At 46.4% G+C, this 144179-nt stretch overlaps 1 protein-coding gene across 1 annotated transcript; it reads right to left on the bottom strand.

The window, feature by feature from the left end:
* Window positions 1-37091: 37091 nt before the first annotated feature.
* LOC137523065 (uncharacterized) lies at window positions 37092-123633 on the bottom strand. The gene is made up of 6 exons (XM_068243261.1): window positions 123606-123633; window positions 111388-111513; window positions 87124-87237; window positions 70823-70969; window positions 65173-65313; window positions 37092-37592 (listed from the first exon to the last, which is right to left on the bottom strand). Exons 2-6 carry the CDS (start codon window positions 111425-111427, stop codon window positions 37363-37365), a joined length of 672 nt encoding a protein of 223 aa, XP_068099362.1. The 5' UTR covers window positions 111428-111513; window positions 123606-123633; the 3' UTR covers window positions 37092-37362.
* Between the last annotated feature and the right edge of the window lie 20546 nt (window positions 123634-144179).

Genomic DNA, 144179 nt, shown 5'->3' with positions numbered 1-144179 from the left:
CATTTACATACTCACTTCTCACAGCACTCCCAGGGCTCTCTGTCTGTCTATCTGCCTTAGCACACAGTATGTGCAGCTGATGCTAAATCCATAGGCTATTTAGTCGGCAAACCTGCTACACCCGTATATGCTAAATTCCCCACACATCGGCACTTCAGCTCTGCACCTGCGGTCACACTCACCCTTTCCTGCTTGTCCTGAAGTCCACCCTCGCCGCTGCCAGCAGCCAGGAACAAGTCCAACTAGACTAGTAGAAAGGAAGCCAGCATAGACGGGCCCCCCACGAGCTCCGGGCCCCACTGCAGTCGCATATATATACAGTACAGACCAAAAGTTTGGACACACCTTCTCATTCAGAGTTTTCTTTATTTTCATGATTGTGAACATTGTAGATTCACACTGAAGGCATCCAAACTATGAATTAACACATGTGGAAGTATAGTACATAAGCAAAAAGTGTGAAATAACTGAAAATAGGTCATATTCTAGGTTCTTCAAAGTAGCCACCTTTTGCTTTGATTACTGCTTTGCACACTCTTCACAGGCAATCTCTTGATGAGCTCCAAGAGGTAGTCACCTGAAATGGTTTTCACTTCACAGGTGTGCCCTGTCAGGTTTATTAAAGGGGATTTCTTGCCTTATAATTGGGGTTGGGAACAAAAATCTCAAATTTGGACTCATCAGACCTAAGCACAGATTTCCACTGGTCTAATGCACATTCCTTGTGTTCTTTAGCCCAAACAAGTCTCTTCTGCTTGTTGCCAGAAGACTAGCAACAAGCAGAAGAGACTTGTTTGGGGTCCCAGGGGTACAGCCATGTCACATGGCTGTCCCCAGTACAGTGCTACATTAGATCGCAGCGCTGTACGCTGTAAATAGCCGTTTTGCCGTCTAACAGTCTCCTAGCGGCAATCGCCACTGGGAAACTGATGATGGAGTCATTGCAAAACCCCGCCCCAGGACTTGATGGCAATTGGCATTAGGCGGTCCTGGGGCTGCCGCAACATTCATGCCCATTGGCGTGACTCGGTCGTTAGGTAGTTAAAGAACCTTAGTCAACCTGTCACAGAGGCTCTTCGAAAGTATTAAGTAGATACAATTACAAAACAAAGAAACAAAACAAGATTTGATACCCCAAAAGTAAAGTGAGGGACTTGCGGTCAATCTGGGTTTCCCAAATCTTGCTTAGCACTTCGACAACTTATTTCCAAAAGGGTATATACAGATACGGTCGCAGAAAATGTGCAGCAGTAGCCAGGCGGTATAGTAGCATTTCATTTATTTATTATATCCGGAGCTCTGTACCACATAGAAATGACTTTATAATGGTTTTCTTTATACGTGGTGCAGATAGGTAGTAGGTAGAAGTTTTCCCCACATGGGTACCATAATATCAATGGAAAAGCACCATGAACATTTGGTCATTTATCTATGATTGATGAGATATCTGGGGAAGGGGTAGTAAGAATTTGAGAAATCATAGATACAGCAAAGTCCCTGGTAGGCCCCTTAGTGCCAATTGGGCATCGTTTAAATGCCACGGGCTACCTGAGCATTGTTTCTGACCATGTCCATCCCTTCATGACCACCATGTACCCATCCTCTGATGGCTACTTCCAGCAGGATAATGCACCATGTCGCAAAGCTTGAATCATTTCAAATTGGTTTCTTGAACATGACAATGGGTTCACTGTACTAATATGGCCCCCACAGTCACCAGATCTTAACCCAATAGAGCATCTTTGGGATGCGATGGAACGGGAGCTTCGTGCCCTGGATGTGCATCCCACAAATCTCCATCAACTGCAAGATGCTATCCTATCAATATGGGCCAACATTTCTAAAGAATGCTTTCAGCACCTTGTTGAATCAATACCATGTAGAATTAAAGGGAACCTTAACTGTGGGGGAAAAAACAGTTCACTTACCTGGGGCTTTCCCAAGCCTCCTGCAGCCGTCCTGTGCCCGCGCCGGTGCTTCGGTGCCCTCCGGTCTCTCTCCGCGGCTAAGTTTTGTTTTCGGCCGACTACCAGTCATCCTCCGGCAAAGCCTCCTCTTCTTCCGCATTCCCCGCCTTAAAGCGCCCTAAAGCGCATCCGCATGACGCGCTTTACGGCGGGGAATGCGAACATGCTGGGACTGCAACAAACAAAATTTGATATTTTATGCTGGGAATACACCATACATTTTTTCGACAGACAGATGGTTTGATAGGTAATTTCCCATGTGTCCGATCTTATTTTCGATCGTTCTTCTGATCGATTTCTCATAGAAGTGAATGGAAATAAAATAAAAGATAAAATCGAGCAGGAAATCGAATCGAAAAGACGCATTGTGTATTCCTAGCATTATATGCAACATAACAATGCAAACAGGACACCCCCTGACTGCAACGCTGCCATCTGTAATGCGGTAATGAAATTGCACTACATTTTATTTTTTATGCAATAGAACTATGCATCAAAAAGGACTGGTTGGGACTGCACTGAAAACGAATGCAGGAATTAAATAGCACTGTATTTATTTTTTTGCAGGAATGTATTTTTTTTAAATACTTTATGCAATAGAATGCATCACCAGGACATGCTGGGACCACGGCAAACGAATCTATATATATATATAAAATCGGATGTATGTGTGTGTATGTGTATGTGTATGTGGCCTCAATTCACGGAGCATTATCAAACGTTTATCAAACACTTTATCAAACGTTTGATAATTTAGGTCATGGGTAAAATCTCACTAAGGTGTTATATATTTGTTGAACGTTTTATCGGTAAAACTTTCGATAAATATATAACACCTTAGTGAATTCAAAATTAGATTTTACCCATGAGGTAATTTATCAAACGTTTATCAAACGTTTGATAAAGTGTTTGATAAAACTCAGTGAATTGAGGCCTGTGCCGCGATCACTCGAAAACCCCTTGACCGATTTGAACGAAACTTGGTACACAGATCCCTTACTACCTGGGATGATAGGTTCTGGGGGTCTCGCGGCCCCCCTGCCCACGTGGGCGGAGCTACAAACAGCAAATCAGATTTCACCCATTCAAGTCAATGGAAAACATTTAAAAGGCTGCCATTCTCACAGTTATCAAGCCAGAGTCCCCACACTTGGCACAGTTGGTCACTTGGTGACTCAGGTTACAAATCCAAAAAAGTGGGCGGAGCATAAAACAGCCAATCAAATTTCAGCCATTCATTTTAAATGGGAAAATGTAAACTGCAGCCATTCTTAGACTGTTAATGGCAGGGTTCTCAAACTTGCCACAGTTGGTCGGTGAATGCGATTAAGATTCAAAAAAGTGGGTGGAGCCTACAAAAACCAATCAAAATTCACCTATTGATTTTCAAGGGGAATATTTAAACTGCTGCAATTCTTACACTATTAATGGCAGAGGCTTCAAACTTGCGACAGTCGGTCATTGGGTGACTGGGGTCCAAATTCACTAAAGGGGTGGGGCCACATACAGCCAATCAGATTTCCTTGGTGGATCAACTGCTTCCATTCACACATTTTTGATGCCAGGAACCTGACAGCTCACAAACTTGAAAGCTCATAAATTTGGTCATTGAGTGACTGTGTCAATGTTACAAAAAGTGGGTGGAGCCAAAAACAAATTTCACTGGGAAAATATAAACTGCAGCCATTCTTACACTGTTAATGGTAGGGTTCTCAAACTTTGCACAGTTGGTCACTGGGTGAATGAGATTAAGGTTTTGGAAGGTGGGTGGTGCCTACAACAGCCAATCAAAATGTACTTATTGATTTTCAAGGGGAATATTCACATTGCTACCATTCTTACACTGTTAATGGCAGAGGCCTCAAACCTGATACAGTCAGTCATTGGGTGACTGGGGTACAAATTAACTAAAGGGATGGAGCCACAAACAGCCAATCAGATTTGTTAGATTGATTTCAGCCATTCTGTTATTGGCAGGGTTCTCAAACGTGACACAGTTGGCCACTGGGTGACTGGGACTAATATTCAGGAAAGTGGGTGGAGCCTACAGCAGCCAATCAAAATGCACCTTTTGATTTTCAAGGGGAATATTTACATTGCTGCCATTCATACACTCTTAATGGCAGAGGCCTCAAATCTGGTACAGTCAGTCACTGGGAGACTGGGGTTTAAATTCTGAAGGGAGTGGGCCAAAAACAGCCAATCAGATTTGTTTAATTTCAATGGTAAAATGCAACTTATTTATGCCAAGGACCCCAAAGCTCATAAACTTGGTCATTGAATGACTGTATGTCAAGGTTAGAAATAGTGGGCGGAGCCAAAAACAATTAACTTTTTACATTGGAAAATATAAACTGCAGCTTTTCTTACACTGTTAATGGCAGGGTTCTCAAACTTCACACAGTTGGTCACTGGGTGACTGGTATTAATATTCGGAAAAGTAGGTGGAGCCTACAAGAGCCAATCAAAATTCACCTATTGATTTTCAAGGGGAATATTGAAACTGCAGCCATTCTTACACTGTTAATGGCAGAGGCCTCAAACCTGCTACAGTCGGTCGTTAAGTGTCTGGGATTCAAATTCTGTAAAGGGGCAGAGCCAAAAACAGCCAATCAGATTTCTTTGCTGGATAAACTGCTTCCATTATCACAATTTTGATGCCAGGAACCCAAAAGCTCACAAACTTGATCAGTGAGTGACTGTGTGTCAAGGTTACAAAAAGTGGGTGGAGCCAAAAACAGATTTTTCTGGGAAATTGTAAACTGCAGCCTTTCTTCACTGTTAATGGCAGGGTTCTCAAACTTTGCACAGCTGGTTACTGGGTGACTGGGATTAATATTCAGAAAAGTGGGTGGAGCCTAAAAATGCCAATCAAAAATCACATATCGCTTTTCAAGGAGAATATTAAAATTGCTGCCATTCTTGCACTGTTAATGGCACAAGCCTCAAACCTGGTACAGTTGGTAATTGGGTCACTGGGGTTCAAATTCAGAAAAGGGGACAGAGCCACAAACAGTGAATCAGATTTGTTTCATTTCATGGGAAAGTACAAATTATCGATACCATACCAAGGACCCTAAAGCTCACAAAATTGGTAATTGAGTGACTGTGTGTCCAGGTTACAAAAAGTGGGCGGAGCCAAAAACAAATTTTCACTGGGAAAATGTAAACTGCAGCCCTTCTTACACTGTTTATGGCAGGGTTCTTAAACTTTGCCCAGATGGTCACTGGGTGACTGAGATTGATATTCAGGGAAGTGGGTGGAGCCTATAATAGCCAATCAAAATTCACCTGTTGATTTTCAAGGGGAATATTTAAATTGCTGCCATTTTTACACTGTTAATAGCAGATGCTTCAAACCTGCTACAGTTGATCATTGGGTGACAAATGCTGGAGAGGGGGTGAAGCCACAAACAAATTATTGATGCCAAGGACACCAAAGCTCACAAACTTGGTCATTGAGTGTTTGTGCGTTAGGGTTAGAAAGTGGGCGGAGCCAACACCAGTCAAATACATACACGGGCAACGCCGGGTCATCAGTGGGTGGAGACAAATACAAATTTTCCTGGGAAAATGTAAACTGCAGCGATTCTTACACTGTTAATGGCAGGGTTCTCAAACTTTACACAGTTGGTCACTGGGTGACTGAGATTAATATTCAGAAAAGGGGGTGGAGTCTACAAAAGTGAATCAAACTTCACCTATTGATTTTCAAGGGGAATATTTAATTGCTACCATTCTTGCACTGTTAATGACACAGGCCTCAAACCTGGTGGTTATTGGGTGACTGGGGTTCAAATTCAGAAAAGGGTGCAGAGCCACAAACAGCCAATCAGATTTTTTCATTTCAATGCAAATTATTGCATACCAAAGCTCACAAACTTGGTCATTGAGTAATTGTGTTTTAGGGCTAGAAAAAATGGGCGGAGCCAACACCAGCCAAATACATACCCGGGCAACGCCGGGCAATCAGCTAGTGCAGAATAAAAAAAATTGCACTTTATTGTACAGTGGCTTGCAAAAGTATTCGGCCCCCTTGAAGTTTTCCACATTTTGTCACATTACTGCCACAAACATGAATCAATTTTATTGGAATTCCACGTGAAAGACCAATACAAAGTGGTGTACACATGAGAAGCAGAACGAAAATCATACAAGATTCCAAACATTTTTTACAAATAAATAACTGCAAAGTGGGGTGTGCGTAATTATTCGGCCTGAGTCAATACTTTGTAGAACCACCTTTTGCTGCAATTATAGCTGCCAGTCTTTTAGGGTATGTCTCTACCAGCTTTGCACATCTAGAGACTGAAATCCTTGCCCATTATTCTTTGCAAAACAGCTCCAGCTCACTAAGATTAGATGGACAGTGTTTGTGAACAGCAGTTTTCAGATCTTGTCACAGATTTTCAATTGGATTTAGATCTGGACTTTGACTGGGCCATTCTAACACATGGATATGTTTTGTTTTATACCATTCCATTGTTGCCCTGGCTTTATGTTTAGAGTCGTTGTCCTGCTGGAAGGTGAACCTCCGCCCCAGTCTCAAGTCTTTTGTAGACTCCAAGTGGTTTTCTTCCAAGATTGCCCTGTATTTGGCTCCATCCATCTTCCCATCAACTCTGACCATCTTCCCTGTCCCTGCTGAAGAGAAGCACCCCCAGAGCATAATGCTGCCACCACCATATTTGACAGTGGGGATGGTGTGTTCAGAGTTTTATGCAGTGTTAGTTTTCCGCCACACATAGCGTTTTGCATTTTGGCCAAAAACTCCCATTTTGGTCTCATCTGACCAGAGCACCTTCTTCCACATGGTAGCTGTGTCCCCCACATAGCTTGTGGCAAACTGCAAACGGGACTTCTTATGCTTTTCTGTTAACAATGGCTTTCTTCTTGCCACTCTTCCATAAAGGCCAATTTTGTGCAGTGCATGACTAATAGTTGTCCTATGGACTGCAATGCTGCCATCTGTAATGCATATTGAAATAGCACTCCCTTTTTAATGCAATAGAACTATGCGTCAAAAAGGACAGACTGGGACTGCGACACTCAAAACTAATGCAGAAATAGCACTGTAATTTTTTTTTCTTTGCAATATAATGGTGCATCAACAGAACACTGCAAACTGTAATGCAGGAATAAAATTGTAATGTATTTTTTTTTTAAATGCAACAGAATAGTGCATCAACAGGACACGATGGGACTGCAACACTGAAAAATGCAGGAATTGCACTGTAATTTTTTATGCAATACAATGCTGCGTCAACAGGACACCAGTACTACGAACTACACTGCAGGAATAAAATTGTACTGTATTTTATTTTTATGCAACAGAACAGTATTATTTTTAACCTTTATGCAATAGAATGCATCACCAGGACATACTGGGACCGCGACAAACTAATGCAGAATAAAAAAAATGTGCACTTTAATTTATATGCAACAGAACAGTGCATCAACAGAACACCCTGGGACTGCAACTCTGCCATCTGTAATGCGGTAATGAAATTGCACTCCATTTTATTTTTTATAGAAAAAGAACTACTGTATATTCTGGCGTATAAGACTACTTTTTAACTCTTGAAAATCTTCTGAAAAGTTGGGGGTCGGCTTATATCTGTGTCGCACTGCTGATGGACTGTTATTGCACATGCCCCTTACATCTGTGTCGCACTGCTGATGGACTGTTATTGCACATGCCCCTTACATCTGTGTCGCACTGCTGATGGACTGTTATTGCACATGCCCCTTACATCTGTGTCGCACTGCTGATGGACTGTTATTGCACATGCCCCTTACATCTGTGTCGCACTGCTGATGGACTGTTACTGCTCATGCCTCTCACATCTGTGTCACACTGCTGATGGACTGTTATTGCACTCGCCGCTTACTGTGCGGGCTTATCATACATGCCGCAAATGCTACCCTTCCCCCCTCGTACCACCTACTCCAGAGCACAGCTCCTCAAATGGGAACATATCATAGCCGTACACCCGGAGGATGGGCTCCTGTACAACTCTGTTTGGAGCCATGTTCAAGCAATCACTGCTTCTGCGCCCTGGCCTCCCTTTAGCCAGCGCCGCAGGGGATGTCGATCAGGCGTCCGGGCGAGACTGAAGAGGAGAGGCCTGCGGTCAGCCATCCCTGCGGTCCTCCTAGCGAACGTCCGCTCCCTCCCTAACAAGCTAGATGAACTGAGACTCCTCAGCGACAAGAGGGAACTCGGGCATAACACCCCAGTCTTCTGCTTTACCGAAACGTGGCTCCATGACGACATCCCTGAGAGTGCCCTCCAGCTCCCAGGTTTCAGCCTCATCCGAGCAGACCGAGACAGCACCCTCTCTGGGAAAAAGAAAGGAGGTGGCATCTGCTTCTACGTCAGCTCAGCCTGGTGCTCAAACACCTCTCTACTGGCCAAGAAATGCACACCAGAACTGGAACTCCTCATCAATTGCAGGCCAAACTACTCGCCCAGGGAGTTCTCCTCCTACGTCCTCGTGGGTGTGTATATCCCTCCTGATGCAGAGATAAATGTGGCCCTGCGTGACCTCAGTGACACCATCATGCAGTGGGAGACGGCACTCCCGGACTCGCTGTTCATTATCTTGGGGGATTTTAACAAGGCCAACCTCCGCAAAGAGCTGCCTCGTTTCCATCAGCACATCACCTGCCCCACCAGGAGTGCCAACACCCTCGACCACTGCTACACAGCCCTGAAAGATGCATACAAGGCGACACCGTGGGCAGCCCTGGGCTCATCCGACCACTGCATCATCCACCTGGTACCTACTTACAAAAGGCGCCTGGAAACCTCAAAACCGGTCACCAAATCCTCCAAAGTGTGGTCAAGTGAAGCCAAACTACAACTTCAGGCCTGCTTTGACTGCACAGACTGGAAGGCTCTAGAATTGCCTAACCTGGACGAGTGGGCAGATAATGTATCCTCGTACATCAGCTTCTGCGAGAACTCCTGTATTCCAACAAAAACCTTCAAACTGTATCCAAACGATAAACCGTGGTTCTCAAAAAGACTACGACAACTACGGCGTAGCAAAGAAGCCGCACATAAGTCCGGTAACCAGGAAGAATACAGGAAGGCAAGAAACGACCTAAACAGAGAGCTGAGGTCTGCAAAAAAGTGCTACGCGGAAAAGATGGAACAGAACCTCTCCTCAAATGACTCACGAGCCGTGTGGAAAGGGCTGAAGGCTGCCACCAACTACAAGACTCCCCCTCAGCATGCCACACCGAGCACTGAGCTTGCAGAGCGTCTCAGTGACTTCTACTGCAGATTCGAGAACCAGCCAGCACCTGCAGGATCCCCACAGCCACCTGTGCAATCTGCCACTGTAGCCCTGGGCCCGCACTCACCCCCACCGTCAGTGAGGGAGGCGGATGTTCTGAAACACTTGTTAAGGTTAAATGCCAGGAAAGCCTCGGGTCCGGACGGAGTGTCACCAGCCTGCCTGAAAACCTGTGCTCGTCAGCTCGCTTCCACCCTCTCTTCCATCTTCACCAGGTCCCTCCAGGAAGGCAAAGTTCCCGCGTGCTTCAAGAGGTCCACCATTATCCCTGTCCCGAAAAAGCAGGGCATACTCGACCTCAACAACTTCAGGCCCGTGGCACTTACATCCGTGATCATGAAAGCTTTGGAAAGCATGGTGCTACCCCTCCTTAAGCACTCCACAGAGGGACTGATGGATCCGCACCAGTTCGCGTACAGATCAAACAGGTCCACCGATGACGCCATCAACATCTGCTTGGAGCTTGTCTACGACCACCTGGACAGACCAGACTCCTACGCCAGGATCCTCCTACTGGACTTCAGCTCAGCATTCAATACCATCAGCCCTAAAATACTTCAAGACAATCTCGCTGAGCTGGGAGTCCACCCCACCCTACGCCTGTGGATCACGGACTTCCTCACCAACAGGTCCCAGGTCGTCAGGTTAGGCACCATCTCCTCGCAACCTAGAATCACAAACACAGGGGCTCCACAAGGTTGCGTCCTGTCGCCGTTTCTGTTCTCGCTGTATACGAACAACTGCAAATCCACGTCAGACTCAGTAAAAGTAATCAAATTTGCTGATGACACGACCATTGTAGGTCTCATCACCAAAAATGATGAGAAGGCGTACCGCCACCAGGTCGGAAATATATGCTGCTGGTGCAGAGAGAACGGTCTGGTCCTAAACACAGCGAAAACGGTAGAGATGATCGTTGATTTCAGGAGACACGCCTCTACCCCACCTCCAATCCACATTGATGGCAAGGAAGTAGAAAGAGTCCCCAGTGTCCGCCTACTGGGCACAACTATCTCCAATGACCTAAGGTGGAACGCCAACACTGCCTTAACACAGAGGAAAGCCCAACAGAGACTTTTCTTTCTCCGCCAACTGAAAAAGTTCGGTGTGGTCCAAAAACTTCTGACAAACTTCTACTCAGCCACAATCAAATCCGTCCTATGCTCATCCATCCTGGTCTGGTACGCCAGCTCCTCCGCCAGCGACAGGCTCAAACTGCAGAGGGTCATCAGATCTGCGGAGAGAATCATCGGGAGATCCCTTCCCACTCTGGACCTCCTCTACCACTCCAGGCTGAACACCAGAGCTTTAAAGATCGCAAACGACCGCTCACACCCAGGCTACCGCTTCTTTAACCAGCTCCCCTCGAGCCGGAAGGTCCGGTTCCGCTCCATCTACACCAGGACCTCAAGACACAAGAACAGCTTCTTTCCGTCGGCTGTCAACCTCCTGAACTCTCTCCATGGAAATGGCCATCCTCACCCCACAATACCATGACACACACACTGAAGCACTCCGCACATAGACTGCGCTCCAGCTAAAGCATACCTTTTGGCTGTTTTTGTATTATAACCTATGCCACACTGTCCTCCTCCGCATAAAGGTCATATAATGTTCTGTATTCTGTAAATGTTATGTTCCTACTGCATGTCCTGTCCTGTATCTGTAACTATATTGTGTATCAGTACCCTGTACGTGCCAAGCCCAATTCCGGGCACGACCCAGTCGTGCTTGGCGAAATAAAAGATTCTGATTCTGATATGCCGGGTGGCATTGATGCCGGGTGATACGCCCTATCCTGTTACCGCCTCTCAGATCTCGCTGCTGAGGACTGTAGTTAAAGGCAGCAGGCGCACATGTGCGAGATCTGAGAGGCAGAGGAGGAGCTAAATAGGATATAAGGGAGGGGCCAGACGGGTGAAAGAGGCGTGTTTTATGGGCACAGCGCGATCTATTCTTTCATACCACTCTGATAAACAGGGAGACAAGGAGAGCTGACCAATCTGCTTAAAGAGAACCAGAGATGAAGCACCCTCTTGTATTTTACCTTATAAATCAGTGGGAACATGACAGTAAACACCTAATCTGCTCTTTGTTTCATTGTTCTCTGTTTAATCTGACTGTTATCACCTCTGATAAGAATCCCCGACTGAGCAATCAGTCTAGCTTCCCTACGGAATGATTATAGCTGAGTCTGTCTTCTCTGGTGTCTTTTCAAGCCCAAGCCTGCCCCCTTGTGGCTCTGCTATAATGACTCAGCTATAATTATTCCCTGAAAAGCCAGAGTGAATGCTCAGTCCGGGATTCTTATCACAGCTGATAAGACACTTTTAGCAGTGAGGATGAAACAAAGAGCATAGTAAGTGTTTTCTCTAATGTTCTTACTGATATATATGGTAAAATACACAAGGGTGCTTCCTCTCTGGTTCCCTTTAAGGTGGCCACTAATGGTCCAATTTCTAACGAAAAATCGCTTGAGAGATCAGAAATTCTGATCGGTTGTAAATAATCTCCATTGATGGGCACAATCGATTACAAACGATTATAAAAAGAGTTGTCAGATTGGATTTTTGTCTAACCAAAATTTGGATTTTCTTGTTGGTTGTGATAGATAGGAAGCAAAGATTGGTCCGTTGATGGTGTGGTGAACGAACGATTTGTCATCCAATTAGATTTTCTGATCGCTCAAACGATTTTTTGCTAGAAATTGGACCGTTAGTGGCCACTTTTAGGGAGAATTGACCAATCCAACCAGTCAATCACCTGTATACCGTTATATACTGGATACCACATACAGTACAGCACCAGTATATGATTTTTTTATTTTTATTTGTGTATTTGTGTATTTGTGTTGGAAGAGGGGTAGTCTTAGGGCCCGTTTCCACTTGTGCGAATCTGCATGCGTTTCCTGCATGCAGATTCGCATAGACAATACAAGTGGATGGGACTGTTTCCACTTGTCAGGATTTCTGAGCATTTTTCTGCGCAGAAAAAATCTGCAAGGCAGAGCCATCAGAATTTGCTCGCTGCATACAGCTATGCGATTCGCATACAATGTATTTAATAGGGAATTTGCATGCGGTTTTGGTATGCGAATTTTCATGCAAATTTTCATGCGAATTCGCATGGAATCAATGGAAAAGCACACAGGCACTGCCATGGTTAAATTCGCATACATCGTCATCCATGCAAATTCACATGAAAATTCGCATACACCCGCATGCGAAATTCGCATCCGCATGTGAATTTTTAACGCGGCGATTCGCACAGCACAACTGGAAACGGGGCCTTATACAGCGAGTATATCCCAAACTCTATATTTAAAACTGGGAAAGTTGGGGCGTCTTATCTGCCGGAATATACGGTATGCATGAAAAAGGACAGGCTGGGACTGACATTTTTTCATTCAGAATTTTTTATTTTTTGTTGTATTGATAAAACACCAACATATTACAGTGCATCAACAGGCCACGTAAAAAGTAATGCAGAATTAAAACTGCGCTGTATTTTACATTTTATGCAACAGAAGAAAGCGTCCACAGAATGTGCTGGGACTGGGATATTGCTAACTAATGTAGGAATGAAACTGCACTGTATTTTTTAAACTACAAAAAATTGTGTCAACATGACATGCCGGGACTGCAAACTAATGCACGAATAATAATTTACATTTTATTTTTTGTGCAATTGTACAATTCATCAGGACATGCTGGGGCTGCGACACTGCAGACTATAATACATAAATTAAATTGGTCTTTATTTTAATAGAACAATGAGCAAAAGTAAAAAGACAGACTGCAAACTAATGCAGTAAATATATTGCACTGTAAATTATATTTTAGGCAACATAACAGTACATTATTGGGACATGCTGGGATCATGACACTGCAAACTAAACGCAGAAATTGTTATTATTATTATTTATTGTATTTATAAAGCACCAACATATTACGCAGCGCTGGACATTAGTTTAGGTTACAGACAATATTTAGGGGTGACATACAGCAATATGACAATACAGGAATACAAGAAAACCAGATCACGCAGCACAGTAAGGGCTTGATTCACAAAAGAGTGCTAACTGTTAGCACGGCCGTTTTCGCGCGAATTTTCGCATTGCGCGCGATCGCGAATTTTCGCGTGAAACGATAACGGTTTCGCGCGCAAATGCGAATTTTTGCGCGAAAACGATATCGATTTCGCGGCAAAATTCGCATTTGCGCGCGAAAACATTATAGTTTCGCGCGAAAATTCGCGATCGCGCGCAATGCGAAAATTCACGCGAAAACGGCCGTGCTAACAGTTAGCACTCTTTTGTGAATCAAGCCCTATGAGTACAAGGTAATGCTTAGTCACTGGAGGGGAGCATGGAGATTAGGCAAGTTAGGTTCACTCAAATGCATGGGTGCACAGTAATGGAGGTGCATGATCAGGTAGGACACAAAAGGAGGAGGACCCTGCCCAAAGGCTTACAATCTAGAGGGAGAGGTAGGGGAACGAGAGGTAGGGGACCAGAGTTCAGCTGTGGGTTTAGAGCAATTGTGAGGGGTAGTAGGCCAGAGTGAAAAGGTGAGTTTTGAGGGCCTTCTTGAAGGTGTTAAAGGAGGGGGCTGCCCTAATGGGTGGAGGTAGGGAGTTCCATAGTGTTGGAGCAGCTCTTGAGAAGTCCTGGAGGCGTGCATGGGACTGGGTGATGCGGGGGGCGGTCAGGCGAAGTTCATTGGAAGAGCGGAGTGAGCGGCTAGGTGTGTATCTCTGAGTAAGATCAAAAATGTAGGTTGGACAGGTTTTGTGGACGGATTTGTAGGTCAGACACAATATCTTGAATCTGATTCTGGACTGGATAGGAAGCCAGTGGAGGGATTCTAGGAGGGGATCTGCCGTGGTGGAGCGATGGGAGCAGTGGATAATTCTGGCTGCTGCATTCATGATGGACTGCAGTGGGGCTATTCGGGTCATAGGGAGACCAGACAGCAGGGCATTGCAGTAGTCAATAGTGTTGTCCGGATCATGATCGAAGATCCGAATCTCTTTTGTGAGTCGAATCATCCGAATCATCAAAATGAGTGATTTGGATCGCAAAATGGGCGGGGCCAGGAGCGACACGCCCCCCTCAGCGGGCATCGGGGTCCTGGAAGCAGAACAAAGATGAATCGCTCAGTTGGAAGGGAGCCAGCCTTGCAGGGACAGGTAGATGAGAGAGGGGACATGGGTGCCACTGCCAGATATGTGTAGAGCACACATACTGGCTATAATGTGCTGCTCATTATAGGCTGTCTGTTCCGTAGTTGTGCACAGTGAACACATTGGAAGCTTTTGGCTCAGCTCAGCACAGCTCAGTAACTTTGCAGGCACTGTGATTGCAGCGCAATATGATCCTCCTGCACTGCTCTAAACAGCTGCACTTCACGTCTGGGAATGCTTTCTTTCACTGTGCGATGTTTGCTTTCAAAGCATACAGATGCACATATAGGTGAAATGTATGTAAAGCATGATTGCAGCATGTGGGTATTGTGTGCAAACAAACATTTCTGCTCTCTGCTCGTCCCTCCTCCCTTCTCTGTCCACTCCCTGCCCTCTGTCCATCTTCTCCCCTTCTCTGTGTGTCCACCCCCTCCCCTTCTCTGTCCACCGCAGGGAAAGACCTGTCCTGCTATTCATTTCACCCCCGAATGCTTCGTAGTAAAATGATCCGAGATTCGGATCAAAGATCCGGATCTTTTCAATGATCCAATTCGATTCATCCTAGTAGTCAAGGTCGGAAATTATGAGGGCATGGATGAGGAGTTTGGTGGTGGCAGAGGTCAGGAAAGGGCGAATCTTACAGATGTTACAAAGGTGGAAGTTGCAGGACTTTGAGAGGTTTTGGATGTGGGGAGTGAAGGAAAGAGCAGAGTCCAGGGTGACACCCAGACAGCGGGCTTGAGAGGTAGGGCGAATGGTAGTGTGGTTGTACTGTAGTTACTGTTGTACTGTACATTTCTAATCATTTTCCCCTGCACACACATATGTAGGCAGCTGTGTGTCCATCAAATCATCTCCCCAGCCTATAGCAGTAATATACATTCAGTGCTGAGCTGAGTATGTTCCCCCAGCACAGACTGTCCTATATATACACATTTCCCAGCACACAGCAGTGTTATACAGGCAGGCAGTGCTGAGCTGTGTGTGTCTGTTACCCCTTCATCATGTATGTGGCACATAGCTGTAGATACAGTTCTAATCCTCTCCCCCCAGAACACACATGTATAAACAGAGCTGTGTGCAGCTAATCACCTCCCAGCACACAGCAATGATGTACAATCAGCACTGAGCTGTAGGGCTGCACGATTTTAGGGAAAAATCGAAATTGCGATTTTTCTCTCAGAAATTGCAATTTCGATTTTTCCCCGATTTTTTTTTCAAATGCTGGGGGGGGGGGGGGGGGAGAGGTTGGTCCGCACTGCCCGGTCCTGTCCGTAATACTTTGCTTCTGGCCCCGCTGTGCGCGGATTGGCCAGAAGCAGTGAATATGTATGAGTGTTAATGAGCGGGGAAGGGGGGGCGGATCCACTCCAGCAAGCGGCCGGGCACATGCAGCATTACCAATCACTGGCTAGCGATTAAATGACGGCAGCGGTAGGCGGAGCTGTATGCTCTGTACAGCTCCGCCTACCACTGCCGTCATTCCATCGCTAGCCAGTGATAGGTAATGCTGTATGATGTGCCTGGCCGCTCGCTCTAGTGGATCCGCCCCCCGCTCATTAACACTCATACATATTCACTGCTTCTGGCCAATCGGGGGCCAGAAGCAGTGAATATGTATGAGCGTTAATGAGCGGGGGCGGATCCACTAGAGCGAGCGGCCAGGCACATCATACAGCATTACCTATCACTGGCTAGCGATGGAATGACGGCAGTGGTAGGCGGAGCTGTACAGAGCATACAGCTCCGCCTACCGCTGCCGTCATTCCATGCTAGCCAGTGATTGGTAATGCTGAATGTGCCCGGCCGCTCGCTGGAGTGGATCCGCCCCCCCCCCCCCGCTCATTAACTCTCATACATATTCACTGCTTCTGGCCAATCCGCGCACAGCGGGGCCAGAAGCACAGTGTTAAACAGCAGACCGAAAAAACTGATGGTACTGACGATCAGCAGATCGTCTTGCCACGAACCGCGGTTTCGGTTTTAAACCGAAAAACCGTGCAGCCCTACTGAGCTGTGTCTATTATTCCCCCAGCACATCTACTGCTCTCCCCAGCACATGGCTCAGATTGTTCTGTATATATTTGTAACCCTTTCCCTGGCAGACATATACAGGCTATGCTTAGGAGATCCCCTAATCAGCACAGACTCCCAACACACACAGTGTTAAGGTGCGTACACACGCTACTACCGCCAACTACGGGTCCGTCAGGCCCTCCCGCTGAGCTGATCGTTCAGAAACAGCCTTATCAGTCCGCCGACAGTTCGTACACGCGCTCTGTCGGGTGAACGTCCATCCAGCGGGAAGGTCTGACGAACCTGTCGTTTGCGGCAGTAGCGCGTGTGTACGCACCTATAAACATGCAGAGCAGTGTTGTGTGTCTAATCCTCCCCCAGCACATGGCTATAGCTATAAAGGCAGAGTGGCTATCTGTCCCTCTTCTCAGCACACATATATTAGTGTTGTCCGGATCATGAACGATTTGGATCCTTGATCCGAATCTCTTTTGTGAGTCGACTCATCTGAATCATCAAAATGAGTGATTCAGATCACAAAGGGGGCAGGGCCAGGAGCGGCACACCCCCCTCTCAGTGGGCAGGGGGGTCTTGAAAGCAGAGCAGAGATGGATCGCTCAGTTGGAAGGGAGCCAGCCTTGCAGGGACAGGTAGATGAGAGAGAGGGGACATAGGTGCCACTGACAGATATGTGTAGAGCACACATACTGGCTATAATGTGCTGCTCATTATAGGCTGTCTGTTCCGTAGTGCTGCACAGTGAACAAATGGGAAACTTTTGGCTCAGAAGCACAGCTCAGTAACTTTGTAGACAGCATGCTGGGCTAGGACAGGGCAGGCACTGTGATTGCCGGGCAATATGATCCTCCTGCACTCGGCACTAAACAGCTGCACTTCACTTCTGGGAATGCTTTGGGGAATGGTTTCTTTCACTGTGCGACGTTTCCATTCAAAGTATACAGATTGGGGGCGTGGCCGGCTATGAAGGAGTGAGGACGCGTGTTTCCGCGGCTCCTCCGACTCACCACTGATCCTGAGGCATCCTGGCTTCCACTCCATCCCGACCACCACGCAATCACTCTCCCCTGATGGCGGAACACAGCAGCTCTCCGCCGATACCCGCCATGCCAAAAACCGGCCGCTCAAAAGCGCAGGAAGCGGCAGAGAAGCTGGCCAGATTTGCACATGGCGCCAGCCAAGATGGCGGCGGCGCCGCTCCACAGCATCCAGCCAGCCAGCCTGTGACCACACAAGCCAGCTCCGGGTCTGAAGGGGACTCAGACATGGAGCATGGGGAAGAAACGCAGCAGACCAGCAGCCAAACAGTGAGTAGTTGCCCCAGTCCCAAACTACACAAGGGGGAACCCTGCAGGAAAAAGAAACGTGAACAGGCCTCCAGTGATGGGGACTCAGATAAAGGGGAGAGGGAACCTACCAGGGCTGAACTCTTAGAAGCCATTAAATCACTTAATCTAAACGTTACAGCCAAATTAGACACTGTACACTCTGATCTCTCTCTTGTAAAGGATGATGTGAGAAAACTTCGGGAAAGAGCTGCAGAATCAGACAGGAGAATAAGTGATATAGAGGATGCCATGAAACCCATACAGGCAGCACAATCTGACATTTGCAAAACCTCAGCCATGCATGGCCTAAAGTTAGATGATCTAGAGAACAGATCACGGCGTTCTAACTTACGCTTTGTAGGATTTCCTGAAAAAACAGAGGGGTCAGCCCCAGAGAACTTTCTAGAAAGCTGGCTGAAAACTTCCATTCATAATATGACGCTCTCGCACACCTTCTCCATAGAAAGAGCTCACAGGATACCGGGCGGCACCCCAACACCTGGGAAACCCCCAAGACCTCTGATTGCAAAGTTCCTGAACTTCAGAGATAAATCCGAAATCCTACGGAAAGCCAGATTAACCCCTCAGATGGAATACAATGGCAACAGGATCTCCATATACCAAGATTTCTCTGCTGAAGTACAAAGGCTCCGGGCCACATATCAAGCAGTTAAGGCAGGCCTCAGAAACAGACAGATTGAATATAGTATGCTGTTTCCAGCCAAACTGAAGATACTTTATAACGGCAAAGCCCTCTTCTTTACCACACCAGCCGAAGCAGTCTCCTGGATGGAAGGACAGGGCATTCCGATCCCAGTGATCCCTACTAAACCCAAACGCTGAACTATGTCTCTGACACATGCGGCAACACTGATACCCCCACAAGAAGCCTCCCTGGCATCCCAGCATGAGAGGTTTAAATGATCCAAACCTGCACTTAATTTTCTAGTCTGTTCAATATATTACCAGTACATTTCTTCTACCTTTGAATAATGGCTTAACGTTAGCAATTCTATATATATATATATTATATATATATATATATATATATATATATATATATATATATATATATATATATACAGGATCTTCTCAAAAAATTAGCATATTGTGATAAAGTTCATTATTTTTTGTAATGTACTGATAAACATTAGACTTTCATATATTTTAGATTCAAATACACACAACTGAAGTAGTTCAAGCGTTTTATTGTTTTAATATCGATGATTTTGGCATACAGCTCATGAAAACCCAAATTTCCTATCTCAAAAAATTAGCATATTTCATCCGACCAATAAAAGAAAAGTAATTTTAAAACAAAAAAAGTCAACCTTCAAATATTTATGTTCAGTTATGCACTCAATACTTGGTCGGGAATCCTTTTGCAGAAATGACTGCTTCAATGCGACGTGGCATGGAGGCAATCAGCCTGTGGCACTGCTCAGGTGTTATGGAGACCCAGGATGCTTCGATAGCGGCCTTAAGCTCATCCAGAGTGTTGGGTCTTGCGTCTCTCAACTTTCTCTTCACAATATCCTACAGATTCTCTATGAGGTTCAGGTCAGGAGAGTTGGCAGGCCAATTGAGCACAGTAATACCATGGTCAGTAAACCATTTACCAGTGGTTTTGGCACTGTGAGCAGGTGCCAGGTTGTGCTGAAAATGAAATCGTCATCTCCATAAAGCTTTTCAGCAGATGGAAGCATGAAGTGCTCCAAAATCTCCTGATAGCTAGCTGCATTGACCCTGCCCTTGATAAAACACAGTGGACCAACACCAGCAGCTGACATGGCACCCCAGACCATCACTGACTGTGGGTACTTGACACTGGACTTCATTTTGGCATTTTCCTCTCCCCAGTCTTCCTCCAGACTCTGGCACCTTGATTTCCGAATGACATGTAAAAGATGCTTTCATCCGAAAAAAAGTACTTTGGACCACTGAGCAACAGTCCAGTGCTGCTTCTCTGTAGCCCAGGTCAGGCGCTTCTGCCGCTGTTTCTGGTTCAAAAGTGGGTCCATGCTTCCATCTTCTGAAAAGCTTTATGGAGATGAAGATTTCATTTTTCAGCACGACCTGTCACCTACTCACAGTGCCAAAACCTCTGGTAAATGGATTACTGACCATGGTATTACTGTGCTCAATTGGCCTGCCAACACTCCTGACCTTAACCCCATAGAGAATCTGTGGGATATTGTGAAGAGAGAGTTGAGAGACGCAAGACCCAACACTCTGGATGAGCTTAAGGCCGCTATCGAAGCATCCTGGGCCTCCATAACACCTGAGCAGTGCCACAGGCTGATTGCCTCCATGCCACGCCGCATTGAAGCATTCATTTCTGCAAAAGGATTTCCGACCAAGTATTGAGTGCTTAACTGAACATAATTATTTGAAGGTTGACTTTTTTTGTTTTAAAAACACTTTTCTTTTATTGGTCAGATGAAATATGCTAATTTTTTGAGATAGGAAATTTGGGTTTTCATGAGCTGTATGCCAAAATCATCAATATTAAAACAATAAAAGGCTTGAACTACTCCAGTTGTGTGTATTTAAATCTAAAATATATGAAAGTCTAATGTTTATGAGTACATTACAGAAAATAATGAACTTTATCACAATATGCTAATTTTTTGAGAAGATCCTGTATATATATATATATATATATATATATATATATATATATACAACTTTTTCCTTACAGGCTGCCCATAGACTCTTATTATGGCATTCAGCTTTATATATTCACCCAAACATTATCTGTGGAACAGTGACATCTACTGGTATGTTTTGGAATCTGACCTTCTGTTGTGGGTTTTTTCAATGCTCACTGAGTGACCGTTTTTATTACGGCAATACACTTGCACGCAAAGTAGCCTCTTTCGGGCAGCTTTTCTACCTAATATGTATAAGTATAATAATTTAAAGCCTTGTAAATGTTGTTAAAAGGTTGGAATGTATATTCACAGCAACAGATACAATATTTATATCTGATAGCTCAACTGTTTTAGCTATTCCCCTAATATGACCAGAATTTGGTGAGCTTATCCGCCAAATATATGGAAGCACTATGTAACTCCAGGTGATGAGTCGGACACAGCCGTCCTTTTTATTGCTCATCACCTTTAACTAGTTTAGGGTATAAGGTTCTCTGTAAGTTTTAGGCAGGGAGCAGGGTGTTACTTTCCTGAGGGTGACCTTGGTTGTAGGTCATTCTCATAGGGGTTTATGTTATGTTTTGCTTTCTTTCCTTCTTCTGTTTTATGTTTCTCAATTTTCTTATTTTAATCCAGCAGTTTGTGCAAGATAACCTCTCGCTCATAGCAATGCACGAGAAAGCAGTAATAATGTGCCGCCCGTCTCTCAGCTCTATAGAACATGATCCACGGCCCTGATTCCAATACTCTCCTGGAATGTCAGGGGGATGAACAATTCAATTAAGCGCAAATTGATATTCAACCATTTACGTAAGCTGGCCCCTCAAATAATATGCCTACAGGAAACCCATTTACTAGGGGCTAGAGCCTTCCTCCTTAAGAAACCCTGGATAGCTAAGTATCACCTGGCACATTATTCCTCCTTCTCAAGAGGCACGGCCATACTGGTAGCCAAAACCTTCCCGGGTGTTGTCTCAGAGGTCAGGGTGGACCCTAAAGGGAACTATGTTATACTCAAATGCTTGCTAGAGGGACGTCCCTTACTAATTGCCTCTATCTATGTACCCCCTCCCTTCGACATATCCGTATTAAATGCATTAATGACAAAAATACACCCTCTACTGGATGGCCCTCTGATTATACTGGGGGATTTTAACGCAGTCATAGACCCCATTAAGGACAGACTGAAGTCGGGAGGGAAATCCTCCACAGCGCTACTTAACTGGTTAGACACATACAATCTATATGACATCTGGAGATGGAAGTCTCCTGACTCCAGGGTATTCTCCTGTTTCTCAGATTCCCACAAAACAATGTCCAGAATTGATATGTGTCTCGGCTCCTCGGACACACTCACACTAGTGGACTCAATTACTTACTTGCCGCATGGCATATCAGATCATGCCCCTTTACTGTGCAAGCTAAGGTTGCCCGCTCTGACCTCTCAGACACTATGGCGAATGAACCCGGCTTGGCTGGAGGACGAGTTGATCTTACAAGATTGCCAAAAAAGTATGGAGGAATTTTGGCATATTAACAAAGGTACGGTTGGAGAGCATGTCTGTTGGGATGCAGGCAAGGCTGTACTTAGGGGATGTTTTAGAGCCGCCCTTTCACGACTCAGACAAAATGAAACCGCGCTGCAGGAGTACCACGAGAAGGCCTCCGCTGAAGCTCAGGCTAATTTGATCTCCAACCCCTCTGACGGTACCTATGTTCAGTGGCAGATAGAGCGAAGAAAACTAGAGCTAATAAATCTACAACGAACCAAACGTAGGGATATTATTCAATCCCAACGTTTCTTCGAGTTTGGGAATAAATGCAGTAAACTACTAACGTACCTCTTAAAGTCCTCCACTGATTCCATGGCAATACCGAGCATAAAAACCCCCTCTGGGCACTTATGCGACAGGTCGATGGACATCGCTAACACCTTCACTAATTTTTACGCAGACTTGTACTCCACCAAGCTAGGTAAGGTGGAAGGGGAAATCGAGGAATTTTTGGGGAACCTGGATCTGCCAACTCTTTCCGAAGAAGCGGTCAAAAATCTAGATGCCCCCATCACAGCTCATGAAATTAGTGCAACTATCTCCTGCTTTAAACACAATAAAGCACCAGGCCCAGATGGCATACCAATTGAATGGTATGCAAAAAACAAAACACTTATGGTCCCACATCTAGTATCTTTATTCCAGCATATATTTAATACCGGCTCCCTCCCCGACACAATGTATGAAGCCCTCATCACTTTAATTTTAAAACCTAACAAAGATCCCACCTTATGCGATTCTTATCGCCCAATATCACTCATCAACACTGATATAAAAATCCTCACCAAAATCCTGGCCACCAGGCTAAACGACTGTATCACCTCCATCATTCACCCAGATCAAACTGGCTTTATCCCCGGTCGCTCCACCAGGATGAACATTAGAAGACTGTTTTCTAACTTGCAGTACCCCCATAAAAATTCTGGCACAAGAGTGATCCTATCTCTCGACGCCAATAAAGCGTTTGACTCTATTGAATGGCCATATGTAAGGGTAGTTCTGAAATCCTTTGGTTTCGGTCCTGTCTTTCAGAAATGGTTTCAGATGCTATATGACAAACCCCAAGCCAAAATACGCATCAATTCTTTAATCTCCCCCCTTTTTCCCATTGCTAGAGGCACAAGACAGGGCTGCCCATTATCCCCTCTCCTCTTTGCCATCGAACCTCTTGCACAAGCCATACGAAACAGCCCTATAATACAAGGCCTTAAAATAAACAAGATTCAGGAACGCATATCTTTATATGCTGATGATATGTTAGTATATTTGGCAGATCCAGGCCCCTCACTGGAGGCTACACTAAACATATATGAGGTATTCCATAAGATCTCGGGTCTCTCGATTAACTGGTCCAAGTCAATCTTATTCCCACTGGACACTATTGACCCCCAAATAATTACTAAATCATCACATCTACAGATAACCGAAGAATTTAAATACCTGGGGGTATGGGTGAAACGACACATTTCCTCATTCTTAGAGACAAACCTTACCCCAACACTAACACAGGTGGAGTCAAGGCTGCGTAAATGGTCCTCCCTACCCTTAAACTTATGTGGCAGGATATGCATTATCAAAATGGTAATCGCCCCTAAAATACTTTATATTATGCAAATGTCCCCAATATGGATACAGCAATCCATCTTCAAACGTATAAATTCCATGATAGTCTCCTTTATCTGGTCTGGCACCTCTCCACGCATCTCCTTGGCCACACTACAACTCCCCCCAGCTCTAGGAGGCCTCGCCCTACCTAATTTTTTCATCTATCATTTGGCAGCTCAGGTAACCCCCATTCAAAGCTGGCTCAGTAATGACAGATCAAATGCCACCCTGGCAACTGAGGCAGATATAGCAGGCTCTTATGAATCTCTCTGCAGCGCGGTTTACAGATACAAGGTATCTGCGGGGTCTGAGGGAACAGCTCTTATACACAATACTATCAGATCCTACAGAAGAGCTCGAAAACTCCTGGGCGAGCCCTCGTCATACATCTCTCACAGCTCTCCTCTTTGGGGAAACCCTAATCTCCCTGAACTCCAAACAATCCCTGATATCATCTTCTGGCATAAACATGGAATTAAATATATAACGCAGTTGTATGATGATGGCTCCTTTAAGGACTTTAATACCTTGCGTGCAGAATTTGGCCTCCCCAGACACGCTCTCTTCCGATACTTTCAATTGCGACATGCAATACAGGCACAGTTGGGGCTAACGGGAGTCTCACTTAACCCTTCAGAGCTTGAGAAGCTACTACTTAAAAAAGAAAATACAAAACAAATATCTACTCTTTATAGCTTCTTAAGCACTCAAGGAAACACCCTGTAGCTACCAGTGGTTCTGGATCTGCAGCTGTGTCTGTTGGGAATCGTAGGAGATATCCCCTGTAGTAAATCTCAATCGACCCTTATTAGAATCCTTCTCTTCTATGCCAGGAAAGCCATTACCCTAAAATGGAAACTACCCATAGTCCCCTCCCTAGGTATATGGAAGAGGCTGGTAAATTCCGTTCTCCCACTGTATAAGATCACTTATCAATCAAGAAATCAATTTAAGAAATTTGATAGAATATGGTTTAAATGGGTCAACGCCTCGGAAACTACAATCCCTAACCTTGATATTAATGTGGCTCCTCAAGATCTTCAATGGGCTTAATTTTCTGATGATGACACTATTACTTATATGGGTATGCACACTGCTAAATACAACGTTGTGAGATCTAACTGTTATCTGTATATCTACCATCCTATGATATGTGCTTATTGCTGGAATTTTCTCTCCCCCTTTTTTTTTTTTTTTTTTTTTCTTTTCTTCTTCTCCCCTTTCCTTTTCTTCACACATGTACTGTAATGACATGTTATGTTTTTTGAAACTTAATAAAATTCTCTTTTAAAAAAGTATACAGATTAACATATAGGTGAAATATATGTAAAGCATATGATTGCAGCATTTGGGTATTGTGTGCAAACAAACATTTCTGCTCTCTGCTCACCTCTCCTCCCTTCTCTGTCCACTCCCTGCCCACCATCTCGCCTTCTCTGTGTGTCCACCCCCCCTCCCCTTCTCTGTCCACCGCAGGGAAAGTCCTGTCCTGCTAGTCATTTCACCCCCAAATGCTTCCCTAGTAAAATGATCCAAGATTCGGATCTTTTCAATGATCCGATTCATTCTAACATATATATATATATATATATATATATATATACACACATATACATATACACACGCATATACACACACACACGCAGAGCTTTCACTATCTCCCTCCTCAGCACACATATAACAACTGAGTTGTGTATCTCTCTCCCAGCACACAGATATAGAGTCAGCTATGTGTGGCTAATCCTCCCTCCCCCAGCACATGGCTATAGCTATAAAGGCAGAGCTGTGTAAGTGGTAAGTGGCTATCTGTCCCTCTTCTCAGCGTGCGCGCACACACACACACGCACGCACACACACACACACACCTTTCACTATCTACCTCCTCAGCACATATACAGGCTAAGCCCAGCACATGGCTATACAGGCAGAGCTGTGTGGCTATCAGATCAGCACATATAGAGGCAGAGCTGTGTCTATCTCTCCTCAGCACGCAGATATACAGGCAGAGCTGTGTCACTAGATCTCCCTCCTCAGCACATATACAGGCAGCTCTGTGTGGCTATCAGACCAGCACATATAGATAGAGGCAGAGCTAGGTCTATCTCTCCCCAGCACACACAGTGATACACAGGCAGAGCTGTGTCACTAGATCTCCCTCCTCAGCACATATACAGGCAGCTCTGTGAGTCTATCAGATCAGCACAGAGATATAGAGGCAGAGCTAGGTCTATCTCTCCCCAGCACACACAGTGATACACAGGCAGAGCTGTGTCACTATCTCCCTCCCCAGCACACACATATACAGGCTGAGCAGAGCTGCCTATCTATCCCTCCCTATCCCCAGCACACATATAGAGGCAGAGCTGTGTCTATCTCCCCAGCACATGGCTATACATATACAGGCTGAGCAGAGCTGCCTATCTGTCCCTCCCTATCCCCAGCACACATATAGAGGCAGAGCTGTGTCTATCTCCCCAGCACATGGCTATACATATACAGGCTGAGCAGAGCTGCCTATCTGTCCCTCCCTATCCCCAGCACACATATAGAGGCAGAGCTGTGTCTATCTCCCCAGCACATGGCTATACATATACAGGCTGAGCAGAGCTGCCTATCTGTCCCTCCCTATCCCCAGCACACATATAGAGGCAGAGCTGTGTCTATCTCCCCAGCACATGGCTATACATATACAGGCTGAGCAGAGCTGCCTATCTGTCCCTCCCTATCCCCAGCACACATATAGAGGCAGAGCTGTGTCTATCTCCCCAGCACATGGCTATACAGGCTGAGCAGAGACATATACAGGCTGAGCAGAGCTGCCTATCTATCCCTCCCTATCCCCAGCACACATATAGAGGCAGAGCTGTGTCTATCTCCCCAGCACATGGCTATACAGGCTGAGCAGAGCTACCTATCTGTCCTTCTCCCCAGCACACATATAGAGGCAGAGCTGTGTCTATCTCCCCAGCACATGGCTATACAGGCTGAGCAGAGCTACCTATCTGTCCTTCTCCCCAGCACATTAGCACACAACAACAACGCTCCCCTCCCTACACTGACACTCCCTATACACAGCTTCCGCCCCCTTCCCAGCATTCCCCGCGTTACCCGCCTTTCATCCAGCTCAGCCCAGACACTAGAGCACCATCTGTACTGTGCTCATTGCAGAACAGCGGCCGCCATCTTGCCAAGGACCGGAAGTTAGTGCCTGCCTATGGGAGAAGCCCATGCAGTGCAGACAGGCTGGAGGGCAATGCCTGCATAGACCACAGGGGGCAGGAGGTCAGCGCTGAGGCTGCAGTGCAGTGTGGTGTCAGATCGTGCTGCCGCTCAGTGCCGCTTGTCAGATCGTGCTGCCTCAGTGCTGCCCTGGATGACACATGCAGTATTCACTTGTATAGAGCAGCATTTCCTGAGCATGCGCACTAGGAGAGCTGTGCTGCCATATTTTGTTATATAGAGGCAATGGGGGTCACTTTTCAATGCACTGATATCTCTGGAAGGGAGGGAGCCAGCACTCCACAAATTGTAGGTTCTGTAGAGAGGGACCCAGTCTACCTAAATGCCGATTTTTGGAGCCTCTGACCCTTTAGGGCCCATTCACACTGGGGATCACAAAAACACTAGCGATTAGTGCTAGCATTTTGCGGCAGCAATTTTTGCTGTAAAACATTTTTTGCTGCGCATTTTCGCAGTTTTGATCAATTGCAATTAGCACTTTTTTTTTGCATTGCAAAGGTGATCATTTAAAATTCGCAAAAAAAAGCGTTGCATGTACCAAGTATGCGTTTACCACAAATCGCGAACCACCGGCGATCACGGCAGTGAGATCACTGCCATATACTTAAAGTGTACCAGAGCCACTATAAAATGAAAGTCTAATACATACCTGGGGCTTCCTCCAGCCCCATCCACACGGATCACTCCCACGCCGCCGTCCTCAGTCTTCTGTATCGTCGGTATCAAGAGAAGTGCGCTCTCTACGTATCTCTCCAGCGGCATCCGCAGAGATATGTAAAGAGAGCACTTCTCTTGCGCAGGCTGGAAGCGACTGGTAGAAGTTACGGGACCTGGTACCGGAGCTGCAGAAAGCTGAGGACTGTGGCGTGGGAGCGATCCATGCGCATGGGGCTGGAGGAAGCCCCAGGTATGTATGAAACTTTTATAGCATCTCTGGTTTCCTTTAACATTACCTTAGCGCTTTTGCCATCGCCGGCGATACGGCATTTAGCAGTAAATGGCTTCTAATCGCCCCAGTGTGAATAGGGCCTTGGAGCTAAATGTTGCAGCTTAGCATTTGTAGAGCCAGCCAAGCGCCAGTGCCAAAGGAGGTTTCTCTGTCCGTAAATTTTGGTCCGAACCACGTCAGATATTGGTGTACAAAAACAAAACAGAAATGTGAAAGGCAAGCAAACAGTTGAGCTGTGCGCATGCGCATCAGCGTGCGCTCAGGGGCAGCGCAAAATTACAGCCATTGCACATATGTGACTCGTCCATGTAATAAGTTGTGTGATATTGTGGCAGTGCAATCCTTTGGGCAGCACGGACGGACGCAGCATCGGCAGTGGGCCACCATGCTGGACAGGAGGAACAGACCAGCCAGAGGGCAGTAGGAAAAACAGATCAGGTGTCATGTCAATGTCTGCTTCCCGTCTCATTACAGTGGTTGCGGGTCATCAGATATAGCTACTATTTGCCCTTTAGCATTATTATTATTATTATTTATTCTATTTATAAAGCGCCAACATTTTACGCGCAGCGCTGGACATTAATTTAGGTTACAGACAATATTTAGGGGTCACAAGAAAACCAGACCACACAGCACAGTATGAGTACAAGGTAATGCTTAGTCACTGGAGGAGAGCATGGAGATTAGGCAAGTTAGGTTCACTCAGATGCATAGCATGGGTGCACAGTAATGGAGGTGCATGATCAGGTAGGACACAAAAGGAGGAGGACCCTGCCCAAAGGCTTACAATCTAGAGGGAGAGGTAGGGACACGAGAGGTAGGGGACCAGATTTCAGCTGTGGGTTTAGAGCAATTGTGAGGGGTGGTAGGCCAGAGTGAAAAGGTGAGTTTTGAGGGCCTTCTTGAAGGAGGGGCTACCCTAATGGGTGGAGGTAGGGAGTTCCATAGTGTTGGAGCGGCTCTTGAGAAGTCTTGGAGGCGTGCATGGGACTGGGTGATGCGGGGGACGGTCAGGCGAAGTTCATTGGAGGAGCGGAGTGAGTGGCTAGGTGTGTATCTCTGAGTAAGATCAGAAATGTAGGTTGGACAGGATTTGTGGACGGATTTGTAGGTCAGACACAATGGGCTTGATTCACAAAAGGGTGAATTTTCGCGTTTGCACGCAATTGCGAATTTTCGCACGCGATTAAGCGGTTTCACGCGCAAATGTGAATTTTTGCACGAAATCGTTATCGTTTTCGCGCTCAAACGCAAATTTTCGTGATATATTTTGCTTCCCATTGACCTAAATGGAGTCTGGAGCCTTGAGTGCTGTTTGCTGAACTTTAATTTTTTTTTTTTTTGAGCAAGTTTTTTTATGCAACTTTTTTTCTGCATGGTTTCCGCATGTTTACTATGTAATTACGCATGTTTCCCAAATTTTTTTACGCATTGTTCCCGCATGCGGGTAACATGTGGAACATTTTTATTGAATGTGGAAAAAATGCAGAAATTATCAGTGGCGGTAATATAGCGGTAAAAAATCTCTTACCGCATGTGTGGTTGAGAATAGAGCCCAATTTCTTTAAAAAAGGTGAAAAAGTGTACCAAAACTTGGACAGTGGCATGGCGGAGGAACACCAAGTGCGAAATAGTCGCCAAACAATACATATTTTATGCAAGTGCGTTTTTATGGTTATTCTTAAAGTTTAGCGGTTAAAGGACAACTGAAGTGAGATGTACTGTATATAGAGGCTGCCGTAATTATTTCCTTTTAAGCAATACTATTTGCCTGGCAGCCGTGCTGATCTATTTGGCTGCAGTAGTGACTGAATCACACCAGAAAAAAGCATGCAGCAAATCTTGTCAGACCTGACAATAATGTCAGAAACACCTGATCTGTTGCATGCTTGTTCAGGGTCTATGGATAAAAGTATTAGAGGCAGAGGATCAGCAGGACAGCCAGGCAACTGGTGTTGTTTACAAGGAAATAAATATGGAAGCCATCATATCCCTCTTGCTTCAGTTGTCCTTTAAAGAGAAACCGTGACCAAGAATTGAACTTTATCCCAATCAGTAGCTGATACCCCCTTTTACATGAGAAATCTATTCCTTTTCACAAACAGACCATCAGGGGGCTCTGTATGGCTGATATTGTGGTGAAGCCCCTCCCACAAGAAACTCTGAGGATCATGGTACTCCTGGCAGTTTCCTGTCTGTGAGCCTTGTTGCATTGTGGGAAATGGCTGTTTCCAACTGCCAAAAAAGCAAGCAGCAGCCACATTACCTGCCAGCAGTAAAAAATGTCACCATGTAATAAATGTCAGAATGTAAATCAGGGATTTAAAATATTTTACAATGGGCAAACACTGCCTAAATCATGAATAATAATGAAGCACTTTTTTATTACATTATTTTCACTGGAGTTCCTATTTAATAGCAAAACCCCCCGACGAGCTTAGTATAGCTAGAGCTGCGGCGGCGTTTGGCGACGGCCGGTGGAGATCTTCAGGTCGTAAATTTAGAGGATATTGGCATGGGATCATTTCTAAGGATACTGGCTTGAGAACTTTTTTTTAAAGGTAAGTGTTCATGGTTAATATAGACTAATAAAATAGTTTTCCAGTTGTAGCGTCTCTATTTCTTTTAACCCTTTGTGGAAATGGGCAAGGGTTACTGTGTACCCTATACTCATTTCTCCTGGGAGGGGGCTGGCATCTTGGGGTCCCCATCTTAAAGGGGACTCTGGGATGCCACCATGAAACCGCCCCCCTCCCCCAGGGCGTTGTTGGTCCCCACCTTCTCCTGGGGCACCAGAGGTGGGGAAGAGCCCCTTGTCCATGGATTGGACAAGGGCTCTGGGAAAGGGGGGGAACCTTAGCCACCCCCCCATACCATGGACCATAGGAGCTGGTATAGTTCAGGGTGCAAAGCCCCATGCAGCCGGGGCTCTGATTTCTGGTTATCCCAGCCTGCATCATTTATTCATTTATTGTTATTTCCCACACTCTGACAAAAAAAAATTTAATTGTCCAAACAACTAGGTAAAGTTTCCAGGGATCCTTATAAAGTCATATTGCGGCTGTATAGCGATCTCTGGCCAAAGTATTGCCCAGTGTCGGACTGGGAGGAGGAAAAACGGAGGAAATCCACTTCCTGGCCAAGCAGCAGTAACCCTGTGTTATCACTCCCAATAGAAACCTGCAGCAAGTCCTCACTGCGAGCAGCAGGGATGCTCAAAACCGAATTCGGGTGAAACCCAGATAGTAGCTATCCGGATTTCACCCAGTAAACCTGTGCGGGTTGGGCGGGGGGGGTCAATCTTACCTGTCTGACGTCTTCTTCGTCCGTCCCTTGGCACCTCCCACGATGCGTTCCAATCCGGCGTCACGTGAGTACAAACACTTCTTCCTTCCGGGTTGAAGGAGGAAGTGGATAGTCACGTGACGTCGGATTGGACCGCATCGTGGGAGGCGCCGAGGGACGGACGAAGAAGACGTCAGACAGGTAAGATTGACCCCCCCCCGCCCAACCCGCACAGGTTTACTGGGTGAAATCCAGATAGCTACTATCTGGGTTTCACACGAATTCGGTTTTGAGCATCCCTGGTGAGCAGCAACACCTGATTACTGCTGCTTGGCCAGCAAGGGGATTTCCTCAGCTTTCCCAGCTCCCAGCATGACAGTGGTATTGCCGCTTCCAAAAGGTTTCCAGGGAGTGTGTAATGAAATGCACTGCTTTTTCTTTTGATACATGTAAATTTACACTACCGTTAGATTGATACATTATCTATCATTTACCGCATTTAACCAGCTCCCGACTGCCTAACGCCGATGAGCAGTGGGAGCGTGGCTGCCTGGGGACCCCCTAACGCCGATTGGCGGTGGGTGGGATTAGCAGGGAGCAGGAGTTCCCACCTGCAACGAGTAAAAAAGTACGTTATGTCCATGAAAGCTTCCTGCACCAGCGGGAATGTGTGCAAAGGTACAGAGTCGGCAATAACGAAACTAGCTGGCGGCGGGAGACTGAAGGAGCCATGAGTGTCTGCGAGGGTACAGGATGGCTGCAGGGGGCTGGTAGATGCCCCAGGTTTTTTTGAGGCCCCATTCACACTTGAAAGCGCAAAACGCCTGCGAATTCCGCCGGCGTTTTGCGGGAGTGACTTTTCAGAGGAAAAATCACTGAACACTGCGGCGATTTTTCTGCGATCACGTTTAGCGCTTCTATAGCACTGAAACGCGATCGCCGGGAAATCACCTGAAAATGGTGCAGGTTATGTGTTTGGCGATTTGTGTTAATCGCCGGAGATCAACGCAAATCGCCCAAGTAAGAACGGGCTTATAGGGTTTTAAAGCACTAGAGCTTTAAATAGCGCTAGCGTTTGAGCGTTTTGCTGAAATCACCGGCAAAATGCTCTAGTGTGAATGGGGCCTGAAAGTTAAGGTTCCCTTTAACATACCCTGCAAATTTGGTGTTTCTAGCACATATGGCGGCTTTGCTATTAACCGCTAAAGTCGGCGGCCATTGACTTTAATTTTAAATGTACCCCTGAACAATATACTTTTTATATCGTAAAATTTCTGGTGCTGTGGTATACATCACAGCACCATCCTCCTCCCCATCCAGCTCCCCCTCTGTCCCCCACTCTACTAAGTATTCTATGATGGGCGGTGAGGAAGTGTCAGTACTTAATCCCCTCTGCCCATCCTTTGCTCCGCCTCCTGCACTTGTAGCTTATTGTTCCTGATCTGATTACCCCACACAGCGCTCTGTAAAGCTGTGCTGTGTGCGGGCTTGTGGTAACTGAGGTCAGAACGGTAGTGTATATTAGTACACTATCGTTCTTACCTCAATTATCAGAAGACCGCACACAGCACAGCTCCCCTGCACACAGTGTGCAGTACTCAGATCAGGAACAATAAGCTATGGGTGCAGGGGGCGGAGCTAACGATGTGCAGAGAGGAGGAAGTACTAACATTTCCTCCCCGCCCATCATCGATGTTCTGCTCAAGTCGAATATTTCGCCTGAGCAGAACAGGGGGCCACAAAGAGCACTGGAGGGAGAGGATTGAAAGTCACAGCACCAGAAATTAAACTGTATAAAAAGTTTTATTTATTTATTTATATTATTTACAACCCGGTTCAGGGTAACTTTAAATGTGAACTGCGAACAGCCCAAGAACTTTTCGGGCCATCTCTATTCACCTATAAGGGGTTCTAAAACAAGTTATGGCGCCACACCCTCTGTCAGCGCATCGGTCCACCCCCAATAGAGTCCTTCATTACCTGCCTAGTGGGCGCCAGAACCGGGATAAGGTCCTCCAGCACCCATGGCTGAGACACCAAAGTGCACCCCTCCATCCCTCCCACCCCAGCCATTACACACTGATTGCTATTAGACAAAGAGGTGCCCCAGGGCCCCCAACATCTTAATCTCTACTCATCTGGCTTGCAGTCCCTGCCATGTATCCCCTTTTCTTATTTTTCTCTGCTTCAAACACAATAGGGAAATGATAGCTGAGTGAGTTGTGCGCCCCTCCTACACTGCGCCCTGAGGCTGGAGCCTCTCTCGCCTCTGCCTCAGCCCAGCCCTGCTTCTATACACTCTGTATAGAAGCAGGCAACTAACCACTGAACAATATGTAGGGAAATAAATTGTTCAGATACCTAATCAAAAATATAGGTAATGCTTGATAACCTGCTTATGTTTATAAAATAAGTTGATTTACTTCAAATGTATATTGGATTGAATCATCTGTACATCTCTTCCTATGATTGGAAAGGCTATTCCTGCTTAGCCTGCATTTTGTGAACCAGACAGAATCACAATGACAAGACGGCACCCGTGACATCTTCATATCACAAGATATTTGTTATATGTTGAATGTTTTGAGATTTTAATTAAATGATATAAAATATTTGATGACTTGATTTCTGCACGTGGCTAGGGCCCTGCCATTTGGAGAATTAAGTTATTGGTATACGGTGTCATGAGATTGAGATATCAAAATTATTGTTTAATATAGTGATACTTATACAATATTGGTTAATAGATATACAGTATAAGGTTTATAATGAACTGTCAGAAGTATGCTGAGTTTAGCATGTGGTCCTTTTCTTGTGGAATTTAAAGTCACAGATGTTGAGACCATTCATCATTAAAAGTGTAGAAAATAGATCTCTGTCAAGCCAGGCTTCTGGTTGCAGGATATGTATCCTGGTTACGTAGTCAACAGCTGGTTGTTATGTGACTTGACTCAACCCTAGATTATTCTTAAGTTAGGAAAAGAGGCTTCGTTCCATATAGAGTGAAAACTCAAGAGTTACATCATAGCATTATTACTGGTCCAATCAGAAGGCAGAACAGTAGGAATACTGAGTACTAACATATGTATAAGAACTAGCAGGACGTTCTGGACTGACATTCATTCTCACTCACTCTCACATACACACACACATTCATTCATTCATCCTCTTTACATGACAGGCACATATACACATATACATATGCTCAAAGAAGATTACTACAGACAATAGATTCGATATACAGATTACACAGCAATTTATTCATTCTGTTTTTATATCTTTTGTAACTGATTTTTGATGTACCAAAGAACTGTACCTTATTGATTATTGAATATCTACGAAGATCAATAACGTCCTATTAAAATCCACATTTTACTGTCTCCTGAGGACTTTGTTTTTAAACGAACATTTTTCAACACATTTAACAATATTACACAACCTGAAGAATGCTTTAACCTGCAGATTTTGCTAACCAATGGACAATCTAACATCAATCTAGCATACTGTGCAAGTGCCTTATGTGGAATGTATATTCTTAAAGGACCACAATCGCGAAAAAGGTAGGCAGTTAAAATCTGACAGAACCGACAGGTTTTGGTCTAGTCCATCTTCTCATGTAAGATTTTCAGGGTTTTCTTTGTTTGCAACTGCTGTTCAGTTAATGCTGTTGAAAAGTCTAACTGTCAAAATAGTGTGCAAGTGAGTAGGGAGGCTGGCTGGTATCTTAGTATGTTAAATGTTAAACTGCTGTTCAGGAAATGCTGTTGAAAACAAAGAAAACCCTGAGAATACCCCATGAGGAGATGGACTGGCCCAAAACCTGTCGGTTCTCTCAGATTTTAACTGCCTACCTTTTTCGCGATTGGGGTCCTTTAAGAACATACATTCCACATAAGGCACTTGCATAGTATGCTAGATTGATGTTAGATTGTCCATTGGTTAGCAAAATCTGAAGGTTAAAGCATTCTTCAGGTTGTGTAATTTTGTTAAATGTGTTGAAAAATGTTACCTACATTTCCTTTTTTAAAACCTTTTCATTCTGCATTTCCTGACTCAAAACTTCCTGCCTTAATTGATGGGTTACAAGGTAAAATACGTTTTTAACACATGCTGTTTAATTGTTTTTAAAGGACTTACGAGGTCAAATCGTAAAAAAAGTAAAATACCTGTATGCTAATTTAAGGCACGGAGGACGCCGTCCGCTCCCTCCGTGCCGTTCCGCCGGGTCCTCTGCGCTCAATAGCCCCCCGGCCGGCCCCCGTCCGCTCCCTCCGTGCCGTTCCGCCGGCCCGATCCACGCAACTTGTAGCGTGGATCGGGGGTTGGCCCTAGAGCTGCGCAGCCGCACTCGCGGCTAAGCGGACTGCGCAGCCGCGGCCGGCTCATGCGGCCATCTTTGTGCAGCCAAGAGAGCCGGGCCAAGCGGTCGGGGGCCGGCCGGGGGGCTATTGAGCGCAGAGGACCCGGCGGAACGACACGGAGGGCGCGAACGGCGTCCTCCATGCTTTAAATTAGCATACAGGTATTTGACTTTTTTTACGATTTGACCTCGTAAGTCCTTTAAGACAATGGCCTCAATTCACTAAGCTTATCTCCTGTCTTTAATAACGTTTCTATAGTTATCACCATGGTGATGAGGCATGTAGTATTCAGGAAACATTTTACCTCAGGCAAACCTAAAGTTAACTCTTCTGTCTTTAAGTTAACTCTTCAATCCTTAAAATAACTCCAGAATGCCAAAGTTAAAGAGAAACTCCGACCAAGAATTGAACTTTCTCCCAATCAGTACCTGATACACCCTTTTACATGAGAAATGTATTCCTTTTCACAAACAGACCATCAGGGGGCGCTGTATGACTGATATTGTGGTGAAGCCCCTCCCACAAGAAGCTCTGAGTACCGAGGTACTCCTGGCAATTTCCTGTCTGTGAACCTTGTTGCATTGTGGGAAATAGCTGTTTACAGCTGTTTCCAACTGCCAAAACAGCATGCAGCAGCTACATCACCTGCCAACAGTAAAAATGTCACCATGTAATAAATGTCAGAATGTAAATCGGGGATTTAAAAGATTTTACAATGGGCAAACACTGACTAAATCATTTATACATAATTATCGTAAAATGAAGCACTTTTTTTATTAGATTATTTTCACTGGCGTTCCTCTTTAAAGACAGGTTGTTAACTGCATGTGAAAATAACTACAGAGGAGGTAACTTAACTACATTTATAATGTTCACTTATAACTGAATTATTGCAAATTTCCTTCTGTTTTAAGAAGGCAATTACACCAAGCTTTGCTTTTTTAGTAGGAGGGCTTTTTGGTCCCTTTTATCCCCCTATACATTCCTAGTAGTTTGGGTCACCCTGAGCTGCTTGGTTACTCTGTTTAACAACTACAGAGGAGTTACCTATAGGGATGGTCGGAAATGCCAATTTCCGATTCTGCGGTAATTCCGCATTCCGCCATTGCCAAATACCGATTCCGCTTTCCGCTACCAATTTCCGCATTCCAATGCGGAATTTCCGCCGGAAATCGCGGAGATTCCGCCCGACTTTAACATCGATTTTCTCAAAAACTATATGGTCTTTTTGAAAACTTTTTTTTGCATCTTGTTCAGAAGATCCTGTTTAATAACCCCTGAAAATTTGGTGTTTCTAGGATGTACGGGGGCTTTGCTATTAACCATTAAAGTCAGCTGATTTTTCCTGTAATGTAAATGCAGAAAATGGGCAGAAGCAGATTTTCTGCATTTTACATTACAGTAAAAATCCGCCGACTTTAGCGGTTAATAGCAAAGCCCCTGTACGTCCTAGAAACACCAAATTTTCAGGGGTTATTAAACTGAGTCTTGTGAACAGGATGCAAAAAAAAGTTTTCAAAAAGACATTATAGTTTTTGAGAAAATCAATGTTAAAGTCGGGCAGAATTTCCGCGATTTCCGGCGGAAATTACAGCGATTTCCGGTGGAAATCCGCCTAACGCACTTGCATTACCGATTTCCGCATTCCGATGCGGAAATGCAATTTCCGATCGGAATTTCGGAAATTGCATTTCCGCGGAATCCGAATGAGCATCCCTAGTTACCTAAGGAATGAAGAGATAAGATAACTCTATTACTGTGTGGAGGTAAGTTTTCTCTTGCCTTATTATCTCCAGCATGATCTTAGTGAATTGAGGCCATATTGTTTAATTGAAGGAATAAAATGTTGTACACGGCAGAGTATGTATTTTGTTCTTTGCATTTACATAAAAATAGTTTCAAAACATCAACTTTAGAAATAAAAGGTTAATGATAGCAGGGAGGTAAAATCCTTTTTGGAAACTTGTGGTTCCACTCGTGGTTGGGCTCATAGTGGTGCCAGCGTTCCCTGTCTCTGGGCAAGTGAATGCAAATATCATCAAACTTCCATCGTGACCCAGAAAGAGTTTGCCAAAATCGCACATACTTTGTGTAGCGCAGCCATAAACAAGTCTTACTAATTCCAAGCCTGTAAGGAAACAAAAAAATATATATAACTGACAATCGAAATGAAAGCAAGTCATTTACAAAATGTATATTTTATTGCCTTAGACCCCTTTTCCAGGAGCAGTTGATAGGCAGTAAAAAGCCTCTCAAACTCTCACAACTGCTTGATGCTGCCTGATAACTGCTCACTGCTGCCTTGTAACTTCTCACTGCTGCCTTGTAATTTCTCACTGCTGCCTGGCAACTGCTCACTGCTGCCCGGTAACTGCTTGCTGCTGCCCGGTAACTGCTTGCTGAGCATACAGTTCAACTGCCTGTGGAAATGAGCCCTAATGCTGGGTACACACGTTGAGATTTCCCGCTCGATTCGCGGGATCGAACGGATCGATTCGATTATTTCAAACATGCTCGATTGGATTTCGATCGTTTTTTTTCATGTTAAGTATGCAAAATCGACGGCAGAAATGATCGAAATCCAATCGAGCATGTTTGAAATAATCGAATCGAACCGCGAATCGAGCGGGAAATCTCAACGTGTGTACCCAACATAAGGCCTCCTTTCCACGGACTGTTGAGCTGTGTGCTCAGCAAGCAGTTGCCAGGCTGCAGTGAGCAGTTACCACGCAGCAACAAGTAGTTTCCAGGCAGCAGCAGGCAGTTGTAAGAGTTTGAGAGGCATTTTAATGCCTATCAGCAGGTCGTGGGAAAGAGGCCTTAAAGGGAGCCTGAGATGGGCTGAACAGAAAAAAATTATACATACCTGGGGTTTCCTCCAGCCCCCTCTAGGCTGATCGGTGCCTTGATGTCCTCCTCCACCACCTGGATTCTCTGCAATTTAGCCCAGAAAGTCCCCTGCTCTGGAGCGTACTGCACAGGCGTGGCCAGGCCACACGCGTACCCCTGACGTGCCCCCATCGCTGCTCCTGGCCAGACTGCACCTGCATCGACTGGCCTTGACTAAAGGACTTTGGGGGCCGAACTGCAGAGGATCCAGGCGGTGGAGGAGGACGGCGGCGTGGGAGCGATCAGCCTGGATGGAGCTTGAGGAAGCCCCAGGTATGTATAATCTTTTTTTATATCACTCTATCTCAGATACACTTTAACTGTGACAGCATTATGTTTCCTCCCCTCCTGCTCCACAGCTAGACGTAACTAATAATGAGCTCCCCAGTAGGCCCGCTTGACCAATATGTGGACCAACTTTGAAAAGCTCACAGAGACAACATAGCCCAAATAGTGTGATACTCACAAAATGAGGTTGCAAGTATGGGTAACTAACGAATTTCAGCATCGGATGTCCTGGACAAGCCACAGGATCACAGTCGCTATCTTGGAAAAAATAGGGAGTAACAGCCTTGCACATCCAACAAGTGCATGGCCAACACGCTGACACGACCAGTACATCCACACGACCAAACTGACTAAACTACCAACTCGTTTACATACTGCGCACTCAAGCGGAATGACAGACTGCACAACATGGCCGCATTCAAAACAAGTACAAGTGGTTCAAACGACTTGTACACATGCGGCCAACTGCTTTGATATCAGCCCAACAGTTGTGTGAGTAGATCTGACGGTTGGTTCGGGCAAACCGCCTGTTATCAGTTGGTCATCTAGTCATTTGCGTGCGTACAACTATCTGATTGTCATCCAACAGACTTAAAGAGGAACTCCAGTGAAAATAATGTAATAAAAAAAAGTGCTTAATTTTTACAATAATTATGTATAAATGATTTAGTCAGTGTTTGCCTATTGTAAAATCTTTTAAATCCCTGATTTACCTTCTGACATTTATTACATGGTGACATTTTTACCGTTGGCGGGTGAGCTGCATGCTTTTTTGGCAGTTGGAAACAGCTGTAAACAGCTATTTCCCACAATGCAACAAGGTTCTCAGACAGGAAACTGTCAAGAGTACCACGGTCCTCAGAGTTTCTTGTGGGAGGGGTTTCACCACAATATCAGTCATACAGCACCCCCTGATGGTCTGTTTGTGAAAAGGAATAGATTTCTCATGTGAAAGGGGGTATCAGCTTCTGATTGGGATAAAGTTCAATTCTTGGTCGGAGTTTCTCTTTAAAGTACTCCTGACCCGGTTCCCCCTCCCCTTAAACTTTTAACAGTGCTTTACTGATGGCGCTGTCTCTAACTCACAGCACCATTTCCCCCCCTCCACTATCCTTGTGGACCCCGTTCTGCCCAGTCTTCGAGCAGAACATCGATTATGAGCGGGGAGGAAGTGACAGTTCTTCCTCCATGTGCATCCATAACTCCGCCCCCTCCACCTGCCGCTTTACTTCCGTATATATGTCACTACACACAGCACACGGGGGAGCTGTGTGTGGGCTTGTAGTAATTGAGGTTGGAAGAGTATATGACCTCAATTATCACAAGTGCACACATCGCAGCTCCCACGTGCGCTGTGTGTTGTGAAACATATACGGAAGTAAAGTGTCAGGTGGAGGAGGCGGAGTTATGGATGCACAGCGGGGAGGAAGAACTGTCACTGTCACTGTCGCTCATAATTGTTGCCAAAAACAGGGCCACATGGAGTGTTGGAGGGGGATGATGGTGCTGTGTGCTGTGACCAAGTCACAGCACATGTAATAAAAACAAAAAAAAATAATTTTAAAACTATTTACAACCAGGTCAGTGGTACTTTAACCACTTCACCACTGAGGGGTTTTACCCCTGGAGCACCAGAGCAATTTTCACCTTTCAGCGCTCCTTCCATTCATTCGTCTATAACTTTATCATTACTTATCACAATGAAATGAACTATATCTTGTTTTTTCCGCCACCAATTAGGCTTTCTTTAGGTGGGACATTATACTAAGAATTATTTTATTCTAAATATGTTTTAATGGGAAAATAGGAAAAAAATTCATTTTTTTTCAGTTTTCGGCCATTATAGTTTTTAAATAATGCATGCTACTGTAATTAAAATCCATGAAATGTATTTACCCATTTGTCCCGGTTATTACACCATTTAAATGATGTCCCTATCACAATGTTTGGCGCCAATATTTTATTTGGAAATAAAGGTGCATTTTTTTCAGTTTTGCGTCCATCCCTAATTACAAGCCCATAGTTTATAAAGTAACAGTGTTATACCCTCTTGACATAAATATTTAAAAAGTTCAGTCCCTAAGGTAACTATTTATGTTTTTTTTTAATTGTATTTTTTTTTTTTATTACAAAAAATAAATAAATTGGGGAGTGTGGGAGGTAATTAGTTAATTTTTAGTGTAAAACTATTGTATTTGTATATGAAAACTGCTTTAGGGTGTAGTTTTACTATTTGGCCACAAGATGGCCACAGTAAGTTTTTGTTTATGCGACCTGCAAGCGTCCAGAAGGACACTTGCAGGAAGTGCTATGAGGCTGGGAAAGTTTTTTTTTTTTTCACAATGATCGCGCTGCTTCTCATAGAAGCAGCGGATCATTGCGGGGCTTAGATAATAATAATAATAATCCGAACATTTGTATAGCGTTTTTCTCCTGTCGGACTCAAAGCGCTCAAGAGCTGCAGCCACTGGGACGCGCTCAAGAGGCCACCCTGCAGTGTTAGGGAGTCTTGCCTTGAACTCCTTACTGAATAGGTACTTGACCTAGCCAGGATTTGAACCCTGGTCTCCCATGTCAAAGGCAGAGCCCTTAACCAGTACACTTTCCAGAACGGGAATGGTTTTCCCGTTCATTGATCTCCGGGCGAGCGGGCGGCGGTGTGCATGCGAGCAGGAGTGCGCGCATGAGCGAGCGGGAGTGCGGGCAGCGGCGGGAGCGCAGGAAGTACGGATTTCTCCATCCCTGGTGGTAAAAGGATGGAAAAAGGGATGGAGAAATCCGTACGGCTGGGGGTAAAGTGGTTAAGATGGACGATAATCAGGCAGTTTTGTTGAGCGTGTGTACGACCCTTAAAGTGATCCTAAAGTCAAACCAAAAAAATGAGTTTTGCTCACCTGGGGCTTCAAACAGATCCCTGCAGCTGTCCGGTGCCCTCGCCATGTCCCTCCAATCCTCCTGTCCCCGCCGGCAGCCACTTCCGGTTTCGCCGTCAGGAGCCGACAGGCTGGGAACACGAGTGATTCTTCGCTTTCCCAGCCACAATATCGCCTTCTATGCTGCTATAGCAAACATATAGTAGCATAGAGGGCGATATTGTGGTTGGGAACGCGAAGAAATACTCGCGTTCCCACCCTGTCGGCTCCTGACGGCGAAACCGGAAGTGGCTGCCGGCGGGGACAGGAGGATCGGAGGGACACAGCGAGGGCACCGGACAGCTGCAGGGGGCTATTGGAAGCCCCCGGTGAGTAAAACTCATTTTTTTTGGTTTGACTTAAAGAGACTCTGTAAAAAAATTTGAGCCTTATTTCTTCTATCCTATAAGTTCCTATGCCTGTTCTAATGTGGTCTGTTTTACTGCAGCCTTTCCTAGTTGCACTGTCTCTGTAATAAATCTTATCTTCTCTCCTCTGTCAGGTCTGTCGGGCTCAGGCTGGAATGTGTGGAATGTGCAGCACTGCTTGTCAGTGGCAGAAGCTTTACACACCCTCTCCAAGCTCTGCATGAGTCACACAGTAAGCTGTTCTCAGCGTATCACACCCTGGTTAGAAGTTATGTTTTTTGTTTGTAAACACTGCATAAAAATGGCAATTACAAGCCAGGATTGCAGCAGGGAGTGTCAGAAACAGCACAGAGGGGCCCAGGAGAACATACGGAATAGAATGGTATGCTTTTTATTGTAAGAATTTTACAGTACAGATTCTCTTTAAGGTTCACTTTAAGACTGAGATGTTGCCTCCCAGTGGAAGGGTATACAATACAAATGTTAATGGTTTATTTGATACAATAATATTGGATATAATCCTTCTTGGTCTGTATGTGAACTGCAGTGTTAAATGGTTACAACAATTTTAGCTAGTTAAATTATAGAATATTTTCTCTATTTTTTTCTTAACCTCTATACATCCAATGGTTCTTTTAATCCTGAAGTTTTATTTCTACTAGTATATCCCTTAGTGGTGTTTAATATAATCTATATAATGTATTCTATACATGATATTCTATATTTTTTTTCAATCATGGTGCACAGATTGTATGGGTACGTATACTTTAAGTATATGTGTAATATGTACCATATGCAAGGTATGTAAAAGCATAGCTCCCAACTGTCCGCCTTTTGGCGGGACAGTGCCTCTTTGGGAACCCTGTCCCTCTGTCCCTCTTTCTCCCTAGTGTGTCCCTCTTTCAGGACTGATGACAGATCTATGTAAATATTTTTCTACTGAGAAACTGTGTTTAATTGACTCTAAGCTTTACCCGACCCTTTACATTGCTCTGTAAAATCATTTAGAATGCTGAGTTGTGTGTAAACTTCAAATATTAGAGAATGATGCAATGTTATAAAAAAAAAAAATCTATATAACTGAAAATAAAAATATGAGAATGTCTTCTTTGCTACTAATGTTCTAGTTATTATCTGTACTACAGGGTGGGCCATTTATATGGATACACCTTAATAAAATAGGAATGGTTGGTGATATTAACTTCCTGTTTGTGGGACATTGGTATATGTGAGGGGGGAAACTTTTCAAGATGGGTGGTGACCATGGTGGCCATTTTGAAGTCGGACATTTTGAATCCAACTTTTGTTTTTACAATAGGAAGAAAGTCATGTGACACATCAAACTTATTGGGATTTGTTTTGGTTTGGTTTGGTTTTAACGTAACATTAGTCTTTCCTTAGTTATTTACAAGTTTCTGACCACTTTTAAAATGTGTTCAATGTGCGGCCCATTGTGTTGGATTGTCAATGCAACCCTCTTCTCCCACTCTTCACACACTGACAGCAACACCGTAGGAGAAATGCTAGCACAGTTGAAGCTCGTGAGAGGCGAGCGCAGTGCGTAGGTTGGCGGGGCCTGACACCCGCATTGGCTTGTGGAGTGCTCCTGACGTCCTGGCTACTCGGGAGGTACTTTGTAAAAGCGTGCACGCTGGGAGTCTACCTGGAACCCATCTCAAGACCGGATACACTGGGATGAGATAAGGGAGATCGGTGTGACATACCGGCAGAAAGCAACATCACGAAAGAAGGCGGTAAGATTCTGACTGGGTAAGTCCTGTGAAGACAGGTGAAGATTGCCTATGTTTTTCTGCTGCCCGAAGTTTGTTATGATGTGGATTGTACCCTGAAATATGATATAGCCTTACAGGACGTACCAAAACCGCTGCAGATTACACAATTAACCCACTGACACCCATAGGAGTTGTATTGAGACTCTTGGTACCGGTACCTGGTATGAGTGGTGAAGAGGCTGTGTGTAGTGTTGGGCGAACACCTAGATGTTCGGGTTCGCGAACGTTCGCCGAACATCGCCGCGATGTTCGGGTGTTCGCGCCGAACTCCGAACATAATGGAAGTCAATGGGGACCCGAACTTTCGTGCTTTGTAAAGCTTCCTTACATGCTACATACCCCAAATTAGCAGGGTATGTGCACCTTGGGAGTGGGTACAAGGGGGAAAAAAATATTTGAAAAAGAGCTTATAGTTTTTGAGAAAATTGATTGTAAAGTTTCAAAGGAAAAACTGTCTTTTAAATGTGGAGAATGTCATGTTTCTTTGCACAGGTAACATGCTTTTTGTCGCCATGCAGTCATAAGTGTAATACAGAGAAGAGGTTCCAGGAAAAGGTACCGGTAACACTAACCCAGCACCAGCAGCAGCACACGTGATGGAACAGGAGGAGGCGCAGGAGGAGAAGGCCACGCTTTTTGAGACACAACAACCCAGGCCTTGCATGAGGACAAGAAGCGTGCGGATAGCATGCTTTGTACCGCCATGCAGTCATAAATGTAATAAAGATAAGAGGTTCAATAAACAGGGACCACGCGGCAACGCTAACCCAGCAGCAGCAGACGTAATGGAACAGGAGGAGGCGCAGGAGGAGAAGGCCACGCTTTAAGACACAACAACCCAGGCCTTGCATGAGGACAAGAAGCGTGCGGATAGCATGCTTTTTACCGCCATGCAGTCATAAATGTAATACAGAGAAGAGGTTCCAGGAAAAGGGACCAGTAACGCTAACCCAGCACCAGCAGCAGCAGACGTGATGGAACAGGAGGAGGCGCAGGAGGAGAAGGCCACGCTTTGTGAGACACAACAAACAACCCAGGCCTTGCATGAGGACAAAAAGCGTGCGGATAGCATGCTTTGTACCGCCATGCATGCAGTCATAAATGTAATAAAGATAAGAGGTTCAATAAACAGGGACCGGGCGGCAACGCTAACCCAGCAGCAGCAGACGTGATGGAACAGGAGGAGGCGCAGGAGGAGAAGGCCACGCTTTGAGACACAACAACCCAGGCCTTGCATGAGGACAAGAAGCGTGCGGATAGCATGCTTTTTACCGCCATGCAGTCATAAATGTAATAAAGATGAGAGGTTCCATAAACAGGGACCGGCAACGCTAACCCAGCACCAGCAGCAGCACACGTGATGGAACAGGAGGAGGCGCAGGAGGAGAAGGCCACGCTTTGTGAGACACACAACAACCCAGGCCTTGCATGAGGACAAAAAGCGTGCGGATAGCATGCTTTGTACCGCCATGCAGTCATAAATGTAATAAAGATAAGAGGTTCAATAAACAGGGACCACGCGGCAACACTAACCCAGCAGCAGCAGACGTGATGAAACAGGAGGAGGCGCAGGAGGAGAAGGCCACGCTTTGTGAGACACACAACAACCCAGGCCTTGCATGAGGACAAAAAGCGTGCGGATAGCATGCTTTGTACCGCCATGCAGTCATAAATGTAATAAAGATAAGAGGTTCAATAAACAGGGACCACGCGGCAACGCTAACCCAGCAGCAGCAGACGTGATGGAACAGGAGGAGGCGCAGGAGGAGAAGGCCACGCTTTGAGACACAACAACCCAGGCCTTGCATGAGGACAAGAAGCGTGCGGATAGCATGCTTTTTACCGCCATGCAGTCATAAATGTAATACAGAGAAGAGGTTCCAGGAAAAGGGACCGGTAACGCTAACCCAGCACCAGCAGCAGCAGACGTGATGGAACAGGAGGAGGCACAGGAGGAGAAGGCCACGCTTTGAGACAACAACCCAGGCCTTGCATGAGGACAAGAAGCGTGCGGATAGCATGCTTTTTACCGCCATGCAGTCATAAATGTAATAAAGATGAGAGTTTCCATAAACAGGGACCGGCAACGCTAACCCAGCAGCAGCAGCAGCACACGTGATGGAACAGGAGGAGGCGCAGGAGGAGAAGGCCACGCTTTGTGAGACACAACAACCCAGGCCTTGCATGAGGACAAAAAGCGTGCGGATAGCATGCTTTGTACCGCCATGCATGCAGTCATAAATGTAATAAAGATAAGAGGTTCAATAAACAGGGACCGGGCGGCAACGCTAACCCAGCAGCAGCAGCACACGTGATGGAACAGGAGCAGGCGCAGGAGGAGAAGAAGGCCATGCTTTTTGAGACACAACAACCCAGGCCTTGCATGAGGACAAAAAGCGTGCGGATATAGCAATGCTTTTTGCCGCCATGCAGTCATAAATGTAATAAAGATGAGAGGTTCAATAAACAGGGACCGGAAACGCTAAACCATCCCAGATGTTCATTGGTCATGTTACTTGGTTGGGGTCCTGGAGTGTTGCGTAGTCGTTTCCAATCCAGGATTGATTCATTTTAATTTGGGTCAGACGGTCTGCATTTTCTGTGGAGAGGCGGATACGCCTGATCTGTGACGATGCCTCCGGCAGCACTGAAACAGCGTTCCGACATAACGCTGGCTGCCGGGCAAGCCAGCACCTATATTGCGTACATTGCCAGTTCGTGCCAGGTGTCTAGCTTCGATACCCAATAGTTGAAGGGTGCAGATGGATTGTTCGACACAGCTACGCCATCTGACATGTAGTCCTTGACCATCTTCTCCAGGCGATCGGTGTTGGAGGTGGATCTGCACGCTTGCTGTTCAGTGGGCTGCTGCTGCATGGGTGTCAGAAAATGTTCCCACTCCAAGGACACTGCCGATACCATTCCCTTTTGGGCACTAGCTGCGGCTTGCGTAGTTTGCTGCCCTCCTGGTCGTCCTGGGTTTGCGGAAGTCAGTCTGTCGGCGTACAACTGGCTGGAGGAGGGGGAGGATGTCAATCTCCTCTCTAAAGTCTCCACAAGGGCCTGCTGGTATTCTTCCATTTTGGCCTGTCTGACTCTTTCTTCAAGCAGTTTTGGAACATTGTGTGTGTACCGTGGATCCAGAAGGGTATAAACCCAGTAATTGGTGTTGTCCAGAATGCGCACAATGCGTGGGTCGCGTTCAATGCAGTCTAGCATGAATTGAGCCATGTGTGCCAGAGTCCTACCAGAATCCTCATCATCCTCTTGTGAGCGTTGTGATAGTTGTTGTGATGCATCATAGTCGTCACCTTCCTCCTGGTCTGCTTCTGCTGACCATTCGCGCTGAATTGTGGAAGTCCAACGTGCACCGCTCTGGCCCTCGTCAGTGGTGGCAGGAAATTCCTGCTCCAACTCCAGCTGTTCCTCCTCCTCTTCTTTGTCATAGCTGCTGGGGCCAGCGTTTCCTGAGGCGGATGGCCTGATGTTGGTACCATCACGCTGATCGTTTTCTCCTTCAGATTCCCCCAGTTGCATCATGACAGCTGTTTCCTTGATTTTCAACATTGACCTCTTCAGTAAATACAGCAGTGGTATGGTAATGCTGACTGAAGAGTTGTCACTGCTCACAAGCAACGTGGATTGCTCAAAATTTTGGAGGACTTGGCAGAGGTCCAACATGTTGGCCCAATCAGATCCACAGAAGCTTGGCAGCTGTCCGGATGCGCCTCGGTACTGCGCCGTCATGTACTGGACCACTGCACTCTTCTGCTCGCAAAAGCGGGCTAGCATGTGCAGCGTAGAATTCCAGCGTGTAGGGACATCACACAGCAAGCGATGGTGGGGGAGATTGAAGCGCTCCTGCATCTTGGCGAGTGCCCCCGAAGCAGTACTGGAATTTCTACAATGTTTGGCCACTCGACGCACCTTCAACAGAAGATCGGGCACGCCTGGGTACGTCCTCAGGAACCGCTGAACTACTAGGTTCATCACGTGCGCCAGGCAAGGGATGTGTGTCAGCTTAGCCAACCTTAAAGCGCGAATGAGATTACTCCCATTATCACACACAACCATGCCCGGTTTCAGGTCCAGCGGTGCCAGCCACAAATCCGTCTGTTCCTTTATTCCCCTCCAAATTTCCTCCCCTGTGTGCTGCTTATCCCCAAGGCAGATCAGCTTCAGCAACGCTTGCTGACGCATGCCAACAGCTGTGCTGCACTGCTTCCACGATCCTACTGCTGCTGTTGCTGGGTTAGCGTTTCCGGATGAGGTACAGCTTTGAGATGCGTTGGAGGAGAAGGAGTCAGAGAGGTAGGTGCTGCTGTTATCCAGTGGGAGGGACGGCGGTGCAGCTGTTTGCGGCGTGGGCAACACCCGCGCCGTAGCAGGTGAGGAATCGCTGCCAGGCTCCACAAGGTTCACCCAGTGCGCGGTAAGGGAGATGTATCGACCCTGGCCGAACGCACTCGTCCAGGTGTCAGTGGTGAGGTGAACCTTGCAGGCAACAGCATTCTTCAAGCTTCGGGTTATTTTGCTGACCACGTGCTCATGCAACTCAGGCACTGCAGAGCGCGCAAAGTGGTAGCGGCTGGGAACCACGTAACGTGGGATGGCCACTGACATCATGCCCTTGAAGCTGTTTGTCTCCACCACTCGATATGGCAGCATTTCGCAGGCCAGAAGCTTGGCTATGCTGGCTGTTACTGCCACGGCCCGGGGGTCATTTGCTGGCAATTTCCTCTTGCGCTCAAACATCTCCGACACAGACAACTGAACCGTAGGGCTGCACACTGAAGGGCTGTTGGTTGTTGTGTTTGATGATGAACACTGGGAGACCTCAAGAGCACTACTCCGGAAAGTGACAGTGTCAGCGTCGTCTGATGTTTGCGAATGTTGTGAACCACGCAATGGCTGGGCTACTGCTGCTGCTGAGGCGGGTCTGGTGGTGAGTCTGGTGAACCCAAGGGAGGCAGTGTTGCTGGTACCCTGTCCTGCCGCGTTTGCCCACAGAGTGGGATGTTTGGATAGCATGTGGCGGCTCATGCTGGTGGTGGAGAGGTTGTTAATACTTTTCCCCCTGCTCAGGCGGGTCTTGCACACCTTGCAAATCGCCATGGTAACATCCTCAGTGCAGTCTTCAAAGAAAGCCCAGACTTTGGAGCACCTGCCTTGCTGGCGATTTCTGTTTGCGCCTCTTTTGCCTCTCACTTGAACTTCCACGCTTGTGGTGCCTGAAATTGTGCGCCGCCTACCTTGTGGCACAAGGCGAACTCGTGCAGCAGTGGGTTCTTCAACAGACTCATCTGTGCTGCTGCTACGACGGCGATGTTCTCGTTCACAAACAAAATCTGGGTCTATGTCCACATTGTCCATACCCTCCTCTTCCATCTCCTCAAACTCGTCATATGTCATTGTGGGGGGCCGCCGCCGTGGAGTAGAGCTCCCCAGAACAACCTCTGCGCAGCTCACTCCAACGTCGTCTTCCAGAGCTTCTCGGCCGACCTCCTGCAATTGCAACCCCTCCTGCCCAACTTGCTCTGGGATTTGGGTTTCAAAGTCCTCGGACTCGCCTTGTATTTCAGTGCCCGGTGCATTTCCCACACTAAATAGTTGTGAATCCGGGCACAACATTTCTGGCTGTTCCTCCATTGACCTTTCAAAGGTGTAAGTTTGTTGGGCTGGGAATAGCTCCTGCGAATACCCCATTGTGTCCTGAGGTAATTCATCGGACTGGTTATCTGGCAGTTGTGTGCGTGGTGTTGCTGCCGGTTGTGTCAGCTTTGTGCCCACTGGCTCCTTGTAACTGGCTGAGGACTCGGACCTCGTGTGTGATGTGCTGGTGCTGCTTAACCCACTGCTGAATGCTTGAGAGGTCATCCAAGTAATTATCTGGTCCTGTTCTTTTGGATCTGTGAGGGTTGTTGTCCTGGACAACATGGGCGGTATTGAGTGGGTTTTCTTGGGTGCTCCCCTGTGGCCTGTACGTGAACCGTCAGGGGAAACACCTCTTCCCTTGCCCCTCCCTCTTTCACCGGATTTCTTCCTCATTTCACTTATCCTTAAAGTGAACCAGAGACGAAGCACCCTTGTGTATTTTACCATAGAAATCAGTGGGAACATTAGAGAAAACATTTACCATGCTCTCTGTTCCATCCTCACTGCTAAAAGTGTCTGTTATCTAGCTGAGATAAGAATCCCGGACTGAGCATTGATTCTGGCTTTGCTATAATGACTCAGCTATAATGATTCCTGAGCAAAGCCAGCAGGGGGCAGGCTTGGACTTGAAGACAGCAAAGAACACAGTCTCAGCTATAATTATTCTGTAGCAAAGCCAGACCGACTGCTAGTCGGGATTCTTATCTTAGAGGTGATAACAGGCAAATTAAACAGAGAACAATGTAACAAAGAGCAGATTAGGTGTTTACTGTCATGTTCCCACTGATTTATAAGGTAAAATACATGAGGTTGCTTCATCTCTGGTTCTCTTTAAAGTACACGCTGACTGGCAGCAGTACAGTGGCAGTACAGAAATGCTATACAGTGGTGGGTGAGCGGTGTACCACTATTGCCAGCAGCGACACAGAGCACAATGCTATACAGTGGCGGGTGAGCGGTGTACTACTGTTCCCAGGCCCAGCAGACACAGAGTGGAAGTAAACACAATGCTATATAGTCTGGCTGAGCCGTGTACACAGAGTGGCAGTACACACAATGCTATATAGTCTGGCTGAGCGGTGTACACAGAGTGGCAGTACACACAATGATATATAGTCTGGCTGAGCGGTGTACACAGAGTGGCAGTATACAATGCTATATAGTGTGGCTGAGCCGTGTACACAGAGTGTCAGTAAACAATGCTATATATAGCGTGGCTGAGCGAGGTACACAGTGGCAGTACACACAATGCTATATAGTCTGGCTGAGCGGTGTACACAGAGTGGAAGTACACACAATGCTATATATTAGAGATGAGCGTAATGACCTAATTACGATTTTGCAAAATTCCGCGTAATTAGTGTAATTACGATTATGGCCGTAAGTACATAATCGTAATGAAGAAGGATTTCGCGAAATTTCGCGTAAGCGTAATTTTCGCATAATTTTCGCATTACAGTCGTATCATGCCGTAATTTCGCATTAAACGCTACCGTAATTTCGCGTTAAACCGTAACGCTCCGTATAATATAAAAAAGCCGCCGACTTTAAAGGTTTAATAGCAAAGCCCCCTTAAATGCTAAGAGCCTCAAATTTGGAGAATATATTAAGGAGATCAGGAGGAATAAGAGGAAAAAAATTTTTTTCAAAAAGACCTTATAGTTTTTGAGAAAATCGATGTTAAAGTTTCAAAGGAAAAATGTAAACATTTAAAAACCCGCCGACTTTAACGGTTAATAGCAAAGCCTGCTTAAAGTTTAGGAACACCAAATTCCCAGGGTATATTAAGGGGATCAGTGGGAATAAGAGGAAAACATTTTTTTTCAAAAAGACCTTATAGTTTTTGAGAAAATCGATTTTTAAGTTTCAAGGGCGAAAATGTCTTTTAAATGCGGAAAATGTCAGTTTTTTTTGCACAGGTAACAATAGTGTATTATTTTCATAGATTCCCCCAAGTGGGAAGAGTTTTACTTACTTCGTTCTGAGTGTGGGAAATATAAAAAAAAAAACGACGTGGGGTCCCCCCTCCCAGACCTCTTTAACCCCTTGTCCCCCATGCAGGCTGGGATAGCCAGAATGCGGAGCACCGGCCGCGTGGGGCTCCGCACCCTGACTATACCAGCCCGCATGGTCCATGGATTGGGGGGTCTCGGAAGGGGAGGGGCAGCCAAGCTTTCCCCTCCCCCTCCGAGCCCTTGTCCAATCCAAGGACAAGGGGCTCTTCTCCACCTCCGATGGGCGGTGGAGGTGGAGGCCGCGATTTCCTGGGGGGGAGGTTCATGGTGGAATCTGGGAGTCCCCTTTAAAAAGGGGTCCCCCAGATGCCCACCCCCCCTCCTAGGAGAAATGAGTATAGAGGTACTTGTACCCCATACCCATTTCCTTTAAGAGTTAAAGTAAATAAACACACAGACACTTAGAAAAAGTATTTTAATTGAACAAAAAACATAACCACGAAAAAAGTCCTTTAATATTCTTAATTAACCATTAATACTTACCTGTCCCTTTAAATAAATGATCCCACGCAATATCCTCGGAAATGTTCTATCAGTTACAATGTAACAACTTTGTTACATTGTAACAACGCCGCACCCGACGCCACTCGCCGCTCAGCCGCCGCATACGCGTCCGTGCAGGACGCTAAGTCCCCGCAGCTCCCGCTGTCCACCCCGCCCACATCTGTCACCCACATGTCACCCACATGTGGGTGACATGTGGGAGAGGCGGGGAGGGCAGTGGAGCCGCGGGGACTTAGCGTCCTGCATGGACCCGACAGAGCTCTGAGCTATATAGCTCAGAGCTCTGAGAAGCATCTTTGTATTTGGGCTCCAAGGAGCCCCATTGGTCCTTAGCAGACCAATGGGGTTCCTTCAAATCAGAAGGAACCCCATTGGTCTGCTAAGGACCAATGGGGCTCCTTGGAGCCCAAATACAAAGATGCTTTCGAGAGCTCTGAGCTATAGCTATAGTCGGCGGGTTTTTAAATGTATACATTTTTACTTTGAAACATCGATTTTCTCAAAAACTATAAGGTCTTTTTGAAAAAAAAAATGTTCCTCTTATTCCTCCTGATCTCCTTAATATATTCTCCAAATTTGAGGCTCTTAGCATTTAAGGGGGCTTTGCTATTAACCCTTAAAGTCGGCGGCTTTTTTATATTATACGGAGCGTTACGGTTTAACGCGAAATTACGGTAGCGTTTAATGCGAAATTACGGCATGAACGAAACGCGAAATTTCGCGTTGAAAATTACGCTTACGGTATTTTCAATTACGATTTTAATGGCAATTTCGCTACGCTAATTTCGCATCGTAATCGCAAATTTCGCATGCGTAATTATAGTAATGCAAAATTACGAAAATTTCAGCTCAACTCTATATATAGTCTGGCTGAGCGGTGTACACAGAGTGGAAGTACACACAATGCTATATAGTCTGGCTGAGCGGTGTACACAGAGTGGAAGTACACACAATGCTATATAGTCTGGCTGAGCCGTGTACACAGAGTGGAAGTACACACAATGCTATATAGTCTGGCTGAGCGGTGTACACAGAGTGTCAGTAAACAATGCTATATAGTCTGGCTGAGCGGTGTACACAGAGTGGCAGTACACACAATGATATATAGTGTGGCTGAGCGGTGTAGACAGAGTGTCAGTAAACAATGCTATATATAGCGTGGCTGAGCGAGGTACACAGTGGCTGTACACACAATGCTATATAGTCTGGCTGAGCAGTGTACACAGAGTGGAAGTACACACAATGCTATATAGTCTGGCTGAGCCGTGTACACAGAGTGGAAGTACACACAATGCTATATAGTCTGGCTGAGCCGTGTACACAGAGTGTCAGTAAACAATGCTATATAGTCTGGCTGAGCGGTGTACACAGAGTGGCAGTACACACAATGATATATAGTCTGGCTGAGCGGTGTAGACAGAGTGTCAGTAAACAATGCTATATATAGCGTGGCTTAGCGAGGTACACAGTGGCAGTACACACAATGCTATATAGTCTGGCTGAGCAGTGTACACAGAGTGGAAGTACACACAATGCTATATAGTCTGGCTGAGCCGTGTACACAGAGTGGAAGTACACACAATGCTATATAGTCTGGCTGAGCCGTGTACACAGAGTGTCAGTAAACAATGCTATATAGTCTGGCTGAGCGGTGTACACAGAGTGGCAGTACACACAATGATATATAGTCTGGCTAAGCGGTGTAGACAGAGTGTCAGTAAACAATGCTATATATAGCGTGGCTGAGCGAGGTACACAGTGGCAGTACACACAATGCTATATAGTCTGGCTGAGCGGTGTACACAGAGTGGAAGTACACACAATGCTATATAGTCTGGCTGAGCGGTGTACACAGAGTGGAAGTACACACAATGCTATATAGTCTGGCTGAGCCGTGTACACAGAGTGTCAGTAAACAATGCTATATAGTCTGGCTGAGCCGTGTACACAGAGTGTCAGTAAACAATGCTATATAGTCTGGCTGAGCCGTGTACACAGTGTCAGTAAACAATGGTATATAGTCTGGCTGAGCCGTGTACACAGAGTGTCAGTAAACAATGGTATATAGTCTGGCTGAGCCGTGTACACAGAGTGTCAGTAAACAATGGTATATAGTCTGGCTGAGCCGTGTACACAGAGTGTCAGTAAACAATGCTATATAGTCTGGCTGAGCCGTGTACACAGAGTGTCAGTAAACAATGCTATATAGTCTGGCTGAGCCGTGTACACAGAGTGTCAGTAAACAATGCTATATAGTCTGGCTGAGCCGTGTACACAGAGTGTCAGTAAACAATGCTATATAGTCTGGCTGAGCCGTGTACACAGAGTGTCAGTAAACAATGCTATATAGTCTGGCTGAGCCGTGTACACAGAGTGTCAGTAAACAATGCTATATAGTCTGGCTGAGCCGTGTACACAGAGTGTCAGTAAACAATGCTATATAGTCTGGCTGAGCCGTGTACACAGAGTGTCAGTAAACAATGCTATATAGTCTGGCTGAGCCGTGTACACAGTGTCAGTAAACAATGCTATATAGTCTGGCTGAGCCGTGTACACAGAGTGTCAGTAAACAATGCTATATAGTCTGGCTGAGAGTGTCAGTAAAAAATGGTATATAGTCTGGCTGAGCGGTGTACACAGAGTGTAAGTAAACACAATGCTATATATAGCGTGGCTGAGCGAGGTGCACAGTGGCAGTACACACAATGCTATATAGTCAGGCTGAGCGGTGTACACAGAGTGTCAGTAAACACAATGCTATATATAGCGTGGCTGAGCGAGGTGCACAGTGGCAGTACACACAATGCTATATAGTCAGGCTGAGCCGTGTACACAGAGTGGCAGTAAACACAATGCTATATATAGCGTGGCTGAGCGAGGTACACAGTGGCAGTAAACAATGCTATATATAGTCTGTCTGAGCGAGCGGTGTACTACTGTTCCCAGCAGCGACACACAATGACTGGGGGGGACCCTAGCTAGCGTGGCTGGAGCGCGAACTACCCTGCCTGCCTACCCAAAGCTAAACCCACAGACAAATGGCGGAGATATGACGTGGTTCGGGTATTTATTTACCCGAACCACGTGACCGTTCGGCCAATCAGAGCGCGTTCGGGCCGAACCACGTGACCCGTTCGGCCAATCAGAGCGCGTTCGGGGTCCGAACCACGTGACCCGTTCGGCCAATCACAGCGCTAGCCGAACGTTCGGGGAACGTTCGGCCATGCGCTCTTAGTTCGGGCCATGTGGCCGAACGGTTTGGCCGAGCACCGTCAGGTGTTCGGCCGAACTCGAACATCACCCGAACAGGGTGATGTTCTGCAGAACCCGAACAGTGGCGAACACTGTTCGCCCAACACTAGCTGTGTGGTGCTGCAGTGAGCTTGGGTGTGTGGGAGCGCTCCATTTTTAAGTGGTTTTAGATTGTTCCCCCAGCACTTTTTGTACCAATAAAGGATTTTTTCACTTTAGACCAGATGAGTGGTGGCACCTTCCAAATTTTTCTAGTTTCACGCTTTACGTGACGCCATTCCTGCTATCAGCAGTATTTTGGTCACACTACGAGGTTGAGTTAGTGCAAATACAGATTGATTTAGAAATGCTAGCACAGGCTTCTAGTATCCGTAGTTTCAGGTGCTGCAATCTCGTATCTTCACAGCATAGACAATTGCCTGCAGATGACCCCAAAGATAAAAGTCTAAGGGGGTAAGATCGGGAGACCTTGGGGGCCATTCAACTGGCCCACTATGACCAATCCACTTTCCAGGAAACTGTTCATTTATGGAATGCTCGGACCAGACACCAAAGATGGTGCACCACCACATGATGGGTGTCAGGTCCGAGCATTCCTTACCTGATGTGATTGAAGATCAAGAAAGTAGTAACTATAGAGACTTTCAGTACTTGTATGAGAACCATATGAGCAGTGTATGAGAACTATATGGGTAGTGCAATCTAAAAAAACTCTGACTTTATTTGGAATGTACATGTAGCATCATAAAAGAGTCGCAGCAGGCCCAACTGTGAGAGGGAGGGGTATATAAGGGCAGCGCAATTGATAATATATATTGTCTAATAGTATGAAAACTGTCAAACTCCATTCAATCGCCACTTAATCCACATTAAATATTGAAATACGATAACAGAGGCGCCAAGCAGAATAAAATTAGTTAAAATTGTTAAAAAGGGAGAAGTGGGTGGACTCACCTCCCTTCTAAAAAAAAAAAGGCCGGACAATGGACAGGTTACTTACAGTCTAAAGTAACATTTATTAGTAACTCCAAAAGTGCAACGCGTTTCCCGGGTAACAGTCCCGCTTCTTCAGGCAAACGATTTTTGGAGGGTGCAAAATCAGGTCATGAACCAGGTAGAGCGCCTCTCTCAGACAGAGGCGCTCTACCTGGTTCATGACCTGATTTTGCACCCTTTTGCACCCTATTAGTAATTTTTGGAGTTACTAATAAATGTTACTTTAGACTGTAAGTAAACTGTCCATTGTCCGGCCCTTTTTTTCAGAAGGGAGGTGAGTCCACCCACTTCCCCCTTTTTAACAATTTTAACTAATTTTATTCTGCTTGGCACCTCTGTTATCGTATTTCAATATTATCTACTCCACCCTTGGTGGAGGGGTGTATCCCCATTTTCTCCTATCTACACAGAGCGACTTTTTAAACCTGAGCGGGGTCAGGTTACAATTCTCCCTGTCGGCCTGTCCAGTGGTTGCCTTTGTGGCGACCCACCCTTGTGAGTATAATCATATCATTTATTCACAACAGATCTCTCCATAGTAACATACTGCACCATATTGGGCTCTCGGGTTTCTCCCCATTTTCAATCCACATTAAATGTCCCAAGGAGTCTTCTGATGAACCAAAGTGAAAATCCACTTAGAGAAAGAATCAGGACTCCACCTGGATAAGTTGTGAAAGTTTCTTTTACTTTATATCCTATCACGGCAATGGCATACACAACTTTCCGTCTGTCAATACTTCAATCAAATGCACTTGATGAAGGTTGTGATGACCGTAACATCATCTGTTGGTGTATGATATAAAGTCAGGGCCGGTGTTACCATATGGGGGCAACTGAACAGCAAGAAATAAGCAGCGCTCCTAGGCTGCAAATGAAATGAAACAAAGGTGTGCAGAGCCTCCCCAGAGACTTTTACACACCTTGAATGCAAATCAGATGCAAACTATGCACTACACCCTAATCTAAATAAATAGAAGGCAAACTGATTCACATGAATGCAGCTAGCCACAAGTAGACTTACAATTTTGTACAACAGGAAGAAATGGCAGTGATTTCAGGCTGCACCCCAATTGACCAGCTGCATAGATGTGCAGAGCCCAAATACACGGGCTGATTACAAAACTTGCATTCAAAACAGATGCAGCAAATGGGGGCAATTACCTAGCCCCCCCTGAGTCATGTGGGGTCCTCTAAGGTCTCCCCCCAAATTGTGCTCCTGGGGGCCCCTGCACTGTTTTTGCAGCACAAAATGTACCTGTTCCAGTGCACTGCTCTGTCCGTGCTGCCGGTCTTCATCCCACTGGCTGTCTCTTCTCCTTGACCTGTCATTACGTAATATTATGTCTCTCATAGCTCTGTAAGGATGCAGATGCCAAAAGTGGTGCAGGGGCCCTAGAGAACACAGTACAGTTGAGGGGGAAGAACTGAGGGGTGGGGGGATGGGGCCCAGCAGCCGTGGGAGGGGTGAATTTTGCAGTGGGGGCAAGTTCTGCTAGCCCCCCCCCCCGCCCCCAGCTATGTTTGCCCAACATGCAATTTATCCAGGTGGAGTCTCCCTTATTATCTTTATTTAAAGCAGTGCATGCACAATTAAATATTGTGTATACACCTACTTATTTATTTAAATTACAAAAAAAGGGTTGCCTCACTAATGGTCTATCTAGCTAAGAGGTTTGGTGACCAAAAGGGAGTATACTGTATAGTGAGCATACGGCTCCACCACGTGAGCTATAATCAACCCCCATGGCTTTAAAGTGAACTCAAGGTGAAAATAAACTGAAAAGATAAACTATTGTATTTATCTTCCTACTCCTAATAATGACTATTTTTAGCTATCCCGTGGTTTTATTTTATATTTAAAAATTTACAAAGTTGAATGAATGTTTTGTTGTCTCTGCTCAGTGGCAGCCTATTAAGTGTCCCTAAATGAAAATACATGAACTATTGACCCTTTCCTATCTCCCCCTGATCTCAGAAGTTGTATTCTACCAGGAAAACTTTTATGGCTGTCAAGGTTTACTATATTGGCAGCACGGTGGCGTAGTGGTTAGCGCTCTCGCCTTGCAACGCTGGGTCCCCGGTTCGAATCCCAGCCAGGTCAACATCTACAAGGAGTTTGTATGTTCTCCCCGTGTCTGCATGGGTTTCCTCCGGGCACTCCGGTTTCCTCCCACATTCCAAAAACATACAGATAAGTTAATTAACTTCCCCCTAAAATCGGCCCTAGACTACAATGCATACACTAGACAATATAGACATAGGACTCTGGTAGGGATTAGATTGTGAGCCCCTCTGAGGGACAGTTAGTGACAAGACTATATACTCTGTACAGCGCTGCTGAGGATGTTGGCGCTATATAAATACTAAATAATAATATTGCCGTCAAGGTACCGACAAGGCAGAAGCTGTCACTTCCATGCCTAGAAATGAACTCTTTCTGGCAGCAAAATAGTAAAACAGCCTTGTTATTAATACCATATTTACTCGCAGATAAGCTGACCTGTGTAAAAGCTGAGGTACCCACCTTTCCCTCAGAAACCAGGACAAAGTGATTCACTCACGTATAAGCCCCCTACCCAGTATAGCCCCCTCCACAGTAGCCAGTTGTTCCCCCCAGTACAAGTCAGCCTCCTACCCATAGCCAGATGTGTCCCAAGGATGATACAGCTGTGTCTTAAGACACCACTAGATGGCGTCATAGATATTTGAGACAGCGATTTCCACAAAGGAAGAACACCTGATCATTGCACAGCTGACACGTTGCTTGCACGCTCCACTCCACAAGCCAGGGGACACAGGTATGAGCAGCGCACTCTGCACACCATGTTGCAGGGGATGAGGGACATGAGCACAGCAGGGCGCCAGCTGGCAAGAGCAGGATCACTAGTTCGCGATCATTATGCTCCTCTGCCCGTAACTAAACCTGCTCCATCTTCTGTTCAGCTCCACTGACTCGCATATAAGCTGAGGAGGTAACATTTCAGCAAATGTTTTGTGTTGAAAAATTAGGCTTATACGCGAGTATATACAGTATGTTTTATACTGTGCATACACATGTTTATATTATCATGTCACAGGTCACTTCGGGTACACTTTAAACATTGGTGGGGTACCTTGCAAAGAGGGCCAGTGAATCCTCACCCCCCTGTATGGTACTCTTATCCCTCATCCCAATGTTGATTGACAAGGGGCATTCATCGTTCCCTAATAACATGAAGGTAATAGAACGGGATTATCATATACACAAGAAGGGGCCCAGTGCTGTCCTTCTGCTGCACCCTTCTTCCTGCTCCCTAAGTGGAAGGGTGGTTGCGGCACACAGCTCCCATTACATGCCCATACACCGCAGGCTGATTCTAAATAGATTTCAGCATGACGTCTTGCAGGAATCAGCCTAGCAAGGCTGCCTCTGCCGCCTGCCTGGCCGCCCCCCAAATGTGAACGTCACTGGGTGATGGCAGATGAGGAGGAGTTGCGACAGCGGGATAAGTGAGATTTTACACTGCATGTGCACACAGTGGGGGCAGCCAGGCATGATATTGACCACAATGTTTCTAGCAAGTCTGATTGACGCATTCAACCAATTTTGTTCCTTAATCAGTCAAATCATCAGGCAGACATGTTGCAGCACCGATTTTCATCCGACTTGATAAAATTATTGAATTGGATGGTGAATCAAAAATCAGTAGATGTATGGCCACCTAAATGTGGAATGCATTGTTTGTACGAGTTTCTGTTATTGTGTATGCAAATTAGTTAAAAGGCTAATGTATGTCATTCTCTATAAGCAGCTGATTGGTCTGTCTATATATACCCTCATTTACAATACATACAGTAAATCTAACCATTAACACTGCCCTTAAAGGGACACTTAAGTCAAACAAAAAAAAATGAGTTTTACTCACCTGGGGCTTCCAATAGCCCGCTGCAGCTGACCGGTGCCCTCGCCATCTCCCTCCGATCCTCCTGGCCCCGCCAGCAGCCACTTCCTGTTTCGGTGACAGGAGCTTAGAGGCTGGGGACGTGAGTGCTTCTTCGCGTTCCTGGCCACAATAGCGCCATCTATGCTGCTATAGCATATATCATATACCATATAGCAGCATAGAGGGTGCTAATGTGTCTGGGAATGCGATGAATCAATGTCAGCTCCTGTCACCGAAACAGGAAGTGGCTGCCGGCGGGGCCAGGAGGATCGAAGGGAGACGGCGAGGGCACCGGACAGCTGCAGGGGGCTAGTGGAAGCCCTAGGTGAGTAAAACTCATTTTTTTTTGTTTGACTTAAGTGTCCCTTTAAGGTAGCCATACATCTAGGGAGTTGGCGGCCAATCGACCATCTGATTCAGGGGCGTAACAATAGACCCTGCAAGGGATGCAGCCACAGGGGGGCCCAGAAGCCACTGTGTGCCCCATCCTGAGAGACTGACATCTAAGGGCAAGTAGAGAAACAACTTTCTGCTCTCTGCACAATTGCTCTAATGACTGCATCAGATCAGCCACTGTTAACAAATCATACAAAGTTTTGTAGACAAAGATTTGTAGACAGTCCCTATTCAGTGTGCAGATGGAGGGGGCCCCATACAAAGTTTTGCAGGGGTACCCAGTGATTTTTAGTTACGCCCCTGATCTGATTCAATTATTGTTATCGAATTGGATGAAAATCGGTGCTAAGTGCCTCTCCGATCGACGATGTTGCCGATTTCAGGCTACGCATGTTGATTGGACATGCTGTAAGATGTCGGGTCGATTGGGTGCCGGTAGCGGTGAGCATTATCGGGACAAGTGAGAAATAAGACTAAACCTCCGGCTCTGTCCCCTATAAATGTATAAATGTGCATGTATGTGTGCATTTATACATTACCTGTCCTGTGTCGTGGTGTCTATCCGTCTTCCGAATCTGCCGCTCTTCCATTAGCGGTATACAGGCTGCCGGCGCATAGCACGAGGCGCACATGTGACGTCGGCAGCGTGTATAGGGCTAATGGAAGAGCGTTGGATTTGGGAAGACGGACAGGCACCGTGACACAGGACAGGTAATGTATAAATGCACACATACATGCACATTTATATACTAGGGGAACAGCGACAAGGTGGCAGACGCAGCAAACTTGGCCGATTCCCGAGAGATTTCCGCATGAAATTGACTCTTTCAGCAAGTAGTCAGTGGGAGTAGTCAGGGGTGCGGGGACCCTGGGGCAAACTTGGGAGTAGTCAGGGGTGCGGGGACCCTGGGGCAAACTTGGGAGTAGTCAGAGGTGCGGGGGCCCTGGGGCAAACTCGGGAGTAGTTAGGGGTGCGGGGTTCCTGGGGCAAACTTGGGAGTAGTTAGGGGTGCCGGGGCCCTGGGACAAACTCTGGAGTCGTTAGGGGTGCCGGGGCCCTGGGACAAACTCTGGAGTAGTTAGGGGTGCCGGGCCCTGGGACAAACTCTGGAGTAGTAAGGGGTTTGGGGGCCCTGGGGCAAACTCGGAAGTAGTCAGGGGTGCAGGGGCCTGAGGCAAAATCGTGAGTAGTCAGGGGTGCAGGGGCCCTGGGGCAAACTCGGAAGTAGTCAGGGGTGCAGGGGCCTGGGGCAAAATCGTGAGTAGTCAGGGGTACAGGGGCCCTGGGGCAAAATCGGGAGTAGTCAGGGGTGCGGGGTTCCTGCGGCAAATTTGGGAGTAGTCAGGGGTGCGGGGGGGGTGTGTGGAGGCCCTGGGGCATTTGCCCCTTTTGCCTTTGTCTATCCCTGTGGATAGACAGAAGATTATGGAGAAAGCTGCAATAGTGCACTGATCCCTGCACATTGCAATGACACTTATACAGCAAGGAGTTGGGTTGTTGTTCGAATTCGGGTCATTGTTATATTTGACCCGGATACAGCTGTTCGAAATTCAAATTGGGTCCTACCGAAGAACACTTGTACAAATTCAGCAAAACTGCATTGAAGTCAATAGTGCCGACATTTGCCACTCCATAATGCTAGAATCACTAAATGTACTTGGTATTTTAAAGTGGATCAAAATTAAAAATACAAGATTACAGAAATAAAATCTCTTTTCTAAATTATAATAATACATAGCAGCCTTTTTCAGCTGCATGATGACAAATATAAAATATTTTACATTTATTGGAGGAACCCCTCCCTTCCTTTCATATTGCCGGGACAGAATCCGACAAACTGGTGGAGTAGATGGTGTCCGGCAATGGAGGAATTGCTAATGGCTGCCACCTGTATAACCCTAGTTATGCAGAGAGAAGGGTGAAAAGCATGCACTGAAATGCTCATAGGCTTGAAGGAGTGTTTATTTATCTTTGTATGTATCACAGTGGTGCAACTAAATATTTTGAATTAAAAAAAAAATGTTTGGTTTGGGTCCGCTTTAAGGAGAATAGTTAAAACAAAGGGAAAAATATTTCAAAAAGACCTCTTTGAGAAAATCAGTTTTTAAAAATCCAAAGAATTTTTTTTTTTTTTTTAACTCGGTAACGTGACATTTGCTGCTGTCCACTTTAATATACTAGACCAGAGCTTTGTATACACACTTCATACATTTTAAAAAACATAAAAAACATTCACACTTGAGCGGGAATTGCGCGATTCCCGCTCAGCGCAAAACGCTAGCGGTTTGTAAAAAATGCTAGCCCATGTAAGCCTATGGCAGTGTTCTCACTGCCGCGTTTGCGGTAAGCGTTAACCGCAAACGCGTAACATGCAGCGTTATGCCGGCGATTAGCGGCCGCAATTAGCATGTGTAGCACCGCTAATCGCGATCGCTCCCAAAACCAGTGACTTTTCCACGTTAATCGGGGAAAAATCACTCTCGCAAAACGCTATCTGTAATTGCCGGCATTTTGCGATTTTAGGTGTGATTAGGGCCTAGTAGATGTACTGCTTGGAATCAAAAATTGGAGATGCATGCATCAAAAGCTGTGGATTCAACACATATGAATTCGTACACGGCTTTAGCAAACAAAGTTCAGATCAGATTGATGCGTAAGCAGGCAGAACAAGCATAGCATGTTAGGGAAGCAATTCTCCTTTTTTGTCTGCCAAGCAAGGGGTCATCATAGACAAGCATGGCATGGACAGTCCTGCATACAGGTGTTATGCCTTCCAAGACTTCCAGGGAATGCAGAACCCTGAGCGCTGCGTCCAGGGGCGTAACAATAGACCCTGCAAGGGATGCCTCCGCAGGGGGGGGCCAGAAGCCACAGGGGGCCCATGGGGGGAAAAGTTTGAGAGACTGACAGCTAAGGGAATGGAGTGAAAAAACGTATTCCGCTCTCGCACTATTGTTATATTGACTTCATGTGTCCACCACACAGATAAGAACTCATACACACTTTGGAATTTGTACAATGTCCCTGCTCCCTAGGGTTCGTAAAAAACATCTGTCTCTCACTGCTGCAAAGTTCTGATGACTTCATGTACAACCTAACAAACAAAGGAGTCACATTTGGAAAAAAAGTTGTAGACTTTCCCTTTTCAGCAATCACTTCGAAAGGATTCCTAGATTCTTATCACACACACAGGCTAATGACCTTATGGCCTCTAATTACTTTTACAACACAATGGAGTGGAGATTGATGTCCTACTGTTGCTGCTTCATTGAGAGCTTGTTGTCTCAATGAAGTCCAAGATCTCCAACAGTATCAATCAGTGACAGTCTGAATGCTCTGCCAAAGTGTAGTCAAGTAGTAAAATAATACAGCTGTGGGTGTGTATGTATGTACTGGGAGCAGAGCTGCAACAAGGGACTTGTCAGCTGCAAGGGACTGGAGGAAACCCCGGGTAAGTAGATCTGGGGGTAGCATAGGTTGCCTGACGTTTCCTTTAAGTCTAAGTGTTTTTATCTGCATGGGGAAAACACATTAGTCCTCAGTTTTCCTGTGCAGAAAGCGAGGGGGGGGGGCTTCCAAAGTTTCGTAGGGGGGCCCAGTGATGTCTAGTTACGCCCCTGGCCTCGTCCCTTTCATCAGTATGCATTCAGTTGGCACATACTCACAGGGCCCAGTCAGCCATTGTAGCAACGGATAGCGGTGGCTTCTGCGTTTAGATCAATCCGCATTTGCAGCGTGTATGCTGGACCAGGGGCGTTGCTTCCCCCAAAGATCAGTGGCACGTGCCCCGGATCTATTCTGGGGTGCCACGGATGTCCCCCAGGCAAAGTCAGGCAGCTGGCAGCAGTACCCATCTCTGGCTGCTTGGTCTTCAGATTCTGCAGACATCTTCTCTTCCTGGCTTCTCTCCCTAGTGTTTGTGAATGAATCAGATGCTGGAGCTCCTAGCCTCTGTTTCTCTGATGCTAGGGGCGCTTAGGTGCATCGGTGGGGGTGGAAGCAGAGTACCCGTGGTCCACGGTTAAGATCTGTTTCCTGTCTTTCCTAAAGAGAGCGACCGCATCCAGGTCCCCGCTGACCTACCCGTATGGAGTCCGGTTAATTGTCTCCACCTGCTTCCTGTAGTCGGTTGCCCCCCCCCCCCCCCCCCCCTGCAACCTACCTTTGTGAGTAGTTTTTATACATTTTTATTTACCAATTTGTTTTGACCTACTGCACCATCGGGCTCCCTTTTTGTCTCCTGTGCCTTTTCCTAGAGGGTGCTTCGACACCCACAGCCCACCACGCACCAATGGGGGGTATGTTGGGTGTTGTGGTACTTCTATGAGGGCATGCTGGGTACTGTTCTGCCTAGTTATGTTTAAGTGATACTGCCTATTTATGTGATACACTGCATTGGTTTTTGTAATTAATGGGGAGGGGGGCTTCATTCAACATTTTGCTGGGCAGGTCTACTTAGACCACTGAAGTTTATGTAAATGTGGCTCCACCCATGACCACACCCCCATTCTGGTGCATGTCCACACCAATTTTTCAGCTGTAGTGCCCATTTGTACCCCGGATCTGTGCTGGACTGTCCCTGTCTCACCAATTTGGACTACACAGCACAATTTCAGTATGTAATTCTGCAATTTAGACAATCAGGCTGTTGTGAAATCATAAAAGAAAAAAGGACCATTGAGGAAAATTGCCTTTTCACTTTGTAATACTCACCTCCTATGTAGTTAGCTCGGGGAACACACACTATCTCATTGCCTCTGCATTGTGTGGGAGGAGTATTGGCACATTTGGGGTTGTCAGTAAACATGCAGTCTGAGCAGGTCAACCCATTTGGCACTGTGTTTTCCTCTGGCACTAGTAAACAAAAACATAACAGAGGTGACATGACATGCAATATGCAATATATGGGTGTCAGTACTTATAGAGAGAGACAGAGAAGGACATAGGCATTGTATGTGGCTTTTTCAATAATTAAAGAGAATCTGTACTGAAAAAAGTTCCCCTGGGGGTTACTCACCTCAGTAGGGGAAAGCCTCTGGACCCTATCGAGGCTTCCCCCGTCCTCCTGCGTCCCGCGGGGGTCTCGCTGCAGCCCACGCAATGCACAGGCGACAATTTGTCAGGCTGTGCAATATTTACCTTTTCTGGCTCCAGCAGGGGCGCTGTTGTGGTCCTTCCTACGGAGATAGGCGAAAATAGTCGATCTCCGTCGGGTCCACTCTACTGCGCAAGCGCAGGAGACTTTGCCTACGCAGTAGAGCGGCCCGACGGAGATTGGCTATTTTCGCCTATCTCTGTGCAGAGAGTGGATACTGCGCCTGCGCTACGGAGGTAAATATTTACATCGCCGCTGCTCCTGGAGGATTTTCGTCACCACCATGGGACCGAGGAGGACGGGGGAAACCTCAATAGGATCCGGAGGCTTCCCCCACCCGAGGTGAGTACGCCCCAGGGGAACTTTTTTCGTTACAAATTTACTTTAAAGTGTACCAAAGATGACTTAAAAAAATTCATACATACCTGGTGCTTCCTCCAGCCCCCTCTGGCCTGATTGCTCCCTCGACGCTTTGGTAACAGGTCCTCAAATCTTCGGCCAGTCGGGCCAGTCAGCGCATGTGCAGTGCGACTGTCTCACTCCCATGGGCAGGAGAGTTCTGCGTCAGCGCAGAAAGCTCCCGGCAACGGGAGCACGGCGGGGCATGTGGGTGCGGCTAGAACGCGCATGTGCAGTAAGCCCCGACTGGCCGAATAATATTATACCTGTCATTTATGTGGTGTATGAATTTATACTTACAGTATGTTTATGGTGTACCCATGATGGTTTATATTTGAACCTCCGGATCATTAACTCATTAATGTGTTGTTAAATAAAGGAATATGTTTTATTAACCAAATGAATGATTTATGACCAGTGGCGTAGCTAAGGAGCTATGGGCCCCTGTGTCCCCACCCCAGCACGCTATAGATAACAATTATCCAGTGCAACAACACTTTCCAAGAACAACCACAGTGTCAGAGGTGCAAGAAGAGAATGGGGAGCAGCTTGTTAATAATTACCACTATTCAAATTATCTATAAAAGTGATTATTACCAGCACAGGACCAATAGAGAGCTAATACTGCAGTTAAAGGAGACCAGAGATGAATAAAAAAAATTCAAACATACCTGGGGCTTCATCCAGCCCCCTCCTGCCTGATCACTCCCTCTGCAATGTCCTCCACCTCCTCGATCTTCCGTACGGGGTCCCGGTATTTTGGCGCGGCGCAGACCTCTCCTGTCCACAGGAGCGAGACGCAGGAGCGGGCGCAGCCGCACTGCGCATGCGCCGACTGGCCTTGACTGGCCGAAGATACTGGGACACCTTGCGGAAGATCGAGGAGGCGGAGGATGGTGCCGAGGGAGCGATCAGGCAGGAGGAAGCACCAGGTATGTATGAATTTTTTTTATACATTCATCTCTGGTAGACTTTAAGGCTTTGCTCACATCTAAAATTGAAATCGCTGATGCCAGCGTTTTGCAATTTTTATTTTTTTTTGTGCAATCTTTTTTAGCGCCTCCTGACTTTTTGAGGGTCAATTTGTGATTTGTAGCTAGTTTTTGCCCAGATTTAAAGAGCCCCTTACCTAAACACTAATAATACTTTAATTTAATATTTCTGAAGAATTTTTGTAATTCAATGTCCACCTCCAGAGGATCAGGCCAGTTAGTGGGAGAAAAGGATAGTCCATGATTTAGGGCAGAGATTTGAGTCAGAGTGAGTTGTACTGACAAAACCACTACGTTTTTCTCAGACGTGGTTGTCGGGGTCTCAACCGCGACTTGATGCTCCCTCCTCCTGCGCTTCCGCCTCCTCTTGGTGGACCATCTGACAGTCCTTCTTGTGAAGAACTGGTCAAAAAAATCAGTTGATTCACGTTGAGACTCATCTTGACTAGTAATGGGATTATTACCCCCCTGGGTTTACGTGGTACTCGAGGTCTGCCTGTTGGTCTCTGCCAGGCATAAACGTACCCTGTAGTATAATCATATTCATCACGTTGGTACTTATCCCATTTTGTAGCTTCCACACAGGATTGATGCAATTCCAGGTGTACTGTTAATTCTTGCTTGAATTTTTCATATGCCTCAGAAGTAATGATGCTTTTAAGTTTCTCTAACAGCTCTTGCTTGGCCTTTGTTAATTTAGGCAATTCATCTTGAATTCTCTGAATTGTGAGCACTATAGCATCAAATGACGCTTTGTTCCATATATGTGTCCATTTATCGCAGAATTCTTTATCTGCCGGGAACATCAGGGAATGTCTTATAAAGAATAAAGGCCGTGCTGAGAATCCCCTATGCAGAAATGGACTAGCCCAAAACCTGTCGGTAATGTCAGATTTCTACTACTTACTGTAAATGCCAGCAACATAGGAGAGAAGTAATTTATGGCTCATTTTACTCTGGAAGAAATGAACTTCTTATTTGTATGTGTTTTAAATTTTAAGATTTTCGCAACAGTTCCTCTTTAACCACTTAAACCCACGGGGTTTCTTTATTTTTTTGCATCTGAGCAACTTTCACCTCCCATTCATTTGTCAATAACTTTATCACTGCTCGTCACAATTTATTGATCTATATCTTGTTTTTTCCGCCACCAATTAGGCTTTCTTTGGGTGGTATATTTTGCTAAGAATTAATTTATTCTAAATCCATTTTAACAGGAATATTAAGAAAGAAATGGAAAAAAAACATTATTTCTCAGTTTTTGGCCATTATAGTTTGAAATGAATACATGCTACCGTAATTAAATCCCATGTATTTTATTTGCCCATTTGTCCCACTTATTAAACAATTTAAATTATGTCGCTATCACAATGTATGGGGCCGATATTTTATTTAGAAATAAAGGTGTATTTTTTCAATTTGCGTCCATCACTATTTAAAAGCCCATAATTTAAAAAATAATATGAATATACTCCCTTGACATGCATATGTAAAAAGTTCAGACCCTTAGGTAACTATTTATTTATTTATATTTATTTTATTTTTTTATTGTATTTTTTTTTTTTTATTATTAAAAATGTTATTTGGGAAATTTTTGGTGTGGGAGGTAAATAGGGAATTTTAAATGTAAAATAATGTATTTGTTTAATAGAAAATAGATGTGGGTGTAGTTTTACTATTTGGCCACAAGATGGCCACAGTCAAAAAGTCCTGGAAGCATACGGTCACGCTTCCAGGATGCATTAGGAAGATGGGAAACTTTTTTTTTTACTTAGAAAACTGCAGCCTCTGTTCAGAGGCTGTCGGTTTTTCTGCGGGGGACATTGATCAGTGAATGGGAACTATAAACCCATTCATTGATCCCTGTGCTAACGGCCGGCAGCGGGAGCACGTGCGACCCGCGGGAGTAAGCGCAGCCTATCTGGATCAGCATATTCGTCCAGATAGGCTTAAGTGGTTAAAGCAATACTGAAGCGTACTTAAAAAATAAAAACAATCACATACTTACCTATGGAAGGAGAAAGCTCTGGGTCCTGTAGAGCCTTCCAAGTCCGCTCTTGGTGTTCTCATTCCCCAGCTGTCTACCGTTTCCACCTCTGGGAGTCCTCAGTAAGCTTTAGAAACACTTGTGTCTCTAAATGCTATAAAAGATGGGCAGCTCTGTAATGTGCATAAGTTTGCACTCGCGCATGCGCAGTACGGAGCCTCCCGTCTTTGGAAGCATTGAGGACCTGAGCCTACTAACACAGTTGTGTCCGCTTTTCAGCAACACATCAATGATACAGATGATTGCTGAGAAGGGGACAGAAGCAGACACAACTGTGTTAGTGGGCTCAGGCCATCAGAGACACAAGTCCTTCCAAAGCCCTGGAGGAGTATTCAACCAGGCGGTCAAATAGCTTCCACGGGGAGGGGGGAGGATCAGGAAGTTTTTATGGGATCCAGAGCCTTTTGTCTCCATAGGTGAGTATCTAAAGGTACGTACACACAGGGGCGTACCTGGGTAATATAGAGCCTATGGCAAACACTGAAAATACGCCCCCACCTTCCCTCCATCAGAGCCCCCTCCCACTTTAAAAACAGCATCCTTTCTCGCATACGTGTTATGATTTCCTGTGTTTTTTTGTCTCTAGATATTGCTTAAGTTGCTTTTCCGGAGTTACTTCTTATTCCCTCTCTGTTCTGTTTTCTAACACTAAGCCAAGTGCACCCTACATATATAAATTAAGTAGCCATGTTCCCCAGATAATAATAATTAATCTGATTTGAGATCTCAGTGATGTGGAGACACGGGGGCAGGCATGGGGGCACAGCACAGGGGAAGGCATTGGACACAGCACAGGAGCAGCTTGGCACCCATGGTGCTGTGGTGCCCATGGCATGAGCCATGCCTGGACCCCTCTAGATACGCCTCTGCGTACACACACACTACATCCGGGAACGACAGTTCCGTCAGACCCTCCCGCTGGGCGGACTTTCAGCCGACAGTAGCACGTGTGTACGCGCTGTCGGCGGACTGATAAGACTGTTTTTGAACGATCCGCTCAGCAGATCATTCAGAAACAGCCTTATCAATCTGCCGACAGCGCGTACACATATGCTACTGTCGGCTGAATGTCAGCCCAGCGGGAGGGTCTGACGGACCCATCGTTCTTGGATGTAGTGCGTGTGTACGCACCTTAAATTCTGAATTTTTGCTCTCTTTAGCATACTTTAGTTTTACCCTTGCAAAGGTGTTGAACTCCAGTCCTTGAGGGCCAAATCAATGCCAGTGTCTAGGATGGACTGATAAATGGAAAACTGTGTTCTACTCTACTTTATGAACCACACCTTTTCTAAATCAGCCCCATCAATGAATTAGAATGGTGCCAAAAATGTCCCTTGAGGACTTAAAGGAGAACTCCAGTGAAAATAATGTAATAAAAAAGTGCTTCATTTTTACCATAATTATGTATAAATGATTTAGTCAGTGTTTGCTCATCTCCCCGATTTACATTCTGACATTTATTACATGGTGACATTTTTACTGTGGGCAGGTTATGTAAGCTGCTCCTAGCTGTTTTGGCTGTTAGAGACAGCTGTAAACAGCTATTTCCTGTCTGTGAACATTGTTACATTGTGGCAGTTTGCCCAGAGTACCGCGGTACCAGAGCCTCTTGTGGGAGGGGTTTCATCACAAAATCAGTCATACAGCGGCCTCTGATGGTCTGTTTGTGAAATGCAATAGATTTCTCATGTAAAAGGGGGTATCAGCTACTGATTGGGATAAAGTTCAATTCTTGGTCGGAGTTTCTCTTTAAGGACTGAAGTTAAACATCCCTGCAAGGAAATGTAAGGAAAAGCAGAGAGAAAGGCAAAGCAGAGAGGGATCACTTACAGGACGGTAAAGTCGGGATGCAACGATCGTTAGTGCAGCACGATGTAGCGATTTTCATACTGGACATTGTATTGCTGAAGCTTCCTTTGATGTTACAGTAGTTTGGGGATAAGCATAACATGGAGTAGACTTTCTGAGAGACGTAACCTGGAAGGAGAACAGCAGATATTGTTTTCTCAAATAAAATCGTAAAGACCTGAAATGCAATGACAAAGCATTGGAAAATAGAATACTTACCTCCCTGTAACTCTTCCCTTCTTGGCACATCTGTGTGTTTGCTGCCATACATATGCCAGAGGAGGGTGCGGAGGGTGTGAAAGCGCCTGGCTCACTAACTATATCGCTGCCTGCAATGGCCAAAAAAATGAGCACATCATTGTGACCTTGCTGAAGTTACCTGGTGTAACGTTTGCGGAATCGTTTCCGTGGTCAGCGCACAGAACACGCACTGACACTGCGGAAAACCTCCACAACCGTGTAATTGGGAGCACAATTGGTTGAAAGCGGCGCCCTGGTGGTTTATAAAAGCACTTAAAATCAGTATAAAATCGACAAAATATTTTGAGGTGGCTTACCTCAAAGAACCAAAAATCCTTGATGAAAACAAGAGATTTTATTAGTAGCACAGGCAACGCGTTTCACGGGTCTGAGCCCGCTTCCTCAGGCCAAATAACAGTGCCAAACTACAAAGATATGGTCAGCATAGGTAGGCTCCCTATGCTGACCATATCTTTGTAGTTTGGCACGGTTATATTTGGCCTGAGGAAGCGGGCTCAGACCCGTGAAACGCGTTGCCTGTGCTACTAATAAAATCTCTTGTTTTCATCAAGGATTTTTGGTTCTTTGAGGTAAGCCACCTCAAAATATTTTGTCGATTTTATACTGATTTTAAGTGCTTTTATAAACCACCAGGGCGCCTCTTTCAACCAATTGTGCATTCCATACCCCCATACCTTATGGTCTGAGGGGTTGAGACAGAATACACGTGGGTAACCACGGTAGAAATCTGTCTCCCTTCCTTTTCCAAGGAGAGCGACCGCATCCAGATCCCTAGGGGTCACCCCGAGTGGAGTCGGGTTCATTGTCTCCACCTGCTTCCTGTGGTCGGTTGCCCCACTGCAACCCACCTTTGTGAGTAGTCCTGTTTCCATTCTCTATATCTAATTCTTCTTTTTGACATATTACACTATTGGGCTCCCGTCCTTGTCTCCTGTGTTTTTTTCCCCAGAGGGTGCACAGACACCCACACCCAACCACGTGTAATTGGGAGAACCCAGGTTAGGTGCAATGCACCAGCAGAGGGCAATTCCCACCGGCAGATGGAGCCGTGGAGTGCAGACGAGCACAGCCTCTGCACAGCCACAGATGCCAGATGGGAATTGTACAGATAAAGGCAAAGTAGGGCACGATAGCCCTCTAAGAGAAAGAGCACAGATACAGGATGAATGTGTATCCACCAATCTAGTCGCCACCCAGCGACGGTGAACACACATCAGCAGAAACAAAGCGAGAACGCTATCGCAAGAATGGCGATTGCCAAAAGTGACACAAGGCCAAGCAGGACAGAACACGAGAGTAGCAAAGGCACAGCAAACAACAATGATCAGAACATCAAGGAAAATAAAAAAACACTAGCTAAACGCGAACACCGCACTCATTCGCAACAGCGAACGCTTTTACGGCGCGGTCTACACACGATAAGCGCAACAGAGACAAGCACGCCACCCTAACTAACCAACGACACACAAACACGAATTGGAGAACGCAAACGCTTGCTTAATGGTTACCTCACCGAGCATATAGCAAGCGTTCGTACAAGACAGACAGACGAACGGAAAACAGGAATAGGGTAGATAGGATCCACCGCTCTTCCACCAGAGCGAGTGTGAACCAAGTACCGAAACAGAGCTAGCAAGATCCACTGCTCTTTTCCACCAGAGCAAGTGTGATCCAAGTGCAGAAACAGAGCTAGCAGGATCCACTGCTCAGTCTGCTCTTTTCCACCACAGCAAGTGTGATCCGAGTGCAGAAACAGAGCTAGCAGGATCCACTGCTCTTTTCCACCACAGCAAGTGTGATCTGAGTACAAGTAGGAACACAGATCAGAAGGATCCACAGAGGCTAGTGCGATCCAAACAAGACAGACAGATGAGGTAGCCAGTAGCAACCGCTGCTCTAGCTTACACTCCAAGAATACAGTTCAGAAGGATCCACAGCCGCTACTGCTAGAGGCTAGTGCGATCCAAACAAGACAGAGTGATTCGCTATCAACCGCCGCTGGTGATAGCGCAATCGCGACAGAAAAACAAGACAGGACTAGGCAATACAGATAAACACAAAACCTGACTGCACTAGTGAGAATGCCTAGTGCAATCCCCAGGAATTACTCTAAGGTAAGCTTTAAAAAAGAAACAGGACTGATACTCTAGGAGAGTTCATCACCAGTAACAAATCATGAAGATGACCAGCAAAGGATTCTGGGAGAACATGGTATCTATACTGACAGCCTTCAAAGGAGGCAGGTAGGCGATTTGCATAACGAATGTATGCAAATTCCTCAGCTGCAGAACAGGTCTGAAACCTGCAAAGCAAAGACAGGTCTCTTTTCCAGAGACCTGCAGCCCTCAGACTTAAGGAATGGTCAAACAGCTGTCTGTCTGTGCAGACAGCTGAGCGGATCATTACACCTGGCTTGTTTGCCATAGTAGTGAGGACAGAGGCAGTATGGACAAGCAGCAGGTGGCATTCCAGGGCCAGACCTCTCTGTTGCAAATAGAGATGTCGCGAACCTCCGATTTGTGGTTCGCGAACCGGGTTCGCGAACTTCCGCAGAAGGTTCGGTTCGCGGAAAAATTCGCGAACCGCAATAGACTTCAATGGGGAGGCGAACTTTGAAAAATAGAAAAAATTATGCTGGCCACAAAAGTGATGGAAAAGATGTTTCAAAGGGTCTAACACCTGGAGGGGGGCATGGCGGAGTGGGATACATGCCAAAAGTCCCGGTGAAAAATCTGGATGTGACTCAAAGCAGCGTTTTAAGGGCAGAAATCACATTGAATGCTAAATTGCAGGCCTAACGTGCTTTCAAACATCTTGCATGTGTATACATCAAACAGGGAGTGTAATTAGAGTACTGATTCACACTGACACACCAAACTCACTGTGTAACGCACCGCAAACAGCTGTTTGTGTAGTGACGGCCATGCTGGACTACTGCGCAACATGGCGTGATTGCTCTTCCTCACTCAGTGATGTCAGGTAATGTGTGACTTCCTTCTCAACTTTCCATGGCATTGTTAAAAAGCTTACGTTTTGTTTTTAATTTACATTTTCTACTTGCTGTGTACTTGTTCAGTACCGCTACAATGAGAATCCTGTGGAGGCGGGCAAGTCTGCCATTGTGACCCCGGGTAATGGCCGGGGAATGAGAGGTTTGAATCCGGTGTGGAGCCTGAGCAACGGCTACCACTACACATCCAAGGAGGGCAGCGGGCAGGCATGCACGCCCGCCCGCCCCGAGGTAGTGACCAAAAATAACAATACAGGAGGAGGACTTTCGAGGCCCTGCTGTGTATTTGAAATGAATGTACTTTAAATCCTTTAACGAGAGCCAGTTATGGCGGGCAAAGATGACACCACATTCCTTTCACGAGAATCATATGGAGGCGGGCAAGTCTGTCATTTGTGACCCCGGGTAATGGCCGGGGAATGAGGGATGGAATCCGGTGTGGAGCCTGAGAAACGGCTACCACTACACATCCAAGGAGGGCAGCAGGTAGGCATGCACGCCCGCCCCGAGGTAGTGACCAAAAATAACAATACAGGAGGCGGACTTTCGAGGCCCTGCTGTGTATTTGAAATGAATGTACTTTAAATCCTTTAACGAGAACCAGTTATGGCGGGCAAAGATGACACCACATTCCTTTCACGAGAATCATATGGAGGCGGGCAAGTCTGTCATTTGTGACCCCGGGTAATGGCCGGGAAATGAGGGATGGAATCCGGTGTGGAGCCTGAGAAACGGCTACCACTACACATCCAAGGAGGGCAGCAGGTAGGCATGCACGCCCGCCCCGAGGTAGTGACCAAAAATAACAATACAGGAGGCGGACTTTCGAGGCCCTGCTGTGTATTTGAAATGAATTAACTTTAAATCCTTTAACGGGAATCCGTTATGGAGGGCAAGTCTGCCATTGTCACCGCGGGGAATGAAGGTTGGATTGCGGCCCGAAGTGGGAGCCTGCTGAGACCCATGCTGTAGCTGCCCTGACCGTGCTTTGCAGACCAGGCATCTGTGGTCAGATGGACCCTTGAGCCAGCGGAAGACAAACCAAGTCGAAAGCATTTGCCAACAATGTTTTACGGAGGGCAAGTTTTTTTGCCCTTTTTTTAAATTTTTTGAAAATGATAGATGGTTGTATTTTTAAATTGTTTGAAAGTTTAGATGGTTGTATTTTTAAATTGTTTGAAAGTTTAGATGGTTGTATTTTTAAATTGTTTGAAAGTTTAGATGGTTGTATTTTTAAATTGTTTAAAAGTGTATCCATTCTTCCTCCCCCCAGCCACGAACAATCCCATGGGAACGTGGAGCAGCAGAAGCCCCCTGTGACGGCTGCCACGGTTGTTCTCCGCTGCATGTCTTTTGAGGGGTGCTTCTTTTCCTCAGGTGTTCTTGCCATAGCTGTTTGTGCCTTCTCTCCAGGTGCCTTCGTAAGGCACTTGTCCCTACGTGAGAGTTGGCCTTTCCACGGCTCAATTTTTGCTGGCAGAGACAACAGAAGGCTTTGCTCCGATCTGAGACACACACGTGAAAAAATTTCCAAACCGCTGAGCCCCCCTGGGGTGATGGCGCTACGGTGGCATCAGCAGCAGCTGACGTTGAAGGGCATGTGTGCTCCCTGGCCATAGCTGGCGATACATGGCACCGGACACTGCCCCCAGCTGTTTCTGAGGACGAGCTCCCTCTGCTTCTATCATGGAGTCGTCTCCTCCTACTCCTCTCTGACTCCTCCTCTGAACTGTCCCCCTGGTCATCTCCTCTACCGGGAACATATGTGGTATCCGTATAATCGTCATCATAATCCTCCTGGCCAGCTCAGAATCAGAATCTCAGAATCAGAATCTTTTTATTTCGCCAAACACGACTGGGCCGTGCCCGGAATTGGGTTTGGCAAGTACAGGGCTAGTGTGAGAAACGAGCAGGACATAACGATACATACATGTAAGCAGACAGACAATATAAAGGGTACAGTTACAGCATTTGAACACGTATATATGAAGTGTGCAGCCGTGCGGTCAGGCTGGGTGCTACCAGACACCACTTGTCGTGGTAGGATGAGGAGGGATCTAAGAGTTCTAAGAGTTCAGATAGTTTACGGCTGAAGGGAAGAAACTGTTCCTGTGTCTTGTGGTCCTGGTGTAGATGGATCGGAATCTCCGGCCTAGGGGGAGCCTACTAAAGAAGCGGGAACCTGGGTGGGACGGATCATTAGCGATTTTTTGAGCTCTGGAGCGCAGTCTAGACTCTAGAGTTGAAAATCTGGTCAAGAGAGGGGAGTGGTTTCCCGATGATTCTCTCCGCTGATCTGATGACCCTCTGCAGTCTGTGTCTGTTGCTGGCGGAGGAGCCAGCATACCAGACCAGGATGGAGGAGCAGAGGACAGATTCAATTGTGGCAGTGTAGAAGCTCGTCAGAAGCTCGCGGGCCATACCGAACTTCTTTAGTTGGCGTAGGAAAAATAGCCTCTGCTGGGCTTTTTTCTGGGTTGAGGTAGTGTTGGCTTTCCACGTCAGGTCCTTAGAGATTGTCGTGCCAAGGAGGCGTGCACAGGCGACGTTCTCAACTACCGTGCCATCAATGCTGATCGGGGGTGGGGTGGTGGCGCGTTTCCTAAAATCGACAATCATCTCAACCGTTTTTGTAGTGTTGAGGACCAGCCCGTTCTCCCTACACCAGTGGCAAATTCTGTCAATTCGGTGGCGATACTCCTGCTCATCATTACCAGAGATGAGGCCCACGATGGTGGTGTCGTCAGCGAACTTGAGGACTTTGACGGAGTCTGCGGTGGACCTGCAATTGTTAGTGTATAGGGAGAATAGGAACGGCGACAGTACGCAACCTTGGGGGGCCCCTGTGTTGGTGGTCCTTGGTTTGGAGATGATAGTGTCCAGCTTGACGGCCTGGGATCTATTACTTAGGAAGTCCGTGATCCAGAGGCGGAGGGTGGGGTGGACTCCGAGGGCAGCAAGATTTTCTTGTAGTATTAGGGGGCTGATGGTGTTAAACGCCGAGCTAAAGTCGAGTAGAAGGATCCTGGCGTATGAGTCAGGTCTGTCCAGGTGTTCATTTACAAGCTCCAGGCAGATATTTATAGCGTCATCAGTAGACCTGTTTGCTCTATATGCAAACTGGAACGGGTCCAGCAGGGATTCGGTCGATTGCTTGAGGAAAGGCAAAACCAAGCTTTCAAAGGCTTTCATGATGACCGAGGTGAGAGCCACCGGCCTGAAATTGTTGAGGTCTGAGACACCCTGTTTTTTGGGGACCGGGATGATTGTGGACCTCTTGAAGCAAGCAGGGACCCTGCCTTCCTGGATGGACTTGGTGAAGATGGATGAGAGAATGGGAGCAAGCTGCTGTGCGCAGGTTTTCAGACAGGCAGGTGACACTCCATCTGGGCCTGAGGCTTTCCTTGCATTAATCCCTGACAGGTGTTTCCTGACGTCATCCTCGCACACCGCTAGGGGGGGTGGGCTTGGATGTGGGGGTTCTAAGTCAGGGGAGATGGCCGGAGGCTCTGGGGACCTTGCTGGATTCTCAAATCTGCAATAGAACTCGCTGAGGTTCTCAGCGAGCTCGGTGCTGGGAGTTGCATGCTGCGGAGGGGGCTTGTAGTTCGTGGCAGCCTTGAGCCCCTTCCAGACAGTTCGTGTGTCTCTTGAGGAGAGGTTCTGTTCCAGTTTTACAGCGTAGTTCTTTTTGGCGGTCCTCAGTTCCTTGTTCAGGGTGTTTTTTGCCCTCCTATACTCCTCCTGGTTGCCAGACTTGAACGCCACTTCCTTGCTTCTGCGCAGATGCCGAAGTTTATTGGAGAGCCAGGGTTTGTCATTCGGGTAGTGTTTGCGGATTTTTGTTGGTACACACTGCTCCTCGCAAAAACTGATGTACGAGGATACAACGTCTGCCCACTCATCTAAGTTCGTGTTTCCAGAGCCTTCCAGTTCGTGCAGTCGAAGCAGGCTTGAAGTTGTTGTTTAGCCTCCTCCGACCAGACTTTGCTGGATCTTAGGACTGGTTTTGCAGTTTCCAAGCGTCTCCTGTAGGTGGGTATCAGGTGAATGATGCAGTGGTCCGATGAGCCCAGTGCAGCTCGTGGGGTTGCCTTGTAGGCGTCTTTCAGGACCATGTAGCAGTGGTCCAGGGTGTTGGCGTTCCTGGTGGGGCAGGTGACGTGCTGGTGGTAGCGCGGAAGTTCATGGCGAAGGTTGGCCTTGTTGAAGTCCCCTAAGATGATGAATAACGAGTCCGGAAGGGACGACTCCCACTGTGTGATGGTGTCGCTGAGCACGCTCAGGGCCGTTTTGACATCAGCGTCAGGAGGAATGTACACCCCAACAAGGACATAGGAGGAAAATTCCCTGGGTGAGTACACGGGTCTGCAGTTAACCAGAAGGAGTTCCAGATCAGGGGAGCATCTCTTGGCAAGAACAGAGGTGTTGGGGCACCAGGCAGAGCTGATGTAGAAGCAGATGCCACCCCCTTTGCTTTTCCCCGAGAGCGCGCTGTCGCGGTCTGCCCGGATGATGCTGAAGCCATGGAGATGGAGGGCATTGTCGGGGATGTTGTCATGCAGCCATGATTCTGTGAAGCAGAGGACTGGGGTGTTGCTGCGAAGTTCCCTCTTGTTGCTGAGGAGCCGCAGTTCGTCTAACTTGTTTGGGAGAGAGCAGACATTTGCCAGGAGGACGGCGGGGATGGATGATCGCAGTCCTTTCCTTCTCAGTCTTGCATGGGCTCCAGCACGACAGCCTCTCCGTCGCTGGCCCCAGCGGGGCCCCCACCCAGGGGCAGTGATTTTTTGGACGTGGCTCCAGACAGAGTCAAACAGGGGCCTGTCCTCTGGGTGCAGGGCTGCGCCAGGCTCCCATTTTAGGAGCTGTGATCTGGTGTAGGTGATGCGTGTGAGTTGAGGGGGCATGGGAGGCATGGGTGTAGAGTCGACTCGCGGACGCTGCGGACCCATTTGATAATTGTTCAGCCAGTAGTAGTGCACTACAGTCCCTCCTGTGAGCCGCACAAAAACAGCCGGCCCTTGTGTGATGCCATACAAACCAACACATGAGCAGTGCAATGCAGTCCATCACATGGCAGTGCAATACAGTCCATCACATAGCAGTGCAATACAGTCCATCACATGGCAGTGCAATACAGTCCATCACATGGCAGTGCAATACAGTCCATCACATGGCAGTGCAATACAGTCCATCACATGAGCAGTGCAAAACTGACCCTCACAACTGCAGTGCAATACAGTCCCTCACTGGTGCAGTGCAATACGGTAAATCACTAGTGCAGTGCAATACGGTAAATCACTGGTGCAGTGCAATACGGTCCATCGCCAGTGCGGTGCAATACGGTCCATCGCCAGTGCAGTGCAATACAGTCCATCACCAGTGCAGTGCAATACAGTCCATCACCAGTGCAGTGCAATACAGTCCATCACCAGTGCAGTGCAATACAGTCCATCACCAGTGCAGTGCAATACAGTCCATTACCAGTGCAGTGCAATACAGTCCATCACCAGTGCAGTGCAATATAAACCATCATGTGTGGAGTGCAATACAGCCTAACCCAGTGGAAGTGCAGTCAGTACAGTCCCATCCATTAGCCGTCCACTCAGCATCATCATGGAATTGGGCCCAGCGGGCAGAGCTCTCACCTGGTGGTTGGCTGCAGCGTCCTGGCAGCAGCGGTGAGGTGGCTGGAGCGGAGACTCCCTGCCTAGAGAGGAGGCCAGGGGACGTGCGCTGTAGCGGTGCAGCCTGACCTGGCACGTTGGCTAGCAGCGGAGGGGCAGGCGTCCACCTTACTTCTGCGGCCGCGTGCAGAGGCCACAGCCGGTGGTAGAGGCAGGTCGCCCGGCAGTATTTGCAGAGGGAGCAGCGCGGCAGGAGGCCCGGGAGGTGTCGGCTGCTCAGCAGTGCGGTCTTGGCGGAGTTCCGCGTCCACCCGCGTGCAGAGGCCACAGCCGGTGGTAGAGGTCGCCCGGCAGTATTTGCAGAGGGAGCAGCGCGGCAGGAGGCCCGGGAGGTGTCGGCTGCTCAGCAGTGCGGTCTTGGCGGAGTTCCGCGTCCACAGGCCACAGCCGGTGGTAGAGGCAGGACGCCCGGCGGAATTGCAGAGGGAGCAGCGCGGCAGGAGACCGTGCTGCCCCGGAGGTGTCGGCTGCACAGCTGTGCTGGTCCTGGCGGAGTTCTGTGCGGCGACGGCAGAAGCAGGGGTGAGCCGATGGAGAGGGGGTCCCCGATGCGGGCAGACGGCGCGGCTGGGTGGTCGGGTTGCTGGGACCACGTGGGGCCGGGCGGTGGTCGGGTGACTGGGGCCACGTGAAGCCGGGCCGGGCCGTCTGACGAATCCCCACAGACAGCAAGGTCCACAGGGGGAAAAAAAATAAGGAAAAAGGAGCACAAAAAGACAGCAAAAGAGAACAAAAACACAAAAGTTCCAGGAGCCCTGTGAGCCGAGGCAGCCTCACGGCGCCATCTTGTTCTGCGCTTTCCTCAGACACCTCCTCAAGTGCACCAACTTCAGGTGGTCCACCATCATCCCCATCCACACACGTTACGTCCATACTTTTGCCACCTAACTCAGACGTATGAGGTGGTGTACCTGCGCCTTCTTGTTGTTGTTGCAGTAGTGGCTGGGAATCAGTGATTTCACCACCACCACCAAATAACTCCTGCGAAGTGTCAAATGCAGCGGATGTGGTGCTTGTTGTAGCGCTGGTGGCTGCGGGAGATGAGGTGTTCTGTGTTAAATACTCAATCACCTCCTCACGATTTTGGGAAGTGATGGCACGTGCCTTCTTCTGAGCACTGTATTTTGGGGCAGGTCCGCATGAAATCACAGCAACACCACCTCGCACAGCCACAGACCTGCCGGTGCCTGGTGGCCTTCCTCTGGGTCTGCCTCTACCTCTTCCTCTACCTGGTTTGTCCATTTTGTCCATCTCGGGGGTATGCTAGCTATATGCAGTGAGGTGGGTTCTCACTCAACACAACAGGTAGTTAGATGCAGTGAGCTGGGTTCACTCAACAGTAAAGGTACTTAAGATGCAGTGAGGTGGGTTCTCACTCAACACAACAGGTAGTTAGATGCAGTGAGGTGGCCAGGTGGGTTCACACTCAACACAACAGGTAATTAGATGCAGTGAGCTGGGTTCACTCAACACAAGGCTAGGTATATGCAGTGATGAGGTGGGTTAAGTAAACACAACAGGTACTGGGTAGTTAGATGCAGTGAGCTGGGTTCACTCAACAGTAAAGGTACTTAAGATGCAGTGAGGTGGGTTCTCACTCAACACAACAGGTAGTTAGATGCAGTGAGGTGGCCAGGTGGGTTCACACTCATCACAACAGGTAGTTAGATGCAGTGAGCTGGGTTCACTCAACAGTAAAGGTACTTAAGATGCAGTGAGGTGGGTTCTCACTCAACACAACAGGTAGTTAGATGCAGTGAGGTGGCCAGGTGGGTTCACACTCAACACAACAGGTAGTTAGATGCAGTGAGCTGGGTTCACTCAACACCACGCTAGGTATATGCAGTGATGATGTGGGTTAAGTAAACACAACAGGTACTGGGTAGTTAGATGCAGTGAGCTGGGTTCACTGAACAGTATACAGTAAAGGTACTTAAGATGCAGTGAGGTGGGTTCTCACTCAACACAACAGGTAGTTGGACTTAGATGCAGTGAGCTGGGTTCACTCAACACAACGCTAGGTATATGCAGTGATGAGGTGGGTTAAGTAAACACAACAGGTACTGGGTAGTTAGATGCAGTGAGCTGGGTTCACTCAACACAAAGCTAGGTATATGCAGTGATGAGGTGGGTTAAGTAAACACAACAGGTACTGGGGTATATGCAGTACTGGGTAGTACAATGTGCAGCTCCCTGTCACACACACAGGCAGTCAGTCACTGAATGTGCTGGGCTGCTGGCAGTGGCACACACACTATCAATTAGCAAGGCTGTGCATGCAACAAAAGTGTCAGAAAAAAAAAATGTACAGGTTGAGCTCTGAAAAGAGCTGTTGCTGGGTCCTTTAAAAGCAATATTAATCAGTCAGGAACAAGCAAAGCAGCCTAGAACCTAACTAATCTGTCCCTAAGAGAAAAAGTCTGCAGCAGCTGTCCCTTTCCTCTCTCTAGCAGGCACACGAGTGACTGTAATGGCCGCCGGAGGCTGCCTTATATAAGGGGGGGGTGGGGCTCCAGGGCTTACTGTAGCCTGAATGGCTACAATGTGCCTGCTGACTGTGATGCAGAGGGTCAAAGTTGACCCTCATAGTGCATTATGGGGCGAATCGAACTTCCGGAAAAGTTCGCCTGGCGCAGGCGAACGCGAACCCCCAATGTTCGCCTGGAACCGTTCGCCGGCGAACCGTTCGGTACACCTCTAGTTGCAAATTACCTGCTTATAAATAAGTAAGGATGAGTAATTTTTGCATAGCAAAGGTATTGAGGTCATGAGGTGTTGTGCTAATCTGCTGGTTATCTGAGAGTTGAGCTCAGGTCTCTTTACATTTTGTAATTTTTGTACCAAAATTTCATTTTTGTGAGATAATTATACATTTTTGCAAGATACACATTTTCACAAAAAACAAGATTTCACATGCTCATAGATTTAAAGAGAATCCGAGACGAAGCACCCTCATGTATTTTACTATATATATTAATGGGAACATGATAGTAAACACCTACTCTGCTCTTTGTTTCATTGTTCTCTGCTAAATCTCCCTGTTAACAGCTCTGATAAGAATCCCTGACTGAGCATTCAGTCTAGTTTTTACCCGAATGATTATAGCTGAGTCAGTCTTCTGTGATGTCTTTTCAAGCCCAATCCTGCCCCCCCCCCCCCCCCCCCCCCGGCTCTGCTTTCCTGCTATGTATCCTCGTAGCAGGAACGAAGAGCGTCAAGGGGGCAGGCTTGGGCTTGAAAAAACATCACAGAAGAATGACTCCGCTATAATCATTTTGGGACAAAGCTAGACAAAGCTAGACTGAATGCTGGTTTTTGTTAGAAAAATTCAGGAATTCACCTGGAGTCCTGGACCCTGTTGGTGGTGGCGGAGAAGGCAGTCAAGCAGCCTGAGGCAGGGTGCAGGTGCAGTCACACAGGTGCAGTGAAAAGGCATGCACTGACTGGTATATAAAACAGTGTGCTGTCATACAGATGCAGTGAAATGTATGCAGTGACTGGTGGTATAATAATGTGCAGTCACACAGGTGCAGTGAAAAGGTATGCACTGAATGTGCTGGGCCTGGCACAGTATAGCAATTAGCAAGGGCCAGCTGCAACAGACAGGGCTGTATATACAGTGTCAGTGGGCCACACACACACAAAAAAACACATCACAAGAACATTAGCTCTGAAAAGAGCTTTTTTGTGGTGCTTTTCAGTAACAAATATAAGCAAGCAGCAAGCTAACAAGACCTCCTAACTAATGTTTTCCCTATCTCTCCAATGTCTCTCCTTCCTCTCACTAATGGAGCAGCAGAGAGTGAGAAAATGGCAGACGCCGCTGCGGGGGGGGGGGGGGGGGGGTCCAGGAGGGAGTGCAGCTTGATTGGCTGCCATGTGTTTGCTGACTGTGATGTAGAGGATCAAAGTTTAGCCCAATGATGTAGTAAAGGGGGCGGGTCGAACTCGCTATGTGCTCGATGTTCGGCGCGAACCACCGTTGTTCGCGCTAACTACTTCGCTGGCAAACCATTCGGGCCATCTCTAGTCACTGACTGTCCTTAGAGGAGCTCACAATCTAATCCCAACCATAGTCATGGTCTAATGTCCTACCATATTATTATTATGTATTCATATAGCACTGACATCTTCTGCAGCACTGTACAGAGTACATAGTCATGTCACTGACTGTCCTCAGAGGGGCTCACACTCTAATCCTACCATAGTCATAGTGTAATGTCCTACCATATTATTATTATGTATTTATATAGCACTGACATCTTCAGCAGCACTGTACAGAGTACATAGTCATGTCACTGACTCTCCTCAGAGGAACTCACAATCTAATCCGATCATAGTCATAGTCTAATGTCCCCCCATATTATTATTATGTATTTATATAGCACTGACATCTTCTGCAGCACTGTACAGAGTACATAGTCATGTCACTGACTGTCCTCAGAGGAGCTCACAATCTAATCCTACCATAGCCATAGTCTAATGTCCTACAATATTATCTCTATGTCTTTGTATAATATAGCAATACAGCAAACAGTCCAGAGTACAAGCCCTGCTTTATGTTTACCTGAGAACAAAGCTAAAATACAACATTTATTGGTCAATTAAAATGTATAATAATACTATACAGTGCAGATAAGTATTTTGTTCCTCCAGCGAGCGTCTGATAGCAGCACTTTTAGAGAATGTCACTGTGGCCATTGTGGGTGTCCTTGCTGGTCCCCCATCCCTCTTACAACATTCATCTCATGGGTAGGGTGTCACTGCCACTGGGCATACATGTCACTGCTTTGGTGGTGAGTTGGGCGCCGGGAGAGACGAATGATGGCTCTCCCTGCTGCCGCAAAAGTCCTCGTTAAATGTCATTTTCCCTTCGAGTTGTCACGATTTGGAGGGAAATGTAATTCGGGGTCCGACAGGTGCCAGAGACCCAAATTGTCGTTACGCGCCCCGTGCAGCATAACCAGCCCCGAGCCGCACATGAGGCGGGTTCCCCAGTGGGGGGGCGGCGCCCTTATGGCCATGAGTGGGGGGGGGGCGGCGAGCTGGAGGGGGTAGCAGGCAGGAAGGGGGCAGTGGGCACAGCGGTGGGGAGGAGGGTCGGACTGCCCCTCCCTCACCTGGGTCCCCCTGTCCGCTCTCCCCCTCCAGCTATTACCGCAGTGTAGTAGGCAGCTGGCAGTGAAGCGATGACTCACCTCCTTCCACGTTCCAGGCAGCGCTGCGTTCCACCTCTCGTCACTTCCTACAATGCCGTCTCTGCACTGTACAATGGGTGGCATTGCAGGAAGTGACGAGTGGTGGAACGCAGCGCTGGAATGCCCCCTCCCCACCGCTGTGCACCCTGTCCCCCTCCCTGCCTGCTACCCCCTTCAGGCTACCTATACTGGGGCAATTATACTACCTATGGGAGGGACGGTATCTTCACAAGTTTGCCTTGGGTGGCAAAAAGTCTAGAACAGGCCCTGAGAATAACATTGCTGTTACGGGGCTCCTGGTTTCGGTGCCCGGCATTGAGCTCCTTGTGCTGCAACCACCTGCTTCTTCCACTGGCCCCAGTACATTCATATAAAATGAGTTTGTATACAATTTCAAGGCAATCAGCTGAGTATATCCAGCAGGTGAATGATCTGAACCACAAGGCAGGTGATAATCTGCATAACAGGACAGGCTGCAATCAGGTTCTGTCACTTAGCCCTGATAAGTGTAATCTAAGCTTGGGCAGAAGGGGACTCTTTACAGATTGGAACACAGCAAGGAGGGAGGAAGAGAGAGAGACATCAAGCTTATGTACACACACAGACACACAGACACACAGATACACACCCACAAACAAGAACAGGCTCCCTCTCTTCTTTCCTGGGTGCCATATACAAGCTGCAGACCAGCTGTAATCTCACTGACAGAGGAGGTTGCAGGAGGGGTTGAGCTACATCTTGCCTGTGTGTGCTCCTCCCCTCCCTATCTACTGCATGTAAGAATAACTACAGATGTGATAACTTAAAGAGACACTGAAGCGGAAAAAATATTATGATATTATGATTTGTATGTGTAGTACAGCTAAGAAATAAAACATTAAGATCAGATACATCAGTCTAATTGTTTCCAGTACAGGAAGAGTTAAGAAACTCTAGTTGTTATCTCTATGCAAAAAAGCAATTAAGCTCTGCGACTTTCAAAGTCGTGGAGAGGGCTGTTATCTGACTTTTATTATCTTAACTGTTATTGGACTATTTACTTTTCCTCTGGCAGAGGAGAGGTCATTAGTTCACAGACTGCTCTGAAAGAATCATTTTGAATGCTGAGTGTTGTGTAATCTGCACATATTATAGAATGATGCAATGTTAGAAAAAACACTATATACCTGAAAATAAAAAATATGATAATATTTTCTTTGCTGCTAATCTTCTAGTAATTATTCATAGTACACAATCAATTCACTATATCATATTTTTTTTTCTCTTCAGTGTCTCTTTAAGGACTCGAGTGACACAAAAAAGCTCTCACTGTGAAAGCTTATCACTACATTTTAATAAGGCAAGCTTCTTTAGTGAATCAACGCATAAAATACTGATCGATGTGTGGTGATAAGTTATCACTTGCCTTATTATAACTTGCATGATCTTAGTGAAATTGTGGCCAATGTTTTGATGAAAGGAAACCCGAGTTCCCATAGAAAACCGGCCCAAACACAGACAGGATATACAAACTCCAGATAGTGTTCTGGCACTGTATTGCAAGGCAAAGTTCTTCCACCTATGCCACTGTGTAATTTTGTAAAAAAAAAATGAATGATAAAAATTCGGGCTGCGTTTGCGAGTGAGGCAGGGCTATGAGCAGCAGCTCTGCCTCTCAGTGCATCTGTCAGCCCGGATCGCCGCCTCTCCCCCGCCCCTCTCAGTCTTCCTTCACTGAGAGGGGCGGGAGAGAGGCGGAGATATGCGGCTGACAGATGCACTGAGAGGCAGAGCTGCTGCTCATAGCCCTGCCTCACTCGCAAACGCAGCCCGGATTGCCCCCTGGGGAGTTTGGGGGGATTTAGTTAGATTAGAGCATCGGTAATGCGGCGGGTTAGTTAGGGCTATTAGGTATAACACTGTTATTAAATAAAACGAGGCTTTTGCAATGGCAACCAAAGATGACCATTAAACTATAAATATCGTTTTTAGAAACAAGAAGATGAAGATTAAAACGATAAATTTCGTACTGACATCCTGCGCCATTATTTCAGCATAAAACCGATAAATATCGCTTTATAGTTAAAGTCTATGAGGCGCCGTTTTTCACTGATTCATGATTGAATCCCATCAGAAGAATCTTACCTGTATAGGACGAGTACATCACTCCACACATAGAGCCTGGAGAACAATTCACAACGGGACCTTCACAAGAGGTGCCGGATTCAGTCTCACATTTTCTACAAGACAAACAGTGACCTATAGACAGAAATTAGATCATGAACATGCTGGTGTCATATATAGTGTCATTTATTATCAAAAATCTCCACCTTTATAATAAAAAGGGGGGGGGGCATCCACATCAGGGGTGTTTTTAGGCATAGACAAACCAGGCACATGCCTAGGGTGACACTTACAGAAGGGAGCACCACAGAGCAGTTCTTAGCACACTGTGCTATGTGGAATTCTTATATAAAACTGCTAGCTTATTTAAGAAATGTATGGATGGTAATTTGAACACCAACATTGGCACTGCTAAAAAAAAAGGAGGCCTGAATAGGATAGCAATGATTTGGCAGGTGCTATAAATAAATGCTAATTAAATTGTTTTAGAAATCTCCATCACAGCATTCTAACCTGTAAAAACCCAGGCTGTTCATAAACAGTACAATGTTTCTTTTCTTTCTGTCTTTTTTTTGTGTGTGTGTGGAGGCACAACGCCACACCTCTCATAACAGGAAGGGTTATGTGGAGAATTTTGGCTGGTGAAATGTATCTGACATGGTAATAGTGGGCCAGATTTATGAAGAGTGTCTGAGACAAAATATTAGTAGGTTTTTAGAAATCCATGCAGAACTGTCTCAGGCATCTTGGAAATGATTAGATAGTGCAGATTCCTTCTAAAACTGTTGTAGAATATCAGGAGCTAGGACGGTCTCTCAGGCAGCGCAGTGTGTGAGGGGAATTGCTGTTGCTGAGGTAACCAACACACCTGCTGTATTGATAGCGGCAGGCTCTGAGGAGGAATTCAGCAGGGGGGGGGGGGGGGGGGGGGCACATCACAAATCATGTATAGCCTGCACTCTGCAATCATGTCTAGCTAGTGTTGGGCGAACAGTGTTCGCCACTGTTCGGGTTCTGCAGAACATCACCCTGTTCGGGTGATGTTCGAGTTCGGCCGAACACCTGACGGTGCTCGGCCAAACCGTTCGGCCACATGGCCGAACTAAGAGCGCATGGCCGAACGTTCCCCGAACGTTCGGCTAGCGCTGTGATTGGCCGAACGGGTTACGTGGTTCGGGCCCGAACGCGCTCTGATTGGCCGAACGGTCACGTGGTTCGGGTAAATAAATACCCGAACCACGTCATATCTCCGCCATTTGTCTGTGGGTTTAGCTTTGGGTAGGCAGGCAGGGTAGTTCGCTCTCCAGCCACGCTAGCCAGGGTCCCCCCCAGTCATTGTGTGTCGCTGCTGGGAACAGTAGTACACCGCTCGCTCAGCCACACTATATATAGCATTGTTTACTGCCACTGTGTACCTCGCTCAGCCACGCTATATATATAGCATTGTGTTTTCTGACACTCTGTGTACACGGCTTAGCCTGACTAATATAGCATTGTGTGTACTGCCACTGTGCACCTCGCTCAGCCACGCTATATATAGCATTGTGTTTTCTGACACTCTGTGTACACGGCTTAGCCTGACTAATATAGCATTGTGTGTACTGCCACTGTGCACCTCGCTCAGCCACGCTATATATAGCATTGTGTTTTCTGACACTCTGTGTACACGGCTTAGCCTGGCTATATAGCATTGTGTGTACTGCCACTGTGCACCTCGCTCAGCCACGCTATATATAGCATTGTGTTTTCTGACACTCTGTGTACACGGCTTAGCCTGACTATATAGCATTGTGTGTACTGCCACTGTGTACCTCGCTCAGCCACGCTATATATAGCATTGTGTTTACTGCCACTCTGTGTACACGGCTCAGCCAGACTATATAGCATTGTGTGTACTGCCACTCTGTGTACACCGCTCAGCCAGACTATATAGCATTGTGTGTACTGCCACTCTGTGTACACGGCTCAGCCAGACTATATAGCATTGTGTGTACTGCCACTCTGTGTACACCGCTCAGCCAGACTATATAGCATTGCGTACTCTGCCAGTCAGTGTGTATATTGCTGGGATCAGTAATACTCCACTCACCGCCAACCACTATATGAGCTCACCATGAGTTCCTCAGAGACCTCCGCTGTGAGCAGCACTCCCAACAACAGCAACAGCCAACGCCCCACGCAAGCTATAACATCCACTACAGCAGCCAGTGGTCAGCAGCAGCCCTCTCCGGAGGAGAATGTTGTGTCCATCGGTCCGTCGCCAGAACGATTAATGAGGGCTGCCATTGAGGAGATGATGGGGCCTGATGTGGAGGAGGAGGTCGGGCTCAGGCCAGCATCCCAAGTTAATGTTGAGGACGATGAGGGGTCTGTGTCTGGGGATGTTGGGGTGGCAGAGGTGGTGGGTGGGTCAGACTCAGGAGAAGAGTTGTATGATGAGGATGATGATCGGGACCATCTGTATGTGCCTCAGAGTCCGACCCCGGAAAACATGTTGTATCGTGTGTTTAGGTACTAAAATCTGCGTTCCCACTTCCCAGTACTGCCTGCAGTGCCCGGGTCCACGGATCCATATAATTTTTTGGGCAGCACTATCAAACTGTGGTACTATGAGTGAGTTGCCATGGTCCTTCTGTGCTGCCTGTCACACTCACCGTCTGTCTGCAGATGGATTGTTCAACACAGCTACGCCATCTGACATGTAGTCCTGGACCTTGACCATCTTCTCTAGGCGATTGGTGTTGGAGGACGTGGAACTGCCCGATTGCTGTTCTGTGGGCTGCTGCATGGGTGTCAGAAAATGTTCCCACTCCAAGGACACTGCCAATACCATTCCCTTTTGGGCACTAGCAACAGCTTGTGTTCTTTGCTGCCCTCCTGGTCCTCCTGGGTTTGCTGAAGTCAGTCTGTCGGCGTACAACTGGCTAGAGAAGGAGGAGGATGTCAATCTCCTCTCTAAAGACTCCATCCTCAAGGGCCTGCTGGAATTGTTCCATTTTTGACCTGTCTGACACTTTCTTCAATCAGTTTTTTAACATTGTGTTTGTATAAACTGGGTATAAACCCAGTAATTGGTGTTGTCCAGATTCCAGAATAATGAATAATAATGAATAGTGAATAATGCGCGGGCCGCGTTCAATGCAGTCTAGCATGAATTGAGCCATGTGTGCCAGAGAGTCCTGCCAGACTCCTCTATCTTCATGTTCTTGTAAGCGTTGTGATTGTTGTGATGCACCATATTCGTCACCAGCATCACTTTCTTCCTCTTCTGCTGTCCTTTCCCGCTAAATTGTGGAAGTCCAACGTGCACCGCTCTGTCCCTCGGCAGTGGGGGCATCCAATTCCTGCTCCAACTCCAGCTGTTCCTCGTCCTGTTCTTTGTCATAGCTGGGACCAGCGTTTCCTGAGGCAGGTTGCCTGATGTTGGTATCATCACGCTGATCGTTTTCATCTTCAGAATCCCCCACTTGCATCATGCCAGCGGTTTCCATCTTCAACATTGATTTCTTCAGTAAACACAGCAGTGGTATTGTAATGCTGACTGTAGAGTTGTCACTGCTCAGTCACGCAGCGTGGATTGCTCAAAATTTTTCAGGACTTGGCAGAGATCCAACATGGTGGCCCAATCAGATCCACAGAAGCTTGGTAGCTACTAGCTGCTGGAATGCGCCTCGGCACTGCGCAAAAGCGTGCTAGCATGTGCAGCGTAGAATTCCAGCGCGTAGGCAGGGACATCACCCAGCGAGCGATGGTGCGCTAGATTGAAGCGCTCCTGCATCTCTTGGTGAGTCCTTCAGAAGCGGTACTGGACTTTTAACAATGTTTTTTTTTTTTCCCTTCAACAGAAGATCTGCCACGTTGGAGTGAGGAGGACGCCGCCGACCCCGACACCAAGCTGAACCCCGGCGAACTCCAAGCAGAGGATCTTCAGGAACCCTCAAGGCTTTGAGCAAGCTGAGGAGGATCAGCAGTCCCGACGAGACCTCTCCTCATATGCGACTGAGTGCAGTGGAGCTCCCCAGAACAACCTCTCAGTTGTCACTTTGTCACTGGTCACTTTGTCACTTTGTCACTTTGTCATTTCGTCACTTTGTCAGTTGTCACTTTGTCACTGGTCACTTTGTCACTTGTCACTTTGTCATTTTGTCACTTTGTCACTTCTCACTTTGTCACTTGTCACTTTGTCATTTTGTCACTTGTCACTTTGTCACTTGTCACTTCTCACTTTGTCACTTGTCACTTTGTCATTTTGTCACTTGTCACTTTGTCACTTCTCACTTTGTCACTTGTCACTTTGTCATTTTGTCACTTGTCACTTGTCACTTTGTCATTTTGTCACTTTGTCATTTTGTCACTTTGTCACTGGTCACTTTGTCACTTGGTCACTTGTCCAGATGATCTCGGTACACCTCCTGAGATTCAAATTCCTGCACACATTGCTCTGGGATTTGGGTGTGATGAATGATGCATCTAACTGGCCACCGGAGGCAATTAAGGCCTTCAAAACATTGAAAGCAGCTTTCTGTTCCGCCCCCATTTTGCGTCATGTTGAGTTGTTGACGTCATGTTCATCCTCGGCCTCGCCTTGCATTTCAGTGCGAGGTGCATTTTCCACAGAAAAAGGTTGTGAATCCGGGCACAACATTTGTGGCTGTTCCATTGACCTTTCACAGGTAGAAGATTGTGGGGGTGGGAATAGCTCCTCCGAATAGCCCATTGTGTCCTGAAAACTACTCATTGCATTGCTTTGCGCACACATTTTTTTGTCCTCATGCAAGGCCTGAGTTGCACCTGAAAGCGTGGCCTTCTCCTCCTGCGCCTCCTCCTGTTCCATCACATCTGCTGCTGCTGGGTTAGCGTTGACGCCCGGTCCCTGTTTATTGAACCTCTTATCTTTATTACATTTATGACTGCATGGCGGTAAAAAGCATGCTATCCGCACGCTTCTTGTCCTCATGCAAGGCCTGGGTTGTTGTGTCTCAAAAAGCATGGCCTTCTCCTCCTGCGCCTGCTCCTGTTCCATCACGTGTGCTGCTGCTGCTGGGTTACCGTTACTGGTCCCTTTTCCTGGAACCTCTTCTCTGTATTACATTTATGACTGCATGGCGACAAAAAGCATGTTACCTGTCCAAAGAATCATGACATTTTCCACATTTAAAAGACAGTTTTTCCTTTGAAACTTTACAATCAATTTTCTCAAAAACTATAAGCTCTTTTTCAAATATTTTTTTTCCTCTTGTACCCACTCCCAAGGTGCACATACCCTGCTAATTTGGGGTATGTAGCATGTAAGGAAGCTTTACAAAGCACGAAAGTTCGGGTCCCCATTGACTTCCATTATGTTCGAAGTTCGGGTCGAACACCCGAACATCGCGGCCATGTTCGGCCTGTTCGGCCCGAACCCGAACATCTAGATGTTCGCCCAACACTATGTCTAGCCTGCAGTTCTACACCTGTAGAACTGCTATCAAGCATTTCTTAATCTGCGCCAGTTTAGGGATGGATTTGCACTTTTCTTAACTGTAGTGCAACTCTAGAAATACATGCTAAATTGCCAATATTACCTAGGATTTAAGAAGGTTCTTATTATCATGCAGAACTGTTCTCCCTGCTGGTTAGAGCAGATTAAGAAGAAAAAAACTGTCAGTAATGCGTTGCTAAATCTCCCGCCATGTCTATATCCATCATAGACATATTTTGAGGCACATCATTTGTATATAATGTAGTATGTGATCTTCCTATTCACAAGTACAGGGGGAGGGGTGTGGCGGGAGCAGAGCCGGCCTTTGGGGGGGGCCACTGGGGCGGTCGCCCCAGGCCCCGCATCTGAAGGAGGCCCCGCATCCTCTGCAGGGGCCTCGGATTTCTCCGTGACAGTATCTAGTCACGGAGAGGCAAGCAGGAGAAAACTGGCCAATAGCAGCAGCAGCAGCTTCCTATTAGCCAATGCTGGAGCTGCTTTGGCCAGCCAATCATAGAGGAGGGAGGGACAATATTTTAAAGAAGTGCTGCCGCTCTGCTGATAGGCTGCGCTGTCTGCCTCTCATCCCTACCTTCTGTAGTCAGGTAACTTCAGCCCAAACTTTGTCCCTATTCCCCGTTGCCCCCTCTCTATCACTAGAGATGGGAAGTTCGGATCTTTTCAATGATCCGGATGATTCGAATCGGATCATTGAAGAGATCCGGATCTTTGATCCGAATCTCGGATCATTTTACTACCGGAAGCATTCGGGGGTGAAATGAACAGCAGGACAGGTCTGTGGACAGGAGAAGGGGAGGGGGGTGGACACACAGAAGGGGAGAAGATGGACAGAGGGCAGGGAGTGGACAGAGAAGGGAGGAGGGACGAGCAGAGAGCAGAAATGTTTGCACACAATACCCACATGCTGCAATCATATGCTTTACATATATTTCACCTATATGTTCATCCGTATACCTTGAATGGAAACGTCGCACAGTGAAAGCATTCCCAGAAGATAAGTGCAGCTGTTTAGTGCCGAGTGCAGGAGGATTATATTGCCTTTCAATCACAGTGCCTGCAAAGTTACTGAGCTGTGCTGAGCTGAGCCAAAAGTTTCCAATGTGATCACTGTGCAGCACTACGGAACAGACAGCCTATAATGGGCAGCACGTTATAGCCAGTATGTGTGCTCTACACATATCTGGCAGTGGCACCCATGTCCCCCCTCTCTCATCTACCTGTCTCCCTGCAAGGCTGCCTCCCTTCCAACTCAGCGATCCATCTCAGCTCTGCTTCCAGGACCCCGCTGATAGGGGGCGTGTCGCTCCTGGCCCCGCCCCTTTTGCGATCCGAATCGTTCATTTTGATGATTCGGATGATCGACTCATAAAATAGATTCGGATCAAAGATCCGAATCGTTCATGATCCGGACAACACTATCTATCACTGCAGCCCACAACAACCTGGTCTGACTGACTGTGAGCTCTTCATGCAGGGGATTCCATAATGAGCATGACATGGGATCCGATCCTGTCCACCCATCAGGCTGACACAAGCCTCTGGTGTTCTCCTGAGGAGAGGCAGCTGAGCTCACCAGCCACAACTAGCAGGAAGTCCAGGCACCCAGAATGCCCTCTTCCTGCCATCCACAGCCCCCTAGAGATGGGAAGTTCGGATCTTTTCAATGATCCGGATGATTCGAATCGGATCATTGAAAAGATCCGGATCTTTGATTCGAATCTCGGATCATTTTACTACCGGAAGCATTCAGGGGTGAAATGAACAGCAGGACAGGTCTGTGGACAGGAGAGGGGGAGGGGGGCGGACACACAGAGAAGGGGAGAAGATGGACAGAGGGCAGGGAGTGGACAGAGAAGGGAGGAGGGACGAGCAGAGAGCAGAAATGTTTGCACGTAATACCCACATGCTGAAGTCATATGCTTTACATATATTTCACCTATATGTTCATCTGTACACTTTGAAAGAAAAGGTCGCAGTGAAAGAAAGCATTCCCAGAAGATAAGTGCAGCTGTTTAGAGCGAGTGCAGGAGGATTATTGCACAGCAATCACACTGTCTGCAAAGTTACTGAGCTGTGCTGAGCCAAAAGCTTCCAATGTGGTCACTGTGCACAACTACGGAACAGACAGCCTGTAATGAGCAGCACATTGCAGCCAGTATGTGTGCTCTACACATATCTGGCAGTGGCACCCATGTCCCCTCTACCTGTCCCTGCAAGGCTGGCTCCCCTGAGTCCCCTCCACCAGAGCGATCCATCTCTGCTCTGCTTCCCGGACCCCGCTGCCCGCTGAGAGGGGGCGTGTTGCTCCTGGCCCCGCCCCTTTTGCGATCCGAATGACTCATTTTGATGATTCGGATGATCGACTCATAAAATAGATTCGGATCAAAGATCCGAATCGTTCATGATCCGGACAACACTACAGCCCCCCTCCTCCTGCTTTCCACAGCCCGGGACAGATACACTTCACTGAAATGAGTTACTCAAATTACATACAAAGCTAAACAAGGGGGAGAGCAGGGCATACAATCCACTTGTAAGCACACACAGTGAGGCTGTTCACCCCTGCGCTGTACTCTGTTCCCAGTCCCTCCTGTGTTCTAACTCTGGAGAACATCACATGCTTGTCAGCCTGATAGAGGAGGTGAGCACATTGTTAAGCAGCAGGAATGAGATCTGGATCAGAATTGCTGCAGATAGCACTATGGCATGCTGTGCTGGAAGTTACTGTAATGGTGCTATGGGGGTAGATGGTAGAAATTCTCTGCACACTGGAGAGATACCTCTCAGCTGCAATGTCCTGCCTGTTTTATTATGAAGATTTGCTCTTCAGGCGCTAAACCAGTACTTTATTCTGCTGCCTTTCTGCCTCTACCCTGCTTATTCACTTTTCTATGCTGTGTGTTGCTTCCCACATTTCTGTTCCTGCACCTCTCTTTACCATGTTCTCTGGCTGCCCTCCCCCCCCCCCCCCCCCCTTTTGCTTTGCACCAGTACTCCCTTTCACTGCCCCTGTGGTGTCAGTATGCCCTTAATTGTTAGTATCTACTTAAAGGAATATTTTTAAGTCTGAAAAAAATGATTTTTTAACTTCCCTGCAGCCCCCTGGAGTCCTCCTGTGCCCACAACATCCCCTCCTGATCCCCTCTGGCCAGCAGCAGCGACCCACGCAAAGCTGGTCCGTCACTGCGAGTTGCCAGCTACTTTACATAGTGTGGTCCCAAGCTACGCACACCCTGACCGCACGCTCACTGCCAGGAGCTCTGCACAGTACATGACAATTGCAGGAGCGTGATCAGGGTGTGCATTGCTCGGGGCTGCACATGTGCAGTAGCCATCAACATGCTGCAAGATGTCAGCTTTATGGGGGTTGCCGCTGCTGGCCAGAGGGGATCAGCTAGGGGGCTGCAAGAAGGTAAGTTAAAATCATTTTTTTTGAGACTTAAGTATTTAATGTCTTGAAGTGGCAGTGGCTGGATAGTGTAATGGTTAAGAGTTCTGCCTCAGGAGACCTGGGTTCAAATCTCGGTTCTGCCTGTTCAGTAAGCCAGCACCTATTCAGTAAGGAGCCTTTGGGCAAGGCTCCATAACACTGCTACTGCCTATAGAGCATGCCCTGGTGGCTGCAGCTCTGATGCTTTGAGCCCACCAGGAGAAAAGTGCAATATAAATGTGGTGTGTGTGTCTTTAACCATATTGCATCACGCATGTACAATAGAACTTTCAGTCTCTGAAAAACAACTAGCTGATTTCAGAGACATTTGCCCTATAATAGTGTGGTGATGCCCAGCCCAGAAGCAGCAGCAGAAGCCTCCAAACCCACTGCACCACTCTCCATTTGGACTGCAACTTTACTTTAAGTACAGCTGCAAGCAATAGCAGAGGAAGAAGGAGGTGAGTGATGTTCCACCTCCTCCTGTCTGTGCTATCGCTTGCTGCGCTACTAAAGTAATGGTGCAATCCAATCTTCAGTCTCTGAAACAGCAGATTTTCAGCTGGTTTTATGACACATGCACATGTATCCAAAATCAGGTGCCAACTGCGCATGTCTCCAAAACCAGATGGTAATCAGCTGTTTCAAAGACTGAAAGTTTGATTGTCCGTGAGTAACGCACCGCTAGCAGGGTGATGTAGTATAGCTAAGTCATTACGTTAAAACACTAACAATTTACGTCATATTGACACCCCACACTCTTTCTCTACTGCTTCTGTTCTCATTCATATCTCTCCCCTATTTTTTTCTTTCTCCATTCTTTATAGGCTTTATAGCCTTCTGCCTATCCAATTTGTAGGATGTGTGTGTGTGTTTGTGGGGGGTCCAGTCATTCCTAGCTACGCCCCTAATCCACAGCATGTGTGTGTGTACAGTGGCGTAGCTAAGGAGCTGTGGGCCCCGATGCAAGTTTTACATGGGGCCCCCCAAGCACTCTTTACATTAAAATTGATACGGTGCACCAAAACCTGCCAATGGCAACTACAGTGTCAGAGGAGCAAGAAGGGGATAGGGAACAGTGTGGTAATGATTACCACTATTCAAAGTATCTATAGAAGTGATTATTATGAGCACAGGACCAATAGAGAGCTAATACTGTGGTTGAGGGAGGGACCTTCGGGGCCCCTCTGGCCCAAGGGCCCCGATGCGGTCGCTACCTCTGCACCCCCTATTGCTACGCCCCTGTGTGTGTATCTACAGCATATCTGTGTGTCGCTAGGCCCCGCATATGGCACCAGCCCCAGGCCCCGCATTCTCTAAGGCCGCCTCTGGGCGGGAGGGTGCCTTGCTTCATGACTCATGTATATATGACAATCCAGCAGAGATGATGGCTTCCCTTGGGGACCAGGAGGGTCTAATGGCTGCACTGCATAAAGTATTGAAGCTATTAAAGGACAACTAAAATGAGAGGGCCACAAAATCTGTTATATTTATTTCCTTTTAAGCTGTCCTGCTGATCCTCTCCCTCTAATACTTTTAGCCATAGCCCCTGAACAAGCATGCAGCAGATCAGGGGTTTCTGACATTATTGTCATGTCTGACAAGATTAGCTGCATGCTTGTTTCTGGTGTGATTCAGACACGACTGCAGACAAAGAGACCAGCAGGGCTCCCAGGCAACTGGTATTGTTTAAAAGGAAAAAAAATTGGCAGCCTCCATATACCTCTCACTACAATTGTCCTTTAAGATATTTCCTCCCACCCTCAACCCAAGGGGGCCCAACTCTTTCTATTCCCCCCCATAGGTGTAATTTTTGCAGAGAATCACGGCAGAAGCCACATACTTTTAGCTCCTGGGCGCCTTGTCCTCTCATCTCCCTCACCTGACATGACGCTGAAGCATGCATGAGTAAGGGTGATGAGAGGACACAGCATGCAGCGCTGGACTTCGTACAAGGCTTGTTCTGTGACGTTCTGCATTAATTACTTACCGGGGTGAGTACATAGTCATGTCACTGACTGTCCTCAGAGGAGCTCACAATCTTACCATAGTCATAGTCAATGTCCTATCTTATTATTATTATTACTAGTAAAAAGGCCCGCACGTAAAAAAAAACGGCACTAGGCCACAGCCGCTACCCCCTTCCCTCCCCCCCCAATGCGCACACATACGCGTCCCGCTTGCTAGTTCCCCACCACTGTCTGAAGTATAGGCACACAGGGAGCTGCTTGCTTGGCAGTTGGAAAAAGCTGTTATTTCCCACAATGCAATGAGAACCTCTGTGAACCACACACAGCAAACTGTCAGATCCGGCCCTGTATCCTAACTGCCCTGGCTGTGCACATGCTCAGTACAAACAAGCCAAGGACACACTGTTTCTTTACCGGCAGTCTCGTGTGTTTTATGTACGCCAGACTGCCGGTAAAGAGGTCGGAGCAGGGGGAGGACGTAGAGCTGCGCAGCTGCATTTGCGGCATTGAGAACTGCGCAGCCGCGGCCATCTTTAGTGGGGAAACTAAGGACGACCCGAGGGATCGGGTCGGGACCCCTCCGAGCCTGGACTCTCAAATAGAAACTCAGCGAAATGAAGGGGGGGATGCGGATGGCATCCCCCAAGGGTCATAAAGCAGCATAGGTATTTACCTTTTTTTTGCTTATCGCCTTGTAAGTCCTTTAACGGCTCCAGGACGTTTTTATAAGTCAGACAGTGCTGCTGCCTCCGTGTGCGTGCACGTGTGCGCTCCCGCACGTGCATGTGCGTGCAAGTGCACATGAAAATAGTTTAAAAAAAAAAAAACACCATTGAGAAAATACACCTTCATTTCCAAATACTATATTGTCACCATATTTTGTACTAGGGACATAATTAAAATCTTGTGATAACCAGGACAAATGGGCAGATGAAATGTGTGGGTTTTATGTACAGTAGCAGTGTTTATATTAAAACTATAGGGGATGAAATTGGAGAAATAGTGTATTTTTTTCATTTTTCCTTGTTTTCCCCTTTAAAATGCATAGAAAATAAAGTAATTACTGAAAACAAAAATCAACCCCAAAAAACGTAATTGGTGGTGAAAAAAACAAGATATAGATCTTGTCATTGTGATTAGTAGTGATTAAGCTATTGGCAAATGAAAGGGATGAGCACTGTAAGGTGAAAATCGCTCGTCTGTCAGGGTAAAAACCTCTTTGTGGTGAAGTGGTTAAGGGCTCGCTGCAGGGCCACACAACTCAGCACACAGGTGATTACACCCCCCCCCCCTTTTCTGCCCACCAACAGACATTTCTGTTGGTGGGTTTTGATCACTGTTTCTGTGTTTATTTTTTTTATTTGTTTGATTTTTTTTATGAATTTGTTCGTTTATTTTTATTATTTATTACATTTCCCACCCTCCCTCCCCCCATTGGCGATCGCCACTGGGAGACTGATGGGGGGGCGGAGCTCCCTCATTCAAGCGGAGATGCATGCGCATAGGCTTATGCGATCTCCTGCAAAACACACCCGCCAATCGGCGTTAGGCGGTCCTGGGTGAGCCGCCGCCTTCACGCCCATCGGCGTGACACGGTCGTTAGGAGGTTAAAGACAACATGAAAATTATCTCCTAGGAGAAAACCCGGGAGAAAAAGTGAATTGCGAATGCGCCTGTGTGTTTTCAGCCAATAAACCTCAAGGGGCGCTACAGCGAAAAACTAAAAAATAAATATGTGCAAACATATACAAATAAGAAGTACATATTTTTCAGAGTAAAATGAGCCATACATTACTTCTCTCCTATGTTGCTGTCACTTCCAGTAAGTAAGTAGTAGACTGACAGAAGTGACAGGTTTTGGACTAGTCCATCTCTTCATGGGGGATTCTCAGGGATGCATTTATTTTCAAAAGCACTCATGGCCCGTTTCCACTATCGCGAATCTGCATGTGTTGCCCGCATGCAGATTCGCACAGCCAATACAAGTGGATAGGCCTGTTTCCACTTGTCAGTTTTGCTGTGCGTTTTTCTGTGCAGGATTTTTCTGCACGGCAGAGCCCTCAGAATTCGCCTGCGTGTGGAATGCAGGCGAATCGCACACAATGTATTTAATAGGGAAATCGCATGCGTGTTCCCCATGCGTTTTTTGCCGCAATTTCGCATGCAAATTCGCATACGTACCAATGTTAATTCACACAGGCAGTGACATGGTTAAAATCGCATATACCCTCACCTATGCGAATTTGCATGCGAATTCGCGGCAAAAAAACGCATTCGGAATCGCATCCGCATGCGATTTCTTCAGCGGTGGAATCCAGGCGATTCCGCACCGCAATAGTGGAAACGAGCCCTCAGTGAATGGCAGTTGCTCTGTCCAACTGCCAAAAAACTGTGTAGCGAGCAGAGAAGCTGGCCAGCATCATTATGTAAATCCTTTTTAGGGAATATCTTTAGAAAGAATAAAAGTCTTGCTGTGAATCCCCTATAAAGAGATGGACTAGTCCAAAACCTGTCACTTCTGTCAGATTTCAACTACCTGGTGTAAGTGACAGCAACATAGGAGAAAATAAATACATGGCTCATTTTACTATGGAAAAAATGTTCTTATTTGTCTATGTTTGCACATATTTTAAATTTTACAATTTTTAAATTTGATAATCTGTCATTATACAGTCATTCATTTCAGAAGTGTGGACATGTCAATTTCCCCTATTCTCAGGACGATCTATTTATAGGGAAATCTTATATATAATAGGCTAAGTGCCTCAACCTTCAAGCAAGAAGAAGAAGTATCGCCCCGCCCCCAGGGCCGGTCCAAGCACGAAGAAGCTAAACACTGAATTCCAGCGGTTCTGGAGGTGTGTTTAGCTTCTAAGGGTAACAATGGTTAATTTGCATATATTCAGCAGTGATGCACTGGGAGACATCTCAAGCTCACTCCAACCTGAATTATTGCAAATACTTTCTGTTCTAAGAAAGCAAACTTTTGTTTCCCATAGCGTTTTAGTAAAGGGGCTTTTAGGACCATTGTAGCGCCTCACACACTCCAATGAGTTCTGGGTCACCATGAGCTTGCTGGTTAGTCTGTACCTCTCGGTGTTACAAGCACTACTCCATAGAGCCAAATTCATCCATGCTATGCACTGATGAGGATCAAACAATCTGAAACAGTCTGTGCATCGCCGCTCGGCCTTTTGGCTGCGATCAGGGGTAAAACCTTGGTTGTGGTCGGAAGGGCTTAGCGAGAGGACCTCCTTTTGGGGGTCCTAGGAAAAACAGAGAGGCGAAGGAGGGAGCCATGGCGGACTGGCGGAATTTGCGCAGCTCCATAAAGGTGGAGGTTGCTAGAGACCAGATCGGGAGTGTCAGCCTGAGAGATGTGGTGTCGGATGTGATGTTCAAGATATTCAATGTCCAGGTAACGGATCTACATTCGGTTCAAGATTTTGTTCATTTGGGTTTATTTTGTTTTACGTTTCATTCCGAGGAAACCTGCATTGCTGTGTATGAAAACTGGAAATTTAAAGCTTTCTCAGCGGACTATGCCATCCTGAGGAAGATGTCGGTGGAACTTTGCTTTGATCCTGGAGTGAAGGAACTTACTGTACACTGCTACAACCCCTACATGGAGGAGTATGTGGTGAGGACTTTTCTTTTGAGATTTTGTTCTGAAGTCAGCGAGGCTCAGAGGCTGTACAACCCATTTGGTTGCTACAGGAGCAAGCTGAAATACAAAGTTAAATTGCTTCCAGATGCAGATGGCTATGGCGGCACGGTGCACCCCCCAGCTTCCTTCCATGTGGCTGGGGAGAGATGCACCATTTACTATCAGGGCCAGCCTAAGTACTGTAGGGGGTGTTTTGAGTACGGGCACATAAGATCAGAGTGTCCCAATAAGATGTGTTGCCGGATATGTAAGGAGAGGGGCCACCAGGCGTCTGCGTGCCCTGCACCCCGAGTGTGTGATCTGTGCGGGGTGGGGGGTCACATGGCCCGGAACTGTACTAAGAACAAGGGACGCAGACTGTTCTCATATGCTGGGGTTGTGAAGGGGGAGGTGGGAGGATTGTTTGCTGGGTGGGCGGAAAAGACTCCGTTCTCTGTTTGTGTTATTGACAATACTGTATCTGATAATGTTGCTACTAATGTTGCTGAGGAGCGGATGGAGGCGTCCGGGCCGGTGGCAGAGGAGGGCGGAGGTTCTGTGGCCGGCTTGGCGTCTCACGTGACTGCTGAAGAGAGTGGTGGGCGTGGTCAGGAGAGCGGGGCTGCAGCGAAAGGGGAGGTGTCTGTGGAGCGTGGGGAGGTGACTGGAGTGAATGCTGAGAGTGGTGACGTCAGTGAGGTGGTCCCGCTCTCGGCGTCCTTGGATACTGTTGCTGGGGTGATTGAGGAGCTGGAGGAGTTGCTGGATGATGCGGCTGTGGTGGATGTGACGCTGGGTGGTGAGGAGGCGGATGTTGGGCTGCTGAATGTGTCCAGTAAGGAGGATGGCCGCCGGGAGACTGGGGTGAGTGACGAGCGTGCGGCGGAGGTGACAGCTGCTGTGATTGCGGAGGTGACTGGTGTGGGAGTGGCTGGGGTGATTGTGGGAGTGGTTGGTGAGAGTCCGTGTAGCCAGGCGGATCTGTTTGCGGAAGATGGGAATGTGACGGCTGAGGAGTCTGTGGGTGATGATTCTTGTGTCCGGGCTGTGGAGCGCATGGAGGAGGAGACTCGTGGAGGGAGAGTGAGCGGAGCTGCACCGGCAGAAGGTGACGTGTCTGGGGAGGAGGAGCCGGTGGGTGACGCTACCTGTGTGCAAGCCGTGCTGCGGGAGGAGGAGGAGGAGTCCCGGGCACGGAAAGCGGCTGTGCAGAGTGGGTCCGGTGTTGGGAAGACTGCGGAGGTGATTGCGGGGGTGAGTGAGGGGCAGGGGGTCACCCAGGAGCGGGGGAGACGGCGGGAGGAGGCGGGTCAGCCAGAGAGGAGGGAGGAGTCAGTATGCAAAGGTAAGGTGAGCAGTGGGATGGGCAGCGGGAAGGTGCAGAGTAGCCGGGCTGGGAGTAGTAGTTCCTCAGGAGTGGGGGGTGTGGCCAAGGCGCAGAAGCCCATAGATTGGGGGGCAGAGATGGATAAAAAGGAGGAGCAGGATAAGATGGGGTGGGAGGAACAGAAGTCAAGGATGAGGCATGGAGGGAGGGGGAGGTTGAGGAAGGAGGAGGAGGAAAGCAGAGTAGGAGGGGGTAAGAAGCTGAAGTTGGGGGTAGGGAGTGCTCCAGAGGTGCCCCTGTCGCCTAATCCGTATGTTGTACTGGAAGATTCGGATGATGAGATGGAAGTTCAGGTGGAAGATGCTGGGCAGCCGGATAGCCCTGATCCGCAGCCCAGGCGATGTGTTGCTGTATCTGGGAGAGAAGGAGGTGATCAGACTGTGTTATTGGAACATAGTATACCCAGTGTGCGGCTGGATAGGCAGTATTATGAGCCACTTGAGAGGGACTGTGTGATACAGACTAGAAGTTGTGCTAAAGAGATTGTGAAGGTGGTGGAAGAGACGAATAAGTTGTGGAATAGTATGTCGGATAATGTTGCTTTACGCATAATGATGGTAGTGAGAGAGATGCTTGGAGAAGATACTGCTATAACAGCGAGGAGGTATGGTTTCCCATTGTGGCTTGTAAGAAGGATGCAGGTGTATCATTATAATTTGTCAGATTATCGTCAGGATGATATGACCGTGAGGATAATGGGTTATTATGTGTCTAAACTGGAAAGACTGTGGGGAAAATTAATTTCTGGAGAATATTGATTTTTTATGACCTAAGAAAAAGATTACAAAAATAAAACGCCATATGATGATTGGACTGATTCCTCTTTTAGGGGGCATTTATGTCTCTATGGAGAGATTAAGACTAATCTGAGGTAAAAAAAAAGAAAAAAAAAAAAAAAAAAAAAAAAAATCTGAAACAGTCTGTATGCATGTTGGACTATTATAGCTCTGTATAAATTAACAAGCTGACGCACTGTTGCATTCCAGCGGTTCTCGAGGTGATTCAGCTTTTAAGGGCAACAATGGTTAATTTGCATATGTTTAGCAGTGATGTACTGGGAGACATCTCAGGCTCACTCCAACCTGGTTTATTTCAAATCTATCTTCTATCTACAGTTTATCTATCTTATCTATATATATAATAGAGTAAGTGCCTCAACCTTCAAGCAAGAAGAAGTAGCGCCCTGCCCCCAGGGCTGGTCCAAGCAAGAAGAAGGGGCTGGTCCAAGCAAGAAGAAGAAGTAGTGTCATATCAAACCAAGGGCAAAGAGGGATAATTTGCATATTCAGTAGCAGTGCATTGTGGGTAACCATAAATGTTCACTTATAGCTGAATTATTGCAGATTTGCTTCTGTTTTAAGAAGGACAATTACACCAAGCTTTGCTTTTTTTAGTAGGAGGGCTTTTTGGTACCTTTTATCCTCCTATACATTCTTAGTAGTTTGGGTCACCCTGAGCTGCTTGGTTACTCTGTTGTACTGGTCCAAGCCCTATCTCATACAGCCTTATCAATCCCTGTTGTGTACTGATGAGCACCAAATGTCTGAAATAGGCTGTCACAAGTGGGTTTGATATGACTGTGTAAAACTTAAAGCTATAGGCTTGCTTGACTTACTAAGGGTGAAAAGGAATAATTTGCATATTTAGTAGTGGTGCATTGGGGGTAATCACATGTTCACTTATAGTTGAGTTATTGCAGATTTGCTTCTGTTTTAAGAAGGCAAATTACACCAAGCTTTGATTTTTATTAGTAGAAGGTCGTTTTGGTTCCTTTTATCCACCTATACATTCCGAGTGGTTTGGGTCACCCTGAGCTGCTTGGTTACTCTGTTGTACTGGTCCAAGCCCTATCTCATACAGCCATATCAATCCTTGCCATGTACAGATGAGGACCAAAAGTCTGAAACAGGCTGTCACATGTGGGTTTGATATGGCTGTGTAAAATTTAAAGCTATAGGCTTGCTATACACCAGTGGTTCTGGATGCTTGCTTGGCCTACCAAGGGTGAAAAGGAATTATTTGCATATTTAGTAGCAGTGCATTGTGGGTAACCACAAATGTTCACTTATGGCTGAATTTCTTCTGTTTTAGGAAGGCAAATTACACCAAGCTTTGATTTTTTTAGTAGAAGGTCTTTTTGGTCCCTTTTATCCACCTATACATTCCGAGTGGTTTGGGTCACCCTGAGCTGCTTGGTTACTCTTGTACTGGTCCAAGCCCTATCTCATACAGCCATATCAATCCTTGCCATGTACAGATGAGGACCAAAAGTCTGAAACAGGCTGTCACATGTGGGTTTGATATGACTGTGTAAAATTTAAAGCTATATGCTTGCTATACACCAGCGGCTCTGGATGCTTGCTTGGCTTACCAAGGGGGAAAAGGGGTAATTTGCATATTCAGTAGCAGCGCATTGTGGGTAACGACAAATGTTCACTTATAGCTGAATTATTGCAGATTTCCTTCTGTTTTAAAAAGGCAAATGACACCAATACAGTGTGCGGCATTGCAGGAAGTGACGACAGTGGAACACACGATGGAACACGGAAGAGGTGAGTCATCCCCGTCCGCTGCCTCTTACTAATAGTGGCGGCTGCTACTGTGCTTAAGCAGGAGGAGGGGTTCCTGCTGAGCCTAAGCTGGAGGTAGAGCACACATGGGGGACCCAGTTAAGGGGGGGTCCAACCCCCACCCCCGCCGATGTGCCCCATACCCCCTTCTTGCCCTCTTATGCGGCGTATGCTATGCCGCGGGTCAGCTAGTAGATAATAACAGTCAAATGGCTCTAGGGCTTATTCTTCACCATAATTCCTGGTTTCCATGCTGATGTTTGAGCCCTAGTCCCATTTGGTTGTTACATCTTTGGATATGCTCCATGACTAAAAACAGAGCCCACCACACTTCCTGTTCCTGTTTCCTGTAACACTGGTCAAAGTTGTGGCCTAACAAGCTATTCCAGGGGTGCCCAATAGGTCAATCGCGATCTTCCAGTAGATCATGACCGCCTATTTGGTGGTGACATTAAATTTTGTGTCCGGCAGCTGCGCGTCTCATCAGATTCTGCTGCCGGCCGCTGGCCAATTAGAAGGCAGGGTAGGAGAGAGGCAGTGCAGCGGTAGAAGAGGAAGCTGCGACGTCATAGCACGGGTCGGCGCTGTGCACAATGCATCCACGCACGCTGCCCGCCGCCCCCTTCGCCCGTCCTAGTCTCCCCTCCTTCAGCCGCGACTGGCTGGAGTGCAGATGGGCGGCTGAAGGAGGGGAGACTAGGACGGGCCCCAGACACCACCGCTGGAACTGGAGAGAGGTAAGTGGCCCAGGGACCTGCACCTAGCTATCTATACTGAAGGCACCTGCACCTTACTATACCATAGCTGGCTACCTATACTGAGGGCACCTACACCTAGCTATCTATACTAAAGGCACCTATACCTAACTTTACTATACCTAGCTATCTATACTGAAGGCACCTACACCTAACTATGCTATACTGAAGTCACCTGCACCTTACTATACCATACCTGGCTACCTATACTGAAGACCCCTACACCTAGCTATCTATACTGAAGGCACCTATACCTAACTACACCATACCTGGCTACCCATACTGAAGGCCCCTACACCTAGCTATCTATACTGAAGACACCTATACCTATCTACCTATACTGAAGGCACCTTTACCTATCTACCTAAATATTGGTAGATCTCCTGGACACCTACACCTAACTACACTATACCTGGCTACCTATACTGAAGGCCCCTATACCTAGCTATCGATACTGAAGGCACCTATACCTAACTATACTATAGCTGACTACCTATACTGAAGGCCCCTACACCTAGCTATCGATATTGAAGGCACCTATACCTAACTACACTATACCTGGCTACCTATTCTGAAGGCACCTACACTGAACTACACTATACCTGGCTACCTATACTGAAGACCCCTACACCTAGCTATCAATACTGAAGGCACCTACACCTAACTATGCTATACTTGCTACCTATACTGAAGGCCCCTACACCTAGCTATCTATACTGAAGGCCCCTATACCTGGCTACCTATACTGAATCCCCCTATACCTAGCTATCGATACTGAAGGCACCTATACCTAACTATATTATACCTGGCTACCTATACTGAAGGCCCCTGTACCTAGCTATCGATACTGAAGGCACCTATACCTAACTATACTATACCTGGCTACCTATACTGAAGGCCCCTACACCTAACTATCTATATTAAAGGCACCTATACCTAACTACACTATACCTGGCTACCTATTCTGAAGGCACCTACACTGAACTACACTATACCTGGCTACCTATACTCAAGGACCCTACACCTAGCTATCTATACTGAAGGCACCTATACCGAACTATACTATACCTGGCTACCTATACTGAAGGCCCCTACACCTAACTTTCTATACTGAAGGCACCTACACCTAGCTATCTATACTGAAGGCACCTATACCTGGCTACTTATACTGAATATCCCTATACCTAGCTACCTAAATGTTGGTAAATCTCCTGGACTCTGCAAATTTTAAAGTAGCTTGCGAGCCGAAAAAGTGTGGGCACCCCTGAGCTATACAAACTACTCACCAGATGCCACCACAGCCAAAAGCACCAGAAGAGAGTCAAGCCTAGACAACCAGATAAAGGACTTCATGCTTCCTTGATTCATGCAGCTAGTGAATAGTCTCATTCACAACAGTAAAAGATTTAAAAATAATCCAGTTTGCTGATGATTTAAATATGTACGTTTTCTGATTGGCTGTCGTAAAAATACATTACTTAGTCTTCTGAAGGTCATCTCAGAAATCATAAAGAGAAGTCAGTACAGTATACTGTCTGTGCTATAATGTCTATATATAGATATATACAAGAAATGTCATAACACAAAGTCTAACACAGCAGTAAGGTACAAATCTTTCCCCCCACTACCTTCCTGTTTCCTGCACTTGTGTATGGTTTGTGCTGGGCAGTAAAAGAATATTACAGGTATTTTAAGCAGTTCACTTCAGAGGGTTTTTCCCCTTAAAAAACCAGAGCAATTTTCACCTCTCAGCACTCCTTCTATTCATTTGCCTAGAACTTTATTACTACTTATCACAACAAAACAATCTATATCTTTTTTTCGTCACCAATTAGGCTTTCTTTGGGGGGGACTTTAAGCTAAGAATTATTTTATTTTAACTGCGTTTTATCGGATATACCGTATATACCGGCGTATAAGACGACTTTTTAACCCCTAAAAATGTTCTGTAAAGTCGGGGGTCGTCTTATACGCCGGGTGTCAGTTTTTCAGCGTGAGGCGCTGCTGGGTGCCGAGTGCCATGTAGAGTTATAAATTACCTGATGCTGCACTGTGCCCTGAAAAGAAACATAGATTGCGGTGTTTTTGAAAAAAAAAAACTGTATTACCTTATTTCGATCAGCCGCTCATGCGGTTAGCAGCGCAGCTTCCGGGGTCACCTGACTGGTGACGTGTGCGCTCCACGATACATCTCGGCAATCTCTTCATGCGTGAGCGCATACGTCACCAGTCAGGCGACACTGGAAGCCGCTCTGCTATCCGCGCGAGCGGCTGCTCACAAGAAGATATTACAAGGGTTTTTTTTTTTTTTAAACAGAGAGCGTGATCTATGTCACTTTTCAGTACGACACATTGCAGCATCAGGTAATTTAAAGCTCTGCATGACACCCAGCATCCGCACAGTGAACTGGGTAGTCTTATACGGCAAGTATATGCCAAACGTTTTATTTTAACTAGAAAAGTTGGGGGGTCGTCTTGTACGCCGGGTCGCCTTGTACGCCGGTATATACGGTAATAAGAAAAAAATGGAACAAATTTATTATTTCTCAGTTTTCGGCCATTATAGTTTTAACATTATACATGCTACCATTATTAAAACCTACACATTTTATTTGCCCTTTTGTCCCGGTTATTATTATTATTATTTTTTATTTATATAGCGCCAACATCTTCCGTAGCGCTGTACATAGTACAAACAAATAATGGGGAACAAATATACATAAGAAATACAAGACACTGTACAGTCATGACATTGAATAGAATAAATACAGATACATACATAGTTGATGTGTGGTTGGTACATGTGCATATGTTAAAATTACAGCAGTATGAGAAACACTAGGAGGAGGTCCCTGCCCTTGCGAGCTTACAATGCTTAAAATGTTTGCCTAGTACAATGTATGGCGCCAATATTTTATTTGGAAATAAAGGTGCATTTTTCCATCCCTAATTACAAGCCCATCCTATACAATAAAACCTAACTGTCCCTGTGCCATCCTCTTTCCCTGTCCGTCCGTCTGAAGCTTTTTTGTACTGTGCATGTGTGCAGTACAGAAAGCCGTTGGGACGGGAGGTGAGGGCAGCAAGCAGGACGGCCGGGTGCAGGCACGCGGCGGGCAGGCAGGTGCGCGCGGGCGGCCTGGTGTGTGGCAGGCACGCACGGCGGGTGCGCGTGGGCGTCCGGGTGCAAGGGGGGCGCGTGGGTGGCGGGCACGCGCGCACTGACTGGCGGTGGTGGAACGGTTAAATCACTACCTAGACCCCGTTTTCAAACGGGCTTAGGTGGACTAGTAATTTATAACAGTAATATACCTTCTTTACATACATATTTAAAAAGTTCAGTCCGTAAGGTAAATATTTATGTATTTTTTTTATTTGTAAATTAATTTTTTTTAAAGAAAAAAAATAAAAATTGGTAGCTAATGGGAAATGTGGGACGTCAGGGGTTAATTTTATTTTTGGGGTGGGGGTTAGTATTAGATCACTAGAGAAAACTTTAAGTGGGAGGGAGACTTTTAGGCCACCAAGGAAAACAATTCAGGGTGGGGGTTAGCATTACAGACAACTATAGGAGGGATGGGAACCATAAGACCACTAGGGAAAATAAGAAGTCACAGTACAGGGCCGACATAAGGGACACATAGCACAGGGACCTCTGTAAGGGAGCACAACATACGGGGCACTATAGAGAATGCTATAAATGGGAGGAGACTTAAATGGGGGTACTAAAATGAGAGTCAGGAAATGGGGACACTTAATAGCAACATAATATAAAAAAAAAATCAACAGAAACTAAGCATGGCTCTGTTACAAATCAAATACTGTTATAAAGCGCCAACATAGATTGCGGTGTTTTTGAAAAAAAAAAAAACTGTATTACCTTGAGGCCACACATCCTGCATAATAAATCCACTAATTACACCATTTATCATAATTACAATGCTACAAGATAAAAAGCGCAAAATACAGAAAAAATGTTCCATTATTTAAAAATCAACAAGTGTCATCATACATTTTAGCAACAAACAAGGCAGCAAACTCTAATTAGCTTCTCTGGACCTTACATCCTTAAAGAGGAACTCCAGTGAAAATAATGTAATAAAAAAGTGCTTCATTTTTACAATAATGAGATGGATTAAGATGTAATGGGGCCCTAGAGAAGGTAGAAGATTTGAGGGCCCCTTGTGGTCCTTTTTGTTAAGCTGAAGTGGAGAGAGGTGTCAAAAACGGTGGCAGGTGGGCCCCTTGACACCCACTAGGCCCCAAGCAACTGACTAGGTTGCCTGGTGGATAATCCTGTTCTGGTTAGGACTATAAATACAATTACTGTATTTTCCAGCATATAAGATGACTGGGTGTACAAGACGACCCTCAACTTTTCCAGTTAAAATATACATTTTGGGATATACTCACCCGATAAGACTACCCCTCTTCACTCTTGGACATTTATATACTGTACTGTATGTACGGGTGCTATACTGTATAAACAGGTACAGATACTGGTGCTGTACTGTATGTGGTACCCAGTATACAACAATCACGGCAAGCGATATACCTTACCAGCGATTGGCTGGTTGTTCTATACAAGGCCTTCCCAGTTAGGTGCCCCCTCACCTTATCATCGGGACCGGGTTGAGTCACTTCTTTCCAGGAATCCCGGTGAGTGGATTTTCTTCTACCATACTTGTACAGCACCGCCCCTTGCTGCTTTCATACGGTCACCGCATACGGTGGGGATGCGGCCGTGGACGTTTTTGAGCTCCCCTCACTTTATGCAGAAACCGCAGATTCTCCAGTACGGCTCGGGAACAATAAGCACCGGCCCTATAAGACGACCCCTGACTTTTGAGAAGATTTTCCTGGGTTAAAAAGTAACTGTACATAGCGCTGAAAGTTTTTGAAACTTTCGGTTTCCTCTGAACTGACCAAAATTTAACATTACATGTTCAAGGTTGTATGTGGGACATCAGGAAAAAAACAAAACTGTTTTGCAGGCATCTACAGCCATATGACACTGATAACATTCAGCCCCCAAAGAATCTTACTTCCTTTGAAATGGTAAAGACGTCCTCCGACTTCCTCCATGCTGGACGATGTTACTGCATTCAGATAGGGATCAGCAAGGAAATCCAAAGTTCGAGTTTTGCATCGTAATTCAGTATTCAAATCTTCTGGTTTTTGAGAAAATTTAATTTTAAAAAGTTCAAAATTTTACTGCTGTAGACTTGAGGTTTGTATAAATTTTAGGAAAACAGAACTTGGTATATACATTACCAAATTTAACTTATTGCCAAATATAACTTAAGCTTAACTGAACTTTTTTAAAACCAATTTTCTTAACTACACAGTATTTTGAAAATATGTTTTTTACGTTTTTAATACTATCTCTTACAAGCAATGTATAATGTCGGAATTTCAAACATTCTGGAAAATTCCACACAATGTTGAATTACTAGGCCGAATTCTGAATTCTGGTGGATATGGGATTTGGCAATTCCGACTTTCTCTGTTCAAGCACACCTGAAGTGAAAAGTGGGGGAAAGTTAGATACTTATGTAGGTAGTTAGAAGCCTCTATCATCCATATGATTCCTGAATCCTCACAGAGACCACTTCTCCAGCACAGGGTCCCTCTTAACCTCCTTAGCGGTAACCCTGTGTGTGACACGGGGTAAGCCGCCGGAGGGTGCCGCTCAGGCCCTGCTGGGCCAGCACCCCGATCGCCGCCGCCGCGCGCCCGATCGCCGCTATCCGGTGCGGCGCGCCCCCCCCCCCCCCCAGACCCCTGCGCTGCCTGGCCAATCAGTGCCAGGCAGCGCCAAGAGGTGGATCGGGTCTCCCAATGACGTCCCGACGTCGCTGACGTCGGTGACGTCATCCCGCCCCGTCGCCATGGCGACGGGGGAAGCCCTCCAGGAAATCCCGTTCTTTGAACGGGATTTCCTGATCGCCTATCGCCGGAGGCGATCGGCGGGGCTGGGGGGATGCCGCTGAGCAGCGGCTATCATGTAGCGAGCCCTCGGCTCGCTACATGATTTAAAAAAAATAAATAAAAAAAAAACTGCTGCGCTGCCCCCTGCGGTATTTTTCATACCGCCAAGGGGGTTAATACTCTGGCCAAGTGGCCATGCTCCCAGCAGTGGATGAAGACTTTGAATGTGCAAGTTATATCGGCACCTGCCTGGTAGAATGAAGCTGCTTGCTCATGGCTTTTTTCCTCCATGCGCGAGTGATTTGTTTTACTGGGCATGAGTGGACCTTACTTGCTCAAGCCCAGCTCATCCACAGCTGCGCTTATGGCGAAAATAAACCTACTGAATACCTATATGTATGGCCGGCCTGGGCATAAGTTCGCCCCCCCCCCACTATGGGAGATGTTGGGAAGGCTAAGATAGTCTCTAGGAGTGACCAGATTATTGGGTACCAGTGATGGACAGTCTGAGATGGACTCTAGGAGTGACCAGATCATTATGTGCCATTGATCAGTTACTGTGGAAGGTGTTGGACAGTCTGGGATGGACTCTAGAAGTGAATTATTGGGTGTTGTTGATCAGTGGCTGTGGGACGTGAAGGCCAATTGCAACATATCCCATCAAACAGACAAGGCCTACATTGTGTAAAGATTTAAATGTTAGTAGGCCAGGCTTGCGCGTGACTTTCCATTTTATAGGTACATGAAGTGAACAAAGAGTCAGTGTTAGATGAAAATGACAGAGTTGGTTTGTTAACAGCAGCATTCTGTTTTTACTGAACATAGGACAGGTCTTTATTTGCAAGTCCATCATACAGATAGAGGGTATTGTGACTTCTTGTCTTACTCCTAAAATGAAAAAAAGAATGTGGGTCTATTGTTCATTATGTCCCATGACTGCACAACCTGAACTAGTCTTAACATGACAGAAAGTAGGAAGATTTCACAACAGCAGAAATTATTATTTATTGTATTTATAAGGCGCAACATATTAGGCAACACTGGACAATAAATACATTAAAGCGGTATCGTCACCATAAAAATCAAATTTCAACAGCAACTGGTCTGAGTGTATTAAGTGATAAAAATGCTAATCCTGCATTCAAAACTTGCAAAACTTTTTCTGCTGTTATGGTTTGTAGTTATCACATACTTTATGAGCACGGGTCCTAGTGCCAAACAGTGCCAAAAAGTTGAATGCTGGGAGTTCTTTTTATCTATAATATATTCCTCCTCTTCCATTTATTTCCCTGCCTAGCTTTCTTATCTGAAACACCTCTGCTCACTTGTGTTTACAAGCAAGGCTGAGGTGACTCAGCGATTGGAGGATAAGACAGTGTAGTTGCTAGTATACACCTCAGTGGGAGTGTCTGAAAACTCTGGGAGGAGGCAGCTAATGAATACCCAATGAGCAAGAGAAGGGAGGGGGGAAAACAAGAGTCAGGGAGGATATGATGTCAGCATTAGCTTGGCAAGATGGAAACTGCCTAGAATAGGATTTTCTGCTTTTCCTTTATAAAATTCACAGGAATCATTACGTGGATAGCCCAATACACCTGTTATGTAAGTAGAAGTAGTATTTATCTACTTATATATGTGTTTTTTATTTCTAGGTTAGTATGGATGTCGCTTGTTCTTTAACTACTTCAGGACTCAGCCTTTACCCCCCCTTAAGGACCAGCATTGATTTAGAAGATCTGTGCTGGGTGGGCTCTACAGCCCCCAGCACAGATCAAATAACAGGCAGAGCGACCAGATCGCCCCCCTTTTTTCCCCACTAGGGGGATGATTTGCTGGGGGGGTCTGATCGCTCCTGCCTGCGTGTGGCTGGCGGGGGGGGGGGGCACCTCAAAGCCCCCTCCACGGCAGGATTCCCCCTCTCCCTCTCCTCCCTCCCTGCCCCAGAGATCGGAGGCTGCACAGGAACGGATCTGTCCTGTGCAGCCTCTAACAGGCTCCTGCCTGTCATGTGACAGCGATCCCTGGCCGCTGATTGGCCGGGGATCGCTGATCTGGTACAACGCTGCTACTGTTAGCAGCGTTGTACAAATGTAAACAAAGCGGATTATTTCCGCTTGTGTTTACATTTAGCCTGCGAGCCGCGAGCGGCTGTTTCCTGATTAATTAGCCTGCAGCCGGCGACACAGATGTGCGTCGCTGGTCCTGCAGCTACCACTTTGCCGATGCGCGTTATGAGTGCGCGGTCGGCAAGTGGTTAAATGATACAAAGGATAACAGATGTAGCAAGGTTATACAACATAAGACAAAGTTATACAAGACAAACAGGGTACAAGATACATGATCATGTGAAGGCTATCAGAAAAGGGGCACACGATCATCATGATCGGGGGTGGGGGGGGGGTTTAGTGGACACACTAGGTGGGGCTGTGAAATAAATATTCAGCAGAGAGTTACTGTGTGGTAGGAGGTGGGTAGGCCATCCTAAAAAGGTGGGTTTTGAGGTCTTGCTTAAATGTGTACAAGCAGTGAATAAGTATGATGGGCAGTGGAAGGGAGTCCCAGAGGGTGAGGGTGACTCTTGAGAAATCCTGCAGGCACTCATGGGAGTGGGAAATGCGTGGGGCAGTTAGGCAAAGGTCATTGGAGGACCGGATTGGACGACGTGGTGTATACCTGTGTACAAGCTCTGTAAGTAGGGCAGGTTTTGTGTACATATTTATAGACCAGGCATAGAATCTTGAAACTTATCCTCAATCCGATAGGGAACCAATGCAGGGATTAATGGGGAGGAGGGGAGGGGGATTGTAGTAGAGCAGTGAGAAGAATGGATGAGTCTCACAGCCACATTCATAATTGATTGAAGGGGGGCAATGCATTTCAAGGGGAGGCCAGACAGGAGGGAGTTGCAGTAATCAAGGCAGGAGATGATGAGGGCATGAATGAGCAGCTTGGTAGTGTCCTGGTTCATGAAGAGGCGGATCTTAGAGACATTACGGAGGTGGAAATTGCAGGACCTGGTGATGAGGTTACTTTACATGACAGATTTTGCATTGCCCATGATCAGAGCCCCATGTTTTGCTTTGTTTACTTAGCAACCGGGGCGTAGTGAGGCTTACCATTGACACTGACGCACTGATTGGCTTGTGGTAATTTGCATCCACCGCCCGCTTTTTGAGTGCGGATTGGATCCCACAGCCACGTGATGCTGGTGTCGCATAATGGCAGCTTTCCGTATGGCATGTAGCCGGAAGACGGGTCTCCGCCGAGCGGAGACAGCGCCTATTGGATCACAGCCTCATGTGACATTCTGGGGCGTGTTTGTGGCGCCGAGCGCCGTTTGATTTGTATAACCGCGGGGTGGGCGTCAACACATGCGTGCATTGCCTCTGATTCGCTTGAGACGTGCGGTGGGCGTCGGCATACACGTGGTGTGCCATTTGATTGGTGTATCGTGCGGATGTAATCTATGCACGTGACCTGCATCCGCGTTCACCACTGACATTGCTGGTCATATACTGTGGGCTTTTTTGAATTGGTAAGTGTCCGCCATTTCATGCATATTAAACACCTGTTCCCCATCAGGTCCGCTAGTGCCTCCGCCCACTATGTGGATGTATATAAGGTGGTCAGGATTTGGTGTTTTTAATGGTCTTCAGCAGTTTGAGAAAGGGCTATACAGCCCAAAACAACGTCTGTCAATGCAACTGATGTACCAATAAAGAGCTATAATTTTGGTGATGCCGGCCCATTTGCAGTTTTTGGACTACAGTGTGCCCCAAGAGGTACTGGAGCAGGGGTCTTGGAACACCTCTTTTTTCATTGCTGCTCCTAACCTTGATTTGTACGGCATAAAGGAAAGGGCAGAGTTCAGGGTGACGGCCAGACAATGGGCCTGGGAGGTAAGGCTGTGTTATCGAGTAATCCGATTTCCGCAGAAATATTCTGCATTCTCTGATTGGCCGAATACTTCCGGGTTGACTCTGCATTCTCTGATTGGCCAAATACTTCCAAGTTGATTCTGCATTCTCTGATTGGCCAAATACTTCCAAGTTGATTCTGCATTCTCTGATTGGCCAAATACTTCTGAGTGGACTCTGCATTCTCTGATTGGTCCAATGCTTTCGAGTTCTGTGATTGGGCTAAAATTTGAATACTTCCGGGTTGACTCTGCATTCTCTGATTGGCCAAATACTTCCGAGTTGATTCTGCATCCTCTGATTGGCCAAATACTTGCGAGTTGACTCTGCTTTCTCTGATTGTCCAAATACTTCCGAGTGGACTCTGCATTCTCTGATTGGCCAAATACTTCCAAGTAGAGTTGGGCCGAACGGTTCGCCGGCGAACGTGGTTCGCGCGAACTTAGGTGGTTCGCGTGCGGGTGTCGCACGCGAACGTTTTGCGGCAAAAGTTCGCAAAAAATCGGTTCGCCCCATAATGCACCTGAGGGTCAACTTTGACCCTCTACATCACAGTCAGCAGGCCCAGTGTAGCCAATTAGGCTACACTAGCCCCTGGAGCCCCACCCCCCCTTATATAAGGCAGGCAGCGGCGGCCGTTATGGCCACTCGTGTGCCTGCATTAGTGAGAGTAGGGCGAGCTGCTGCAGTCTCTCATAGGGAAAGATTAGTTAGGCTTAACTTCTTCCTGGCTGCATACCTGTTCTGTTCAGTGAGCCCTCAGCCCACTGCATACCTGTACTGTGATCCTGCCACTGCATACCTGTTCAGTGATCCTGCCAGTGCATACCTGTTCATTGATCCTGCCACTGCATACCTGTTCATTGATCCTGCCACTGCATACCTGTTCAGTGATCCTGCCACTGCATACCTGTTCAGTGATCCTGCCAGTGCATACCTGTTCATTGATCCTGCCACTGCATACCTGTTCAGTGATCCTGCCAGTGCATACCTGTTCATTGATCCTGCCACTGCATACCTGTTCAGTGATCCTGCCACTGCGTACCTGTTCAGTGATCCTGCCACTGCATACCTGTTCATTGATCCTGCCACTGCATACCTGTTCAGTGAACCCGCCACTGCATACCTGTTCTGTTCAGTGAACAGTTTGGTGTGTCAGTGTGAAGCAGTACCTTAATTACACTACCTGATTGATGTATACACATGCAAGATGTTTTAAAGCACTTTAGGCCTGTCATTTAGCATTCAATGTGATTTCTGCCCTTAAAACGCTGCTTTGCGTCAAATCCAGATTTTTCCCGGGGACTTTTGGCATCTATCCCACTCCGCCATGCCCCCCTCCAGGTGTTAGACCCCTTGAAACATCTTTTCCATCACTTTTGTGGCCAGCATAATTTTTTTTTTTTTTCAAAGTTCGCATCCCCATTGAAGTCTATTGCGGTTCGCGAATTTTAACGCGAACCGAACCTTCCGCGAAAGTTCGCGAACCCGGTTCGCGAACCTAAAATCGGAGGTTCGGCCCAACTCTACTTCCAAGTTGATTCTGCATTCTCTGTTTGGCCAAATACTTCCGAGTGGACTCTGCATTCTCTGATTGGCCAAATACTTCCGAGTGGACTCTGCATTCTCTGATTGGCCAAATACTTCCGAGTGGGCTCTGCATTCTCTGATTGGTCCAATGCTTCCGAGTTCTGTGATTGGGCTAAAATTACCGAGTAGAAGTAATGTGGTATTCCTGCCGAAATCCAATTTCCATTTTCAGAGTTCCAATTTGAAATGGAATCCGCATGAGCATCCCTACCGCCCAGGAAAGAGAAGCTATAGGAGAGGCTATAGATGGCGAAAAAGTATTTGATAGCCTCTTCAGCCTATCTGGACTGATATACTCGCCCAAATAGACTGTGGTGCTGCAGCGGCGCCGTGCGCACTCCCACGTGCCTTCCCGAGCGCGCCCCAGCCGCCTGCCATTAGCCGAGAGATCAATGAATGACTCAATTACTTAATGATCAAGTTTGTGAGCTTTGCGGTCTTTGGCATCAATAATTTGCATTGAGATTAAACAAATCTGATTTAGTAATGAGAGTAATGACCCAATTATGATTACAGGAAATTTCGCAAAATTTTACTTAATTCACGAAATTACGATTATGGCCATAATCGAAATTTCGGGAATTTCACGAAATTACGCAAAATTTTGTGTTTATGGGGAATTGCATAATTACGATCTTTTTCGTAATTACGATCGTTTACGAAACACAAAAAAAATCAGAATTTCATGTTTAACACTCAAATTCGACCTTTCTCATAATTGTGTTCCAGTTCAGAGGCTCTTGATACATTTAAAGCAGCAGCACTTGCAGGTACCTTTGCATTATCAAATATTGCAAGGCCCAAAACCAAGCATGCATGACCGCTAAGTGCACCTTGACAAAGAGCACCTGTTTTAGAAGTGGCTGCAGGTAAAGCATCCTGATACTTTTAAAATGACAGCAAGTGCATGGACCTTTGCAAGGCCCAAAACCAAGTGTCTCAACATGACAGCTAAGTGCACCATGGCAAAGAGCACCTGTCTTAGAAGTGGCTGCAGATAGAGCCTCCTGATAAATTTAAAGCAGCAGCATGTGCAGGGGCCTTTGCATTATCAGTAATTGCAATCAGTAATTGCAATCAATGAGTGACTTTCCTGAGTTTAGTCATTACCTAAATGTGCAGAATTACTATTAGAGACGAAATTACGTTCATTTTTGTAACTAAAATAACTTTGTTTCTATAGAAAACAGGAAATTACTAAATTTCGCGTTAAACATGAATTTGGGATGAAACACGAAATTACAAAACCGAAATTTTGCTTACGGAATTACCTGCATCAGGTAAATTTACTATTTGCCTGCATCAGTGTTTTAATACAGCTAACATCTGGAAATATGCCTGAAGAAGGGGGCTAGATTCCAGAAAGCTTGCACAATTTAATTTTATCAGTTAGCCATTAAAAGGTATTACTTTTACAAGACTTTGTTTTTTTCTACCTACGCTTACGGAATTCCAAATTACGGTTTGTATGGCAATTAAGAAATTACGAATTTGTGTCGCAGTGGCAAAATTCGCATCCGTAATTAAGGAAACACGAAATTTCTAAAATTAACACTAATCTGATTGGATGTGGCTCCACCCCTTTTCTGAATTTGAACCCCAATCACCCAATGGCCAACTGTACCAGGTACAGGTGATTAACAGTGCAAGAGGCTTGTGCCATTAACAGCAGCAATTACATATTCCCCTTAAAATCAATAGCTGGATTTTGATTGGCTTTTGTAGGTTCCACCCACTTTTTTGAATATTAATCCAATTCACCCAGTGACCAACTGTGCAAAGTTTGAGAACCCTGCCATTAACAGTGTAAGAATGGCTGCAGTTTACATTTTCTCAATGAAATTTGTATTTTTCTCCGCCCACTGATGTCCTGACATTGTTTAGGTATGTATTTGGCTGGTGTTGGCTCCGCCCACTTTTTCTAACCCTAACACACGATTACTCAATAACCAAGTTTGTGAGCTTTGCGGTCTTTGACATCAGTAATTTGCATTGAGATTAAACAAATCGGATTGGCTGTTTGTGGCTCCACCCCTTTTTTGAATTTGAACCCCAGTCAACCAATGACCAACTGTACCAGGTTTGAGGCTTGTGCCATTAACCGCGCAAGAATGGCAGCCATTACATATTCCCTTTGAAAATCAATAGGTGAATTTTTCGATTTGCTTTTGTAGGCTCCACCCACTTTTCTGAATATTAATCCCAGACACCCAGTGACCAGTTGTGCAAAGTTTGAGAACCCTACCATTACGAATTGCTTCAGTTTACGTTTTCTCAGTGAAATTTGTATTTGTCTCCGCCCACTGATTATGTATTTGGCTGGTGTTGGCTGCGCCCACTTTTCCTAACCCTAACACACAATTAATCAATTACTCAATTACCAAGTTTGTGAGCTTTGCGGTCTTTGGCATCAATAACCTGCATTAAAATGTAAAAATCAGATTGGCTGTTTGTTGCTCCACCCCCTTTCATCAACTTAAAGGGAACCTAAACTGAGAAGGATATGGATTTTTCCTTTTAAAATAATACCAGTTGCCTGAATCGCCTGCTGATCCTGTGTCTCTAATACTTTTAGCCACAGCCCCTGAACAAGCATGCAGATCAGGTGCTCTGACTGAAGTCAGACTGGATTAGCTGCATGCTTGTTTCAGGGTGTGATTCAGCCACTATTGCAGTCACAGAGATCAGCTGGACTGCCAGGCAACTAGTATTGTTTACAGTAAACATCCATATCACTCTCAGTTAAGGTTCCCTTTAAAACCCCAGTCACCCAATGATCAACTGTAGCAGGTTTGAGGCTTGTGCCATTAACAGTGCAAGAATGCCAGTAATAAAATATTCCCCTGAAAAATCAATAGGTAATTTTTGATTGGCTTTTGTAGGCTCCACCCACTTTTCTGAATCTTAATCCCAGTTACCCAGTAATTAATTGTGCAAAGTTGGAGAACCCTACAATTAACAGTGTAAGAATGGGTGCTGTTTACATTTTCCCAGTAAAATTTGTATTTGTCTCCGCCCACTTATGACCCCGCATTGCCCGCTTATGTATTTGGCTGGTGTTGGCTGTGCCCACTTTCCTAACCCTAACACACAATTACTCAATTACTCAATTACCAAGTTTGTGAGCTTTGCGGTGTTTGGCATCAACAATTTGCATTGGAATGAAACAAATCTGATGGCACCCCCTTTCTGAAATTGAACCCCAGTCACCCAATGATCAACTGTACCAGGTTTGAGGCTTGTGCCATTAACAGTGCAAGAATGGCAGCAATGTAAATATTTCCCTTGAAAATAAATAAGTGAATTTTGATTGGCTTTTATAGGTTCCACCCACGTTCCAGAATATTAATCCCAGTCACCCAACGACCAACTGTGCAAAGTTTGAGAACCCTACCATTAACAATGTAAGAATGGCTGCAGTTTACATTTCCCAGTGATATTTGTATTAGTCTCCGCCCCCTTTTTGGTTATGGTAATAAAAAGTATCCTATACTTTATTCCAGGTAATGTACTATGTGTGTGACAAATTTCATTCAAATCCGTTTAGCCATTATTGCGTGATCGAGTAACAAGAATCCAAACATCCAAAGTTTTCCATTTATAATATTAGTAGGATTACATTATATTACATTTAAAACTAGCTGTTTATCTCCCACACCAAAAATTACCCAAATAAATGTTTTAATTAAAAAAAAAAATTTGCAACTAAAAAAAAAAAAATACATAAATATGTATACCGTATATGTAATATGTACCTAAGGGTCTGAACTTTTTAAATATGCATGTCAAGAGAGTATATTATTATATATATATTTTTTTTATTATAAGATTGTAAATAGTGATGGACGCAAATTGAAAAAATGCACCTTTATTTCTAAATAAAATATCGGCGCCATAAATTGTCATAGGGACATAATTTAAACGGTGCAATAACCGGGACAATGGGCAAATAAAATACATGAGTTTTAATAATGGTAGCATGTACTAATTTCAAACTATAATGGCCAAAAACTGAGAAATTATTATTTTTTTTCCATTTTTCTTAATCTTCCTGTTAAAATGTATTTAGAAAAAAAATAATTCTTAGCAAAAGAAAGCCTAATTAGTGGCGGAAAAAAACAAGATATAGATCAATTAAGTAGTGATAAAGTTATTGGCGAATGAATGGGAGGTGAAAGTTGCTTAGATGCATAAGGTGAACAACACTGTAGGCTGAAGTGGTTACAGGACTTACGAGGCCAAAATCCTTAGAAAAGTGAAGTACCTGGAAGATGTTTAAATGCACGCAGGACGCCGTCCGCACCCTCCGTGCAGTTCCGCCGTGTCCCCTTCCTGAAAGCACCCCCCGTGCCGATCGCGACCCCACAGGCCGGGTCGGGCTCTCATGCCGCTCCTAATATGGCCGCCGGAGCTGGCCGCGGCTGCGCAGTCCGCATTGCCCCGAGTGCAACTGCGCAGCTCTAGGGCCAACCCCTCCGAACCACGCCATATTAGGAGCGGCATGAGAGCCCGACCCGGCCTGTGGGGTCGCGATAGGCACGGGGGGCGCTTTCAGGATGGGGACCCGGCGGAACTGCACGGAGGGCACGGACGGCATCCTCCGTGCATCTAAACATCTTCTAGGTACTTCACTTTTTTAAGGATTTTGGCCTCGTAAGTCCTTTAAGAAATGTTATCTTTGCAGCACTAGAAGAATTTGGCCTAGGAAGAACCTTTATTAATACAATTAAAGGGACTCAGAGCTGAGCAAAGTAAAAATATTTATACATACCTGGGGCTTCCTCCAGCACCATCCGCTCCAATCACTCCCCCCTCTCTCAGCTTCGTGAATCGGGTCCCGTCATTTCCATCAGTCGGCTCCAGTCTGACATAAGAGAAGTGCGCTCTCTATGTATCTCTTCAGCAGCTGCTGTAGAGATTCCCAAACAGCACACTTCTCCTGCGTAGACTGGCTCTGACTGACGGAAGTGACGGCACCCGGTTCCCGAAGCTGCGGGCAGTGGAGGACGGCGGCATGGGAGCGATCGGAGCGGATGGAGGAAGCCCCAGGTATGTATAAATTTTTACTTTGTTCAGCTCTGGTACACTTTAAGAATTTACAATATACATGAAACAGTATGCACAGGTGAAAATCAATGGAGCCTTGTCAGAAGAATTCCCGGTAATTAACGGGTGAGACAAGGGGGTCCACTATCCCCGCTCCAGTTTGGCCGGTCATTTGACACCTTGCTATGAAGAATACAGGCATTGGGAAATATTCGAGGCCTAAGAATATGAACAGAGAAACTGATACTAATAGCATAGGCAGATGATGTGGCGCCAGGGGGTAACAATAGCCCCTGAAAGGCATGCAACCGAGGCATGCAACTGAGCGCCAAAAAGGGGCGTAGCCACATAATAAATGTGGACGTGGTTATGGGTGGAGCCAAATGTACATGGAGGTTAGCAGGCTCACGCCCACCCACCCTCCTTCAGTATGTACCTTCTAGCATGTTCCAAGACAAATTCAGCAATCATGAGCCCCCCCCCATCAAGACAAATTCAGCCCTGGAGGGGGAATAGTAATTAGCGCCACCTGCCGGATGTGCCCGGCTAACGGATAAGTACCCTATCTTTTACCACACCACTCACTGGATTACTCAGTCTGTACAAGCTCTGACTGAATGCTCTATGGTTTCCCCGACAACAAAGTCACTTATCTTCATAGCCTCTCTCACACAACTTCTTTCACTCTGTTATGTAGCACCTCTTGCCTCTACTCGGTCCTGTCAGCTCTCCATGTCCCCCAAAGTATATCACGATCACCTCTGGCCAAAAATCTCTACCTTGTCCTTCCTCTCTGCTGCCCCTGGCTCTCTGACAGGAAAACCAGTAATCACTGGTTTATCTCTAACCACTCCCCCACCTGCACACAGGAGAAATTTCTAGAAAAGCTGTGTGGCTCCCTGTCGGTTGAGAGGGGCGTGTACATCTCACACGTGCAGCACCGCCCTCTCTAGAGAGCAGAGTGGCCATATTAACTACTGGCAACTCACTCTATTTGCTAGCAGTCTAACACCAGCACTGCCCTTAGCAGCAGCGCTGGCCTGGCTAATATAAAGGATAAAAAAATAAAACTTTTTCTTTTTGTAGCTGGCTACATATATTTTAATTTCAAAAGAGCCATGCTAAGCTAAGTTCTCCAGGATAACAAAAAAAAATTATGCTAACTGCACACAATTCAATGTCCTGTTCGATTGACAGGAATTGGACCATTATTTCTGACATGTCCGATCGGCTCCTGTTCAATAACAGGATCGATTATGCAAAGTTATCATGGGAACATCAATCCTGTTATTGATCAAGAGCAGTATGTACACACAATACAATGTCCCATCAGAAAACCCATCCATTGGATGACAAACTGAATTGTGTGTATCCAGCATAAGGTCAGTGGGAAAATGGAAATGTACCTCATACACTAATATAGTCTATACAGCAACAACAACTATTAATTATAGTATTTATAATTTATTGGTACCACCTCAGGGGTAATTCTGACCTCAGAACAATACATAATAAACAGTACGGTAGTTGCATAAACTAACTTCCCTCTGGCACAAACTCTGGGTCACATCCTCCTATCTGCCCAGGAGGGGTAATTATTGTAAAACGATGTTTGTATAACAAGTATCCTGCTATCATTCCTGCACCGGGCATTATGCCATAAGTGCCATTTTATTGACTGGAACGTCCAAAAGATTTGCATACAGTTAGTGGTCCCCTATGATGACTCAGTGGTGACTGTATATAAATATCAGACCGGCAGAACTCTCAGCACCACCCCGACCTGCGACAGATTTGGATCCAACAGATCAAAAGGTAATATATATATATCTCATCTATCTCATTTCTTTAGTCAACTCTGACTCTTTGTGACCATATGTACTTTTGAGCACCAGAGGTTTTTGTCTATCACAGCTTCTTTCAGCTGCTGCATAGGCATGTTCATGGCTTCACATATGCTGTCTATCCATCTTGACCTGTGTCACTTTCTACTTCTTTTTCCCTCGATTTTTTCTAGCATCAAGTATTTCTCTAAATAATCCAGTCTCCTCATTATGTGACCAAAGTATTTGAGGTTTAGTAGTAGTCAGGGCTGCTCAAATCCGACCCGGGAGACATCTGGATAGTTGCTATCCGGATATCTCCCAGGAAGGCTGTCCGGTCAATCTTACCAGAATGACGCCTTCTTCGGGTCCGTACGCGTCACCTCCTACGATGCATTCCAAGCGCCACATGCACCAGTCACGTAACTTCAAACACTTCCTCCTTCCGGGTTGAAGGAGGAAATGTTTGTGTCACGTGACCGGCGCATGCAGCGATTGGAACGCATCGTGGGAGGTGATGCGTATGGACCCGAAGAAGACATCATTCTTGTAAGATTGACCGCACAGCCTTCCTGGGAGATATCCGGATAGCAACTATCCAGATGTCTCCCGGGTCGGATTTGAGCAGCCCTGGTAGTAGTATCAGCCCTTCTAATGAGCACTCTGGCTGGTATTGACAGGTTAGATCTTCTAGCAGTCCAGGGAACTCTCAGTAGCTTTCTCCAAACCTAAGTTTAACCTTCCTGGTGGTATGATTATTTCATAGAGTTTAGGGTCTTTTTAAAACGTTTCAGACCCTAAAATCAGGAAAAAAAATCAGAGTCTCATCAGAGTCTCTGCAGCAGCCCCTGCTCTCACTCACCTCCCTAGGCTCCAGCGCTGCAATTTTACCTCCGTCCTCCGGGTGCTGCTGTAACTCTGTAGTGAGATCGATGACCGCGATCTCACCAGAGTGATTCAGAGCCTTGGCGTAGTGTGATCCCCTGCCATTGGCGAAGCTGAGGGGGTGTCAGGGCCGGGCCGAGGCAGAGGTGAGAGAGGCTCCAGCCTCAGGGCGCAGCGTAGGAGGGGCGCACAACTCACTCAGCTACCATTCCCCTATTGTGCTTGAAGCAGAGAGAAATAAGCACAGAGGGAGATACTGCTTGGAAATAGACTTTATTTCGCACAATCAAATGAGGTTCCCAGACAGTAAACTCCCAGGACCATGGTCATGACATCACGCTGTGGGAGGGGTTTCACCACAATATCAGCCATACAGACGTTCTCGATGATCTATTTGAGGTAAAGTTTTCTGGGAATGGGGGAGTCAGCTACTGATTGGGATGAAGTTCAATCCTAGGTTTAAGTACCTCTTTGTGGGAAAGAAAGTGCCCAATTTGGGTTCTTATCTTGGGAGAGGAAAGATTCAGGATCCTTCAAAAGCTTTCCCTGTCTCACTCCTCCTTGTCATTCCAGTGCTGAGACCCCTGCAAGCCCAATGACAAGGGATGGTTTACTTCTGCGCACTAGCACAGAGCTGAGCAGGTTTGGCTTTTTAGCCCTCCTACAAAAGTGCAGCCACAAACTTCCGGGGTCCCAGTGCTGGAGCAGAGGGTCGAAGGAGCAGGGCCGGGCCGAGGCAGAGGCACGAGAGGCTCCAGCCTCAGGGCACAGTGTAGGAGGGGCACACAACTCACTCAGCTATCATTCCCCTATTGTGTTTGAAGCAGACAGAAATAAGGAAAGGGGATTCATGGCAGTGACTGTAAGCCAGATAGCTAGAGATTAAGGTGTTGGGGGCCCTGGGGCACCTCTTAGTCTAATAGCAATCAGTGTGTGACGGCTGGGGTGGAGGGATGGAGGGGCACACTTTGGTGTCTCAGCCTTGGGTGCGGGAGGAGCTTGTCACGGCTCGGGGGGGGGGGGGGGAATTTGTATCAGCTGTAACAAAGGAAGATTTTTCTTTTAAGGTTATTGTGCTGATGCTTATCTTTAGAGCATAGAGGAAGTTCTGAGTTCAGGTCTGCTTTGAGATTTAGTTTAGGTCTGCCTTAAAGTATACTAGAGACAGAGGGGACAAGAGGATTTCTACTTACCTGGGGCTTCTTCCAGACTCCTAGTAGTTTGTCAGCTGGCTTTGTGTCCTCCCAGGCCAATCTGAGACCCAGGGGCTACTGGGCATGTGCTGTTCTGGGCAGCGCAGTGCCTCATCTGGATTTCCCATCCTGCACATGTGCAGAATGCTCCCAGACTTGAGAGCGGGATTGAGGAGGTGCGCCTACACCTGAGCCAGACGTAGGCTCAACCGGAGCTGGCAGCAGCACAGTGAAGCAGACCGGGAGGAGACAGGCGGCTGAAAGAAGCCCTAGGTAAATAAAAGTCCCCTTGTCCCCTCCAGCTCAGGTACACTTTAACCTAATGGGGACTGAAGCAGTACGAATCTACATCCAGCAGGTGGTGCTGCCGCTCTGACTGGACGAAAATGAAGCGTCCTGCCGTGGTCGTGCGCACCATGTATCATATGACAGCTGACATCTCCCCTCAGTGATCAGGAGCCACTGCGTATGGCTCCTGATCACATGATCACTACGATTGCTGGCGGATCGTAGTGATCACCAGTAAGAGCTGCAGCGGTAGGGGGGAAAGAAGAGGATCCACTCACCTCCCTGCCATTCCCATGGTGATCGGCGCTCCGGCTGGCGTCCCCACTCGCTCTGATGTAAGTATCGGGTCCCGGCTTGATGACGTCATCAAGACGCGACCCGAACTGAGCAGCAGTACGAGTGGGGATGCCGGCCGGAGCGGAGGGGGCTACTGCGGCTCATCACTGGAGCTTGGGAGGTGAGCAAAGGCTGCTGGCTACAAGGGGGACATCTGGCTACAGGGGGGACACCATGCCCAGCAAGCCACACTTGTTATCCGGCTGCCTGACCCCCCCCCCCCCCAAATGCGCCACCCCTCTATGCAAAATTGTCTGGTCCTTAAGGGGGGTTAGGCAGCCGGTCCTGAAAGGGTTAAGCTGCGAAGGAGTTGGTTTTATCTATCAACCTACATCTTCAAGCGAAATTTCAGTTCTGGGTGGAACAACTCTTTAAACTACACTTAAATGTTTGACTTATTTTGTTACTTGCAAAGAGTGACTTTTTCTGATATGTTTTTAGTTTAGCATTTGATACGCCTTGCTTGTGATGATGACTTATCGAGTGATGCTCCCTCTGCTGGCGGCTCTCGGTAGGTGGCGTTTTTAACGCATGTGGATCTTTTCTATGCAATTGTTTACATTTACAGTCTAAGTTCTAAGCACTATAATGGTAGGAATTTTGAGGCCATGGCAATGACTGTTAGGTCTGCTGCTCCTATAGTTAGGTCTTCGCTTTCCCATGTAGAAATGTAGAAATCAGTGACTTTTAGATAGAAGAACATGGTAACCTATCTGCATGTGACATTTCAATTAAGAAGTCGAAGTGACAAATCATTCTTGCCTGCTTGCATGGCTTAATAGTCAAAAATAGAGAGACTTACATTGGAACCACTTGAGCCCCAGAGGTTTATTTCCCCCGTGACCAGGCCATTTTTTTTTTACAAATCAGCACTTCGCTCATACAACTTAGCACCCAATAATAGAGCTTTCTTTTGGTGCTATTTAATTGCTGCTGTAAGCTCCGATGGCATCTTGTGGCCAAATAGTAAAATACATCTGGAAATAAAATTTCCCGATAATAACATTTTTTTTTTACTGTCAAAAATAGTTCCTAACCTCCCACACTCCCCAAAAGCTACACCAAATTTTTTTTAAAAAAATACCCGTCTTTCCCCGAAAATAAGACAGTGTCTTATATTAATTTTTCCACCAAAACTTGTGCTAGGGCTTATTTTCAGGGGATGTCTTATATTTCTATGAACACACAAGTTCCTGTGCTGTGTGTCCTCCTGACTTCCCCCACTGTGACAGCTTTTCCTTTGCTGGGTACACCTCCTGTGTGCCTCTTTTTCCCCTTTGTACCTTTAGTGCCCCCTGGTGTCCCCCTCTGTACCTGTGTCCTCCTCTATCCCCTGTCCTCCTGTGTCGCGTGTCCCATGTCTACTTGCCAACAAGTCTATGGGCTCCTGTAATAAAATTTCCATGTTTTTCCCCCTTACTGCCACTAGGGCTTACTTTCAGGGTAGGGCTTAAAATTTGACCATGCTTAAAATTACTACTAGGACTTAGGCCTTGTTTCCATCTGTCCGCTTCTATCCGCTTTTTTTCAGCTCATCAATGTTACAGATAGATACATGTTGCTGAAAAGCGGACAAAAGCGGACAGAAGCGCATAGATGGAAACGAGGCCTTACTTTCAGGGGATGTCTTAATTTCAGGGAAAGAGGGTAGCTTAGTTAGGGACTAAACTTTTCTAATATGTATGTAGTAAGGTATATTACTGTTATTTTTTGATTATGGGCTTGTAATAAAATATCGGTGCCATACATTGTAATAGGGACATAATGTAAATGGTGTAATTACCGGGAAAAATGGGCAAATAAATTACATGGGTTTTAATTATGGTAGCATGTATTAATTTCAAACAATAATGGCCAAAAACGTAGAAATAATTTTTTTACTATTTCTTTATTAATCTTCCTGTTAAAGTGGACCCAAATTAAAAATACAAGGTTTCAGAAATAAAATCTATTTTATATAATAATAAATAGCAGGCTTTTTTCAGCTGCATGATGACAAATATAAAATATTTTACATTTATTGGAGAAACCCCTCCCTTCCTTTCATATTGCCGGGACAGAATCCGGCAAACTGGTGGAGTAGGCGGTGACCAGCAAAGGAGGAGAATTGCTAATGGCTGCCACCTGTATAACCCTAATTATGAAAAGAGAAGGGTGAAAAGCATGCACTGAAATGCTCATAGGCTTGAAGGAGAGTTTATTTATCTTTGTATGTGTCAGAGTGGTGCAACTAAATATTTTGAATTAAAAAAATGTTTGGTTTGGGTCCGCTTTAAGATGGATTTAGAATAACATAATTCTTAGTAAAATGTACCACCCAAAGAAAGCCTAAGTGGGGGTGGAAAAAACAAGATATAGATCATTGCATAAGTAGCGATAAAGTTATTGGCCAATGAATGGGAGGTGAAAGTTGCTTGGACGCATAAGGTGAAACAACACTGTAGGCTGAAGTGATTAAAGGGGTTCTGTAGGGTATTTTAAAAACAAAAACTGACACTTACCTGGGGCTTCTACCAGCCTCCTGCAGCTTTCATGTCCTGCGTTGTCCTCTATGATCCTCCACTCCCCGCCGCTAGTCACCGTCCAATTATTCGTCTAACTAGACGAATAGCACTGCGGCTGCCTCACTCTCGCTTGCGTCCCTAAGAGCTTCCTGTACAGATGCAGTCCGAAGTTTTCCCGTACCGCGCCTGTGCAGGAAGCTCCCGATGATGCGCGCGGGAGCGAGGATGCGCGTTGCCATGGCTGCACAGGCGCAGTTGCATTCGTCTAGTTAGACGAATAATTGGACGGTGACTGGCGGCGGTGGGGAATGGAGGATCGTAGAGGACGGCGCGGGACAGGACAGCTGCAGAGGGCAGAAGCCCCAGGTAAGTTTTTGTTTTTAAAATACCCTACAGAACCCCTTTAACATCTTCTTAGAATTTTTACCATTTTTGACTGGGACAGGAGAGTAGAACCCTAGAGGGACTAGTGTTCCCCTGAGAGGGAGCAGGTGAATTCCCCCTCCCACACTTATACAATGGTTTTCATGTAGACAATCTTGGTTTGTGAGCATTGTTTTACTGTTGTAAAAAAAAAAAAGTGAAATTTTGTGCTACAACAACTGTGGTGACAGCATGAATTGTGTGTACATTACTCCAGCTCTAGGGCTAAACTAGAGGGGAGGCGCAACTGCGACGGCAGGGGGGCCTAGAGCTGTTGGGGGCCCCAACTTTTATTTCCCTCCCTCTGATAAAGGGGTCAATCCTGCAGATCAGGTGTGTTTGTGGCTACACTTGTTATGGGTGTGAAGATCATGATGGCCACTCGTGTTTTATGACCCTTGTGAGATGGGGCCCCAGGCCATGGAGGGCACCAGGGGAGGCAAGGGAAAGGGTGTGAGCATTGGGGGCACCATCAAAGTTTTGCTGGGGGACCCCATGGTTTGTAGTTACACCCCTGTTCCAGCTGCTCCTCAGACACGGCTGGGAAGTAATCTTGAAGAGGAACTCCAGTGAAAATAATGTAATAAAAAAAGTGCTTCATTTTTACATTAATTATGTATAAATGATTTAGTCAGTGTTTGTAAAATCTTTCCTCTCCCTGATTTACATTCGGACATTTATCACATGGTGACATTTTTACTGCTGGAAGGTGAAGTAGCTGCTGCTTGCTGTTTTGGCAGTTGGAAACAGCTATTTTCCACAATGCAACAAGGTTAACAGACAGGCAACTGCCAGGAGTACAACAGTCCTTAGAGTTTCTTGTGGGAGGGGTTTCACCACAATATCAGTCATACAGCCCCTGATGGTCTTTTTGTGAAAAGCAATATATTTCTCATGTAAAAATGGGTATCAGCTACTGATTGGGATAAAGTTCAATTCTTGGTCGGAGTTTCTCTTTAAAGGACAACTATAGTGAAAGCTATATAGAGGCTGCCATATTTACTTCCTTTAAAGAAATACTAGTTGCCTGGTTTCCCTGCTGATCCACTGCCTCTAATACTTTTAGCCATAGCCCCTGAACAAGCATGCAGCAGATCAGGTGTTTCTGACATTATTGTCAGATGTGACCAGATTAGCTGCATGTTTATTTCTGGTCTAATTCAGACACTACTGCAGCCAAATAGACCAGCAAGGCTGCCAGGCAACTAGTATTGTTTAAAAGGAAATAAATATGGCAGCCTCCATATACTTCTCACTACAGTTGTCCTTTAACCTGCTGAGCGGTCTGGACGAGCTCAGCTCGTCCAACACCGCCGGAGGCTGCCGCTCAGGCCCTGCTGGGCCGATTTTCGTAAAATAAAAAGCAGCACACGCAGCCGGCACTTTGCCAGCCGCGTGTGCTGCCTGATCGCCGCCGCTCTGCGGCGATCCGCAGCGAGCAGCGGCGAAAGAGGGTCCCCCCAGCCGCCTGAGCCCAGCGTAGCCGGAACAAAAAGTTCCGGGCAGCGCTAAGGGCTGGATCGGAGGCGGCTGACGTCAGGACGTCGGCTGACGTCGATGACGTCACTCCGCTCGTCGCTATGGCGACGATCTAAGCAAAACAAGGAAGGCCGCTCATTGCGGCCTTCCTTGTTTATTCTGGGCGCCGGAGGCGATCGGAAGAACGCCTCCGGAGCGCCCTCTAGTGGGCTTTCATGCAGCCAACTTTCAGTTGGCTGCATGAAATAGTTTTTTTTTTATTTAAAAAAAACCCTCCCGCAGCCACCCTGGCGATTTAATCAGAACGCCAGGGTGGTTAAAGAGAACCTGATGGAGGGCAGATGGGACACAGAGACATGTTCTCTGCCTCATAACATGCCTCTGTGTCCCCACACCGCTGCTCTCTGCCCCCCCCCCCCCCCCCACACCGCCATTCTATAGCTGCCCTTTCATCCCCCCCCCCCCCCTTCCCCTGAGATTAGCAAAATATTTGTCGCTATCTCGGAGGTAAACACAGGGAGAGGGATTCCCTGTTCAAAATGCCCGCCAGGGGCGTACATGCAGGGTTTCCTGAGCTGTAATTGGGCAGCTCTCTCTCCCTGGCCGCGCCCCCTGCCGCTTCTTCGCCTCCCTGCACGCTATAAGAGGCACACAGTCCCTCAGTGCAGCGTCATGACCCAGAGGTCACGAAAGTGAAAGTGGGCCAGTGAGGCCCACGGGGGCAGTGGTTTTTAAGGCAACCTGATCTGCTCAGCCCCCCGGATCAGGTGGCCTTTTTTTTTTTTTTGAGCCCACCTCGGGCTCTCTTTAAATAGGAAACAAAGCAAAGGAGCAGCACTCCATAGTGTAATGTTTTTAATACATAAACACCTAATGAACATATGCACTTACTGGAAGTCAGTAGTAAAATCGCATCTAATGGCCACGCTAATACGCCCTCCGTAGTGATGGTTGTAATCTGCAAATTAAGATACGTGACATCTCACATACATTTTCGCAATTTGGTCATTCATCTGATTTTGTGTAATCCCGGTGTAATTTCACACAATTTCATGCTGACTTTAGTGGTGAATAGCAAAGCCTCTATGGGCCTGATTCACAAAGCGGTGCAAAGTGTTTGCACGCCAGTGAAAAGCCCTTTATCACGCCTAAACTCAGTTTAGGCATGATAAGAAGAAACTCGCGCGAATCTCGCGCGGGCGCACGCGCAGCGCCCATTAAGCCCTATGAGACTTTGCGAGCGCGCGTGCGTGTTTGCGTGCGCAAAACTTTGCGCGCGGGACTTTGCGCGCGATAATCTGCACAAATCGGTGCTAACTCAGCGGTGCAAAGGTTATCACGCCTAAAGTCTTTTAGGCGTGATAACTGAGTTATCACCGCTTTGTGAATCAGGCCCTATACATGCTATCATCACCAGAATTGCTACATATGTTCAAGAGGAATGAGGGAGCAATTTTTCAAAAAGACTTTTATAGTTTTTGCCAGGGGGTGTTGCTAGCCCCAAAGATCAGTGGCACGTGCCCCGGATCTTTTCTGGGGTGCCCCAGATGTCCCCCAGGCTGTGGTGCCTCAATGATGGGCATGCTGGGAGCTGTGGGGCATCAATCGGGGGTATGCTGGGTGCTGTGGTGCCTCTATGTGGGCATACTGGGTGCTGTGGTGCCATGCTGGGTGCTGTGGTGCCTTAATGGGGGCATGCTGGGTGCTGTGGTGCTTCTGCAGGGGCATGCTGAGTGCTGTTATGCCATGCTGGACGCTGTGATGCCTCTATGGGGGCATGCAGGGAACTGTGGTTCTTCTATGGGGGCATGCTGGGAGTTGTGGTGCCTGAATGGAAGATCCATGGGAGCATGGGAGGGGTTCCACTAGAAGGTCAGGGAATGCTATGAGGTAACTGCCAGACAACCTGGCGGCACGGCAGCCTGGCCAGCAGAAAGCAAAACTCTAGTCAGCACAGAAGCCGGGTAACTCTGCCTAGTTATGTTTAAGTGACACTGCCTATTTATGTCTAATGCTGCAACATTTTTTTTGTTTGTACTAATGGAGAGGAGCTTTATCCAACATTTTGCTGACCAGGCCTCCCTAGATGACTGTTAAGTTCATGTAAATTTGGCTCCACCCACGACCACACCCACATTCTGGTGCATGGCCACACCCATTTTCTGGCTGGAGTGCCCAAAAGTGCCCCGGATATCTTAGGATCCTAGCAACTCCCCTGGTTTTTGCGCAAATTGATTTTAAAAATGCAAAGGAAAGTAGTTTTTTAATACTTAAACCATTTTTCCTTTGCAAGGTCTTTTTGAAAAATTATTTTTTTGCCCTTTACCCACCCTTTTTCCTAACAAACTGAATGTTGCAATTTTCTGGATGATATCATGTGTGGGGGCTTTTTCTATTAGGCAATTACGCAAACATTTTAAGAAATCGCGTTCCCTGTTTAAATTTACAAACTAAATTAATTACCCAAAATTTCACATGACAATTTTGCATCCTTAGTGCAAATTACGATGCAAAATTACGTTTCTGCAAAATGTGTGCTCATCAGTAGTCCTTAGGGGTCAGCCTTCCTATCCACTGTGGCCTCCAGCGGTAGTGGCCCAGGTGGTAGGAGACCCAGGCTCCCTCGGGAGTGTTCCGCATGCCAGTGACATCACTACCCATCTCCACCTCTTCGCCAGGTGAGTCTCACTGGTTTCCAGTAAGGCTAGGTCCATTCCACACTGATCTGCATGCAGATTGGATCCGTTTCAAACGGATCCATTTTTCCAAACTTTTTTTTTCCTTCCGTTTTTCCTGAAAAGGCATTTTGTAGCATATGTTTCCAGTCCGTGGAAACGTATGCCCAGTCATGGGGGGAGAGAGGGTCGCCATGCTAGAGGTGGTAGCAGCCAGGACGAAGGGCTGCGGTCGCGGAGCAGGGGGTCATGCCCCTCCCCTCAATTACCTGGAGGAAGAAGGTAAGCTCCCCGCTCGCTGCCGCTATACATTTTAGGTTTTGCACAAAGTAGCTGGAGAAGGAGTGGGGACGGGGGACCCAGGTGAGGGAGGAGGGGCGACCCCCCTCCCCACTGCCCCCCCCCCCCCCCCCATCCTGGCTGCTACCCCCTCCAGCATGGCGACCCCAACTCCCCCCTACAGGCTGCGACACTGAAACAGATCCGTTTCTGTGTCCAGAATTGCCTGTGTAGAGGGGGATCTGTTTTCCTATTCCCCTTCACTACTCCTCTGTGTATCAGGATCCATGTGCGGTCCGGGAAAATGCTGCAAATCCGGACCGTCCTTTCAGGTTTTTGAAACAAATCCCCTTGAACGCAGACGGATCCGTTTTTTTTGTTGGGTGAAGACAGCTGCTATTTTTAACATTGCTATCCATGGCTCCGGTTTTGATCCGGGCTGAAAAACGGAACCACGGATACGTTTTCAGAGCAAGTATGAACCAGCCCCCCTACGTGCATATGTTCATTGCATGTTTATGGATTAAAAAACGTTGTCACACTACAGAGCTCTTCTCCTTTGCTTTGCTTCCCATTTACCCATTCATTATCTGACAGGACTTCCCATTTGCCCATTTTCTGCACTTTTTGATTTACAGGACTTGGGATCACCACCCCCCTCCCATTAAGATATATATATTGTTTTTTTTTTTTGTTTGAGCACTTGAAATCTTCCAAGCTTTACATTTTCTAGCAGATAAAATGCCATATCTGTAAACAGTGGTGTAGCAATAGGGGTTGCAGAGGTAGCGACCGCATCGGGGCTCTTGGGCTAGAGGGGCCCCATGGGGCCCTTCCTAAACCAAAGTATAAGCTATTTATTGGTCTTGTGGTGGTAATAACTTCTATGGATGCATTGAATAGTGGTAATCATTAACAGACTGTTCCCCATCCCTTTCTTGCACATCTGACATTGTAGTTGTCATTGGCAGGTTTTGTTGCACTGTATCAAGTGTTACAGTGTTACATATAGCGTGCTGGGGGGCCCCAATGTAAAACTCGCACTGGGGCCCATAGCTCCATACCTACGCCACTGTCTGTAAAGTATATTAAACATGAATATTCTAATCTCTGAACGTTTCTCCTCTGCAGCCCTGGTGGGGTTATATGTGGAGAAGACTGCAGCTTTGACCATAAGGCCACCAATAAAGCCATGTAAGTTACATTGTGATTCGCCTTTCTTGGTTACATGGGTTAGGGGTTTGGAGGCTGGAAGAATGTCAGAATGGGTAGTGTTGTGATGTCTACATTAGCCTATGGTACATGTCCTTTAGGCTGCTGCATCCGTATTCGAGCCATGCTGAAGCACTCCAATTTTTTCCCCGCACGCGAATTTCTCCTATTGATTTTAATAGGCTGTAACATCGCATTTTGCGGGTAAATGGGCATAAATCACAATAGCTGAAACCTAGCCTAAAAATGGCCAGTCAACTCTTGAGACCCGCCCTCACACTCTGGAACTCCCTTCCACTGCCCAATAGACTTGCCCTCTCCTTCAACACATTCAAGCAAGCCCTCAAAACCCACCTCTTTAAGATGGCCTACCCACCCCATACCACAAAGTAACTCTCTACTGAATATTCATTCTACAGCCTTGTGTGTCCATCTCCTCTCCCCTTAGATTACAAGCCTTTGGCAGGGTTCTCCCTTCCCTAGTGTACTCTACATGATTGTGTGCTCCTTTCCTATGACCACCTCGTACTTGTGTTACTGGGCCTACCTAACCTTCCCAAAATCACAAGATCATGTATCTTGTATCCTCTACCTTCCCTAGTGTATTGTACATGATCGTGTGCTCCTTTCCTATGACCGACTTGTACTTGTATTACTGGACCTACCTAACCAGCCCAAATCACATGATCATGTATCTTGTACCCTCTTCCTTCCCTAGTGTATTCTACATGATTGTGTGCTCCTTTCCTAATACTGCCTCGTACTTGTATTACTGGACCTACCTAACCAGCCCAAATCACATGATCATGTATCTTGTACCCTCTTCCTTCCCTAGTGTATTCTACATGATCGTGTGCTCCTTTCCTATGACAACTTTGTACTTGTGTTACTGGACCTACCTAACCAGCTCCAAATCACATGATTATGTATCTTGTACCCTCTTCCTTCCCTAGTGTATCCTACATGATTGTGTGCTCCTTTCCTATGACAACCTCGTACTTGTGTTACTGGACCTACCTAACTAGCTCCAAATCACATGATCATGTATCTTGTACCCTCTCCCTTCCCTAGTGTATTCTACATGATTGTGTGCTCCTTTCCTATGACAGCCTCGTACTTGTATTACTGGACCTACCTAACCAGCCCAAATCACATGGTCACGTATCTTGTACCCTCTCCCTTCCCTAGTGTATTCTACATGATTGTGTGCTCCTTTCCTATGACAACCTCGTACTTGTACTACTGGACCTACTTAACCAGCCCAAATCACATGATCATGTATCTTGTAGTATGTTTGTCTTGTATAGCGTTTGTCTTGTATAGCTTTGTCCTATGTTGTATAACCTTGTTACCTCTGTTATCCTTTGTATCATTGGATGTATTTATTGCCCAGCGCTGTGTAATATGTTGGCACTTTATACAGTATATAATAATAATTGGTTGGTTGATTGATTAGCGAATTAATTCATTCTGCTTGTACAGCTGCCATAAGAAATCTTTATTTTACCGTTCACAGATCTTTGCCCACCTAACCAAGTACCAGGCTGTTATCCGTGTGATATGTTATCGTGTGCCAGCCTTGCCTACCCGACCCAGAAAGAGTGTGACGGATGTACATATGGTTGTGTTTGCAAGCCGGGTTATTACCTGCAGGGCTCTGCCTGCGTACCAGCATCTGAGTGTAGGTTTGAGTGTCCACAAGATATGTACTTCAATTCTTGCGCACCGCAGCCAATCACCTGTGCTAATTTGTTCCTCCAGCCCACTGAGCCCATCCAGCCAGACAACTGTAGACCTCGCTGTGTGTGTAAACCAGGATTCATTTTACCTGACCTACTCAGCACCAGGTGTATACCAATAAGGGATTGTGCAATATATTCTAAGCAAAAGTAATGCTTAAGTCAAAAGGTTCAGCGATGACAAAATGTAGAATTAAAAATAGGTCATCTCTGGCTGAACAGTAGTTATCAGTAGAAAACAACTTTGATTGGAAATCTGATATAGTTCTTTCAGTTGAAGAGAGGCTTAAAGGATACCCAAAGTAACATGTGACATGATGAGATAGACATGGGTATGTACAGTGCTTAGCACACAAATACCTATGCTGTGTTCCTTTTTTTTCTTTTTCTGCCTGAAAGAGTTAAAGGGATACTGTAGGGGGGTCGGGGAAAATGAATTCAACTTACCCGAGGCTTCTAATGGTCCCCCGCAGACATCATGTGCCCACGCAGCCACTTACCGATGCTCTGGCCCTGCCTCCAGTTCACTTCTGGAATTTCTGACTTTAAAGTCTAAAAACCACTGCGCCTGCACGCCTGTGTCCTCGCTCCCGCTGATGTTACCAGGAGCATACTGGTCTGTGCCTGCGCAGTACGCCCCTGGTGACATCAGTGGGAGCGAGGACACAGCAATGTAGGCGCAGTGGTTCTCAGACTTTAAAGTTGGAAATTCCAGAAGTGAACCGTAGGTTGGGCCGGAGCATCGGTGAGTGGCTGAGCGGGCACAGGATGTCTGCGGGGGACCATTAGAAGCCCCGGGTAAGTTCAACTTATTTTCCCCCCGACCCCCCTACAGTATTCCTTTAAATATCAGGTATGTAAGTGGCTGACTCAGTCCTGACCTGTGACCCTCACTGATTAGAAATTCCAACTACAAAACCCTTTCCCAGCAGAAAATGGCTTCTGATAGCAAGAAAGAGTTAAAAAGGGGAATTTCTTATCAGTGAGGGTTACACTGTAGTCACTTCCTGTCAGGAAGTCAGGATTGAGTCAGCCACTTACATACCTGATATTTAACTCTTTCAGGCAGATAAAGAAAAAAAGGAACACAGCCTAGTTATTTGTGTGCTAGGCACTGTACATACCCATGTCTATCTCATCATGTCACATGTCACTTTGGGTATCCTTTAAAGGGAACCTGAACAGTGAAAAAAAACAAAATACATATCTGCACTTACCTGTGGCTTTCTCCAGACCTCTCAAAGTCCACCAGCATCCTCTGCGTCTTCTCCGTTGTCTCTTTGGCGGTCCTGCTAGCCTGGTGACTTTGGGCGCCGACGCACACTTGATTGAGCCGGGTGTGCGGACAGGATGCGAAGTTGCACATAACTTTGCACAAGGTCGCCAGCCTCACGGGGGGGGGGGGGGGGGGATGCGCCAGCTGGACCCGGAGGGGACTGAGGGACCTCGCCGGCTGGAGAAAGCCCCAGGTGAGTCCACATTTGTTTTTGTTTTTTTGTTACGGTTCAGGGTCTCTTTACAGGACAACTGAAGTGAGAGGGATATGGAAGATGCCATATGTATTCCTTTTTAAAGGACACCCGAAGCGAAAATAAACTAATGAAATAAACGTAATAATTATTGTATCTATCTTCCTTCTCCTAAAAATGACTTTTTAAGATATTCCACAGTTTTATTTTATGTTTAAATCTACTTTTTAAGTTTTAACTGTTTTATTGTTTTCCCTCAATGACACATTCATTGAAGTTTGCCAGAGCTAAAAATCTATCAACTATTGACCCTTTTTATCTCTTTCTTACTCTCAGGAGCCATTTTCTGCTAGGAAAGTGTTTTATAGTTGTACTTTCTTATCAGTGAGGGTCACACTGTAGTCACTTCCTGTCTAAGTCAGGACTGAGTCAGCCACTTACATGCCTGATATTTAACTATTTCAGGCAGAGAAAGAAAAAAAGGAACAAACCATAGTTATTTGTGTGCTAGGCACTGTACATTCACATGTCTATCTCATCATGTCACATGTCACTTCGGGTATCCTTTAAGCAGTACTAGTTGTCTGGCAGCCCTGCTGATACCTCTGTTACTTTTAGCCGTAGCCCCTGAACAAGCATGCAACAGATCAGATGTTTCTGACATTATTGCCAGATCTGATAAGATTAGCTGACGCCAGGGTTGTAATTACAGGGGTGTGGCCCCTACAACTGCAGTAGGGCCCAAAGCTGCAAGGGGGCCCCAACCTACTACTTCCCTTCCTCTGATACAGGGGACTATACTTCAGATCAGGTGTTTGTGGCTACACTTGTTATGAGTGTGGAGATCATGATGGCCATTCGTGTTTATGACCCTTGTGAGATGGGCCCTCAGGCTGTGAGGGGCTCAAGGAATTGGCAAGGGAAAGGGTGTGAACGTCAGGGGGCCACATTACAGTTTTGCTGGGGGGGCCCACATGCTTTATATTTACGCCCCTGGCTCACATGCTTGATTCTGGTGTGGGACCACCAGAAGGGAGTAAAGAGGCGCCCAATGGAGTATAAAAGAGTTAAAAACACTAAAAACTAAAAGGTTGAGGTGGCCACTGCAGTCTAATAGCGGCAGATGCCCCAAATGCGGCTATTAGACTGCTGTGGCACTTTATTTGGCCTGAGGAAGTGGGCTAGATCCCACAAAACGCGTTGCCTGAGCTTGTTAACAAATATCTCTACTCAAAGTGAGTTGTCGTCTATGAGGTAAGCCACCTCAACCTTTTAGTTTTTAGTGTTTTTAACTCTTTTATACTCCATTGGGCACCTCTTTACCCCCTTCTGTGTCACACTCCCCTCCACGTTCCAGTGAGGGGAGTCCCATGCACCAAACTTGAGGTGGAATCCACACCACCTCCCGGTTTTAGAGTGCATGAGGTTCTTTACCAAGAGAGCGACCGCCTCCAGGATCGCTGGCTTACCTGAGTGGAGTCAGGTATACGATACTCCACCTGCCTTAAGTGTTCGGTTGCCCGATGTGCAACCCACCTTTGTGAGTATTCCCTTTTCGAACACTTCTACTTATCCCTCTACCTATACTGCACAATTTGGGCGCCAGTTGTCTTTGTGTTTCTTTTCCCAGTTCTCTATACTAAATAGAGCAGCAGGCTGCTAGGCAACTGGTTTTGTTTAAAAGAAAATAAATATGGCAGCCTCCATATTCTTCTCACTACAATTGTCCTTTACAGGAATACCAAGGTGAAAATAATCTGATGAGATAGGAATGCACCAAGCATACAAATAACTAGACAGTTCTCCTTTGCGTTTTTCTTTCTCTGTCTGAAAGAGTTACACAGTCAGGTGTGCAAGTGCCAGTTTCTCTCCAGTTGAGACCTAGTGGCACTATATCTTCCCTCACTAGTAAGTAACTACAGCCATAAAATTCCGGCCTGGCAGAGAACAGCTTCTGAAAGCAGGCGATAGATTAAAAAAAGTCAATAGTTCATGGATTTTAGATCTGGCATAAGTCAACAACTTTGTCAGCGACAATGACACACCTTTAACACGTGAAAAGTAGATTTAAACATAAACTAAAGCTGTGGAGTATCTCAAAACGTCATTTTTAGGAGTAAGAGGATAGATACAATAAACTGATATCTCATCAGTTTATTTCTTTAGTGACATAAATAAATTAGAGCTGTTTGTGTAAAGAAATTACAACAACTTTAGTAAATTCAAAGTATTTCAGGATATCTGGGCAGATGGGAAACGGTTTTATTTAGCTCATCTTTAGCCAGCTGAGGGCCGCATAAAGCAGATGGTACACCGCAGTTGTTGCTTCACAACTCTGCTGCGGCATAGAATCTATGCTGGCCGGTTTCCTGCGGTCCCGAGTCGATTAGTTGCGTGAGCAGCCGCTGATTTGGCTGCCTGTCATGTGACAGCTGACCTCTTTTCTATTGGCTCAGTTTCATTGGCTCCTTACCATGTGATCACTGTGAGCCAATCATTATGAGAAATGTGTATGAATGAATTTGTCAACAAGGAAATAACTGTGAATTGTTCTAAAAACAGCTTCTGACAAAATATTCTGCATCTCATTTAGAATTTCCCTCTTCACTGTTAGTCCTTAAACCAGAATTTCACTGTTCACTGTTCATTAATAAACTGTCTCTTCAAGCAAGATTACTGTGTATTTGTTTTTTTATCAGAGGATATATATCACCAGAACAAAAAGAAAAAAAAAAAAAAAGCTTCCCGCATCTCTTCCACTAAGAAACATGATTGCAGTCACGATCACATTGCAATGCGATCACAGATCTTCCTATTTTCAACTACAGCGATTCTGCCACGATCTGGCCGTGGTCTGTCTGGTGTAGGGAACGATTGTGCTGCATTTGTGATTTTCCACGGGAGAGAAAAAACAAAAAAACTCAGTGTGGGAATATACTGTACTTTTAATTGCCAAACTGCAAGAAAATGACATCTTGGCATGTTACCTAAATGGTTTTCCTGCGCTTCGTATTGGAGCGCAAGTGCAGGAAAAATGTAGCAGAATGGCGATTGTGCTTCTATCAAAAACAAATCGCACCAGTGGAAAAAAGAGCGCCATGTTCATCGCAGTGCCGCTGTAATCCGCAAAACACAAACCATTCAAAAACCAGATCGCATTGCAGAAAGTGGAAAAGTACCCTAAATTACAACTGTGCTTTTTTCAAAGCATGCGACTAGAGCCACACTTAAAGAGAATCTGTATTGTTAAAATTGCACAAAAGTAAACAAACCAGTGCGTTAGGGGACATCTCCTATAACCCTCTGTCACAATTTCGCCACTCCCCGCCGCATTCAAAGTAGTCAAAAACAATTTTAAAAAGTTTGTTTGTAAACAAATAAAATGGCCAACAAAACAGGAAGTAGGTTGATGTACAGTATGTCCACACATAGAAAATACATTCATACACAAGCAGGCTGTATACACCCTTCCTTTTCAATCTCAAGAGATCACTTGTGTGTTTCTTTCCCCCTGCAGGCAGCTCTCATGCACTGAAGAGTGACAGGCTATGAGGCTGATTGTTTCTTCCTGCAGACAGCTCTGCCCATGTCTGTAATTCCTCAGTATGTGACTCCTTTCATCACGACAGAGGAGGATTTATCCAGCTTGTAAAAGATAAAAGAGCAGAGAAAAGCTGTCTTATGTAAATAACACACTGGAGTGTGCATAGAGGGGGCCTGGTGGGGGGTGCATAGCAGAACCACAACACTGAAGAACTTGGCAGCCTTCCAGGCACAGGGTGACAAGTCTGACAAGGGAAAGATACATTGATTTATTACAGAGACAGTGATAGTAGAAAGTGCTGCAGTAAGCCAGACCACATTAGAATGGGTTTAGGAACTTGTAGGATGGTAGAAAACAGGATGACATTTTTGTTACAGAGTCTCTTTAAAAGACATTTCTACATCATTCCCACCACCAATGGAATGCTGGCAACCATATAGACTCTTGGGTTCAATGGCGGCCCCCCTGCAAAACTTTGGATGGGGCCCCCTCCTGCTGGGGATAGACCAGCGCTGTGCAAAAGACCCTACTGAACACTGATCAGGAATTGTCTACAAAACTTCCTTATCAGTGGCTGAGCAGATGCAGTCATTAGAACAATTGTGCAGAGAGAGCAGAAAGTTTTTCTCTCTATGTACCCTTAGTTGTCAGTCTTTCAGGGAAGGGCCCCTTGTGGCTTCTGGGCCCCCCTGCAGCCGCATCTATTGTTACGCCCCTGATTTCACATTGACGTTAAACTATGAAGTTTGAACTGTGTTTCATTTTGCTTTGTCATGGATGCCCCATTGAAATTTCTACTATTGGAAATGACCATGTTAAAGTGGACGTGAACTCAGGACTTCCTCTCTGCTCTAGAAGATAAGCAACAGCATAACAACCTTAAAAGAAAAAAACATTTCATTGTTACAGCTGATAGGGACCCTGCAATAAACTTGCAGTATGTCTACTTCCTGCTTTAATGGAAGCAGACATAGGGTTAAAATCCTGTGTTTACAAATTAGCTGCTCTGCCAAGGCAGCCAGCTGTCACAGCTGAGAGATCAAGTTACAATTGTGAGTAGTCACAGATGAGGGGGAATTAGACAAGCTTAACTCTCTAAATACATACAGGGTGGATTTCTCTCTGTTTTCCTTTTGTCCTGTGCAAGAGGTCAGGTCCACTTTAAATGGAGACAAGCAGACAAAGAACTGATGGGCGGGTCTAGCGCGTGACAACGTTAATGCAGCGTTCCTTCTTCATGTTCTCCATCAGAAGACTGAATGTGTGTCTTTACAGTAATACCATATATAGGCATACCTCCCAACTTTTTGAGATGAGAACGAGGGACACTTAAGCCACGCCTCTGCCACACCCCTGATCCCGCCCCATCACACCCCTAGTCACGCATATCATAAAGATTTCATAAGAAAAATATGTTGTTTTGTAATTATAAAACACTGGTGCTTTCTATTCTGCTTCATTTTCCTTCATATCAACATTTTAAAATTAGTAATATATCAATTTA

Source organism: Hyperolius riggenbachi, chromosome 6 (genome assembly GCF_040937935.1).
Source record: "Hyperolius riggenbachi isolate aHypRig1 chromosome 6, aHypRig1.pri, whole genome shotgun sequence".
In the NCBI taxonomy this organism is placed as follows: Eukaryota; Metazoa; Chordata; class Amphibia; order Anura; family Hyperoliidae; genus Hyperolius; species Hyperolius riggenbachi.
This window is presented reverse-complemented; position numbering and strand designations above follow the sequence as displayed.

Coding starts and splice junctions, on each gene's coding strand:
- LOC137523065 (XM_068243261.1), bottom strand. CDS start 111,427: ATGGAGGAAGTCGGAGGACGTCTTTACCATTTCAAAGGAA. Junction 87,238..111,387: donor TCTTTACCATTTCAAAGGAA/GTAAGATTCTTT, acceptor TTCTGTCTATAG/GTCACTGTTTGTCTTGTAGA. Junction 37,593..65,172: donor CCGAGCTAACTACATAGGAG/GTGAGTATTACA, acceptor GTTTCCTTACAG/GCTTGGAATTAGTAAGACTT.